Source organism: Ziziphus jujuba, chromosome 8, assembly GCF_031755915.1.
Source record: "Ziziphus jujuba cultivar Dongzao chromosome 8, ASM3175591v1".
Lineage (NCBI taxonomy): Eukaryota > Viridiplantae > Streptophyta > Magnoliopsida > Rosales > Rhamnaceae > Ziziphus > Ziziphus jujuba.
In genome coordinates, this window is record NC_083386.1 from 28965650 (window position 1) to 29088106 (window position 122457).

At 33.2% G+C, this 122457-nt stretch overlaps 19 protein-coding genes, 1 long non-coding RNA gene, 1 other non-coding gene and 1 pseudogene across 39 annotated transcripts in view; 7 read left to right on the top strand and 15 right to left on the bottom strand.

Moving 5' to 3' along the window:
- The window catches only part of LOC107435820 (vacuolar protein sorting-associated protein 26A), a 4498-nt gene extending 2735 nt beyond the window's left edge, over positions 1–1763 (bottom strand). Inside the window, exons 1-5 of the mRNA XM_016047444.4 lie at positions 1676–1763; positions 1055–1107; positions 880–954; positions 479–553; positions 275–347 (exon numbers count right to left, since the gene is read on the bottom strand). Coding sequence (XP_015902930.1) covers positions 275–347; positions 479–553; positions 880–954; positions 1055–1057 — 226 coding nt within the window. The 5' untranslated portion in view covers positions 1058–1107; positions 1676–1763. The remainder of the gene's footprint in view (positions 1–274; positions 348–478; positions 554–879; positions 955–1054; positions 1108–1675) is intronic.
- Positions 1764–2415: 652 nt separating this feature from the next.
- On the bottom strand, positions 2416–4635 carry LOC107435818 (AAA-ATPase At2g46620). The gene has a single exon (XM_016047443.4). The coding sequence runs from the start codon at positions 4234–4236 to the stop codon at positions 2812–2814; it is 1425 nt and encodes a 474-aa protein (XP_015902929.2). The 5' UTR covers positions 4237–4635; the 3' UTR covers positions 2416–2811.
- A 2589-nt stretch (positions 4636–7224) lies between these two features.
- Positions 7225–12022, bottom strand: LOC107414902 (uncharacterized). Its single transcript, XM_016023115.4, has 5 exons — positions 11425–12022; positions 10539–10839; positions 10113–10271; positions 9632–9927; positions 7225–7664 (listed from the first exon to the last, which is right to left on the bottom strand). Exons 1-5 carry the CDS (start codon positions 11602–11604, stop codon positions 7443–7445), a joined length of 1158 nt encoding a protein of 385 aa, XP_015878601.3. The 5' UTR covers positions 11605–12022; the 3' UTR covers positions 7225–7442.
- A 2656-nt stretch (positions 12023–14678) lies between these two features.
- On the bottom strand, positions 14679–20024 carry LOC107414999 (uncharacterized). Of its 3 annotated transcripts, none has more exons than XM_048470187.2 (6): positions 19713–20024; positions 18535–18835; positions 18109–18267; positions 17628–17923; positions 16802–17049; positions 14679–15392 (listed from the first exon to the last, which is right to left on the bottom strand). In XM_048470187.2, exons 1-5 carry the CDS (start codon positions 19908–19910, stop codon positions 16828–16830), a joined length of 1176 nt encoding a protein of 391 aa, XP_048326144.1. In that variant the 5' UTR covers positions 19911–20024; the 3' UTR covers positions 14679–15392; positions 16802–16827. The 3 variants fall into 3 exon arrangements, with proteins under 3 accessions (XP_048326144.1, XP_048326143.1, XP_060675700.1); XM_048470186.2 differs by having other exon boundaries at positions 14679–15321; positions 19713–20023; XM_060819717.1 differs by lacking the exon at positions 14679–15392 and having other exon boundaries at positions 16681–17049; positions 19713–20023.
- A 2339-nt stretch (positions 20025–22363) lies between these two features.
- On the bottom strand, positions 22364–24969 carry LOC132804947 (uncharacterized). Its single transcript, XR_009640254.1, has 2 exons — positions 24152–24969; positions 22364–22563 (listed from the first exon to the last, which is right to left on the bottom strand). It is a non-coding gene; the product is annotated as an uncharacterized LOC132804947 (long non-coding RNA).
- An 8286-nt stretch (positions 24970–33255) lies between these two features.
- Positions 33256–37558, top strand: LOC107414968 (metal-nicotianamine transporter YSL3). Its single transcript, XM_016023195.4, has 8 exons — positions 33256–34174; positions 34327–34705; positions 34827–34999; positions 35220–35317; positions 35415–35549; positions 35638–35827; positions 35936–36050; positions 36353–37558. Exons 2-8 carry the CDS (start codon positions 34348–34350, stop codon positions 37276–37278), a joined length of 1995 nt encoding a protein of 664 aa, XP_015878681.1. The 5' UTR covers positions 33256–34174; positions 34327–34347; the 3' UTR covers positions 37279–37558.
- A 1845-nt stretch (positions 37559–39403) lies between these two features.
- LOC107414969 (cytochrome b5) lies at positions 39404–41291 on the top strand. The gene is made up of 4 exons (XM_016023196.4): positions 39404–39555; positions 39824–39918; positions 40604–40670; positions 40780–41291. The coding sequence occupies exons 2-4, from the start codon at positions 39832–39834 to the stop codon at positions 41028–41030; spliced, it is 405 nt and encodes a 134-aa protein (XP_015878682.1). The 5' UTR covers positions 39404–39555; positions 39824–39831; the 3' UTR covers positions 41031–41291.
- A 485-nt stretch (positions 41292–41776) lies between these two features.
- LOC107414989 (rab GTPase-activating protein 22) lies at positions 41777–45656 on the bottom strand. Of its 2 annotated transcripts, none has more exons than XM_016023222.4 (5): positions 45226–45656; positions 43982–44117; positions 43837–43886; positions 43567–43620; positions 41777–43408 (listed from the first exon to the last, which is right to left on the bottom strand). In XM_016023222.4, the coding sequence occupies exons 1-5, from the start codon at positions 45375–45377 to the stop codon at positions 42184–42186; spliced, it is 1617 nt and encodes a 538-aa protein (XP_015878708.2). In that variant the 5' UTR covers positions 45378–45656; the 3' UTR covers positions 41777–42183. The 2 variants fall into 2 exon arrangements, with proteins under 2 accessions (XP_015878708.2, XP_015878706.2); XM_016023220.4 differs by having other exon boundaries at positions 44869–45655.
- A 4207-nt stretch (positions 45657–49863) lies between these two features.
- LOC107415001 (probable 6-phosphogluconolactonase 4, chloroplastic) lies at positions 49864–52515 on the bottom strand. The gene is made up of 3 exons (XM_016023245.4): positions 52030–52515; positions 51284–51419; positions 49864–50531 (listed from the first exon to the last, which is right to left on the bottom strand). Exons 1-3 carry the CDS (start codon positions 52380–52382, stop codon positions 50079–50081), a joined length of 942 nt encoding a protein of 313 aa, XP_015878731.2. The 5' UTR covers positions 52383–52515; the 3' UTR covers positions 49864–50078.
- Positions 52516–53827: 1312 nt separating this feature from the next.
- On the top strand, positions 53828–55422 carry LOC107414973 (ubiquitin-ribosomal protein eL40 fusion protein). Its single transcript, XM_016023200.4, has 5 exons — positions 53828–54033; positions 54163–54249; positions 54395–54497; positions 55023–55089; positions 55211–55422. The coding sequence occupies exons 1-5, from the start codon at positions 53931–53933 to the stop codon at positions 55235–55237; spliced, it is 387 nt and encodes a 128-aa protein (XP_015878686.1). The 5' UTR covers positions 53828–53930; the 3' UTR covers positions 55238–55422.
- A 55-nt stretch (positions 55423–55477) lies between these two features.
- Positions 55478–58910, bottom strand: LOC107414971 (pyridoxal reductase, chloroplastic). 2 transcript variants are annotated; one of them, XM_016023198.3, is made up of 9 exons: positions 58620–58906; positions 58306–58534; positions 57715–57808; positions 57422–57545; positions 56998–57099; positions 56681–56832; positions 56481–56574; positions 55863–56044; positions 55478–55787 (listed from the first exon to the last, which is right to left on the bottom strand). In XM_016023198.3, exons 1-9 carry the CDS (start codon positions 58740–58742, stop codon positions 55784–55786), a joined length of 1104 nt encoding a protein of 367 aa, XP_015878684.2. In that variant the 5' UTR covers positions 58743–58906; the 3' UTR covers positions 55478–55783. The 2 variants fall into 2 exon arrangements, 1 of the variants encoding a protein (XP_015878684.2); XR_007239698.2 differs by lacking the exon at positions 55478–55787 and having other exon boundaries at positions 55908–56044; positions 56361–56574; positions 58620–58910.
- A 471-nt stretch (positions 58911–59381) lies between these two features.
- Positions 59382–63309, bottom strand: LOC107414970 (elongation factor 2). Of its 3 annotated transcripts, none has more exons than XM_025071325.3 (4): positions 63176–63309; positions 62618–62693; positions 62443–62530; positions 59382–62115 (listed from the first exon to the last, which is right to left on the bottom strand). In XM_025071325.3, exons 2-4 carry the CDS (start codon positions 62618–62620, stop codon positions 59675–59677), a joined length of 2532 nt encoding a protein of 843 aa, XP_024927093.3. In that variant the 5' UTR covers positions 62621–62693; positions 63176–63309; the 3' UTR covers positions 59382–59674. The 3 variants fall into 3 exon arrangements, with proteins under 3 accessions (XP_024927093.3, XP_060675308.1, XP_015878683.3); XM_060819325.1 differs by lacking the exon at positions 63176–63309 and adding an exon at positions 62878–63137; XM_016023197.4 differs by lacking the exon at positions 63176–63309 and adding an exon at positions 62843–63136.
- Positions 63292–63371, bottom strand: TRNAL-UAG (transfer RNA leucine (anticodon UAG)). The gene has a single exon. It is a non-coding gene; the product is annotated as a tRNA-Leu (tRNA).
- Positions 63372–63780: 409 nt separating this feature from the next.
- Positions 63781–65040, bottom strand: LOC107414972 (homeobox-leucine zipper protein ATHB-12). The gene is made up of 2 exons (XM_016023199.4): positions 64581–65040; positions 63781–64490 (listed from the first exon to the last, which is right to left on the bottom strand). The coding sequence occupies exons 1-2, from the start codon at positions 64950–64952 to the stop codon at positions 64191–64193; spliced, it is 672 nt and encodes a 223-aa protein (XP_015878685.2). The 5' UTR covers positions 64953–65040; the 3' UTR covers positions 63781–64190.
- An 8964-nt stretch (positions 65041–74004) lies between these two features.
- On the top strand, positions 74005–74952 carry LOC107414951 (uncharacterized). Its single transcript, XM_048470876.1, has one exon. It carries the CDS (start codon positions 74005–74007, stop codon positions 74950–74952), a length of 948 nt encoding a protein of 315 aa, XP_048326833.1.
- Positions 74953–80560: 5608 nt separating this feature from the next.
- On the top strand, positions 80561–82448 carry LOC107414929 (auxin-responsive protein SAUR32). The gene has a single exon (XM_016023139.4). The coding sequence runs from the start codon at positions 81012–81014 to the stop codon at positions 81447–81449; it is 438 nt and encodes a 145-aa protein (XP_015878625.1). The 5' UTR covers positions 80561–81011; the 3' UTR covers positions 81450–82448.
- Positions 82449–83798: 1350 nt separating this feature from the next.
- On the bottom strand, positions 83799–88827 carry LOC107415003 (CDPK-related kinase 4). The gene is made up of 11 exons (XM_016023248.4): positions 88014–88827; positions 87495–87625; positions 87251–87292; positions 87038–87146; positions 86822–86900; positions 85942–86238; positions 85606–85715; positions 85310–85414; positions 85109–85171; positions 84362–84529; positions 83799–84267 (listed from the first exon to the last, which is right to left on the bottom strand). Exons 1-11 carry the CDS (start codon positions 88560–88562, stop codon positions 84130–84132), a joined length of 1791 nt encoding a protein of 596 aa, XP_015878734.2. The 5' UTR covers positions 88563–88827; the 3' UTR covers positions 83799–84129.
- A 2945-nt stretch (positions 88828–91772) lies between these two features.
- LOC107414965 (uncharacterized) lies at positions 91773–98470 on the top strand. 12 transcript variants are annotated; one of them, XM_016023183.4, is made up of 18 exons: positions 91799–91940; positions 92190–92358; positions 93470–93520; positions 93596–93832; positions 94100–94198; positions 94292–94347; positions 94570–94681; positions 94920–95090; positions 95405–95671; positions 95860–96072; positions 96162–96365; positions 96459–96584; positions 96731–97036; positions 97166–97264; positions 97351–97524; positions 97638–97858; positions 97971–98008; positions 98185–98470. In XM_016023183.4, the coding sequence occupies exons 2-17, from the start codon at positions 92245–92247 to the stop codon at positions 98002–98004; spliced, it is 2484 nt and encodes an 827-aa protein (XP_015878669.2). In that variant the 5' UTR covers positions 91799–91940; positions 92190–92244; the 3' UTR covers positions 98005–98008; positions 98185–98470. The 12 variants fall into 12 exon arrangements, with proteins under 12 accessions (XP_048325348.1, XP_048325349.1, XP_048325350.1 ...); XM_016023181.4 differs by having other exon boundaries at positions 91802–91940; positions 92165–92358; XM_048469391.2 differs by lacking the exon at positions 92190–92358 and having other exon boundaries at positions 91773–91940.
- LOC107414966 (GRF1-interacting factor 3) lies at positions 98190–102053 on the bottom strand. The gene is made up of 5 exons (XM_025071441.3): positions 101907–102053; positions 101706–101797; positions 101048–101124; positions 99438–99519; positions 98190–99364 (listed from the first exon to the last, which is right to left on the bottom strand). Exons 2-5 carry the CDS (start codon positions 101790–101792, stop codon positions 99077–99079), a joined length of 534 nt encoding a protein of 177 aa, XP_024927209.1. The 5' UTR covers positions 101793–101797; positions 101907–102053; the 3' UTR covers positions 98190–99076.
- A 144-nt stretch (positions 102054–102197) lies between these two features.
- On the top strand, positions 102198–104019 carry LOC107414967 (uncharacterized). Of its 2 annotated transcripts, XM_060819439.1 has the most exons (3): positions 102198–102367; positions 103676–103817; positions 103852–104019. In XM_060819439.1, the coding sequence occupies exons 1-2, from the start codon at positions 102245–102247 to the stop codon at positions 103769–103771; spliced, it is 219 nt and encodes a 72-aa protein (XP_060675422.1). In that variant the 5' UTR covers positions 102198–102244; the 3' UTR covers positions 103772–103817; positions 103852–104019. The 2 variants fall into 2 exon arrangements, with proteins under 2 accessions (XP_060675422.1, XP_048325355.1); XM_048469398.2 differs by having other exon boundaries at positions 103676–104019.
- On the bottom strand, positions 103802–108362 carry LOC107414904 (LRR receptor-like serine/threonine-protein kinase GSO1). The gene is made up of 2 exons (XM_060819435.1): positions 105160–108362; positions 103802–105030 (listed from the first exon to the last, which is right to left on the bottom strand). The coding sequence occupies exons 1-2, from the start codon at positions 108209–108211 to the stop codon at positions 104693–104695; spliced, it is 3390 nt and encodes a 1129-aa protein (XP_060675418.1). The 5' UTR covers positions 108212–108362; the 3' UTR covers positions 103802–104692.
- An 873-nt stretch (positions 108363–109235) lies between these two features.
- LOC107414905 (hevamine-A-like) lies at positions 109236–121739 on the bottom strand (annotated as a pseudogene).
- Positions 121740–122457: the final 718 nt, after the last annotated feature.

Below are 122457 nucleotides of genomic sequence, written 5' to 3' on the forward strand. Positions count from 1 at the left end.
GAACAGAAGTCACAAATAAGTGACCCAGGAATTAGAAAATAGATCAGTGGTCAGATCACACATACATGAAAGTTGAAACCTTTAGTTCGAAAATGTTAGCCAAGTTCTTTATAAAAATGAATATTAGAAATGTTTATAATGTCCCGGATTTTAACTGTCTGAGTGCTTAACTTCTTATCATGGTTTATACATATCGATGCTTGACTGACTTTGATTTTCTAATTTATCTTTCCAGCAAAACATTACGGTTTGAAATGTTTTAGCAAAAACATACCTATCTGACCAAGGAGCTCAACTTTGACACCATTGTGTTCGACCTTCTTCCCTTGAATTGGATCTATAGAGATCTGCAAATACCACCACAGAAAGAAAATATCTTAAAATTCTAATATGTAATGCTGATGATATAATAACTAAAAATTAACTTTTTTTACTGCAATACTTAAGATTTAAATTAATACTATATTAAACATCAAACCTTGCCAGCAATGTTCTCTTGACTTTGGAATAGTGGAACCATTACGGTTTGACCATTTTCCTTCTTTAACTGGACCTGTAAAATTAAATCACGAAGGGAAATGCTTCATCATGAATATTAAGAAACTTCTGAATGAACCCCAATTCCTCATAAAACTAAACATTGAAGAGAGGTTCAAATTCATATAGGCACAAAACAAAGAAACATGATTCAAAGAAGAAACACTAGCATCTTCCCTAAGTTAAGATGCAAAAGTATGCTATAAAATCCATCAATTTTCACAGATATAAATAAAAATAAAACTCTTCAAACCTCAACAGAAACAGCATTCAAACAATTGCATTTTTCTATCTGTTTCAATAAAATCAAATCAAAACACAAAATAACTAAATTTTGATTACCTGCTTCCGGTTTTTTGCATCAGTAAATGTGATCGAGATATGACAAGATGGCTTGAAAGCTCCAATCAAGTAGTTCTAAAAAATGTTTATATCAAGATTAAAACCAGACTAAACACAAGATGGCAATTACGGTAACTAAAATAATAATAATAATAAACCACTCATGAGACCTTACCATGCTGCTCGAGATCAGAACCCAGCACCTAAAACCTCACTCACTCAGTGAACCTGGAAAGCCAGTATGAAACTCAATTCCAAATCCACAGAAATCAACCCAAATACATTAACATTAAAAATCATCATACTCTGCATATAATATCATTGAAACTCACTAATTCCAACAATAAAATTATAATTAAGAAATATATATGATATTAGCTTAAAGCAAATACATTTTGTGCGTTTCGCCGAGAACGCTCAACACGCACACCGTAACTCATAAGCTCAAGATTTCACTGCTAAATTTCACCAATACAACCTAGTAAAACATAAATGCATGCATTTACAGACCATCACAAAACTCAAAAATAACAGAAAACGCAGAATCACACAGAAATTACCGAGCTCAGATTCCTTAAACCCCTAAATCGTTTATAACCTATCAATCTCCTTTTTTTTAATTTTTTTTCAAATTGACACACAAACAAATAAATCGAGCAAATTGGAGAACAATTGAGATAAAAAAAACAAGATGAAAAACAAGAAGAAAATAGACGAGGGTTTTACAATTCGATAAAGAAAAATTCCGAATTTCGAATTGGGGAGTTAGGGGATTAGGGATTGTTTTTGGATGTACCTTAGGTTAGAAGGCAACGAGATTCGCGAGGAAATGAAAGGAGAGCAGACCTCGTAGACTGTGAAATCCGCGATTGTTTACAGGGAAAGAAAGAAACCCAACAATACGATGTCGTATCCTTCGAACGATCCGCGAATTTGACAGTTAGGGGGTGGGGGATTTGGATTGGAGAAGAAACACTGGTACTGGTGTGATCTTCGATTCCTACAACAACACCATGTCGCCGTGCTCATTCCTCACGTGTTATGCACGTGATTGCGAAACTTCCACCTTTTTCCTTTCTTTTCTTTTTCCTCTTCCTTTTAGGCTCCGTTTGGATGGATTTTGGTCAAATACAAAAATATAAGATAATTTTTTTCTTTTTTGATAAATAAGGATTATACAATGCTGTTTCTTTTTCTTTTTCTTTTTCTTTTTTCTTTTTTTTAATAGCCATTATTATGATTTTTTTTTTAATTATGATAATATTACATTAATCTTTCACTTAAATAAGATCTTCCTCCTCGGTATAATCTAAAGCTTATGCAATTTATATAATATAATATTGGGTGGCTGAGAGCTAAACGAGAAAGTCTACAAATTGACTCACCAAATTGAAAATTCTCCGCTTAATCAAAATCTAAAATAATCAATTTTAAGCTTTTTTATAATTTGTAATTTTGTATCCCCCATAAAAAACAAAACAAAGTAATCATAAAATATTGTTCATCTAAAATTTCATTTTGATTTCAAGTTATCAGTTTTTTTTTTTTTTTTTTTTTGGTTTACTTGGCCCCAAAAAAAAAAATAAATAAAATTGGATTACAGCTAAAGTCATTCATCTTTTTTTTTTTTTTGGTGTATGGCAAAAGTCAAAAAATGGGCGAAAAATTCATACCCAAAGTATAAGCAACTGAGAGAATAGACAAGCATAAAACAATACTTGTACCAAAGGACTTCTCAATCAAATATTTCCTGATTGAGACCCAACATCTTATACACATTAACTTACAATTTCTACTCTGTGTGATATTACTTTTACATTAGTAACAAATAAAAAAATAATTTAAAAAAAAAAAAAAAAAAAAAACCTTCCGAAAATTCTGATAGACAATAATTGGGAGCCCCGAAGTTCTCCAGCCATATAATAATATTTCTTATGCGTTGTCTTTCTCTGTGGGGCCCAAATCCCAAGGCTCCTCTTTCCTCCTACTCCCCAACCGAAAAAGCCCATACAGATTCCGAAACTCCCTCACCGTGTGGACACTCTCCCGGCAAAACAAAGCTCCGGGTTCACCCGAATCCGACCGACCCGATCCACTATTACTCAATCTCTGTCTCCCTTCATTAACGCTTTGCAAAGCGGAAATAACCGATTTCAAAGCCCGACTCGGCGAGGTCCGATTCGAGATCATGATCTCCCCGATCTCAGCCGGACTCAAACTCGCCCCGGTTTGGAAAATCTCTTCCACCTGAGGAAACAGCTTGTGCTCCTTCACACCCAAGTAACTGTTCGCCAAGCTCTTGAACGCAGAAAAATCGCATAGAGGGAAGTGTATGTGAACGTCTATACGTCCCGGCCTCATAACCGCTTGATCAATCTGATCTTTACCGTTCATCGTGAATACCAAAACACGCTCTTCACCGCAACACGATATAATCCCGTCCATGAAATTCAACAGCCCCGACATGCTCACGCCCGTTGACTTCCCCATCAGAATGCGATCAAGATCCTCCACCACGATCAACGACTTAGAAGTTGTTTGCAGAAGAAGCATCTTTAAATCTGAGTCGTCTGATATCCTCGACATGTCGATATCGTAGACGTCGTAGCAGAGGAACTTAGCCATGGCGGCAATGAAACTGGTTTTTCCTGTGCCCGAAGGACCGTAAAGCAAATAGCTTCGTTTCCAAACACGGCCTAACCTGTGATAATACTGTTTGGACTTCATGAACTGTTCGAGGTCGGATTTGACTTTGTTTTTCAAATCAGAATCGACGACTACGGTGTCGAAGCTCGCCGGATGAGTGAACGGAACCGATCTCCACCGTTCGTCTCGATCGGAATTGCTGATGGAATTCATGTAGAGCTTAAGCTCCTTCTTCCTCTGGTCAATATCGTCGAAAACAGAGAGAATGTGCTGGAAATACTGTCGGAAAACTCTCCGCTTGTCGCTCTTCTTGATTTTCAGCACGAACGATCGGGACCCATCTGGCTCCGACGATTTCTGGTTCGTCCATGAAACTCGAGCGCCGAGAAAATTGTCCTGGACCAATTGGGTCGGGTCGACGTGGAAGAATATGTCGTTGGATTTTGACCCGGACAAGAGGTTTGTGAAATCGGAGTCTTCAACTGAAGGGAGAGAATTCAAGTATGTTGAAATCTTGCGGTAGAGTTGGTTTTCTTGGAAATGCTCGTTGAACTGTGGGACTTTGTAGAATTGATATACATGAAAATGGTCTGTGAATGAGTGCCAAGCTTTAACAAGTAAGAAAATCAAAGAGGTTTTTGACAAGAATTTAACAACGAAGAAAAGAGCTATGAAGGAGACGAAGCAAAATATCAAACTACCCAAAACCATGACGATGATATAAAATGGAAAACCACAGAGCTTGCCAAAAAAAAAAAAGGGTTTCTAACAGAATTATGGTTGTTCAATGTTTTTGGTGAGCTTGAAATTCATATATACAACAAGAAAGAGTTTTGATGAAAACATGGAAAAAAAATAAAATAAAAAAATGGGTTTAGAGAGAAAAAAAGATTACAGAATGGATGGAGCTTGAAAAAAGAGAAAAAATAGTGCAGGTCAATTTATGGAGGTTGGGAAAAATGGTGGGGAACTTTGGGTACAGCTCTGAAAGCCGGCAAGTTTAATCGGTCAAACCCACTAGAAGAGAAAACAGGGGATGAAGAAAATGAAGTTGGCCCTGGTTGGGTCTGGCTGTGAATGTACGACCAAAGACTGTGGACCTATTAATTATAATTTATATTATATTCATTTTTGTTGAATATTACTCTAATGGTTTCAGCAAAAAAAAAGAATATTACTCTAATGGTTTCAGCAAAAAAAAAAAAAAAAAAAAGAATATTACTCTAATGGTATTTCCATTTTTTTTTGCATTTTTTGCACTTTTATTCAATGGTTTTGACCCAGAGACATGCATGGCTAGCTATAACTACTAGCCAATTTCTATATGATGATTAATAGGCTTTTATTATGTGTCAGTCTAATTTGTTTTAATAAGGAAAATTATGGATTATGGTTAACTTGTGACCCAACAAACCTGTTAGGTGCAACTAAAGTGATGTTGTCTAAAAAGATTCCTAATTTTGGGGTTTTCCTTTTGATTTACAAAATTTTCATACGTTTTTTATTTATATTTATTTATTTATTTAGTTTTTGTTTAATTTGCCTTACGTTCCATATCCTACCTGTTCTTGTTATTATAGGATAAAGACAAAAACTTAAAAATAAAAAAAAATAAAAAAGCGATGGATTTCCTTAATCCTGCCTAATCCTATGGTGATAGCTTTTCACAAAATATGACTCATATTTGGCCTAACCCTCTCCAAAATTTGGCTCAAAATGACATTTGCAGTGTTTTCCTTTTCTTTTTTTTTTTGCGAATTCAATATAGTTGGCGAAGGAAAAAGAAAGGAACTGACCAAGCAGTGTGAGAATAATTTTCAATAGCTTCATGTAGGAAACTATGTTGGATTGCCTTTAAAAGTATGAGACAAGGAAATAACCAGTTGGCCATTTCAAAGTGTCCCACAGCATCATTGTTTATCCTCTTTAATATATAAAAAATTAGAATAACTTGGGAATAGTACACAAACAAAGACACCTGTGAACAAATTGGTCAATTGGGTTTGTTAAACAAGTTGTAAAGAAGGTTTATTTTTCAATATGATCAACATGGCAAGTTAAACAAATTAATTGTCAAACATAAACCACAAAGCGACTAGTAGTCTATGTTTGAAGAGCCTTAGTTTAAACAAAACAAGAAATATAAATAAATATATTCAGTATAAAATTGTTTGTGCTAGACACTAAACGTATAATCACAAATATTCAGCCTGAAGAATGCAGACAAAAATATTTATCTAAGCGTATTTGTTGCAATGAGAATTACTAACCACAAAAAATATTTTTAACAACGATTTTGATCACGAAATCATAAGTGATGTGTTCGTTCGGTTGCAACGAAAGAGTACAAAATCTTCAGGCACTTCAATCTCCATGAAACCCCACCATAGGATATGGTCATCATATGAAATCATGGTCTTAGTTGAGCATATCTTCAAAGGGATATCACTTCTTTATAATCTAGAAAGCAAAGAAAAATGAAACTAATTATATTTCATCCAAATAACAGTTTCAACAAGAGCTACAATGTACTTATTAATCTTTACAGCACCAAAACATGGATAGGAACCAAAAAAAAAAAAAAATTTGATTGAAAGGACACGAAATGTGTTTGAAATGTCATTGTGTTTTCACATCTTCTTTGCCTCTTACTATACTCTTTACCACTTTCCTTTGTCTTCTTCTCTTTTATTATCATTTCAGTAACAAAAAAAGCTTTGCTTTTGCAATGAAAATGTGGTCCTGTTTCATATTAAAAGTATGGGAGATGATGCTGTAAAGGCTTTCCAACTTTTAAAGAGCCGTCATCAAACTCACTTTAATGGCTGTCTTTGATTCCGGCTACCTCAACTTCAAAAACCCAGTATCATTGACTCCCCTGCCAGCTACTTCCTACTTGGCCTTCATCATTTATGGCTGTAGCAATTCCCAAACCATTTCGGTTTAAAATTTCTCCTGCTTCACCATGCATCTTGTTCCATTATTTTTTACTGCAAAATTCTTTTATTAATTATAGAACATATATACATATATATGAATTGAGAATTATAGATAAATGCTTATTTTTACAAACTATGTTAGGTTTAATACAAAAGCAGCTGTAAATTCTAAATAAGTTATGAAATTTGGAAACCTAAGACAGAAGTTAAAAAACAAGCCTTCCAATGGGGAAAAAAAAAAAAAGAGTAAATTAAGTGTTGTAGAGAAAAGTTTGAACTTAAAAGAATCTCTTTGGAGAAGGTACTTTTTTATGTTTTTTGCTTAGATACCATTAAAGTTTTTGTAATTTCAAATACATCCTTCTATATTTCACTTTTCATGCCGACTACTTTTTTGAACGTTAGAAACTTCTCAATGTCTCGTTAGACACGAAAGCAGCAACGAGTTAAATACTAAAATGCCGTCATCAAACGAAACTTAAAAAGAGTTTCGAGGTGTTTTAAGTTTCGAGGTGTTAAGAAGAGGATTCAAACCAACGATTTATGGCGGTGTGTGCAAAACAAGGGAGATTTAGAGCAGCATTAAAGTTGGCAAATGTGATGCAAAAGTAATTAATTAAAATCGGGTAACATTAATGGATGGGTAATGCAGAACAGGGATGACTGATAGATGAAGCTTTAACGGTACAAGGTTTCATTACTAGTTAATACACACACACACACACACACATACATATATATTGGTAAACACTAGTCAGCATCTTCGAAACATATATGAAATATTATATACATATATATGTGTATGTGTATATAATAGCTAATAAGCCATGACAAGCCAAGTTTCAAATACAAGACCCAAAAAAAATGAAATTTGATTAATAGCTTTAAACCCTCTTAATAGAAATTAACTGCCTAAGAGGTACTGCTTATAAGGTCAAAAGAAAGAAACAGACTTCGCAAATAGAGAGGGTCAGGATTTTAAGGGTCTTGGGCATCTGTTTGAATGTTGGACATTTGGGAGACCACAAGCCTAGAGAGCTCACTTATTGCAGCTTGAACAGGATAATCACCTGACTCCCCACTCCTTGACCACCCTGAAGATTGCGAGTTTAATCCAGTGTATTCACTTGCAGCTACCTTTGTTTTCCTTGAAGTGCCAATAACTGTTTCCAAATCTGACTGTGACATTGGCCTAGGTGCCTGAAACAGAAGCATAAAATTTAGCCAAACCCATATATTGTCAAATCCTAATAAGCTCCAAGCTAATATAAATTCTTAGCATACAAGAAAAATCCATTTTAGAATCTAAGCCCTTATTATTATTCATTATTATTTATGTTGCAACTGTAAAAGAAGTACAACTATAACTTTTGGCAGTTCCTAAGTGCATGAAAAGTGAAAATAGTAATTATGATATAATTGTTGCTGAAGAATATCTATGATCTAGAAAGTCAATGTATCTGTGGACCATATGAGGTGAAAGATCAGCTATTAAAAAGATTCAGACATAATTAATTTTTTTATGCTACAAAAATGTACTGATAATCAATATGGGAAGTTCGAAATATCGACGACAATGTCGGATTTCGGTGACCGACGACATCGACAGAGGAGAAAAAAAAAAATCTATGTCGTCGAAATATCATCGTTTGTCGTAAAATATCTACGTTGTCGACTGAAATCGATGGAAATCTCAGATTTCGAATGATTATTTATGGAAATCAGATGAAAATTTCGATTGTCTCGGTGAAAATCCGATGGAAATCTCAACTTTCTCTCCTTTTCATCTCTTTCGGTGTTTCTCTTCCCCATACCCATCTTGGCTTTCTCTCTTTCTCATCTCTTTCGGTATTTTTTCTTTTTCAAACCCAGCTTAAAACTTTTGCTCTGAGGATTCGAAGGACCAAAAAAATAAAGATTTTTCAGGCTGTGAGCGATGAATTACCAGAGAGAGAGAAAAGACGGCCTCAGCTAAGACTGAAAAACAGAAAACTGCTAGCAGCACTCGTCCCATTCACTCGCCCATTTCTTCATCTAACACGTGTCTTTTAACTTTTCCAAAACAAATTTACATAAAAAGATTGTCCATTAATTTTGCAACTTATTAACATATTATCAGTACGAAAAGCTTCTTTCATCTTTTTTTTCATTTTCTATTTTTTTGTTTCAAATGTATTTTTTAAATGTTATATAACACATTCAATTTAATTATAAAACTGATATTTTATTCTTTATCTTTAACTAAAGCAAAAATAAATACTTTAATATAATAAAAATTTTTATTCACTTTTTTTGTCAACTGAACCATTTTTATTTATTTAACTAACTTAAATTATAATTAATTTATATAATATAATTACAAAATTAATACTATTTAAAAACTAAAATAATTAATAAAATTTAATAAATCAATAAGTATGTATTATTAGTTAATTAAATATGTCAATTATATATTTTATTTCTTTTTAAGTTAGAACCTTTAATTTTTTTCTATTAAGATTTTTGAAAATTTTCCATTCCTACAATATTTTTTTTATTAAATTATTTTACGTTAATAAATCTATTAACAATTTATATGTTTTATTTTAATTAGAAATAAATAAACAACTATTTTTGAAATATCAAAGAGTTTTTTTTTTTTTTTTTGCTATTGATGACTTATTATGAATTATATTTAAAATTTTCATATATCTTAATATTATTTATTAATTTTTTTTATATTTTAGTGCTAATAAACACGGTAATTTTTTTACTTACAATAATTTGTAATATGTAGGAACTGTTTTATGATTATTATATTCTAATTATTATAATTTTTTATATAATTTTACTATATTAATTATTTCATATGCAAAAATCTGTTTTTTAAATTAAATATTTACAGTTTCTATAATTTATCGATATTTTTGTCGATATCAACATTTCCATCTATATTTTCATAAAATTATAACTTTGATATTTCTATTTATATTGATATTTTCATCACTGATCTCAACTAGTAACTTCATGAAACCTTTGGAACTACAAAGTAGCAGTTTCTAGGTATACTATAAATATCAGTCTACTTTGCAAGAGAGCTTCTGTTATGTAAAGTGATAAGATATGTCATCTGATATAGATTCAATCGTATATAGAAATGATAACAAAATCACATATGATGTACTCACAACTGAACGTTTTCCAGTCTTCTCTTCATCCAGTAGGTCCCTGACAGGAGAATAAGCAGCTTTCTTGCAAAGTTCAAGCAGATCTGAACCAGCACAACCCTCACACAAGCTAGCTATATGGTCACAGTCAATGTTGTCTTCGACATTTTCACCCTTCAAAATCACCTTTAGTATCTCGGCCCTCTCCTTGCGGCCAGGTATCCCAATTTCAAAAGCTTGAGGAAAACGCCTAAGTATTGCTTCATCAAGCTCTGATGGGCGGTTAGTTGCAGCAAGAACCATAACCCGAGCATTCTCTGGAAGAACATCAAATTCAAATTGTCAAATAGAAGACTATTTCAGAGTGTCTTTTACGAAGAGATACCACGCATATATACTTTAGCTATAAAAATCTTATGCAGAAACTACTTTAACTATTGCTTTTCTTAAAACAATAGAAATCAACGAAACATAAATCATTGATATAAGAGGAAACTCTCACGATCTGTTGTAAAGCCATCCCATAAAGCCATGAACTCAGTTTTCATGTTTGTTAATGCTTCATGATCAGTGCTTCGGCGCTGACCCAAGAAACTGTCCACCTCATCAATGAATATGATAGCAGGCTGGAGTTTATAAGCCAAGGAAAACACAGCAGCAACTGCAAAAGCATGGTTGGGAATTAACAGTAAATATTACATCAAAGAAACATAATTAGGAAGGAATATAAGAGCAAGAAAGCAAACCTCAGATTTGCACTGCATCTATAAGCCCACAACACAGAACAAAATCAATCACAAAAAGTACCCACATAAGACTCCATCCATTTGGTCCTTTTATCTTTATATGACTAAGGAGTTAACTCGTATGCAGAATAATATTAAAATACAAAAGGCAAATTATAAACTGATATATGGTCAACACTCACCAAGTTTTTGAGCATCACCAAACCATTTGCTCATAAGATTTGATATCCTCACATTAATGAAAACAGCACCCGACTCTTTTGCGATAGCTTTTGCAAGCATGGTTTTTCCAGTACCAGGTGGTCCATATAACAAGACCCCTCTTTGTGGGCCAAGAAGCTTTCCATGGCTAAACAGGTCAGGCCTCCGTAGTGGAAGAATCACCAACTCAAATAAAGCTTGTTTGATCTTTTTCAATCCACCGATAGAGTTGAATTCCACATCAATATGGTCAGGGTTTATAACGTCACCAAAAATAACATCCTGTTAACGATGAAAAATCTATATAATAAAACACCACAATAACTTTGAAAACTCAATACCTTATATTCACTAATCATTTGCCAACAAATAAAAGATTTCAAGCAAAATCAAATAAAATAGAAGAGTCAAAAAGAGTCACTCATGGAGTTTAAAATATATTGCACAACTTCAGGAAAATAACATAATATTAGACGAAAGGCGAACAGTGCATACCAGTTAGAAAAAAGAGCTAATGCGTTTTGCGTGCATAATGACTACCTGTCAAAAGTCACTGGCCACTTACCAAAGCTTTTAGTAATTGATTGATTTGCAGTGTAAAACACCAACACCATATTTGAACTATAGTTTAAACTAGAACCCGTTCATCTAATGTAAAGGTCACATTTCCCACAAAGCATTTCAAGCTTTGACAAAATCAGTAAAGGTTGTATATGATTATTAAGTACTGTTTAAGCTCAAGCAGTTTTAGCCGCAATAAATCAAGGGGCTTATAATTCCAATACAAACTTAGAGCCTAGCCTTCCAAAACGAAGCAGCAAACGGCACAGTAACGACCAAAAAAAAAAAAAACAAAAAATGCGTTACCTCATAAGAATTGGTTTGAATAAGAGGACGACCCAAGCGTTTAGCGATTTTCTCCTTGAGTTCGAAAGCTTTCTCGGAGGCCTCGCGATTCGGGTTGAAGTGTCGTTGCGCAGCGGACAATGCCACGGAACTCAGAGCGGCGCTCGCGGTGTACAATATCAGTTTCTGCAAGAACATCATCTCTGATGAACCCCTATTTTGATTCCTAATTTAGCGTCACCACACAGAGAGAGACAAAGGGTTGCTCGAAGAAGTTGCTGATTTATGGATTTTTTTATTATTATATTATTTTATTTTTTCTTTTTTTCTTTTCCTATTTTCTTGCTTTCGGTCTTTTTGGCGGATTATTTGCATAAAGTAAAAGTTAGTGGCATATTTGCATAAAGTAAAAGCAACTCAGAGCGGTGCTCGCAGTGTACAGTATCAGTTCCTGCAAGAACATCATCTCTGATGGACCCCTATTTTGATTCCTAATTTAGCGTCACCACACAGAGAGAGACAAAGGGTTGCTCGAAGAAGTTGCTGATTTATGGATTTTTTTTATTATTATATTATATATTTTTTTCTTTTTTTCTTTTCCTATTTTCTTCCTTTCGGTCTTTTTTGTGGCATATTTTTAGTGGCATATTTCCATAAAGTAAAAGTTTGGAATCTAATTATTTTGAATTTTGAAAAAGTGATTTTTTTTGTTTAAATATTTAATTTGAGGTGAAAAAGTATGGACGAAGATAATTAGATTCCAATCAGAAAAACAGGTTTTGGTTCTTAACAAGAAAGAAAACCGACTCTTCTGGATGGATTATAAAGGTGCAAGTAACGACGTCGGTTTTGAGTAATTAAGTAAATTCATGTCGTCGAATATTGTGCTTTGGGCACTGTTGTGCTTCAATTGTAAACGGGCCACTGGGGTGTGCATTTTGGGCCTAGTTTGGACCCAACTTAGCCCATTAATACCTCAGCCAACTTTTTTTTTTTCCGTATTACATTGCCTTTTTTATTATCCACTAAAAACTAACCAAAAAAAAAAAAAAAAAAACGAAGAAAAAAAATTATAAATTATTATATAGAAAACATATACATTCCAAAGTAAATAAGATTATAGAAATCTTGACTTTCAAAATAATAATATGATACTAGAAATCTTCAAGGTATTCTGAATGATCTCAAAATCATTTTAATCAGGATAGTTCAAAGAAATCAGCACACCCCAGTTTGAAACTATCACAAAAATAATAAAAAACAAATAAAAAACTTCCAAATATTATAAAATATGTAACTAGGATTGGGATATTACATATGCCTTATCATTGTAGATGAATCTTTATCTTTTCGAAAAATAGTTCTATGGCTTTTTAAATACAACTTTTGAGTTTTGACTATCTTTAAATATATTCTTAAAGAGTGTTTTCAATTTAGAGTTTAATGAATTTAAAATGAATTATAGAGTTTAAAGGATTTGATAGATTATTATAGAATTCCATAAATTTCATAAAAAATTTATAAGAATCCAACGAAAAATTTAGATGCAAAATTGAATTTTATATCGACAATTTTATTCACAATTTCATTGTTAAAATCTTTTCAAATCCATTAAAATTCATCATTTTTTAAAATATTTTAAAATTAATAATTTTTTTAATACCATTAGAGTTAAAAGAATTTTATAAAATCTATTAAAATCTGAATTGAATATTATTTGATTTGCATTAGATTTTTTTAAGATCTAGATCAAATACCTCTATATTTTTGAACACTTTTAAAATCTTTCAAACTTTAAATTGAATATACCCAAAATTGAAATATTACATATGCCTCATCATTGTAGATGAATCGTTATCATTTAGAAAGATAGTTTTATGACTTTTTAAATACAACTTTTGAGTTTGGACTACCCTTTAAGCATATTATTAGTTCTTAAAAAATAGAACGCAATTCTTATAAACCATGTATTATTATTATGTAAAAATAATAAGGAATTAGTTTAATTTATACCGTATACACTCGAATTTTTGGATTCTACTTTTCAAAAAAATTCGGTGTTAACCTAAAAAGAGGGAGATATATTGCAAAACAATATATATATATATGTGTTAAAAAATAGTAAAGAATATAAATTGTCACGAAATTAATTCTATCGTGTGATAAGAAATAATCTAAGTCATTTGTGAAACTTTTTAAAATTCAATCACTGGATATTTTTCTATGTTTTGGATCGTTTCATATTTGTCAGGACCGATTTGACCATAGAAAAACTATATATATATATATATATATATAAATCTATAAAAAGTGTATAAAAATATATGCACAATTGCCAATGATAATATTAAGAATTAAGTTACAGTAAAACCTTGTAAATGGATATATATGGGAGTGTAAAAAATTATTTATTTAAAAAGGTTTGAATTTAGCGATAAATGAATAATTTATTGTAATAAATTAATATTTATTAATTTAAAAAACTATATAATATATATTAAATAAAAAATCAATCGGTCTTGGTCAAATCTACGATGGCAAGATTGATCATCATTCAATCAAAAAATAAATAAAAAATAATTAATATAAAAAATTTCACCATACGTAAAATAAAGTCTGCTCATAGAAAAATCTCACTGAGAGCTGCAAAAAGATCATTGTTTAATTGATTAATTAATTAATTTACTACTTGTGAAAAATCATAGATCAACTGATCTAGTTTTATTTCAAATCTTATTCCCTTTTCTTGTACATTTAAAAAAAAAAAACAAAAACTTTATGTACATATTTTGGAAAAAAATATTAATTTTTTTATTATTATTATATATGGTAAACATTTATATATATAATATATTTTTTATAAGTTTAATCAATTATTAATTTATATATTTAATGAGTCCTATATGGTTTTTTAAAAAATATTATCTTATACGTTTAACAAATTTATTTATTTAATATATGGGCTCAATCATCCCCATATATAAAAAGGGAAAATTCCATATACCTCCCCTGAGGTTTGTCATAATTCAGATCTAATCCCTCAGATTTTGAATATTACATTCAGCCCCCTTACGGATGAAATCCATCCATCAAACCGTTTTCTCTCTCCTATATGGCATCTTAAATATCAAAATTACCCTCTTCAACTTCTAAATATAAATAAATTTCGTTCACATTCCTTGTAAAATAAATTTTAAACAAAATAAGCTATTATTAAATTAAAATTTTAAACTATACAACATATATGCATATATATATGAGAAGGATGAACAAAATTTTCAAAAATGAAATATTCGACCATCAAATATAATAAATAAAATTACTTTTAACAACTTTGTTAATTAATTTCTGTCCATGGCGGCTTTGGACACAGTTTCTTTTCTTCAAGGGAAGATTGATGTTAAGTCAATGGTCTATGCGGTCAATGCACGGCAGAGAAGTCAAATTCAATCAATCGGAAAAAAAAAGCATCGGCCATTAAAACCAAACCAGCAAACCTTCTTCTTCCTGTACTAATCAAAACCTCCCATTTTCACAACCAACCAAAACAATTAAAATAAAAAAAAAAAAAAAAAAACCACCATGTCTTCCATTTCAGTGTTCCTCTTCTTCATCTTCTCTGTCTTCCTTCTCTCTAACCCATCACCATCTTCTGCTCAGAACAATCAATCATCATCTTCCTTCTTTTCCTTCTCAAACTTCCCATGGAGTCCCACCGACAAGAAAAACACCTCTCTCTCCCAACTCCAACTTCGCCGCCGGTTTCCGACAACTACCCAAAAGCCCAAACCTCTACACCTTCTCAATCTGGTAAAGCAAAATCCCACAAAACGTCACCGTCGTGGTTTGGTCCGCCAATCCCAAATCTCAGGTGGGTAGCTCCGGCGAACTTTTCATCGCCACTCCGGCAAGCTCATTCTAAGAATCATCAACGGGTTCAAATTTATTACCAGGAAATGCTACTGGTGGGAATTCCAACACCTCCACAACTGAATTTAAATGAAAAAGAAATATATATATATATATATATATATTAAATGTAAAATGAATTAAAACTATAAATGTGTGTGAGGGAGTGAGAGTGAGAACGAGAAAGAGATGAGGGGCCTATATTTTTTGGGGTAAAAAATAAAGATTTGCACGTTTCTCTATACATTAAATGTCGTGCAATTAATTTTTAAAAGTCAAATTACAATATTATCCTTTCTCTTTGAAATCTAACGGAAAATGATAACGATAAGGGTGGTAAATGAAATTATACTAAAATTGCGTGTATAATTTGTAATTATACTAAACGTTAGGGGGTCTAAATGGAATTTTCCAATATAAAAAATGGTAAATCACGGATTGTAGAGAAAAGTTCGAACTTTAAAAGAGTCTCTTCGGAGAAGGTACCTTTTTATGTTTTTTGCTTAGATACCATTAAAGTTTTTGTAATTTCAAATACATCCTTCTATATTTCACTTTTCGTGCAGACTACTTTTTTGAACGTTAGAAAATTCGTAACGTCTCGTCAGACACAAATGCAGCAACGAGTTAAATACTAAAATGCCGCCATCAAACGAAACTTAAAAAGAGTTTCGAGGTGTTAAGAAAAGGCTTCAAACAAGAAAAGGCTTCAAACCAACGATTCATGGGTGTGTGTACAAAATAAGGGAGATTTAGAGCAGCATTAAAGCTTTGGCAAATGAGATGCAAAAGTAATTAATGCAAATCAGGTAACATTAATGGATGGATAATGCAGAACAGGGATGACTGATAGATGAAGCTTTAAGGGTACAAGGTTTCATTACTATAGTCAACACACACACACACACACACACACACACACACACACACACACACACATTATATATATATATATATATATATATTTTTTGTAAACAGTTAACTTCTTCAAAACATATACGAAATATTATATATATACAGTGATTTAGGGACTATTTGCATTCAGATCTCATAAAAAACCAACATAAAAAACCAACATATATACAGTGATTTTATAATGCGAACTATTTGCATATAGACCGCATAAAAAAACCGATATTTTCTTTTGTTTTTTTTTTTAAATCGACTTTTCTGTATCCACATACACGGCAAAACCAACATTTTTTTTTTTCATAAAATATTAATTTTTAATACAATCCACATGAAGACAACTAGCACCGTAAAATATCTCTCTTTATGTGTATATGTATATGTATATGTATATATATATATATATATATATGTTGGATGTGGATGTAATAGCTAATGGGCCATAACAAGCCAAGTACAAGACCCAAAAAAATTGAAATTTGATTAATAGCTTTAAACCGTGTATTGTCAACTGTCAAGTCTTAATAGAAACTAACTGCCTAAGAGGTACTGCTTATAAGGTCAAAAGAAAGAAACAGACCTCGGGAATAGAGAGGAGTCAGGATTTTAAGGGTCTTGGGCATCTGTTTGAATGTTCAAGATTTGGGAGACCACAAGCCTAGAGAGCTCACTTATTGCAGCTTGAACAGGATAATCACCTGACTCCCCACTCCTTGACCACCCTGAAGATTGCGAGTTTAATCCAGTGAATTCACTTGCAGCTACCTTTGTTTTCCTTGAAGTGCCAATAACTGTTTCCAAATCTGACTGTGACAATGGCCTCGGTGCCTGAAACAGAAGCATAAAATTTAGCCAAACCCATATAGTGTCAAATCCTAATAAGCTCCATGCTAATATAAATTCTTAGCATACAAGAAAAATCCATTTTAGAATATAAGCCCTTATTATTATTCAGTATTATTTATGTTGCAACTGTAAAAGAAGTACAACTATAACTTTTGGCAGTCCCTAAGCGCACGAAAAGTGAAAATACTAAATTATGATATGACTGTTGCTGAAGAATATCTCTGATCTAGAAAGTCAATGAATCTGTGGACAGTATGAGGCGAAAGATTAGCTATTAAAAAGATTCAGAGATAATTAATTTTTTTATGCTAAAAAATGTACTGATAATCAATATGAGAGAAGAAACTTTTCACAAATGCATCACAACTAGTAAGACTTCAGGTAACCTTTGGAACTACAAAGTAGCAGTTTCTATGTATACTAAAAATATCAGTCTACTTTGCAAGAGAGCTTCTGTTATGTAAAGTGATAAGATATCTTATCTGATACAGAGGTGGAGAGAAGTAAATTCAATCGTATAAGGAAGGAAATGATAACAAAATCACATATGATGTACTCACAACAGAACGTTTTCCAGTCTTCTCTTCATCCAGTAGGTCCCTGATAGGAAAATAAGCAGCTTTCTTGCAAAGTTCGAGCAGATCTGAACCAGTACAACCCTCGCACAAGCTAGCTATATGGTCATAGTCAATGTTGTCTTCGACATTTTCACCCTTCAAAATCACCTTTAGTATCTCAGCTCTCTCCCTGCGGTCAGGTATCCCAATTTCAAAAGCTTGAGGAAGACGCCTAAGTATTGCTTCATCAAGCTCTGATGGGCGGTTAGTTGCAGCAAGAACCATAACCCGAGCATTCTCTGGAAGAACATCAAATTCAAATTGTCAAATAGAAGACTATTTCAGAATATCTTTTACGAAGAGATACCACGCAAATAAACTTTAGCTATAAAAATCTTATGCAGAAACTACTTTAACTCTCGCTTTTCTTAAAACAAGAGAAATCAAAGAAACATAAATCATTGATATAAGAGTAAACACTCACGATCTGTTGTAAAGCCATCCCATAAAGCCATGAACTCAGTTTTCATGTTTGTTAATGCTTCATGATCAGTGTTTCGGCGCTGACCCAAGAAACTGTCTACCTCATCAATGAATATGATAGCAGGCTGGAGTTTATAAGCCAAGGAGAACACAGCAGCAACTGCAAAAGCATAGTTGGGAATTAACAGTAAATATTACATCAAAGAATCACATTTAGGAAGGAATATAAGAGCAAGAAAGCAAACCACAGATTTGCATTTCATCTATAAGCGCACAACACAGAACAAAATCAATCACAAAAAGTACCCACATAAGACTCCATCCATTTGGTTCTTTTATCTTTGTATGACTAAGGAGTTAACTCGTATGCATAATAGTACTAAAATACAAAAGGCAAATTATAAACTGATATATGGTCAACACTCACCAAGTTTTTGAGCATCACCAAACCATTTGCTCATAAGATTTGATATCCTCACATTAATGAAAACAGCACCCGACTCTTTTGCGATAGCTTTTGCAAGCATGGTTTTTCCAGTACCAGGTGGTCCATATAACAAGACCCCTTTTTGTGGGCCAAGAAGCTTTCCATGGCTAAACAGGTCAGGCCTCCGTAGTGGAAGAATCACCAACTCAAATAAAGCTTGTTTGATCGTTTCCAATCCACCGATAGAGTTGAATTCCACATCAATATGGTCAGGGTTTATAACGTCACAAGCAATAACATCCTGTTAACGATGAAAAATCTATATAATAAAACACCATCATAACTTTGAAAACTTAATACCTTATATTCTCTAATCATTTGCCAACAAATAAAACATTTCAAGCAAAATCAAATAAAATAGAAGAGTCAAAAACAGTCACTCATGGAGGTTAAAATATATTGCACAACTTCAGGAAAATAACATAATATTAGACGAAAGGTGAACAGTGCATACCAGTTAGAAAAAAGAGCTTATGTGTTTTGCGTGCATAATGACTGCCAGCCAAATCATTGGTCACTTACTAAAGCTTTTAGTAACTGATTGATTTGCAATGTAAAACACCAACACCATATTTGAACTATAGTTTAAACTAGAACCAGTTCATCTAATGTAAAGGTCTCGTTTCCCACAAAGCAGTTCAAGCTTTTTACAAAATCAGTAAAGGTTGTATATTATTATTGCGTACTCTTTAAGCTCAAGCAGTTTTAGCCCCAAAAATCAAGGGGCTTATAATTCCATTACAAACTTAGAGCCTAGCCTCCCAACTTTATTACTTTGCATGCTTATATCGAAGTATTTAGCCCATATAAACCGACCCTCTCTTTTCTTACTGAAAGGGGTTTAAAAATGACAAAGAATAAAAATTCGAGAGTACATGGGAAACACTTCCAAATTCCATGGGAAAAATAAAATCCAAAACCCTATCTAATCCACCACAACAAAATTTTCAATCTCCATTCTAAACAAAAATCCCAAATTAAAATTCAAATACTCAAAATATAAAAAACTGAAAAATAACACATACCCATAAATAATTATAAACACTACAAGTCTTGGAGCAAAACGAAGGGGCAAAAGGCACTGTAATGACAAAAAAGGAAGAAAAAAAAGGCGTTACCTCATAAGGATTGGTTTGAATAAGAGGACGACCCAAGCGTTTGGCGATTTCCTTCTTGTGTTCGAGAGCTTTCTTGGAGGCCTCGCGATTCGGGTCGAGGTGTCGGAGCCCCGCGAACAATACCAAGCAACTCAGGGCGGCGCTCGCGGCGTATAATATCAGTTCCTGCAAGAACTTCGTCTCCGATGAACCCCCCATTTTGATCCCTAATTCAGCGTCACCAGAGAGATAAAGAGAGAGAGAGAGAGAGAGAGAGAGACAAAGGGTTGCTCGAAGAAGTAGCTGATTTTTGGATTTTATTTATTTATTTTTTATTATCATTATTATTATTATTATTATTATTATTATATATTTACTTATTTTTTCTGTCCCTATGGTCTTGCTTTCGGTCTTTTTGGTTCTTAACGAGCAAGGAAGAAAACCGACTCTTCTGGATGGATTATAGAGGTGCAAGTAACGACGTCGGTTTGATTGATTCAGTAAATTCATGTCGTCGAATATTGTACTTTGGGCTTTGTTGGGCTTCAATTGTAAACGGTCCAATAGGTGTGTATTTTAGGCCTTGTTTGGACCCAATTAAGGCCATGAATACCTTAGACAACTTTTTGTTCCGTATACGTTGCCTTTTTATTATTCACTAAAAAACTAACGCTAAAAAAAAAAAGTTATAAATTATTATATAGATAACAAGTACATTCCAAAGTAAATTCCAAAGTAAATAAGATAATAGAAATCTTGACTTTCAAAATAATAATAGTATGACAATAGAAATCTTCAAGGTATTCTGAATGATCTCAAAATCATTTTATTTAGGACAGTTCAAAGAAATCGGCACATCCCAGTTTGAAACTACCACAAAAAGAATAAAAAACAAATAAAAAAATGCCAAATATTATGAAATATGTAACTGGGATTGGGATATTACATATGCCTTATAGATGAATCTTTATCTTTTAGAAAAATAGTTCTATGACTTTTTAAATACAACTTTTGAGTTTTGACTACTCTTTAAGCATATTCTTAGCTCTTAAACAATAGAACGCAAGTCTTATAAACCATCCATTATTATTATGTAAAAATAGTAAGGAATTAGTTTAATTTATACCATATACATTCGAATTTTTGGATTTTACTTTCAAAAAAATTCAGCGTTTACTTAAAAAGAGGGAGATATATTGAAAATATATATATATATATATATATATAAGGTAACAAATCTATAAAGAGTGTGTAAAAATATATGCACAATTGCTAATGATAATATTAGGAATTAAGTTACAGTAAAACCTCTGTAAATGGATATCTATGTGAGTGTAAAAAAAAAATTATTTAAAAAGATTATTAATTTACCAATAAATTAATAATTTATTGATCTATTAATAAATAAATATTTATTAATTTGAAAAACCATATAATATATATATTAAATAAAAAATTAATCAGTCTTCGTCAAATCTACAGTGACAAGATTGATCACCATTCAATCAAAAAATAAATTAAAAATAATTAATATAAAATCTCATTGATAAATGCAAAAAGATCATTGTTCAATTGGTTAATTAATTAACTTACTACTTACGAAAAATTATGGATTAATTGATCTATTTTTATATTAAAAAATATTATCTTATACGTTTAACAAATTTATTTATTTAGTATAATGGTTCAAATTGGGATTGAAATTTTTTATTTATTTAGCAAAATTATTCATTGGAATTTTGCTGAATAATAAAATCAATAATAGAATTTACAGTGAGAAAGAGATACTCAAAGGTGGATATAAATAACATTAATTTCTCAACTTTGGAATTACAAATCATCATCCGTACATATAATAGAGCAGTTAATGTGATGAAATAAAAACAAAAGGCAACCATTGAAAAACAGACCAGAAAATAAAAATAAAAAAGAAGTATGGGGATTCTGCATCGTCAGCTCTACCTCAAGTTGTCACATATAAATAAACAGACCCTCCATTGTATATAAGAATTACAAGGTAGAATTCATATTTTATAACACATATTATGGTAGAAGGTGCTGGCACATCATCATCATATCAGTAACACCATGTTCTTATAAACTTTTTTGCATGTGTAAGCATCTTGTAGTATATATTAAAATGTTAAAATAATATTATCAATCAAAAAACACAAAAACAAAAAATTGTTAATTTAATATACCATCCTTCGCAAATCACATTCATTCCATATGCAAATGACATTTCTTTTGCAATCACTAGATTCTCTCTCTAGATATATTATATATGATCTATTAATGGATTTCTCACTCGGAAATTCGAAATAATTTTTATTCAGAATTTTTTTTTTTAATTACACGAATCAAGATATATTTTTTTTCCTAAGATTAAATGTGATTAAACAACAAAAAGTGGTCTACTACTTGTAATTGAAGAAATTCCGGACAAAAATTTATCTATAATTTTTGGATAAATGACTCATTATAAATATTATGAATGTAAGATATTTTAAGTTTTTATAGGGAGTTGATATTCAACACAAAAATATTTTAATAAATGAATATAATAACATGAAGAGCAATTTATGATCATTATTTATATGTTGTTCATTTGGAGTTATAAAATGATTTTATTCCAATTAAATGTGGTATGGAAAATGATCATTCATAAAAAATTTTGGGGCAAAAAAAAAAAGACTGCCCATAAAATACAATAAAACTTGTATTATAATACTACATCATGTATGTATCATAAAACAAATAACAATAATTTATGTCGATGAATTAATTTTATTTACTCTTTTTGCATAAGAAAAAAAGGAGCGACTTTTTCATCTTTACGGTCTGAAATCCCAGATCTGTCGCATGTCTTGCTCTGCACAGTTCACACACGCCAACCAAAACCCAATAATGTCAAGACTCAAGACCAAGAAAAATCCAAAGGGAGGCGTACAAGGAGGAAAAAAAAAACATAAAAAGTCCAATTAGAAAATTGTGCAGTCAATGGAGGAGCGTACACACATGCGCTCCTGTCACACTAAGGTGTCACTGTTGCGCACCCAACAATGAGATGGAGATAGATATGCAATGCAACGCGAGGCCAGCAGCCAACGGTTACCATTGGATCAATGGAGATCACAGAAAACCCCATTCCTCTTGGGTCCCACATCGAATACAACCCCACCACCATTCTGTTCATCTTTCTATGTCTCTTTCATTTTTTTCCCTTACATAGCAGGATTTCACGATCACCCTTTTGTCCTGTTACGTCTGTGACTGTTTTTTTGGACCTCAAAGTTCATCTTTTTAATATCTCCAAATTTCCCATTTTGAGATTCTGATCGTTTGTAAGCCACAAGCCTATTAAAAATTTAAAATTTAAAATTCAAAAATACCACTTTCATGTAAAGAACTTATCTCAACGCCCAAATTCTTCTTCTTCCAATACTTTTACGTCTATTCTATGTAGACCATCATACCAAGTACCAACCTCCTCCTTCTCTCTGTCTCTCTCTCTCCACCCCTCTCTCTGTATATCTATATGTTTAGAGAGAGAAAGTAGAGAGGATATGAGTCAACCATAAGAATTGGGCTTTATAGTTTAAAAATAACATGTGGTTAAGTATAGTTCATCCATAGTTGGAAAGTTTAATTGGTGTACTACAAAGTATGTTTTTTAAAGTTTTGCACTTCATTTGTAGTACATGCAATAGGCTTTCTCTCTAACCCTCCCCTTCAAAAATTTCTTTTCCTTTCTATGGTTGTTACTTAAAAGTTTAAGCTTTAAATATAGCATTGCTGAGAATCGAAATCGTCTCATGTCCTGTTGTTTCCAACGTTAATTTTCACCCAGATAGGACTGAAACTGGCAGACCCATCTGGAAATTTGGTGGCTTTCACTTTTCTGTTTCTATTGTTTCCCTTATTCAATGAAGTATAGGCCAATTGTGGTCTGCGTGTGTTCTTTGTTTTTATCTCTTGGGTGGTTATTGGCAGTCAAACAGAGAGGGGAAAAAAAAAAGATACCCCTCTAGCTGTTTTAAGAGTTTTTATTTAGTGCATTTTTCTTGATGTTTTGCGTGTGAAAAACCCAGATAAGGTTCACAATTCAAATACCCATTTGTGAATTTCTGATCATCCTGTACAAAAGTTTCTGTAAGTCTAAAAGGCCAATGCGAAGTTAAAAGCAAAAACCAAAAGAAGCGCTTAACTAGGTGACCCAAATGATTGATAGACTTGACTAAAACTAAAACATAAAAAATGGAAAAACCCGCTAAAGCAACTTGATTGAGCAAACAGGGTAGTGAAAATACGACCGAGTGTTCACTGAACACTCCAAGATCGAGATCTGAATCGAAATAAATGAAAAATTACCGAAAAGCATAGAAAATATGAGTGCAATTACAGAAACAAAGAAAGCTTTAATTAGAGGAACAGAGAGAGAAAGAGATAGAGAGACTCACCAATCAGAGGAGGAACAATAAGCTGGGGAAGAAGAAGTAACAACGAATAGAACCGAACGCAAATGAATCCACGACGACGACGATGACGAAGAAGAAGAAGGAGAGGAATTCGACGACGAAGTTGGCTTCGTCGAACAGCTTTCCTCTATAGAAGCTTATACAAGGTTGTATAAAAAAAAAAAAAAAAAAAAAAAAAGCAAAAACATCCAAACAAACAAACAAACAAACAAAATCCCAGATAACAAATTAAAAAAAAATCGAAACATTTGGTGGTTGACATATTAATTTTTCATTGGGTTTAGGGTTTCCGAAACAAAGCTCAGAGAAATTCCATTGCTTTTTTTTTTTTTTTAACCTACTGGCCGTGTAGAACAAGGCCATGATCAGTGTGAAGCCAGCCAAGGCCGTAACGGCGACGGCAACGTTGAATGGTGCCGCCGCCGTGACCAAGTACCTTCCGACGCCGCCGCCGCCATATAAGGGTGGCCGTCGGTACCGGAGGCTATCATAAGGATGGGTGGTTGTACGGTAAGTGTTCAAATTGCCATAAATACCCTCGTAATGGAAAACGAAAACAAAAGGGTTTTATTGGGTTCTGGGGTTTCGATGAATTTGCTTGGGTTCGTTTGGTAAGTGTCTTTCTTTTGTCTGTGTCTACCTACAGCTTATAAAGAAATGAGTGCACAGTTTATTAACACTATCTGTGTGTGAAAGAATCTAACATATCTCTATTTTTCCCACCTTATAGCCTGTATAGATTTTTTTTTTCTTTTTTTCTTTTTTCAAATGTTTTTCTTTTGGGTTAGAAATTGGATTATCAGAAAATTAAATATATGGGTTGAAAATTTTTTTGAAAGTCAATCATGTGACTTGTGAGGACACTAATTAATTCATATTTATTAACTTAACTATTGGAAAAATTAAAGTTTACTATCACCAAAAAAGGTATATAAATATTAATTAATTTTATATTCTTTAGAAATTTACTACAAAAGTGGTTTTATTCAAATTAAAAAATTTAGAGTCTATCGGATTACGTGTGAAGGCCGTTAGTATGCATGAATTTCTTATATAAAGTGGGAGTTTGAGGGATATAATTAATCTCCAATAAAAAATATGCTCATATAAAATCTTCGATCTTGATCAATATCTTTATGATTATTGTATTACCGTTTGTAGAGAACGCAAAATTGCTCCTTATAGCATGTGTTCTCGTTACTACACCGCAGATGCATATCATGCATCTTATGCTAAGTCTATTTACCCTGTGTTAGATGAAAAATAATGGTATACTCCATATTATACCTGGCAATTCGTGTTGGTGGGTCGTGTTCGTATCAACCCGTTTAATAATCGTGTCAAAAATGCCTATCCCGAACACAACCCATTTATTAATCGTGTCAGGTACCTAAAACACTAACCCGACCTGTTTATAAACAGATCAACACGACACGACCCGTTTAACACGATTATTTTAACGGGTCGTGCTGACTTATTAACCCGTTAACCTTAAATTGATCTATTAACCTGAAAACTAACCTATTAACCCGAATTTTTTTTTTATGTTTTTGTTTTATTAAAGATGCATTTTTTGTTTTTAAAAAATTAGTAATAGAAAATTATTTTTATAAAATTTTTAATTTATAATATTTTTTAGTTATTAAATATTATATTAGTGATAAAATATTAATTTAAAATTAAATTTAAATGGGTTGTAATAGGTATATAATCGTGTCGGGTTGAACGGGTCAATTTCGAGTTAAACAAGTCAACCCGAATAATAATCGTGTTAAACGGATTGACCCGATTATGAACCAAACCCATTTATTCCGTGTCGTTTTTGAGTCGTGTCGTCGTGTCATGATCCAAATTGCCAGGTCTACTCCATATGACATGGCAAGTCGTATTGTTCTTCCACCGAGATGGACACGTAGGCAAACCGGTAGGCCAAGGATACAACACATACCATCCGAATGTGAAGATGTTATTGGACGTAGATATAGCCGATGCGGTGGTGTTGAACATTATAGACAGAGATGTACAAATCCATTGTCTTATGCTTCGAATTAGGAAGTTTTAATTTAATGTTATGGTTTAATATGTTTTGATAATTATTTCATATTTTAGATATTATATTTTCTACGCGACGGTGGAAGATTTATTAGGAATTTTTTTTTTTTAGAATTTAATCCCAAATGAAAAAAGGCTTTTTGAAGTTAATTTTAAATCTTTAGTTTATATCTCATTAATTAGTTTGCATAATATTTTCTATTTTGTTTAAATAAGCAACTTACATTAATGGGGAACAAGCTGCCACCAATGCTTCTCTATCTATTTATATATCTCTCTCTTTCTCTATCTCTGTAAGCGTGTGTGTAATTTTCTCAGTATACACTTGTAACTCTACGAACACAAATTCTATGCTTCAATTTTCTGCTCGGTTCGTCACTTGCTCCGATAATGCTGAAAAATATAAAAAATCAATATTAGTAACAAAACTTAAAAATTTATGTATTTCTTAGTTTAACTAAAATGAATTAACTAAACTGAAACGAATTTACAATAAAACATTTATTAATCACAACAATAATATCACTATACAACTCTGACAATTTTTATAGATACATGCCCAGGTAATTTATAGATTCTAGCTTCTATGAAAGAATAAAAGGCATCAAATACTTAAATAATAATACAAAAGCAATCAGCTTGTCATAGATGTTTCTAAAATGAGCAAAGAATGAACAGAAATAATAATAATAAGAAGAAGAAGAAGAAGAAGAAGATGAAAACCAACTTCATACACGCAAAATAAAAAATAAAAAGTAACCGACAGATTATTATTATCAATGTGAAAGTTAAATAAACACTGAGGTAGGAAAAGACCTAAATTCATTGAAAATAGAATAAAAAATCTAAATCTGTTAGATCTAAAATGACTATATTTTAAATTTTCTATTAATATGAGAGGAAAAAAAAAAAGAAAAATAATTCAAAGTTATAAATTTTCACATCTTTGAGTAATACTCTCTGATTTCATTAAGATGAAAACAAAGTAATAACTTAAAAGAATTATATGTATCAATAACTATTCTTATATATTATTACCAAAAAAGTACTTTACTTTGATACTTTAATTAAGGTTCAGTTTCACAAGCAATTGGCTTTCAAATATTCTACGATCCTTTCATCAAATTTCCCCTAAAAAATAAAAATATTAATAAAAAGAAAAAAGCTTTTGTGGACCATGGTCTATAGATAATATAACACATGGCTTAGAGTGCATCAGAAAAAATAATTAGGTGAAAAAATTGCAAGTTTAAAAAAGAGATTGACAGGGTCTAATACAGCTCTACTCAATGAGTTTACTCATTATTCTCTCGATGTGTCTCAGTATGATACCTGGATAGAGGAGGCACTATCATGATTAACTCATAATATTCTAATTTCATTTTGCTGAATTCATGTACTGCTATTTCATCTTAATGATATTGATGAATTTCATGTAAAAAAATGAAAAAAGAAAAGACCTCATGCTCACATGTGGATAGAACAAATTGCTTATACTAGAATGTAAGCAACTTAAAGGTCACATACGTTAGATTTGATTAAAAGAATTATATCTAGACTAATAGTTTATGAGTTGTCTAATTTGTTCCTTCCTTGATCATATTCCCAACAACCAAATGATTAGAGCTTCCAAAATATTTTCCATGTGTTAGCACATTTTATTTCAAAAAAAAAGTTGGGACTTCTTATAAGTTTGTGTTTTCTAATGATTTTTCCCTCCTACTAGTTGATGTTTAAGTTTTAGTAGAAGATATTTTTAAGTCTAAAATTGATTTCAAAACCTTACTGTTAAAGTTTCTCTCCTTTCAACATGTAGCATTTTGATCCAATAAGTTTCTAAGTTCTAAGATAGTGCCAATCATGAGGACCCTACTGATCAACAGCCATAAACTAAACCAAACATCTGCAAAAACTAAGAAAAATACAAAATTTAGGATGTTGTATAATTTATTTAAATTATGGTCTCAAACTCAAAACAATAGTTTTTCTACATATATATATATATATATATATATGTATATGTATACACATGGACGAAAATAAGCTTTCATTCCAATGCCAAATTGTATATTGTTTGCTTTGTACTTTTATTTGTGAAAGATAAGGGAGTAAAAAGAAAAAGGGTTGGGTTATTAACAAAGAAATGTAAATTCAGTCTAACCACCTAGTGCAGGATATATGATCATCTAGACCAAACCACCTCTTTTCCAGTAGAAAATTGACCAGGGAATAAGACAATCTCTTGCTAAAACCAGAAAATGACCCCAAGGCAGAAGGTGATCTATTATTAGATTCACTCACTCAAAAATTCCAAACTGAAATTATACTTCATTTCCTTAGTGGTTTGATCAAATGCAGGGTACATGAAACAAAATAATGGGATTAGAATTTGAAAAACTAATGAATCACTGAAAGAAATTCTAGATGCAATAACAAGATTTTAAATGATGCATTTCGTTATCAAGTCAACAAGACTATAGCTGGAAGTCCATAATACCACTAGCCAGAAACCATTAGATTCTTTAACGAGGAACAAAACAGAAATAACAAGAAATTATAATTTGTCATTGAAATGTGGACATTAGATAAATGGAGAAGTGCGTGAACAAATCAAACTTATTGAATATTGTATTATTTATCCACATCTTGATTCATAATAAGAAAAATGCTATTCCAATTTTCAATTTTTTGTTTTTTTTTCTCCTTCTTGAATCACATTCCATTTTTCAATCTGCTCTCCAAAATTTACATATTTAAATAGTAAATGTAACATTAGCTATCTACACCGCAGCATTCAATTACTTTTCAAACACTTGGCAACAAATAAAAGAAAATAAAGTAACGGAGGAAAATAAATAAATAAATAAAACAGAGGAATTGTGAAATGGAGAGAGTTCTTTTCAAAGTTACTGCTCCATTTCTAGTAACATTTTTTTATTTTTTTTAATGAATGAATATGAAAATGGGATTAAATTGTTTCCACATAACATTTAGATATTTCCAAAGAGACCAGCTCTTCACTGAATAAATATTGACAAAGGTTTAGAAATCAAGAGAAGAAAGTAAGCAAAAGAAAATCTAGAAAACAAAGAAAGCAAAGGTTTATAATTATTTTGGTAACCTCTTAAAAATTGAAAAAAAAAATGTTAATCAGATGCATAATACGTATTACAAACCCAACCTTATTAACAATAACAAACACAATACCAAAAGCGAGACCCATCGGCTCCAGGTTTAAGTTATGCCTATTGCCTACCTCTCTATCTCTTCCTTGGAAGACTTGTCTTGGTTGGACGACGTGGCGTGACAAAGACAACGGCGGTGTGAAGAAGATGACGGCGGTGAACGAGAGGTTGGACCAGAGCGATCGACGACGACGATGGTGTATCTTTCCTCTACCTCTGGGTGGTGATAGTGATTGAGCTTTTCAAAAGGGAAAATAGAAAGAAACCCTAACTGTTGAAAGGGAAAGTTGAAAGAAGCCCCATGACGAAAGGGAAAGTAATAAGAAAACGAAAAGCAACCAAAAAAATAAAAAAAACACATGCGTTTTGATAGAGAAAAGAAAAAAAATATCTTTATTAAAGGTATTTTCGTCCAGAAACGTAAAAAGTGGGTTAATTTAAAAAAAAAATATTTGCTTTTCTGCAAAAAACGTATTACGGGACTACTTTTCGAAAAAACCTAACCAGCCAATATGGTATGAATTTTGGGCCTAGTTTGGACCCAATTTAGCTCATGAATACCTTAGTCAACTTTTTGTTTTCCATACTACGTTGCCTTTTTATTATTGACTAAAAAATACACGAAATGGTAATACGATACGCATTTATATGATAATTTATGGATTTTGATTGATAATATTGTGTCAAATTCATATCAGTATCATCTAATAAAATCCAATAAATTAATAGATTTTAACGGGTGAAACACGATAAACCAATTAGACCCATTAAAAAAAAGTATTTTGGTAATTACATAAGTTTTATAATATTAAAATTATTTTATTTATTGTTAAACATGTATTAATTTGTTCTTTTTTAGTTTAATTTTTAAAAAATCTAAAAATAAACAAGAATTCTTGTCATTTTTTTAAAAAATATTTTATTATTTTAAAGCTAAGTGAAATTAAAATTTTTAAATTTGTATTTATCGTTAATGGTTTAACGGGTTGGATAATGGGTTACATGATAATTTATCGAATGGGTTCAGATTTATCTATTTTTACATAAAGGCTTAACGGATCGTGTTTGGACTAATTTAATTCTACACAAATAAGATTTAATACGATACGTTGTCAGGCTTACTAAAAAACTAACATTAAAAAAACGAAGGAAAAAAAATTATAAATTATTATGTAGGAAACAAATACATTCCAAAGTAAATAAGATAATAGAAATCTTGGATGAGATGGAGAGATTTTAGATAGATTGTAATTAAGTAATTTGTTTTAAAAAAATAATAATAGAAATCTTGACTTTCAAAATAATAATAATAATATGATAATAGAAATCTTCAAGGTGTTCGGAATGATATCAAAATCATTTTATTCAGGACACTTCAAAATAACCGGCACACCCCAGTTTGAAACTATTACAAAAAGAAAAAAAAATTAAAAAAAAAATTCTAAAATATGTAACTGGGATTGGGATATTACATATGCCCTATCATTACAGATGAATCTTTATCTTTTAGTAAAATAGTTCTATGACATTTTATGTACAACTTTTGAGTTTTGACCACCTTTAAGCTTATTCCTAGTTCTTAAAAAATAGAACGCAACTTTTATAGCCATCCATTATTATTATGTAAAAATAGTAAGGAAATAGTTTAATTTATACCATATTCTTTCCAATTATTGGATTCTTCTTTTAAAAAAAATTCAGTGTTTATCTAAAAAGAGGGAGATATATTGAAAAATATATATATAGAGAGGTAACAAATCTATAAAGAGTGTGTAAAAATGTATGCACAATTGCTAATGATAATATTAGGAATTAAGTTACGACAAAAATTTTTATAAATGGATATGTATGGGATTGTGAAAAATTATTTATTAAAATAAATGATTAATTTATCGTTAAATAAATAATTTATTAATTTATTGATAAATAAATATTTATTATTTTAAAAAACTATATAACATATATTAATAAAGAAAAAATCAATCAATCTTCATCAAATTTACAATCACAGAATTGATCACTATACTTATGAAAAATTAGAAGTCAATTGATCGATTCTTGTTTCAAATCTTATTTCATTTTTTTTGTAAATTTTGAAAAAAACCAAAAAACTTTGTGCATATTTTTGGGAAAAAAAAAACTATTAAGCAAAATTTTTCTATTGTATATGGTAAATGTTTATATATATTATATATTTTTTATAAGTTTAATAAATTATTAATTTATACATTCAATGAAATTTTCCAAAAAATTTTATTTATTTAGTGAAATTTTTTATTTATTGAGATTTTTCTGTACAGTGAATCAATGATAGAATTTAGAATGAGAAAGAGATAGCCAAAGGCAGATATAAATAACATTAATTTCACAGCTTTGGAATTACAAATCATCATCCATGTATGGAATGTAGCAGTTAATGTGATGAAATAAAAACAAAAGGCAACCATTGAAAAACAGACCAGAAAATAAAAAAATAAAAAAAGAATTATTGGGATTCTGCTCGTCGGCTTTCCCTCAAGTTGTCACATGTAAATAAACATGACCCTCCCTTGTATATAAGAATTACAAGGAATAATTGATATTTTATGACACATATATATGGTAGAAGGTGCTGACACGCCATCATCATATCATCATATCAGTAACACCATGTTCTTATAAACTTTTTTGCATGTGTGAGCATCTTGTAGTATATAGTAAAATGTTAAATTAATATTTTCATCAAAAACAACAAAAATGTTAAATTAATATGCTCATCCTTCTCAAATCACATTCATTCCATATGCATATGATGTTCTCTTTGCAATCACTAGACTTTCTCTCTAGATATATTATATATACTAACGGATTTCTCAATTGGGAATTCTAAATAAATTTTTATTCAGAACTTTTTTTGATTACATGTATCAAGATGCTTTTTTTTTTTTCTAAGATTAAATGTGATAGAACAACAAAAAGTGGTCTATTACTTATAATTGAAGGAATTCGGGAAAAAAATTTATCTATAATTTTTGGATAAATGACTCATAATATATATTATGTATGTAAGATATTTAAGTTTTTGTAGGGAGTTGATATTCAACACAAAAAATTTAATAAATGAATATAATAACATGAAGAACAACTTGTGATCATTATTTATATGTAGTTAATTTGGAGTTATAAAATGATTTTATTTCAATTAAATATGGTATGGAAATTGATTATTACAATCATAAAAAAATTTGAAAAAAAAAAAAAAAGACTGCCCCATAAAATGCAATAAAACTTATATTGTAATTCTACATTATGTATGCATCATAAAACAAATATCAATAATTTATGTCGATGAATTAATTTTTATTTACTCTGCATTGGAAAAATAGGAGTGACTATTTCATCTTTATGGTCTGAAATCCTAAGTTTGAAACAAGTCTTACGCTGCACGGTCCTTACGCCAACCAAAACCCAATAATGTCAAGACCAAGAAAAATCCAAACGGAGGCGTATAAGGAATAAATAAATAAATAAATAAATAAAAAGGAAAAGAAAAGAAATTCCAATTAGAAAATTCTGCAGTCAATCGAGGAGCGTACACACACGCGCTCCTGTCACAGTAAGGTGTCACTGTTGCGCACCCAACACTGTGATGGTGATGGAGATAGATCTGCAACGCAAAGGCAAGGCCAGCAGCCAACGGTTACCATTGGATCAATGGGGATCAAAGAAAACCCTTCCTCCTGGGTCCCACATGGAATCCAACCCCACCAATATTCCGTTCATCTCTCTATATCTTTCTCCGTTTCTTCCCTTAGATATCAGGATTTCACAATCACCCTTTTGTCCTGTTACGTCTGTGACTGTTTTTGGGACCTCGAAGTTCAATTCTTTTTAACGTCCCCAAAATTCCCTTTTTCAGATTTTGATCGTGTTTAAGCCACACGCTTATCAAAAAATCAAATTTTATTTTTTTATTTTTTTTAAAAAATACCAACTTTCAAGTGAAGAACTTATCTCAACACCCATATTTTTCTTCTGCCAACATTTTGCTTCTATTCTATGTAGACCATCATACCAACCTCCTCTTTATCTCTCTCTCTCTCTCTCTCTCTCTCTCTCTATATGTATATATTTATATGTTTAGAGAGAGAAAGTAGTGAGGATGTGAGTCAACCATAAGAATTGGGCTTTATAGTCTAAAAAATTACATGTGGTTAAGTATAGTTCATCCATAGTTGGAAAGTTTAATTGGTGTACTACAAAGTATGTTTTTAAAAGTTTTGTACTTCATTTGTAGTACATGCAATAGGCTTACTCTCTAACCCTCCCCTTCAAAAATTTCTTTTCCTTTCTATGGTTGCTACTTAGTTTAAGCTTTAAATATAGCATTGCTGAGAATCGAAATCGTCTCATGTCGTGTTGTTTCCAACGTTAATCTTCACCCAGATAGGACTGAGACTGGCAGACCCATCTGGAAATTTGTTGGCTTTCACTTTTCTGTTTCTATTGTTTCCCTTATTCAATTAAGTATAAGCCAATTGTGGTCTGCGTGTGTTCTTTATTTTTATCTCTTGGGTGGTTATTGGCAGTCAAACAAAGAGGGGAAAAAAAAAAAAAAAAAGAAAGATACCCCTCTAGCTGTTCTAAGAGTTTTTATTTATTGCATTTTTCTGGATGTTTTGCATGTGAAAAACCCAGATAAGGTTCACAATTCACATACGCTTTTGTGAATTTCTGATCATCCTGTATAAAAGTTTCAAAGAAGAAAAGGAAAAAAAAAAAATTTGAGGTAAGAACATAAATGTTTTATTTTATTTTTATTTTCCTTCTCATTTTTGGCTGTAATTCATCAGATATCTTAAATTTAGAATTTTCCTATTTTTTGAATTTTGTTTTACTAAATTTTTAGAGCTTTTTCCAATCTGTGATTGAATTGGACAGGGGGGCAATTTTCTGATCAAAATGAGGAACACCAACAATGAAGAATCAAAGGAGATTGAGAGAGAAGGTGTGGAAGAGAATGGAGATGAAGCAGAGGACATGGGCAGGGTAGCACCATGGACGAGACAGATTACAATTCGTGGACTTATAGCCAGCCTAGTAATTGGAATCATTTACAGTGTCATAGTGACAAAACTCAACCTCACCACTGGTTTGGTTCCCAATCTCAACGTCTCAGCTGCTCTTCTTGCTTTTGTGTTTGTCCGGTCATGGACCAAGCTTCTTCAGAAGGCAGGAATTGTAACAACTCCTTTCACACGCCAGGAGAATACTATAATCCAGACTTGTGCAGTGGCATGTTATAGTATTGCTGTTGGAGGTCAGAGAATCATATAAAATTAGAGAGAGAGAGAGAGAGAGAGAGAGAGAGAGAGAGAGAGAGCCATCTATTTTTTGGTTTTCTATTGATTGGTTTTGATTGGGGTTTTGTGGCACTGCAGGTGGTTTTGGGTCTTATCTGTTGGGTTTGAACAGGAAGACTTATGAACTAGCAGGAGTTGATACAGAGGGAAATACTCCTGGAAGCACCAAAGAACCAGGAGTTGGTTGGATGACTGGTTTTCTCTTTGTGAGTTGCTTTGTTGGGCTGCTTGCTTTGGTTCCTCTTAGAAAGGTATAGACTCTTTCTGTCTAATATATGCTCGGAAGAAGCTTTGTTTTATGTAACAGGTGATAAGGTAGATTTTCAAAAAATGCAAACTTATTGGGTGATAGAATCACGAATTATAATTGTTTTGGATCTTTAAAATCCTCAGAGTTAAGTATTGCTGATGAATTTGTAGCCATCTCATTTTGACATGTTGTGTACTTGTGGGTTTTGGATTTTTCTACAGATCATGATAATAGACTACAAGTTAACTTATCCTAGCGGAACTGCTACAGCTGTTCTTATTAACGGGTTCCATACTCCGAAAGGAGACAAGGTGGCAAAGTATGCATCTGTTCTTATATGAATTTTCGTCTTCTCAATTAAAACATAAGATAATGGGTATGAAACAAATTCAAACAAGTTAAGCTTTTTCTTTCAGGAAGCAGGTTCATGGGTTCATGAAATTCTTTTCCATTAGTTTCCTTTGGGGTTTCTTTCAGTGGTTCTATTCGGGTGGAGAGCAATGTGGATTCGCTCAGTTTCCAACATTTGGATTGAAAGCTTGGCGAAACTCGTGCGTTCTTTATACATCCTTCATACTCTGTCAATGTTGCTATGATAATCCTGGCATTTTAACTGATGGAATACATTGATGTGTGCAGATTTTACTTTGATTTCAGTATGACATATATTGGAGCAGGAATGATTTGTTCCCATCTTGTGAACTTATCTCTGCTTCTTGGTGCCGTAGTCTCTTGGGGAATAATGTGGCCATTAATAAGGGGACTTAAAGGGGAATGGTTTCCTGAAAGTTTATCAGAAAGCAGTATGAAGAGCTTAAATGGTTATAAGGTCTCAAATAGATTTTCAAGTTCATTGCTCAAGCATGATTCCCTCCTGATTTTTTCTTCAAAAAGTGTACCGGAAATTCAGTCTTATATATACTCATCTGTGCTGCAGGTTTTTATTTCAATTGCCCTTATACTTGGAGATGGGCTTTATAATTTTCTCAAGATTCTGTTGTTCACTGCTGCAAACATACATGGGAGAATGAAGAACAAGAACCTTAAACCATGTAATTAGTGACTTTATATGATATCTCCTTGGTGTCTGCAAATCACAAGCTTATTGAAGAGCGATTTACCACTCCCCACTAGCAGCATCCCAAATCCATGGTATAGCAATAGCTGCCTTGCCTCTCCATAAACAGTGAGGCACTTAAGCAGTAACTTGGCTATCCTTTTTTATGATGGTTTGGCATGCTGCAATGGGTGTTCGGTAACCGTTGAAGCTTTAAGTTAGATGGCTGATATCACACTTCCATCAAGCATTTAAACTATTATTAACTTCAATGACATCGTTACCTTTCTATTGCAGTTTCAAATGACCAAAAACAAGTTCTTGATGATCTTCGAAGAAACGAGGTCTTCGTAAGAGAGAGCATTCCTTTTTGGCTGGCGTGTGTCGGATATACTTTCTTTTCCATCATCGCTATCATTGTTGTCCCACTGATGTTCCCTGAGCTCAAATGGTATTATGTAGTCGTTGCCTATATTCTCGCACCCTCTCTTAGCTTCTGCAATGCTTATGGTGCGGGTCTAACTGACATGAACATGGCTTATAACTACGGGAAAGTGGCTCTTTTTGTGCTTTCTGCCTTGGCTGGGAAAGAAAATGGTGTGGTTGCAGGACTTGTGGGCTGTGGTCTGATTAAGTCCATTGTTTCAATATCTTCTGATCTGATGCATGATTTTAAGACTGGCCATTTAACTCTCACATCCCCAAGATCTATGCTTCTAAGCCAGGCTATTGGAACCGCTATAGGCTGTGTAGTAGCTCCCCTCACTTTCTTCCTCTTCTACAAGGCTTTTGATGTAGGGAACCCGGATGGCCAATACAAAGCCCCATATGCTCTCATCTATCGAAACATGGCAATTCTTGGTGTTGAAGGCTTCTCTGCCCTCCCCAATCATTGTTTACAGCTCTGCTATGGATTCTTTGCCTTTGCCGTAGCGGCCAACTTGCTGAGAGATGTTTCGCCTAAACAGATTGGAAAGTGGGTTCCCCTTCCTATGGCTATGGCTGTTCCTTTCCTAGTTGGTGCTTACTTCGCCATTGATATGTGCATGGGGAGTTTGATTGTATTCGTTTGGCATAAGCTAAACGGCAGGAGGGCAGGTCTGATGGTTCCTGCTGTGGCTTCCGGTTTGATTTGCGGAGATGGGTTGTGGATTCTCCCCTCATCAATTCTTGCTTTGGCTAAGATTCGTCCTCCAATCTGCATGAGCTTCTTGGCAACCTAGTGAAATTCCTTCATATAGGGATGGCATAGAGTTGCAGTTTTGCTGCTAGTAGCCAGAGGTTATGGTAAAACCTATAGCTTAGGTGCTACATAAAAGTTTTTTTTTTCCTGTATTTTGAATCAAAAGCGTAATAATATAGCATAGAAAATGGTAGAGAATTGAAATCTCTATGAGCTTGCTTTAAGTGGTAGAAGGATTAATTGCTATTCATAGACTTTTAGTGTAAACAAGCAAAGTTGTAATAAGCTTAGTATAAGATAAATGAAATGATTTAACACCACATTGAACGAGTGGAGCAAAATTGTGCATAGTTGACTTATACTTCCCTCGCCAAAGATAATGTCCACTCCAAAAAAATAAATAAAAACACCTATATCTTTCATGTTACTCTACTATTGGTGTGCTCAATAATAAATTAAACAATTATTTAATTCATCTAAAGAAAATACTTTAAAATATACGGTGAAGTTTACTTTTTCTTTGAAAAATATTGCTTGCAAATTCAATATACGCGCATATATATATTCCTTTTCTTTGGGACGAATGTAGACAAAAGTATTTTGACAAACATATGGTCGTTGAACATGTCAATCCAAGGGTGTGGAAATTTTTGAATTTTCCGTAATTTTTAAATAACAATGTTTATATTTATTATTTAAAAAATTTCAACTCTGTTAAGTCAAACGGAACCCAAAAAAAAAAAAGTCGTGAACGTCACGGTGTAGAATAAAAAGGAGGTGTCGTACAAGAGACAATCTAGTACTCTTTCACCAGACCACAATGGCGAAATTTCGTTGTGCTCCATTATTGGACATTAAGGAAAGATGGGTTTGGTAGCCTAGCATTTCTCTCTAATCAAAGAAATCACTTTGTTTTGTTGGTTTCTTTTTTTTATTATTTTTTTCATTTTATTTTATTTTTCTTTTGGTTTTATGGTTGTTATCTCTTTTGTGGCAATTGCCTAAGAAATGGTGAAAGATGGTCTTTGGGATTTCTGAAGTTTTGCTTCACCAATAGGATAAAGCAGCTTGATTTCAATTGGATCAGTAACATGGAGTAGTCCGATAAAGCTCTTCTGGCAAATATTTCAATGCCTAGAAGTTTGAAAGATCAAAGTAGATAATGGTCTTTGAATGTATGCATTCAATGATGACTGAATGATTTTGATGAAATGTTAATATGCTGCACATTTAATGAAACCCCAACCAGTCATCAGACCAAGCAAATTTCAGTTTCTCTTTGCATTGTAGCATTGTTTTTGTCAATAATAGATGATAAAAATGTAGAATTTGATTTCCCAATCTTGGGATGCCGAATCAACTTCTGATCCATTTGCACTTTTTACGAGAAAAAAGATATTTGATAATTCAAGCCCAAAAAAAAAAGATATTTGATAATTCAAGACTCTGCTACCAACAAGATAAAAAATAAAAAAATAAAAAAATACAACTTCACAATTACACAAAAATCTTGCAGATTTAAATGAGCAAAGCTTTTCATAGAAATTGTTTGCAGCTTTCCTTTAATCATTTTTATTGAGGACTTTAGAGCTTTTACAAGCACACAGTGACTTGTACTCCATTCTGGCATCATAGGACTCCATGACATCTTTTTGAAAGGCTTTCTCTTTTGCCTTTTGCTACTTTATATTCTAAAACCAATATTATATAGATATATTTCTCGCACTAATTCACACAAAATCAATGGGAGAAAAATGGGTATCTTATAATTTATAGTTTTGGATCCTTCCTAGTAAGAATGTGCTTAATGACCCATGCACCCCGGGTCCCCAAACCCCCCCAAAAAAAAAAAAATAGAAAGACGATCCCTTTTCTTTCTTTTTTTTTTTTTTTTTTTTTTTTAGAGAATGCTGTCTAGTACTCTGTTCCAAATATTTTGATTTGTTTTCACCGCAAAGAAAGAAAAACACAGAGAAAAATATGCGAAACGTTTTCTATACTTATTTATTTGACTCGCACCTTGTTTCCCTTGTTTTTATTTCACTCTATGCGACAAAAACAACAGGCCGTAGGATATGTGAATCGTGTAATTTTTAAAGTGGATAGACTTTTGTACCCTTGAACCATTCGCGCTTTTTTCCCGCAAGATGAAGATAAATTCATCAAAGATGAAGGGTAATTTGTGGCATACAAAAGATCTTGCAGCCTATATACTAGTCCACTTCACAAAATACAGGCCTTTGAGGTCTTTGATAGCTACGAGAAGAGAAAGCAGGAAAGGGCAATCTCTATATTGCCGTGCCTTCTCTCTTACTGGGTAAGCCAGATTCTTCCTCCTTTTTTTTTTTTTTTTTTTTTTTTTTTTATGTCAATTCGGTATCTATCAATTTTGTATCGTTTCTATAGCTTATTTGTATGACCTTTTTTAATCAGCTTTAATAGTTCTTCTAAAAATTTATCCTTTTTTGGATTGGTGGGTAGTTTTGCTTTATATTTTAAATCATTCTTTCGCAACTAGTATACGAATCCTTTGTTTATGAATTTTTATGGGTTTTGAGCTTTTTTGGAGTTCTTGTTGGATGCAGGTAAAAAGATGGCTTCAGATCCTAAGGTTCTAACATTTGAAGAAGTTGCAAAGCACAACCAGACCAAGGATTGTTGGCTTGTTATTTCTGGAAAGGTGAGATCTTTTTTTGATTATATTTTGTTGGGGAGTAAAATTTTTATATTATTCAGTTCTTGGATTGATTGGTCTAAGACTCTTCTCAGTTGCTGAGAACTGAAGAATATGAATATTTTTTTTTTTTTTCCCTTTTTGGATTCGTTGGTTTGGGGATTGGTTGGTGGGATATTGTGTCAAACTAATGTCGTTTGGAAATCTTGTGGGTGCTAATTGAATAATTATTTAGGCTGTGATATCTATTTGGGATACTTTTTTATTGGGTCATTAATATCCCAGTTTAAGATAGCTAATAATCCACTGGATGTTAGTTACTTAGATCTCACCATTCTATTGATACTGAGATTTAGAAATATCAAATTGTAAAGAAATTTGTTAAGCGGACTTGTTTTTTTGTTAGATTTGTTACTTACTAGTTGATGGAGTTTGTCTAAAATTTGGTCCTTTCATCTAAATAGTGTTGTACTTGCTTGTTTTGCCTCAGATTGAATGTATATGGGGACAGAAGGCTTACTACTTTTTACATAATTAATCTTCAGCCATTTTAGGTGAATAATGGTGAACCATGTTAATCATACTATGGAAGATGTGTTGAGTATTAGTATGGCTAAATGAAGGTCCAAAAAAATGTTTCTTGTTATGATTGTTATTGCATTGCTAAGTTTTGTTATTGGTGTCTAATTAGGTCTATGATGTAACACCATTTATGGATGATCATCCTGGAGGTGATGAAGTTCTGTTATCCGCAACCGGTAAAGTTACCATACAACCATTATCGAAGCTCCTGTATATTTTTTTGGGACACTGAACCTGGATGAAAGAAAGCCCTTTCTGAGGTTAATTTTGTTTTGAGCATTGTAGGGAAAGATGCAACTAACGATTTTGAGGATGTGGGTCACAGTGACTCTGCTAGGGAAATGATGCACAAATACTATATTGGGGAGGTTGATCCATCAACTGTTCCACTAAAACGGACCTACATTCCACCACAGCAAGCAGCATACAATCCTGATAAGACGCCTGAATTCGTGATTAAAATTTTACAGTTCATTGTTCCCCTTTTAATCTTGGGTTTAGCATTTGTTGTCCGCCATTATACCAAGAAAGACTAGTCCAAAATCATTCTGTTAATGCCTGCAAAAAGGGTGGTGAGGCTGTAGCACTCAGTAGCCGTGCATTTAGGACAACAGTTGCTTTGCTTTACTCTCTTAGGCATTGTTTGTGCCAATTTATTGTTAGTCCACATTATGTGGTACATTAGAGTCCATCAGAGTTCATCACGGTCGGTAATTTAAGTGTCTTTTTGTTTTTATGGAGACTGGATGGTGTTCAATTTTCTTGTGTGATAAACAGGAGCATGTTTTGTTTCCTTATTCCCTTTTGAATTTTTTGTTTTGTGCTTCCGTAGTATTTTTTATTTTTAACTGTGTTTTGAGTTCATATCTTGCTTTCTGATCTGGAGATCAAGTTTATTTTAAATCACTGAATTTTAGATGATATATATATATATATATATATTTTTTTTTTTTCCTCCCTTCAACATTCAAAGCAACAAAAGTGAAGTAAAGAATGTGAAGAAAGTGCGAATTTCTTGGCTTTAATCCCAAGGCACAGAATATAGCATACAAGGGCACCTTAAAAACTTATTTACCTATATATATATAAGTTTTGCGGTTCTTTGTATCATATGCTTAGATTTCCTCTTTGGAAGCCTGCGAAACGAATTGTTCAACGAGAGCCACGGGTCTATTTACCCATCCTCAGATGATAGACATAGTCGCTATCATAGCCAGTTGGTGAGTAAATTGTAATATTACAAGGTCATCCACAAAATATAGAAATGCTGTGAGACTCGGAAGAATGCAATTCTCGAGGACTTTTTACTCCAAAATGGAGTATATATATTAATTTCCGGGATAATATTAGTCCAAATGATGAATGGCTTCCCCATCATCCCATATGGTACAAATACATTAATAGTAATAGGGGCACTTTAATGCCCACAGTGATTAATGTTCATAAATTTAGAAGCAGTGGAATACAACTAAAATAAATTTGGATATAACCCTTTTTTGGTGCATGTTGCCATCTGAAACCCGTTTGAGCCTTGAAACGGTTTGAGCATGGCAGAACAACAGAAAAACCTGCACTACCGCTCTTGGGGTGTGTGCTTTTATCTCATGCTCAAGAAGATTATACGTCGTGCAGAACCAGAATACAAGAAAGGAGAAAGGCACAGGATAAATTAGCCAACAATATATCTAATCAGAAGGATGATTCTATCTTGTAATGCAGGGTTACGACCAAGTTATGAGCATCATCAAGAAGCTTCCACACATCGAGTTGCCCGGCCATGCTATTGCACTCCCTTATGATCTCATCCATGCTACTATATTTCTCGATTATCAATTTCCGTCTCTGCAAAACTGATGCTGCAATGGCATAAAGTAATAGATCATCTGTTGGTGGAGCTCGTTGTCGTATCCTGCTCCAGGCAGATTTTCCAATCCCAGCCCTTATGGCTGCCTGATCAGCCCACATTACCTCCCATAAGCATATTGTCTGTTCATATGACAATTCCCTCCTAAACAGCACCACCACCATCCTGTAAACAAAAAAGCAATCCTCCGCTTGTAGTTTCTCCAAGTGCCTGTAAAGGTGGGAGTCCTTGCATTTGATAATTTTAGAAACAATATTCAGCTGCCTACGAATTCCAATTTCGTCCAGCCTAAAATTATGTCGTGCCTTCCTCATGAAACCCACAAAACACCAGAAAGCCTCGTGATCCTCTGTGATTACAGTGATAATAGGAGAGAGAAGATCACTCATACCCTGGCAGTAACCAATTTCTGGGTCGTAGAGTGCATATGCTTCAAGAATCGCAACCAGCCGGGCAGCATGAAAAATTCTGCAGGGTTCCAGGTGATCATAATCCTTCAATCCAACAGCTTCAGCACAGCGTCTTGCCCTAGCTTCCGATACTGCAGCTTGAGATGGGGAATATTGTATCCATTCAGAATTAGCACGGACTGCATCAACGCGAATGATTCGTTGCCATGTGGTGAAGTCTTCATTGGTGCAGAGTTTTGATTGGACTTCTGTCCTGGAAGGAGAATTATCCTTGGACTCTTCCCCTCCTTCAGATGAGGGAAAAGTCTGGGACACTTCCAGGTCTTCTGAAGAGTCTGAATCAGATGATTCAGTGTTCAATACAGAGGAATCAACATTTGTAATTCGTCTTGAACTATCATCTCCATCCAACAAGGTACTTGAGGGATCATCTAAGTATTCAACATCCACACCCCTTTCCTCACTAGAAAGGGACTCCCTAGCGCTAACCACATCTTCAGAGCTGGGAGAATTTGAGTCATGAATGAAACTCCCGCTGTCTCCATTGTAGCAGAATCCATCAAATTCATTAAGCTTAAAGCTCTCATTGCCGCGTTTCATAAGCCGACGGCATTGTCTACGGAGTTTTTCATATTCCTTTCTGCATCCATAATTGACATAGAAATAGCGGAAAGGAGAGGTCCATGGAGTAAAAACAGAGGATAGCATCAGAAATGGAAACCCACAATCAACCCGGAATAGTAGAATATAGTGCCAGGAAAGAATAAATTCAAAATTCTCTATAGAACTGGCATGTACCTTTTCTGAGATCTTATTGCATCTCTTTCTTCTTTGGAAGTGTTCAAGTCATAGCTGTTGACATAAAGACACAGAATATATGAGTAGAAGTCCACCAAACAAAAGGGGGCAAGAAGCACAGAGTTTATGCATCATAGGAAGCTACTCGATGATTCAACAATGATGACAATATGGGAAAAATAATTGCAATGACAATTTTCAATCACGAAAATGCACTACAGGTGAAAACAGAAAACAGTAATTAATTGAAAAGGGATAAAGCATTCTTACACTCCTAGAAGGAACGGCCAAACCTCAGATCTAATACTTGGATCAACACCCTACAAGAAAAAAATTTCAAGTTAACCCAGAATTAATTCAACAGGTACGTGAGATAAAAAAGCAAACATATAGGGTACGTTTGGCAGTAACTCACTGCACTGCGAACTTTCTTCAAGAACTTAACCCCACCATCACGGAATTCCCCATCAGGTGTGAACAAACTTCTCCATTGCTGAGGTGAAAGGGCATGTTTTCTTTTCCGGCGGGACCAAGGTGATTTAAGGCGACCCCTGGACATGAAACAACACACAACACGCACAATTACTTAAAGCTCGCTCAAATGAAAAAGATGACAATCACATAAAATTCTACAAGAAAAAACTTCAATATACTAAATAACAATAATCTTCACACACATTTAACCACACAACACATTTTATCGGATCCACTCATTAAAGCCTCAAATACTTTCTTCATGATACTGGCTATAGAAACGTTTCTACAACTATTAAGCAACTGCATTGTTTCTTCATTGTAGCACAAAGCACAAGTCTTTAAGAAATTTCTATAACTATTCTTTACCCAAGCGTTAAGGATCGAAACTTGATAGATCATGTTCATAATTTATACCGAACCAATATGTTATTAAATTTCCATCTAACCAACAAACTCGAATTTAACAAAAACGACAACCAAAAATCCCCTAAAATCCTGCAAATCAGCTATTTTCTACAACAAACAAAAGTTTAAAAAGCCAATGCGAAGTTAAAAGCAAAAACCAAAAGAAGCGCTTTACTTGGTGACCCAAATGATCGATAGACTTGACTAAAACTAAATCATAAAAAATGGAAAAACCCACTAAAGCAACTGGATTGAGCAAACTGGGTAGTGAAAATACGACCGAGTGTTCACTCCATGATCGAGATCTGAATCGAAACCAATGAAAAATTACCGAAAAGCACGGAAAATATGAGTGCAATTACAGAAACAAAGAAAGCTTTAATTAGAGGAACAGAGAGAGAAAGAGATAGAGAGACTCACCGATCAGAGGAGGAACAATAAGCTGGGGAAGAAGAAGTAACAACGAATAGAACCGAACGCAAATGAATCCATGACGACGACGACGACGACGAAGAAGAAGAAGAAGAAGGAGAGGAATTCGAAGACGAAGTATGGCTTCGTCGAAGAGCTTTCATCTATAGAAGCTTATACAAGGTTGTAAAAAAGCAAAAGCAAAAACATACAAACAAACAAACAAAATCCCAAATAACAAAATTCAATAAAAATCGAAACTTTTGGTGGTTGACATATTAATTTTTCTTTGGGTTTAGGGTTTCCGAAGCAACGCTCAGAGAAATTCCATTGGTTTTTTTTTTTTTTTTTTTTCCTCTTTTTTACCTACTGGCCGTGTAGAACAAGGCCATGATCAGTGTGAACCCAGCCAAGGCCGTAATGGCGACGGCAACGTTGAATGGCGCCGGCGCCATGACCGAGTACCTTCCGACGCCGCCGCCGTATATGGGGTGGCCGCCGGTACCGGAGGCGATCATAAGGGTGGGTGGTTGTATAGTAAGTGTTCAAATTACCAGAAATACCCTCGTAATGGAAAACGAAATCAAAAGGGTTTTATTGGGTTCTGGGGTTTGGATGAATTGCTTGGGTTCGTTTGGGAAAGTCTCTTTCTTTTGTCTGTGTCTACAGCTTATAAAGAAATGAGAAATGAGTGCACAGTTTATTAACACTGTCTGTGTGAGTGAAAGAATCTACCATATCTCTATTTTTCCCACCTTATAGCCTGTATAGATTTCTTTACTTTTTTTTTTTTTTTTTTTAAATGTTTTTCTTTTGGGTTAGAAATTGGATTATGAGAAAATTAAATATAGGGATTGAAAATTCAAATACTGAAAATATTTTTGAAAGTCAATCATGTGATTTGTGAGGACACTAATTAATTCATATTTATTAACTTGAGTATTGGAAAAATTAAAGTTTCTTATCACAAAAAAGGTGTATATATATTTAATTAATTTGATATCCCGTAGTGATAGTGTAATCAATCATAATCATTCGATAACATCTTAAAATAATCCTCACTTGTCGTCTTATTCCAGACTCATCTTAATATTAAAGTTGACTTAGACAAAACCAAAATTACGATAGCTTTTCTTTTTTAAGATATGCATTTAAAATTATAATTCATCATTGCCCCAAAAAAAAAACAAAAAAAGTTGTAAATGTTGGTTTTTTTGCTTTATATTATCTTAGTAATAATATTTCAGATCAACTTTTCGATTTGAATAATTTTAATATTAATTTAGGTTTTTTTTTTTTTTTGGTGGTAAATATCATGTGCGTACTTGATGAAATATGTCATTATATCAAGGTGTGAGATAAATTTGTAGCCATTCTTTATGTCATCATTTTTTTTTTTTTTTGCAAAATTATGCAATAAATTTGAAAATTAATGCGTATCTAAAGTTAGTATTATCATTTTTCATTTTTCTGGTATTTTTGGAAGTAGATCTGTAAAAGTATCTTATCATGTTCACATTACACCTTTTGCTTCCGGGGGTAAAAAAAATATTAACTTTTACATATTCAGCGGCAAATATTTGTTACATTTTTTTAATTTTCTAACAAAATATTTGGTATCTAATAATATTTTAGTACAAAGGGTGGATCAAATTGAATATTAACAAGAAGAAATGCTACATCTGGATCAAGTTGGTAAGTCCACCAAACTCTTTTCTAGTCATTTTACTCATTGAGTGCTTGCTTAGTAGATGTTTCTTCATCATTATACCAATTCGGCTACTTCATGGTACATTTTGCTTCCTCATAAATAGCTTACTTACCAGTTACCACATTGTTATTTTATTGCTTTCTTTTTATTCGCTATCAGTTACCCTCTTCTGTATGAACAAAAAAATAAAAATAAATAACAATAATAATGTTTGATTCAGCTGAAAAAATTTTCATACACTGATCTTGGATCTGGGTTTGTCTAATGATCTTCAAAAACATTCCTAATTTCCACTTACATAAAGGAAAAGAAAATCCAACCTGATATCCAATCCCATTAGTTAGTCAATCAGTCTGTTCTAATTCCCATTAGTCACTTGAGCGTAAACTGATAATACTTTTTTTTTTTTTTTTACTGTATTTGCTTCACAAAAACAAAAGGGGGTCAGAATTTAGTCAAGAAAAAAATTAAGCGATCTAGACATTATCCTAAATTTTGTCAATACTTCAGTTTTTAATGTGCTTATAATAATGCTTAAAACTATAGATGGTGTGACACTTTAACTAAACCTTGCAAATTCTCATCTAATTGCTTTTGGTTGTTTTGGACTGTTTAATGATGGGTTTTGAGAACTTCAGCCAATTGTTAACCACCAACTAAACTCAGTTTGTGGAAAAGAAAATGACAGCCTCAAATCACGGTCAACAAAAGCAGGCGCGGTGTTTGAAGAAAGAGTGAAGAAAAAAAGGGAGGAATAACCAGAAGAGAGTGAGTGGATGACTTAAATTAAAATATAGTCCAAAAAGCACGAGGATAGAGGCATAGAGCGTGAGAGGAAGGCAAGGCTCTTGACAAAACCCCATGGCTTTTTCTTTCTTCTTGTTTTTTTGTTTTTCTTAAAAAAAAAAAAAAAAAAAAATGATAAAGCAGATCTCAAAGGTATAACACGGCACCGAGGTGCTGCTACGTAGCTTTAAGATACCCAATTTTACAAAAGACCAAAAAATACAAGAACGAAGTATTGAGAAACAGTGACTCACTGAGTGAGAGAGTGAAGAAAAGGAGGATTTTGTCCTTTAGAAAAGACAAAAGGGAAGAGAAGGGGGAAAAAAAAATAAAAATAAAAACATATATTGGAGGGGTTGAAGGAAATATTAACTTTGATGACTGCATTTATGGATATGTACAATATATGTAATGAATAAATAGTACCACTGACAAAAAATACAACAAAAAGTAAAAATAAAAAAATGAAAGCAATGGGGCATCTAGGATGGAAAAATCTTTTTTCGTGCTTTTGATTTTGAAGGTTATCTTTAGGGTAAAAAAATAAAAACATACAGAAAAGAAGTAAAAATGGGTGTTGTGGCAGTGCAGTGTAGGGCCATTGTGTGTTTTGCTCGCCCTACACTTTGGACTCTCTTTTGATAAACCCAGCAAGCAGCATAATCATGAAAGGGATTTTTCCAGGAACATAAATGTGACCCAAAGCAAAGCTCTGTTTTCCATGGGGGAAAGTGACAGCACGCCCTCTATGTGTCTCCTACTTCATGCCTGCCTATAGATAGAGATTGCTGTTGTTATATATATGTACAATCTGTAGAATGATCCTTAATCATGTTTGAGATAAAATATATATATGCGCTTTCAAATATGTATAAATTATAATCAACCCCCATTTTCAGACAGTGATTGTGATGTTGCCGATCACAATAATGCTGTTCAAGTTCTAAAACATTCTTTGCTCCTTAATGCTGTTGTAAGATCATATGCCAGAGTGACTAAACAGATGTAATGAAAACAAAAACTTCCGTCTGTCTTTTTTCCATCTCAAAATGATCTTCAATTGGTCTGGTGGGCAAATTAATCTTGATCTTCGAGCTTAAGGATTAACAGCAACCAAGATTTTCAGCAATATTTTGTTTTATTTTTCTTTTTTTATATTTGAACTTGTTCAAGCTATAAACTATCTGACACTCTGCTGCCCTTCTTAAAATCAGCAGGTTCAATGCAAGAGGACTGTGGTAATTGGTAAATTTTGTAAGTTACCACTTGGTGTTTGCCCTTGCTTCATTTGGGAAATCAATGAACTGGGTAGTAGTAGTAGATCCCAATGTTTCAAAAATTAATTTACTAATTTAAAAAAAAGTATTTCTTCTCAACCTTGCATGAAAATGAGGTCCATTCTAGTCATTAATTACCATGACCACGAGGAAAAAGATATAAACTTTTCTTTATGACAAACAACATCATCGTCTTGGGCCAAGTATCGGTTGCTTAAAAAATGGGTCTAAGCCATTAGTTTTTGAGTAACTTGATGCAAACCTAGACATCCCAAATGGCTTAAAAAACCAATCAAACTAATCAAGTTGATGATGATCCTGATGGTAGTTACTATAACACAAGCGGAGCATTGATTTTCCAATCCATTTTATCATGCGATGTTTGGAATTTGGAAGAGAAAAAGATTTCCTTCATTTTTGTGAAAAGTTAAAATCTCCAAAATATATATATTTGCTTTTTTGGGTCCATTTGTTCAATAATTTCCAAATCCCAGACATATCAAACAGAAAACAAAAATGGCCACACTGTTTTGAGCAGCCATGGAGCTGCTACTGATGAGAATATGATTTGATAAGGGGACCATCCAAAAGAAATCAAACACATTCTGTATCAGAAAATGTTTCGAGCATACGGAGAAAAGCTAGCAAGCATAGGTTCAACCTCGTCTTACCAACGTGAGAAGACCAAATCATGACAGGGCATCAAGCATATTCCCAAACACAGCACTGTTAGCTTTTTACCATTCCACCATCTTTCACCGCCCTTATCTTTTTACAACCAATCATCTGCTTTGATCTATGATTTTAGATCTAATAAAAAAATCTTTGACCCAGGTTCACGAACCTTCACCATTTTTACACGGTTTAACTGAGGGAGGAAACACTTTTTTAAAAAGAAAGCATGTGCCAAAGTTATTCCATTTCTCGACAGTACGCTTCAGAGGAAACATTTTTGACTCACGAAGTTTCATAGTGTCCAAACATAAGGTCACTGGCAGCGACAATTAACAAGATTTTGGTGAAGCAAGGAAAAGTATATACCAAAAAAAAAAAAAAAAAGAAAAAAGAGAGAAGAAAAACAAACTTCATCCCGTTATTCTAAAACTTCCAGTGGACTAGTTTCCTGCTCTTGAAGAGGAAAGACTAAAAGGGCTGACAGATTTTATCTTATACATCCAAAGTTGTAAAATGGAGAAGCTTCAACAAGACCTTTAACGTTGGATTAGGAAATTCATCCAAAATCCTACAGTCTCAAGCTATATTTTTATTCAAGACCTTTAACGTTGGATTAGGAAGATAAAAGAGGCTAAATAGTTTGTCATTACAAGATAACATAGCCCAGAATCAATCCATACACGATCATTAAGACAGCCAATGCTAAACATGATGAGCATGCTAATATATATAGAATGGAACGACTCCGACTCGTACATTTATTACCCATTCTACAGCTTCGGAGCTGCATTCTTGTCCAAAAACCAAGTGAGCTCTCCTTCAGGTAAAACTGATTCAACAGGCAGTGTGCCAGAATTCGCAAATGCTGTTTGCACAGCACCGGATTTACCAACACCAGTCACCACCATTGCTATGTATGAAGAAGCATTGATCACTGGATATGTGAAAGTGATTCTTTCTGGTGGTGGTTTTGGAGAGTCTTTAATGAAAGTAACCCATTTCTCCTTTTCATTGAGAAGAGGATGCCCTGGAAATAAGGAAGCTATATGTCCATCTGGGCCCATACCCAGGAGCTGGAGATCAAACTTTGGAAACCCACTTTCTGACAAGGCTAGCACACCGTTCTTAACCAAATGTCTCAAGCAGGTTTCATAGTCATCAGCTGCACCCTCAGCCGAGAGTGCATCGTTGATGGCATAAACGTTACCAGTCGGAATTGATACCTGAAAAGAAAAGAAGAATAAAAATAAAATTGAATGTTTAGCTGGCTGGTCTTAAATCAATTGAAGGGAATGAATGGTGTGCTTTCCATGCAAGATAAATATGGATGCATAGAAGATGTTAATCCAAGAAGATAAATATCTGTACACCATTTTAAGAAGCATGAAGCCGCCCTCAATAGCTCGTCTTAAATCTATTGAAGATAAAGAAAAGTATGCTTTCCATGCAAGATAAATACGGAAGCATTTAGAAAATGTTAATCTAGGAAGATAAATAACCGTACACCATTTTAAGAGGCATGATGCAGCCTTCAATAGCCAGACTTCAATACCCAGATGACCAAATGATTAATGAACATATATAAATAAAGAAATTTAAATTCAATTCATTTGTACATCAACAAAATCCAACCCATATTGACCTGTACTGGATCAATATTGACTATAGTCCAACTTGTTTCAATTTTTTTTTTTTCGTCCTCACTGCCTCTAGTTAAGTTTACCTTTTGCTTATTCTTCTTCTTTTATCTAACCTCAACACTTAAAAATACACACAAAGTGGCATACAATCATCACCATCGCTTTCAAATTCCAAAAGGAAGAAACATTCATAAAGTATTAAAATACGACATGAATTAAGAAATTAAAAACAAAAGAAGCATCTGAGTATTGAAAATACTGCATGATTGGAGAAGTAAGATTCCATGGATGATAATCAGCAATATGAAACTAAGAGAATTATTCAACAAGTGTACCTTAGAGAGAAATCCATCATAAGCGAGTTTATAATTACTGTCTTCGTGATCCTTTGGCACAACTCTCTCATCCACCCAAAAGACATGCCATTTTGACCAATCCACTGAATCAACAAGCGGTGGTTCCACTAATTTACTGAAAGGGGATTACAAATAGGCCTCACTTCATTTAATTTGCAGATAGTATATCTTTTATTCCAAATTCTGCCTAAAAAAGATAAATGAAATAGCTTTTGATTAATAAATTCCATAATGTCCCGCGGGGGGGGAGGATTAATTTTTTAGAATTAAAGGCAACAACAGATTTTTCTGCTCCAAATTTGTGTGCCTAATATTGAATACTCAAAAAAAACAACCCAAATTTTCTCCTCAAAAAACCAACCCAAATTTTCCAAACTATCTTTCCTTTCCGTCTCCCATCTCTTATGGGAAAACAACACAAGAAAGGCGCAAACTTTATTGTCTCAATTACTTCATTTTCTTCTCATTCACCACAATTTTTTTTTCCCATTCTACTTTACTTCACATAAAAAGAAACCTCAAAATTAAACCCATCTCTTATGGGAAAACAAGACAAGAAAGGCGCAAACTTTATTGTCTCAATTACTTCATTTTCTTCTCATTCACCACAAATTTTTTTTCCCAGTCTACTTTACTTCACATAAAACGAAACCTCAAAATTAAACCCAAAGCACAAATTTTTTAAACGACATTACAAAGCAAAAACGTGGGCTTGAGTTCTTCACCTGAGATAACTGATGAGAGACCCACCAGACAAAACGACCGTGAAAGATCCTCTTTCCTTGGTAAACTTCTCGGAGAGATCGGCGGTGTACTTAGCCAAGCTGACGGCCAAATCATCCTTGGTATCAAAGACCTCAACCTTCTTATGGGCAGCCATCGAAGGCGATGAAGATGCTCTGCAGACGAGGTTTTCACGAGTCAAAGAGACGGCTTTTAAAGTGAGGGAGAGAGAAGGCGTTGCGGTGGTGGTAGGTGGGAGTAGTGAGAGTGAAGCCGCGTGGACAGAGCGCGAATATGGGAAGTGGGAGGATCGGATTCGAAGCGAAGTTGGTAGAGATAAGGAAGAGGAGGCCATGCGCAAAAGCGCAGGGAAGGATTTATAAGGAAGTGAGTCAGTGAGTGAGTGTCTGGGTGATTGAGCGAGCGAGCAAGCGAGTTTGGGAGCGTTGGTTGGTGTTTGTGGGTTTTGATGGACCGTTTGACTTGTTGAATTTGATGCCTTGTTGGTCGGAGAGGAAATGATTATCTGGCGCCACCTGCGATGGTGACGGCAATTCTTATGGACACGTGGCTTACCATGTTGAAATCTATTTTTTTTTTTTTTTTTAACAAAAACATGTTTTAGTTGTCCTAAAAAAAAACAAAAGTATAATCTCATTTTAATTTCCTAATAATCTTAATTCATTGCTTTTTGTATTTGCAGAGATACAGTACAATAGTAAAATCTCTTGAAAATACAATTCCAAATTTGTTAAAATTTTAATTTGTATGAAAAATGAAATATAATGGTTTATTAAATAACAATAATTTGAATTCATCTAAAAAAGACAAGTAAATGAAAAGAACCTATTATCCCATTATTTTACAGATTAGAAATTGTGAATTCGATTCTAATAAATTTTATTTGTGTCTTGTGATATACTGTTTTAATATAAAGTTGTACATGGTTAATCCCAAATTCTCAATAAGGCTGCAAAGATAGTTTAGCGGGGATTATAAAGGATATATATCATTAGTCTTTGGATGGAGGAACATCATTAATCCTAGACTTTCACAACCTCCTAAATAGTTTGACAAAAATATATTGATTTAAATAGTTTTTAAGTCAGACAAAGCCTACCATAAAACTCTTTTTTCTTTTTTGCTATTATCAAAAAAACAATGATTGGGATTCATATCCCCACCTCCAATATCCCAAAAAAAAAAAAAAAAAATTTGTTAAAAAGTTTAATAATTTCTTCCCAAATGTAAGTTGATAAAATAGTGTTTGATAAATATAAAAGAAATAACAAATTTTCTTGATCCAATGTTAGATAGAGTTATGTTTTAATGGACCCATACATCCAATATTAAAAAAAAGAAAAAAAATATTTAATGATCGTTTTTTTAAGTCAACAAATTTGGCATAATGTTTTTTTTTTTTTTTTTGGGTATATTCTGAAGCAATGTTATAAGGTGTTTAGTATTTACTTACTATCGCTCTTCCTCCATTTCAATTTAACAATATTCAAATAATCTAGCAACTTAATAAATTTTATTTTTAACAATAAAATTTTATAAGATTTTGTATAGTATAGTATAAAATAAAATTGATTTGTCAGGAAACTCAAATTACATTATTTGTAATTCACTAAAAAGAAATTAAAAAAAAAAAAGAAGAAGACTATTTTGTGTGGAGTTTGGCGTATCATGGATAACATATTGCCATTTATCAACCGACGGATCTGCCGAACCCCTGCATCCAAACACGGCCTAGTAGAACCGCGAAAGCCCTAATTTTGTGTCTCTCATATATAAACAACCTCACAAAACGCAGCAGGCAGTCATCAAGCAAAAACCCTATCGCGGAGAGGGAGAGAGAGACACACATATACATACACACACACACACAGAGTCGGTGAAGATGCAGATCTTCGTGAAAACCCTAACTGGGAAGACCATCACCCTCGAGGTCGAGTCCAGTGATACCATCGACAACGTCAAGGCCAAGATCCAGGACAAGGAAGGTAATTAAAACCCTTCTCCAATTTTGTCACCTGTTGGTTCAATCGAATGCGGATTGGGCTTTTGACGATGCAATTTTTTTGCATTTTTTATTTTTTAAAATTATTTATTTATTTATTTTATTTATGAAGGTATTCCACCTGACCAACAAAGGCTGATCTTTGCCGGAAAACAGCTTGAGGATGGCCGTACTCTCGCTGACTACAATATCCAGAAAGGTTGATTCTTTATTTAACTGCTCGATGTCTTGTTTGGTTGCTTAGAAATTGAGGGAAAGGGAAGGAAATGGTTTTCGGATTTTAGTATGATGTTATTTTTTATTTATTTATTTTTTCTGTTGAAATGAAAGATGTAATTTTGCAGAATCCACTCTTCATTTGGTTCTGAGGCTCCGTGGTGGTATTATTGAGCCGTCTCTTATGGCATTGGCCAGGAAATACAACCAGGACAAGACGATCTGCCGCAAGTATGTTCCAAAACATTTGTTTCTTCTTGAATTTTTTTTTTTATTTGTTAGATTAACTTTGCCCCTTCCAACCATATACTTGCTTAAGTTTGCTGGCACATATACTGATATGTAACATCTGTATATCGAGTCTTTAGAACTTTTAATGACTGAACTTTTCCAGAAAGATTGTAGCTTTGCATGACTGAGATGGTTCATTTAAGGTTTCTTTGCTATGTGATGTTATTATCAACAATTCATTTGTTAAGTCTTAGTTGTGATCCATCGGGCATTGTTCTGCTATTTGTTCTGAGAAATTTTTTCTCTTTATTGGGATATTGAACAATTGCTTCTGGAAGATTTCTTAAAAAGTTGGTTTTTATAGAGAAAATCTGTTGCCTGTTTGATACATGATCTAGCTAGTTCCCGTGAAGACCTTTAACTTTCTTATGTCACTGATTATGGTCAAAGCTGGGCATAACTGTTTTTGATTCACTAACGCTTTTGTGGTATGATTCTAAAAATGATTACTTCATTTATTTATAGGTGCTATGCTCGTCTTCACCCCCGTGCTGTCAACTGCAGAAAGAAGAAGTGTGGACATAGCAACCAGGTAGATTCTTGTACCTTACCGATTGCCAATTGTTTGTTCTAATTATGTTTTTTTTTAATAGTATTATCTGTATTCTTGTGGCCAACTATTTTTGACATGTGAATTGGGACTTGTATTGCAGCTGAGGCCAAAGAAGAAGATCAAGTAGGGTGATAATTGTGAAGGAGGAGTCCTGTTTCTTATTAGAGGATGGTTTTTGTTTTGGTATTAGAATTCCAGGCATTCAACGTCAAAATGCTTTGAACTTTTACTCAATTGCGGATTACTTGTTTACTATGTTACTCTGGGGAGCCTTATTTTGAGTAATGATATTGATGGACCTTGTTCTTTTCATTTTTGATCTGCGCATGTTTTGTTTTTATATTATAATGTGGGTTTGAGAATCATGTGCAAAAATAGATAATACAGCCTCAATTGAATGATAGAATTGTTATGGCCAATGTTAGCATCATGAATGATTGTACTGCAACTTCTTTTTATGCGGTTACAAATGGGCTCTATGATCTGTTTCAATTGGGTATCATGGACGAGCATGGCCCTGAAATGATTTGCTGAGGGCAAACCATCTTCCATTTATGGTTCTCTCCTGAATACTAGTTTTGGTTGCATTTTATGCAGTCGTGCAATCAATCTTTTCAATCGCACTCCCTGCATGGTTTCTCTGGAATTTTCTTGGCTCTATCTTCATTCAACTTCACCTATTAATTAGAAAAACAAGTTTTAGTATAGTATCCCTTTCTACAAGAACACAATTGCATTTCTGTGATACTGACCTCGTTTGGAAAATATTCTGGATCATCTTCCTGGGCGATTCACGGGCTGCATATTCCAACTGAAGCACCTCTTCTGAACCTAACCTCCAACCTAGTGCACCAAGATTTTCCTCTGCTTGTTTGACTGTCTTAATTCCTGGTATTGGAATTGTACCCTTGGAAATGCACCAATTTATGGCAACCTGTCCCAACAAAATGTCGCTTCAATCAGGTGAAATCCAGAGGATAAAACACCTCTGGATTGGAATAGCCATTATAAACCAATTTATTATCTATTTTTTGTTTTTAATTTTTTTAAAAAATTTTGGATAATTAAAATAGACCAAATTTGACAATCCTGAGAGATGAACTAATATATCATGGCTATAAGAAAGAATACAATGATTTGGCATCATAATATTGGCCAAAGCATATTTTCCTATTCCAACATTTAGAAAGAAACAACTGTGATATGGAAGGGAGACAAGCATCTCTAAAGCATTTAGATGAAAACCATACCTGTACTTTTGTTTTGTGTATGTTATTTAGCAAATAAGCAAACTTCATGCAGAGGAAGAACATTATGTACTAACTGAGAGATGCACTATGAAAACCTAAATAGTTGCAAGGATAAGTTACTTGGGGCACCGTCTTGCGCCTTCTTTTTGCAATTTCTGCGAGTGAACTCAGCAAAGGTTCCAACCCGGGAAGAATTTGTCTGAATAGAAAGCCCCTGCAAAGAGAGACAAGACGACCTAATAAGCATTGAGTTTTAAGAGTTGGTCAGTCACTCTCTTCTACTTGTATGTAACAAGATGAATTGATAAAAACCCATTTACCGTGGTCCACGTGGAAGTCTGTCAGGTGTATATTTCCCAGTAAGCATTCCAAGTCCTAAAGGACTATAAGCAATCAAGCGTATTCCCAGAGAATCACATATATCCTTGATCTCCAACTGATCTTCTCCCATGCTTATCAAAGAAAATTGCACCTAATATTGGTTTGTTCAAAATGTAAGGACGGAATAGTTGTACAAGTACAATAGAATAGATCTTATTAGATTTTTATTATCTTAACAGAAGCAATCACTGGATTAGCCTTTTTAATCGAATTAAGGTAGCAAGAATAGTTTTTGACAGAACGAAGTAAAATATACCTGAGCTGAGGATAAGGGAACTCCACGGGCTTTGAGGTAATCATAGATCTTTACAAGCTGCTTTGGTCCATAATTGCTGACCCCAACTGCTCGAACTAAACCCTGCCATGGTAACAACTCTGTTATCTGGCTACTTGTCTAGCGGTCTTTAAATCAGCCAATTTTGTTTTTTTTACCAAATAAATATGAATTAGAACTCATAATGGAATCGATATGTGTCAATAAGATGAAAGGCATAGGGAAATGAAAAATGAAGGAAAAGAAAAAATTGAGGAAAAAGTAAAAAGACATTAAAATGATCTCTGAAATTTCTGAAATGCATGCTTAGGATTCAACTAGAGGATATATCAAGTGATCCAAGCTACGAGTTCAGTCAAGTCTCACTTAATTTGTTCTACCATCTACAAGAAAATTATTGAGTAACCTTCTCGTACATTGCCACTAAACCATCCCAAAGAGCTAACTCCTGCAAAGGAGCATAATTTGCAGTCGACCAGTGCAGTTGTCCTATTCCAATTTGATCAACCTGCATCCGATCTAGAGAGGCCCTGGAAAAACCATGCTTCATCAAACTTTTATCATAAGCAAAAAGAACTGGTTGTGTGTTGATCAACAGGAGGGGCAAATGCAGAGCATCTTAATCAACTTCATGTTAAAGGGGTTCTGTATATACACAACAACATAAGTAATGTTAAAATGGCACTGAAAAAGGCGTACTTGCAAGCATTTACAAACTGCTTTGGTGTAAGGCGCCATGGATATGCTGCGAACTTGGTGGCAATGAAAATTTCATCTTGTGCACGCTTTTTCCCTGATGATAAAAATTATTTAAAAGCTTAGATGAAGCAAGATTGATGACGCTTAACTAAAGCTTAGACTTCATTTCCATCAAAGTAATCGTCTTTATGACTAATTGTTTATATTATAGCCTCAAAAAAAAAAAAAAAAAAAAAGACTTTTCAGACTTCATAACATTGAATTGGAGCAGGAATCTGTCTTTCAGTCTCGTTATTCTTGAGAAACTTAGACAATATACCATTCTACCACAAGCCATTACTAAAGGGATTGACTAATATTTGGTAATTGTTTCAATAAGAAGTAGAAAATGCCTACCAGCTCTGTGAGCTGTTGAATTGCGTTTCAATTATAAGAAGCTTGTTGACCAAATTAATAATAATAATGATTATAAGAAGCTTGAACATATCGCAAAGAAGCACATATTAAAGCATACTGAACCAAGTACCAATGTAACACTTAATTGGTATGCTCTAATCGAAACCAGTAAAAAGCCCGAAAAAGATACCGTACCTTGAAACTCTCTGATGAACTTGCCGAGTAGCTTTTCGCTCTGACCATTCAACCTGCCAGTGCCATATGAATCAGCAGTATCAAAGAGGTTGATTCCATTGTCTACAGCCAGTTTGAAAGCTCGCTGAAGCTCAGTGTCCATTGATTCCTGGTACCCCCAAAGAAGTTGGTTGCCCCATGCCCATGTCCCAAATCCCATTGGCGACACACTCATTGGACCCACCTTCACCTTCTCACCATTATGACAAAAATCATGAGCTTTGCCTTTACATCCACATAAAAAGGGAACAAGAGAGATCGAAAGAGAGATTTACCCTTTGCCATGGCCAGAAAGCAGGAATTTTTATGGGCTTGAAGGATGAAGAAGGGAGGGAAGTCTCACTTGAAGCGCTAAAAGGGGTAAAATAAGATGTGGGTGTTGAGGCTGAGAAAGCCATAACCCGTTGATCTTGTTTGTGCACTAGTCACTTCTTGCTTGCTTGCTTGCAGCTATGGAGTTTGTGATGACAGTGGAGATATGTATCCTGTTATGTGGCGAGCGTTGAGTGGTTGATAGTTTGATTTTTTTTGGGGATATGTTATGTAATTTATGTAAACATTTCTTTTGAAGCTTTTCACGGAATTTTGTTTAAATTATATCTTTGCTGTATGTATATATATTTTTAAATATCAACCGCTTAGTCAATAAGTATTATTACCTTATTATCCTAAGAAACCGTAAAAAGAAGCAATTTGGTTTCCATTAATACGAAACACTGTATGACCACCTCAAACTCAAAGATCCTTAGAAAAAAATATGGAAGTAAATAACTGAAAGTTAAGAATTATATTTGTTAATAAAGCAAGTAAAATGTACAAGTTTTTTCCAAATGCCAAGAGAGTGAGAGCGCGTGAGAGGCCGCAAATGAGAGATAAAAGAAGCAGCTCTGCCTATGGGGCCAATTAACGAAATTAACATAATACAAATTAGAACCAATTTGAACTCCAAAAAGTGCAAGCAAATAAAATCTAAATTCTGATTTTTTCCACGTTTGGTATTCTAATTTAATATTTACCTAAATCATAATAACAAGTAATGCGGAAAAAGTAAAATAAGATTATTATTAATAACAATGACATATGTACTACTAACAGACATAAAAAAGCACTGTATCTAAAGTAGAGGCATCCGAACCTAGACATAAAAAGTTTTAAGCCAGTAAACAAACATTATAGATGGCCTCTCAAAAACACTACTAAACAAAACTAAAGTTGGGCAGGCTAAGCTAGGCCAAACAAAATCATTGTTTCTCAACAAAACAATGATATCTCAAACATACAAGCTTATAAACCCTCCTTTTTTATTTATTTATTTTTATTTAACACAAACTTATAACATGTCCTCATATTCATTGAGCGGAATCATCTGCTCCCTCAAGCCCTTTCGCCTGCGAATTTCCACAACCAACTGTGCAGCCTGAGAACCACCCTCCAATGGATCAGATGACATCATATCCCAGTGATCAAATACAGACTGAGGGAAAGCCTGGCCCGAGGTTGCAACCCTCAAAGTGCCTGAGAACCCAAAAGACTCGATCACCGGTAGATATGCCTTGATGTTATATAGTGGGGTACCTGGCCTCTGCATTTCCTCAAACACATGTCCACGTCTCTGGTTAAGCACGCTGTAGACACCACCAAGAGCCTGCTCTGGAGCTTGAATTTCCACCAGGTATACAGGCTCCATAAGCCTGGGCTTGGCTGTAAGCTGAGCAGCATAAATGACCCTTCTAGCAGTTGGAATGACCTGACCACCACCTCTATGGATGGCATCGGCATGAAGAACCACATCACAAATTTCAAAGCAGATTCCCCTCATGTTTTCTTCACACAATGCACCTTCCTTAGATGCCCATTGGAATCCAGCAACCACAGAGTCTTTGATCTCATTGAGGTAGTGTACTCCCTTACACATATCAATAACCATATTAGGACCAGTGGTCTCAGGGCCAAAACACCAAATTTTCTTAGCAACGTCCTTATCCCATCCAAACTCCTCGGACAGTATTTTAGCACGGACTTTAGGATCATCCCTTGAACCAATCTTTCCCTCATCAATAGCCTCAGCAAGGCCCTCCTCCATTGGCCTGGCTTCCATGTATAAACGATTGTGCCTGTTAGGTGACTTGCTCATCACGGTACGACTAGACTTGTCAAGGACAGTCTCGCGGAAAGATACAACAGGATCAGATCTTAAAATCTCAGCTCCACCCATGAAATCTTCCTGCAAATCATTCAAACAGATCTCGAGGTGGAGTTCTCCAGCACCAGCAACAATGTATTCTCCAGATTCCTCAATAGTACATACCACCATAGGATCTGACTTGGCCAAACGTTTCAGACCTTCAACCAGTTTAGGAAGGTCGGATGCAACCCTGCACTGCACAGCCACACGCACAACAGGAGAAACAGAGAACTTCATTGCTCGGATTGGATGAGCATCGACATGTTTCTCATTTGTCAGAGTAGCATTCTTGGTGATGAACTGATCCAAACCAACCATAGCTACGGTGTTACCACAAGGAACATCCTCTACAGTTTCCTGTCTCTTTCCCATCCAAATAAGAGTTCTCTGGATGCTCTTAACATACAAATCTTTCTTGTCCCCTGGTACATAGTTTGGTCCCATAATCCTAACCTTTAATCCAGTTGAGACTTTGCCAGAGAAAACACGACCAAAGGCAAAGAACCTACCTTTATCAGATGCAGGAATCATCTTTGAAACATAAAGCATAAGAGGTCCTTCAGGATCACAGTTTCTTATAGCATTAGCGTAGATATCATCAAGAGGACCTTCGTACAAGTTTTCGACGCGGTACTTTTGAGCCTTTACAGGAGAGGGAAGATGAAAAATCATCATTTCCAAGAGGGCAGTGCTTGCAGGCAACCAAGTCTGCATGACTTTCTTCATCAAAGCCTTTCCCATCAAATCCTTCTCCTCGGATTTCAATGTGAAACCAAGCTTCTGCAGAATTGGCCAAAGCTTATCCTTCTGGTCATTCATACAAAGATTGATAATCTGCCTGATGGGTTCATAGCAGAACTGAACAAAACCACGCTTGCAAGTAGGAGAACCAGTATTCTTGCTGGTCCATTTCCTAGTAGCCGTGTCAAAGAAGTTCTCACCCCAAAGGCGTTCCATCATCTTAGACTCATCAACTCCAAACTTAGAGGCATACATTTTGGCGAAGTTGGTTAAAGTAAAAGCCCAACCATGCAGACCAGCAGAGAAAGCCACTGTTCCATTCTCAGGATAGACCTGGACATCACCAAGAAGGGGATCTTCATAAGTGGCCATAATCACATTGGCATTCTCAATAACCCTCTGGAAAGTTTGGTAGGCTTCCTCTCCATCCACCTGCAGTTCAAGGAAGCATCTGTCCATTTTGTTAACAGTCAACACAGGTCTAATCCTTTCACCAAGTGCCTGCCTGAGCACAGTTTCAGTTTGCACACAAACACCCTCCACACAATCCACCACCACCAGTGCACCATCAGTGATGCGAAGAGCAGCTGTGACCTCTGATGAGAAGTCCACATGCCCAGGTGAGTCAATTAGATTGATAAGATACTCATTTCCCTGTCTATCTCCCTTGAAGTTCTTCAAGGACTCGTCGCTCATTTCGTAGTAGAGAGAGATTCCGGTTGATTTAATTGTGATACCGCGTTCAACCTCATCTTGACGTGTATCAGTCATCCGGACATCTCCAGCAACTTCTTGTGCAATAATACCAGCAGCAGCCACAAGAGAGTCGGTAAGAGTTGATTTTCCTGGTATGTGAGAAAATCAACATAAGAAAATGACCCACCAATAGCTATAAAAGATAACCCCCAATTGTTAATTAGATTCACCAATTTTAAATTTGAGTATGAGTAGCATGATGAACCCTGCATCATGTGCTCAAGAACTTCTATAGATGCACTTGGCATTCAATAATTTCTGGTGTTTAAACTAGTTATAATATTATACCACAAACATGTGACAATTGCAAATATTTGGGGGTAATGCTTATGCATCAAATTTTTAGATATTGAAAAAGATTTCAAATGCACTTGGTACGTATAGTTTGTGGAAATAAGTGGCAAAGAAAAATATACCGTGATCAACATGTGCAATAACTGACATATTTCTGATATTATGCTTATAGTCCATAATATTGCGAAGCTTCTCTACTGTGAACTTGACCTGCACATATATCAAATAACAGTTCTCCATTACAATTAAGCATGATAATAAGATGGTTAATATTGAATTCAAAGAAGTTCCACTTACCATCTTGATTGGTCTTCAAATGTGACAGAAAACCTGAATTATATGAAGGTATTCCTCAAAAAACAAAAAGTCAAACCTGCCCCAAAAAAAACAATATAAACAATTAAATTCATATAAATTAAGAACAGAAGAACACAGCAATATATTGGCCACCAAAATTACTCGAGAATAAAAACCATTCATTGAACACCAAAATAAAAAAAAACTAACTAAAATTATACATACAATGATACGAACAATCTACGATCAAAGTATCTCACATATCCAAACAAGGACCAAGAAGTACGGCTATAATCGAGAAACCAATTTAGACAGTAACTAGGAACTGTTAAGGCCGACTTTTTGAATCGGATGATAAACGGAATTGCTTTTTCATAGTAGATTGATGCTTGGAAATCAAGAAAAGTTGTTGAACAATGAAAATGATTTGAAACTTGGCAATCAAGAAATGCTACTAAAAAATTACTTTGACTGAGAAAATAAGTAATATTAAGATAATAATAAAAGAAATACTAGAACATCATGACGAAAGACAAAGGGAAATAAGAAGAAGAAAACCTGAAAATAAGCAAGCAGAGAGAGACTTTTGCTGGGCCTTGTGAGGATTAGCCAATAGAAAATTGACAGCTGCTAACGGTATAGAATTGGAGGCAAAACCAAACGTAAAAATCTATTGACAGCTGTGGGATTTGAACCCACGCCCTTTCGGACCAGAGCCTAAATCTGGCGCCTTAGACCACTCGGCCAAACTGTCACCTATGGATATTCTATACAAATTAAAATTTTTGGATAGTATCCATTTTTGCGATTACTTTCGTTTTGTATTTTTCTTGTTGCTTTTTGATGTTTAATAAGCATTTATAAACGATAAACGCTTTGAGGTGAATTAGATAATACTGATTTTTATTTTTCTTCCCACCCCTCAGCCAAATAGATGGATTTATTAAATAGGTTTTATCTAAGGATTTAATCCCTTGTATTTATATTAATAATATGACACCGTAATTTATTAAAAAAGGCTTACATAGTGGATATATATATATATATATATATTTATATTCAAATTTGTTCACCCAAAGGCCAAAGATTAGTTGCTTCAAAATTATAGATTACAATGCCAAAAGATGCATGATATTAGAACAATCACTAAGAACCACGTCATATAAGGTAGAAACATAATTACCTTGGATTATGTGTATGAACAAACTAAAAACAAACAAACTAAAATAAACCCAACTTATTTATAATTACAAGGAATAAACAAGACTTTACAATTGTATCTTGCTCTTATATGTGAAAAAACTTATGGTCATGCAATACAATTATACAAAGTCAGAAACCCATATTCATTCATGCAAAGGAACATTTCCCAATTCTTTATCCTTTCTCAACTTCTCCAAAAACCAGTTTTCTGTGCTAACTCTCTTAGACTTTTCTGTTGTTTTCTTAAGATCTGTCTAAGCCTCAGTTTCATGCAGATTGCAAATCTGCCTGTGTCTTGCTGCATTGTGCTATCAAGTTCTTGTTTCTGCTTCAAGCTCTCAAACCCCATAAGTTTATCCACTGAGATGAACTACCAGCGAGATGGGTCAAAACCATACCAATTCTCCATCGACATTAAGGAAACATCTACGTGTTGATTGTTGCTGTTCAGAAGCTCATAACCTTGCTCTCTGGTGTCTCCAGCATTAACGTTTCTTGTGATGTTGCATGAATCTATGTTTCCTCGGCTTTGATCCAATCCCAATCTCTCCTGCAAGCAACACTTTTCATCAGCCTTCCAATTCATACCTTTACAATTTTCTGTCAAGCCTTTGCTATCCCTGCTGTTCAAATCTTGAGGTTTTCCCAGTAAATCATTCAGTTTCTGAACCTGTCAAAGCAAAAGTAAGAAAGAGACTTATATTCTTATAAAAAAGAAAGAAAGAGAAAAATTATAAGAAGTTGGATAAGGTGTATGTACCTGACTGTGCAAGGACTGGTTCTCATCCTTCAAGGAATCAAACGTGGATGCTAAACTGTCATATTCAGCTTTGAGCTTTCTGAATTCTTTTTCTATCTGCTTTGATTTCCACCTAGCTCTTCTGTTCTGAAACCATATAGCAACCTGCCGAGGCTGAAGTCCTAGCTCTCTAGCCAGTTGAGCCTTCTTCTTCGGCTCAAGCTTCGAGTTGGATTCGAATATGGACTCTAGCAACCTAATCTGCTCATCAGTGAACCTCTTCTTGTTATTCTTCTTGCTCTTGTTTTTTTTGTTCTTTGTAGTTGGGAGTGATTCTAGACAAGTGACAAACTGATCAAAATTTTCTGAAACAGAGTACTCTGTTTCCTCCATATATAGATATTTGGCTTCTATTTGGTGTGATGATGGAGGGGAAGAGGGAAAAAACGAAAAAAAAAAAAAAAAAGGTTATTAATTTAAGCTTTGATTTGGAGGGTGAGGTTGTTTTGGCCTTGTGGAATATATAGATGCATAGAAAGAAAGAAAGTGTGTCACGCTGTTGCTTTCTTGCTGTTGGTACTATTAATTGATAGATTGTCCTGACCAATGGGGTTAGATACCTTATAGAGCTTTTCCATCTCATGGCTTGTGTACATCTCTTAATTATTTCTATCTTTTCTGCATCTAAACTACGTTACACTTAGGTTTCTTTTGTCCAAGTCCCACCCGTTTTGGCAAGAATAAAGTACAATACACAAATATTATATAATATATATATTTTTTTTGAAATACTGTATAAATTATTGAGTAGTCCAATTTAAGATTTGTCTGGGTATGGGAGATGAACATTAGTCAGCAAACTTTTTGAAATTCATGCACTCTTTGTGTAACTCAAATGGGTGACAATTTTTTTCCTTTAATTTTTCAATTGAGTTTGGATTAGATTAGTTTATCATTATCTTGTCAGATTTGGTTTTTGATGACCTTTTTTTTAATGAAGAATTGAACCAATTACCAGATTCCCCTATTAATATGCCAAAATGAAAAAAAAAAAAAAAAATTTGCAAATTATAAATTTAAAAAAAAAAAAAAAACACATGATAGGAATTTGACATTGAACACAATTGGCTGAAAAAGCAAAAGAATACCAGAAGTACAATTAGCGCTTGAATTGGTAACTTATCAGAGTAAACCCAACCTAATAATGGGTGCAAAAGCTTTTGTATGGAATTTTATCAAAGATATTAAAACTTGTAACATTAGATAAGATGGTAGACAGACGTTGGTTGCGCTGCCATGAATATCATTAACTTCCAAACATAAGATTAAGATAGGTTTCCGCCGCGCCTAATAGCGACAAAGTTCTATAGTTAAATGGTCAAGTTAAATCACACAGAAGAAATCAAGCTTTGCTTTTTGGGGCCAATTATACCCAGTTGGCCTATAAAAGACATGCTTAATTATTTCATTCTCCAATTCAATTCATGGTCTTATTATATGGCCATGAGTCTCTATCAAATTGATACATCAATTTGAGGTTCAATCTTTTCTGGGATTAGTGGAATTTGTACAGAGTAGGCTTATCGTTGTCATGGTTTGGTGCAGAGTCAATGTCTGTCTTTTGAAAAATCTAAAAAAGTAATCAAAACAAGTGTCTGTCTATGAAGGAGAGCTTGATCAGGATCAGATTCTTCTGGATTGGACCAAGCTTGCACGTCAAGGGAGTACTTAAAAATATCATTGACAATCAGGCAAAGAAAAAGAAAAAGGCAAGTGCCAGTTTATGATTTGTGTTAAGTTTCCAAAACAACTTTATACATGGAAAACACTTCCATTTTGAAATACAAACGAAATGGATAACTTGTATGAGATTGCTATGTTCTTGGTATAAAACAAAGATTGTTGGAAATGAAAATGGTTATTGGTAATTTAATTTAATTAAATTACTACTACATAATGACATAATATCCGCTGTTAAAAATTCAGCAGAAAACACATGCATAAATTACTTGTCCAAGTTCAGGGTACTAGGAACTTCGGAAGAAGCTCTCCATGTCCAAATTCGGAGAGCTTGGTGAAAAAGGCCCCCTATAATATTGTCTTGAACGGCCATGATTAGCACTTGTCTTTTGGTGTTGGGGTACGATTAATCGACCCCAGTTCAATTTGCTTTTTGAGTCAAATTGAGAGTTAATTTGTCGTATTTTGATGCTTTTAAAAGACTCTGTACGTACACTGTATGCATACTGATTGGACAAATGCTAACTACTTAATTTGGTTCATGACAACTAGCAGGCAAATTTTGTTGATTAAATTAAACTAAATTGATTTGGTGGATCTCTAATCATTAGGACAAGTTTGGTGCTACATTTTAAAACATGTATTACAATTAATTAATCAAATTCGTTATCCTGTTTTTTTCAATAAATTTGCCCCCATTTTCAGCATAATTGCAGAAATATATTTCATGAACAATTTTTCCACTTTTACGTTCAGATTATTGAAAAAAACTAAAAATTGTTTATTTGAAGAAAGAAAATAATATGAGTGCTCTGATCGTGGGTGGACCAATCGAGTTCAATTAATCATTGTCCCAAATTGGCTCATTAGTGTTTGTCTCTCCCATGAATGCTATATGATGGGTCCTTGATCTCACTGTGTAAGTAGAGATTGTGATGCGAAAGCCTCAAGCATTTGGAGTAGAGGATTTTCTTAATTTGTTCGGCTTATGAAATAAAATAAAAATAAAAAATAAATTTTTTTTTTTTTTTTTGGGTCAGCAATTCATTTTTGTTCATATGTATTCTGGTTAATTTGTCTAAAAAGTTGAAAAAAGATTTATTAATCAATCAATTAATATTGTCACTACATTTCTTCAAAATATATATATATACATATATATTGTAAGCTACATAAATGGTTATATTTATTTACTGAGTAATTAATTTGTGGAATAGAAAATAACTAACAAGCATAAAAGCTCATTATGGTGATATCTATTAATTAATTGATACCACCATAAAAGCATAACTATATTTATTTATATACATATATATTTTTTTTAAAAACTTTTCTGATCTACGGCCATGCAGGTACATGTTTCAAGGAAAATATATACACCATAAAAAATATGTTTATCCGTAATGGGAGAACGATTGGAGTACTGTCAAAGACCTTTAAAGCAAGTTGGTTATGGAAGGCTGCCTGAGTTTATGGCAAGCTCAACTGCCGAAATTTATGGCAGGCTGGTTTTTATGCCATTAAGGAAGAAATCAAATCCTTCTTATTTTGAAACGAAAGAACAAAATTGATTTCAAATTTTGCAAGTGGAAAAAAAAAATTAAAAAGGGGTTTAATGGAGTGTAAAGGGAAAATCACGTAGTATAAATAGCAACACTCGCATTGACCTCTATTTATATGTAATTCATGTAATATATATATATATATATATATTGTAATCTACTATATGCAATAAAGGGCTCATGTCCACGTTATAATGGTGTACAAGCTCACCATAACAAAATTAAAAAAATTTCATACGCATATTTAAGAAAAGAAAGCATAGGGAGAAAAATGTGGTATAAAAGGGGAAAAAAAAAAATAAATAAAGAGAGACGTAGGAAAGATTGTGGGTCTTACCGATATCATTTATGTGTGTAATGTACGTGTTTTTTTGAAGCAAAATATACGAAAACAGTTTCCAAAAAGGAAACCAAACTGGACCTATTCTCCTATAATTTTATTCATGAGTTTCTAATTATATATTTATTTTTAATTTTTTGATTTTGGCGATATTTTCAATCACTTCATTTACAATTTTTTTTTTTTTTTTTTTGGTTATAAAAAGAAAAAGAAGAAGATCATAGTAATAATGACGCAAATCCGAAGGTAGACGTTGACTAGTTGATTTAAATCATAAATATACGAGTTTGTGCATATAAATAATAAATTATAGGACAGGTAGCTCAATCCACGACAATCCGACCCCATGCCACCCTCTTCTCTTACCCCCTCTCTCTCTCTCTCTCTCTCCCGCTTTCCCTTTTCTTTTCTTTTTTTTTCTGCTTTCCCTGTTTTCTTTTCTCTTACACCAAATGATTATGTTCAACATCATGCTTTTCTTACATATATACATATACACAACCCCATTGAAGTTTAAGCTCTATATATGTAGAAAACCAAACAAACACAAGTTTACATCAATTAATGAACTAGGAGAGATCAGAAAAAGAAGATCATGGAGCTTCTTCTTTGAGGGGAATGTTGTCTGGCTCGAGGTCACCAATTACTCATTAACTTCTCTTAATCTTTTAATGTGTATATATATATTATGATTATTAATAATATATAAGCGTTAGTGTCTTCGGACCAGGCTTCATTCCCCTCAATATTACTGCTTCTTCTGCTTTTAGTTTCTGGATATGGATTAATGAGTGCATCTGCAACTGCATGCATCCTCCTCATCACTAATCAGGTAGGTTTTAATTAAATTTTGAATTATTTATCATATTTTTATGGTGCAAAATATTCATTGTTTTCGTTGGTTTTTCTTTTTTTTCTTTTTCTTTTTTAAGAAAATTAAGATTGTTAATCATTAATTTAGCAGACCGGTGTCATGATAAGAAGCTTTGACTCCAATTGAATTGGTACTTCTATGGTAGACAAGGCAAAATATGGAAATAATTTGCTTTTGACTTGTGATTTTTAGGTCTTTTTCTTTCTTCTTCTTCTTCTTCTTTCTTTTTTTTTTTTTTTTTTCCTCTCATAATTGATTATAATCATGTTGATTGCGTGTGTTTCAGTGATCATTTCTCTCCAATCCTTTCTTCTTAATGAGTTCATCATTATTGGACATGATTAATTTTCTAATGATTGTTTTAATTTCTCCTTCTGTTTTGCGTGTCCTCGATTCCTAGCTAGCTACTGCTATAAAATTTTCTAAAAGAGCTACTTCTAAAACTTTTGCCCTTTTTCCCTAGGGTTTTGTTTAAAAAATATAATATATAACCGTGGTTTCATCATCTCCAGGATAAACATTTCACAAAACTATACACATATGTACATATATATATTTATATAATTAGCGGGTTTTTGTTTTCATTAACTGTATATTAGTTAAATCAATTTTTTTCGTTGTTATCATAAATATTTAGTATGCTAAGTGGCTTTAGGTCTGGAACACTTGCAGAAAGCTGAAGCAATATATATGATATTCTCCCCATATCTCTCAGCTTTACTAAATATTAATTGTTATTGATTAATATTTAATAATATGATCCATCAAGCTGAATTGCATGATATACTTGTAGTGGAAGACAGGAAAAGATTTGAAGTTTATTCAGAGTGCGGATAGAAATATATTCTGTAGAGAATTGATTCTATTTTATTGTGATCTGTTTCTTTATTGTAAAAGAGGTATCTTTCTGCTATATATCTTTCGGAAACCTCTCTTTTCATGTTGAAGCTTTACTGGTTATTATAATTCTCTATATTCACCATTTATATATTAATAACAGGATGCATTGAAAATATGATATGTTGAGTAGACTTGAGTATATGATTTTAAGCTTGAAGCTACACTTACATAAAAAGGAAATTAAAGTGGGAACTGACAAAATGAATCTCCTTTATTCGATCAAAAGGAATAACTCCTTTTAATGGCATTGAAAATTTAAGATGTTTATTTTTTTGTTCTGCACTTTTATAATAATGTTGGATTTTCAGAAAAGCCAATTACATAAAAACTAGACCTAGTATATATATATATATATATATACAAGCTTGTTATTTCTTTCGTTCGGTCTTATCGTAAGTATATGAACTCATTTTAGTAGCTATTAATCAATCATGTTTATTTAATAGTACAGCATATATAACTTAGTAATATTTTTATGGTCCAGAAATTTTAAATTAATCTTTGTTCATGATTCAGGTTATTACTAATAATAGGGTGTTTTTCATTGTTCAATTATTAGTAATAGAATGAATCTTTTCTAATTTTAAAAAAAAAATTCTTATAACGGAACAAATTAGTTGGAGACTTTTTTTTTTTTTTTTCCTCTTGATATAGGGGTGTTACTATTAATGGATATGTATCATTAATATTAATGTATATGTATATTATTTGGGGGAAAAAAAAAAAGATGTGAAATTGTTACTTATATACATATATATATATATATAATATCTATTTGCTTAATTATTTCTGAGCTCTCTGACTTTATTGTTTTGATGTTCTTTTAGTTTGATAAATTTACACTTTGGATTAGACTGAAAGTCCGAAACTAGCTACGTTTCTAAGTTTAACATTGAAAGTGGCGTGGCTGAAGAAATAAGGTGTGCTTAATTGATACAAATGAACCAATTTCCTATTATCGGATAGTGAATACATGTGGCAATATTCGCCTTTAATTTTGAAATCATATTACTGAGCAGTTTAGATCACTGAAATTTCGAGACATAGGTGCTTTTTATCATATAAAAGTTCAGCAATGTTAAGAGGAAGCATAAGGGGATATTATTAATCGGCTAAGATAATAATTTTGATCGTATATATCTATATATATTGATATATTTTTACTTCTAGACTAATGTACAAAACTCATATACATCATCAGTCTCGAAATCCACCTATTAATAAAATATTAATTCAAGACTTATCACATCAATCTTGTATATTTCATTTTTAAAAATATATAAATTCAGCTTAATTAAAAAAATTACCATTTATTGTTACCAGTGAATGATTTGAGATCTATATCAAATAACAATTCAAATAATTATTATTGAAAGATTCACTTTTATAATTTTAATGTAAAAATAATTAAATTAAATGTTTTCAGTTAAAATTTATCATGATAATTATTATTACTTATGATAAATAGTGAAATTGTTAAAAAAATCAAAAAATCCATAAATTAATTATAGAAAATCTTAATTTAATACAATCTTACCTATCTAACAAGAAACTGGTTGTATATATATCATATAATTTTTCTTTTAACACAATTGACCTATCCAAGAGTTGCAATTTTGTTTTCAGTGTCTTCATACACATCTCTTTCAACGGCCGTCCTTACTAACTTTACGGGGCATATGGACCACAAAAAATATTAGTATTCTTAGATAGTGTCAAGAATTTTCTATAAATATATTTTATTTATATTTTATACTATTAGTCGTAGTGGGTTGCAGGTGCAATGTGCAAAGTGAGAAAGTAAAAGAGAAAAGCGATCGACCGGAAATGTTGGTTATATATATTGCCTGCAGCAGCGATGACGTTGATGAAATTAATACCAAAATATAATTTGGTTTTGGTGGTTTAATTAAGTTTTTCCAGTACTGTTTCAGACAAATGAAAAGTGATTATTATAATTAATTAAATATTGGCAAAGTAATCTGTCTGTTTGCTGAGAAGTCGGGATCATGAACAAAACTAATGCTGGTTAATTAATTTTGTTAAAGTGAATGATATAAAAGGAACAAATTAATTTTTCACAAAAAGCTGTAGGTATAGCTGCCACCAACCGACCAAATGTAGTAGATGATCCAAATGCTAGCTAGCTCTCTATATAATTATACATGCCATCACAATAATATATATATATATACACAGCTGGTTGTCTAATTTGGTTACTTTTGAGGTAGCCTATTATTTACTTATGCTTGTGTAATATTGCTAATTAAGTAAGAAAACTTCCGTCTCATCATCATTATGTGGTTTAACATTTATTCTTAATCACATTCATACATATATGCACAAAATGTGTGTGTTATATTAATTTATATATACAAATTCAGTATTTATCGTGGCGTGCATCAGGATTTTTTTTTTTTTTCCCCTTCATAAACCTTAATTTAAATCTATAACATTTAATAGCATGATCATATATATTATAAGCAGATAATAATGAGGTTCGATATCGTGGATCCTATCCCTTATGAACAACATAGATCTCATAACTAAGACGATAATCCATTGTATTATTAGCTGTTATATATATATATATATATATATATATACACCCATATTATTGAATATTCATTATTTGGGGTGCCGTACTTGTATTAGCTAGTTGTACGTGCTTACACGTCGTTGTTTTCTAGTTAATTCTAATTCTTATTACCATGCTACGCCCTTTTTGAGTTGATCTTAAGCAAGTATGAAATCCAATATTTGAGTTGTAATCCAACTCATGAACCTAGGAACCAATATGTTAACTTTATACTGCGATATTCAACATTCCTAAACCACATTCATTATCTGAGTTTGCTTAACCAACCAATGCAGTTGTACATATACTAGGTGTCAATTGCAAAATAATTCCAAAATAAACACTCCCATCTTAATTTGCTAAAAAGAATAATAACAATTCTAAGAAATTAAACTTTGGATCATTAAAATTTACATAGATTAGCTAAAACCACACTGCATCTGTGGGTTTACACACAGATTAGCTAAAATTGTCAGATTATTTTATATGTACTTCCTTAATTGGGATTAACGTACAGTTGGATTTGAAGTTGGCTTCAGAATTTGAATATATGCCATCTCAGCTAATTATATTTTGAATTGCCGGATTAAATAGACCAAATCATATCAGACCATTTCAAATGAATTAAGATGTGAGTCATAATAAAATGTTATATTAAACATAAAGTTGACTCTCTCTTTATGTTTTTTTTCTTCGTAAACCTTTTAATTAATCAAATTGTCAATATACGGATATACAGGGCATATATATAATTGTTTATATGTTTTATTATTTTAATAAATTGATGAAGAATTAATCCGATGGCTCATATTATTTTAGAATAAGTGGCACTATGTGATCATTGATATATTTAACTTTGATTTTGAGGATCCAAATATATAAAGAAAAGAAAAGAAAAAAAAACAAAAACATAGAACATTTCCATTAAGAAGGAATGAGAATATTAACCGTTCAAACCCGAAATCAAAGGCTATAGCCATCTAATTACACACCACAATTCCCCTCATCTTCCTCTTCCCTCTCCTCTTGGATCCAACCTACCATCTTTCTCTCTCTCTCTTTCTCTCTCTAAAATATCTTATTGGAGTTCTGAACCAGCTTTTTTTCGGTGGGAATAGGAGAGAGGGAAACTCTAACCCTCCTTCTATCTCTCCCCCAATCTCTAGCTCTCTCCTCTTCCCGGATTTCCGACGACGACGACGATTCGATGCCTTCTTTTTCTTCCATCTCCACTATTATTATCCCTTTTCCATGCATAGTCTCCATCTACCACCGCCACCACTTTCACCACCGCCGCCATCTCCGGTATTGCCTCCGGTAGTACCGACTTATTTTCTTCTCATCGACGTCAGATATAGGGAATAATATATATATATATATATATATATATAGGGCCGGATCACATACTGACATACATATATTATTAATATTATTATTATTATTAGATATCGATGACCTACATTTCTTCCACACCATTCTTGGACACCGCTTTCGACCTCACCACCTTATCCTTCATCACCGTCCTCCTCGTCGTCTGTGTTTTGTCCCTCTGCTTCGTCTTCTACCTCCGATTCAAATCCCGCTCTTCCCACCATTTGCAAAGCTTCAACTCTCTTTGGACCGTCCGCTTCCTCCTCGTCCTCTTCATCACCCTTTGGGCCCTCAACGAGCTTCTTCGAATCCCCACCTTTCGCCGCCGATATCTCCACGATATCTGGCCGTCATTGAACCGAGACCAAGAATCCACCCTCTGCAAAGTCAACGTTGTCCTTTCTTTGGGGCTCTTCGAGCCTGCTTTTTTGGTAACCCTGCTTTTCCTCGTAGACGTGTCGATCAAGAAACAGACTCCGAGGAGTCTTTGGGCTATCGGTTACATTTTGTCCATGTGCGTCCCCATTTTGTGCTTCCAATCCATCCTGGTTTTCTCCCGTTACGATCTCGGCGGATATTGGCCTCACTACTTCCGCAGAAGCTACGTGATCCTTTCCAAAGGCCGGTTTGGAGGAGACGAATCCGTGCTTTGCTCGTACCCGTTGTTGAGCACCATTGTTTTCGGTGCTTTCGGCATCGGCTACTCGTTTTGGTTCTTGTTGTCTTGCTGGAAGGTCGTTTCCATGGTGATCAATAAGGCCTTGAGAGTTCGGATTTATGGGCTCGCCACCGCGGTTTTGACTTCCGTGCCGGCTCAGATTGCTTTCTTGGGGTTGTCCGTGGTGTGGGACCCGAATGAAGCCTTGTATGGCGTCATGGCTATGCTTGTTTTTCTCAGCACATTCGTTTGCGCCATGGTGGGACAGGGTATTTTGGTAATTAGACCGATTGCCGACTCGTTAGCCGCCGGAGCTGACTTCAGTAGTCGGTGTAATTCAGAAGGAGGGAGGAGACGGGTGAATGCTTGATTGAGGAGGTGGAAGGACAGGATGGAGATTTCACACATTTGGAAATAATCAAGGGCTATTTTTTTTTTGGCCAATTTCAAATGGGAGAAATAAATTTTTTTAGGGGGAGAAAAAAAAAAAATGTAAAGCTATTATTTGATGTTTTTATGTTTTCCTTTGCCCTCTCTCTTTCTCTCTCTAATCTCTCTTTTAGTATAAACACCACATGTTAATTGTGTTTAGAATTTAGATTTGTTTTTTTAATTTTATTATTATTCTTTTATTCACAATTAAAACATTCGAAAAAAAAAAGAAAAAAAAAAGATTTTGCAAAGAAATGAGAGAATTCAATCATGTGTAATAATTTTCTTTTGGTATTATTTTTCTTCATTCTTTGTTTGAGTCAACTTTTTTTTTTTTTTTTTTTTGGATAGATTTTGAGTAACCTTTTTATTGTCTTGATTGTTTCTCCTAACTGGATATACAGTAACCATTCATAACTCTTAAAATTAACATTCTGTGTACATTATGCAAATTATAATTTTAAAAAAATCCTAATATTCACCCCTGGTTTAGTTGGTAACATTAGTGATTCTTATTTTTGGTTATCAGATTTGTTTAAACGGGTTTGAGTTAAATTTGTATCATTAGCTAATTATATTTTGAGTGATAGTTAGAATTGTCACTTAGCTACAAGCCTAAAATCATTTGAAAGTGTTTATAAAATAATTAAAGCTCTTTTTGATAAACCTTTCTTTTTTGTTTTTTTTTTTTGGGGCCATTATAACATTCATGTATGGTTAATTTCTTAAACAGAAAAGAAAATGCAAAAACCATAAACACATAAAAATTATCGTTCTTACTTTGCTTTTTTGGTAGCTACTAGCTGTCAGCACGAAAAACTTGAACATAAATTAAGCTACACATGACAAATTAACACTCAATCAACTGTAATTAATGAAGGACCTAAATTATTTATCAAAAACCTTTTACATGGAATGCTTCCCATATATATATATATATATATATATATATATGCATAATTCTTAGCAAGAAAAAAATGGAAATTAAAAAGCTCGCAAGCCCGAGGAATGGCAAAAGATGCTAAAATGCAAGGAGAAAGTACAGAGCCCCCAAAATAAGCTGGGCTGGGTCGGAAGAGATCAGCCTAATTAAGCATAGATAATAATATATAACCATCTGCATTTGTCTTTTCTTTTTAATTTTTTAATTTCTGGGTAATCGTTGTATTATAGTTATATAATTATATATATATATATATATATATATAGAGAGAGAGAGAGAGAGAGAGCCAGGCTGAAGAGGGACCGAGGCATATATATCTACCTTCAACGATGTACAAATTTAACCCAAAAGAGAAGAAAAGTAAGAGGCATCTATTTTTTTCTAGCTTTTCTTGGTTATATATATATTGTAAGGTTTGTAAGGTATTTGACTTATTATTCTTCCATATTTCATTTTGTACAATTTAGGCTGGAAAGGTTGAAATTCTAGTACATACATATAGTTAGTACATGGCCCATATTCATTTTTCCATCTTTTCTGATGGTATTTGGATAAGCTTAGTTTGAAAAAATGACAAATAGATTAGGGCTTGTTTTCTTATTCATTCAATAAAGCTCTGTTTGGGCTCTTCCAACCACCATATTACTTCATTTCTCCAACAAATCATTTAATCGAAATAAAGACTAACCGCTTGTGAAAGATTTGTAATAATAGTACTATTATTATGGATATGGATCTCTCAGAGAAGATCCTTGTCCCATACGTATGTACACATATATAGTTTCCCAAAACAATTTCCCAATTTTATTCAAAAGTCAAATAAATAAATAAAAGAACAAAAATAAATTTACAATTTAGAAGGTGTATTCAATTTAAAGTTTAAAAGATCTTATAAGTATTTAAATATTAAAAAATATTCAATTTAGATTTTAAAAGAATCTATACAAGTCCAATAATATTCAATTCAAATTTTAATGGATTTTATAAAAGTCTATTAAAATTTAGGTGGATCCAATTAAAATTTTATAGAATTTTTTTAAAATCTAGTGGTATTCAAAAAGTTATTAATTTTAAAAGATTTTAAAAAATGATAGATCTTAATGAATTTGAAAGGATTTTAATAGTGAAATTGTAAAAAAAATTATCAATATAAAATTCAGTATTAATTTCAAAAATTTAGTTGGATTCTTATAAATTTTTTATAAAATCTATGTAATTTCACAATAATTAATTAAATCCTTTAAAATCTATAATTCATTTTAAATCCATTAAACTCTAAATTAAATATATTTTTAAATGAAAAATACAGTAATGTAACACGATTGCTATGGGTTGCTACATCCCTAATTTGAATTTTTAGTTTAAAATTACTAATTAATTAAAATGTCACTCTGGCATACAATTTGTGACATGATTATACCATCCATCATGTATAGTACGTTTGAAGAAAGTTTGCAAAAACGTAGTTTCCTATATATATATATATATAGTGTTGCAATTTTTTCTCCACTCTTATAGTTCTCATCTCTAGCTATCTTATGTACCTCCCCTTTAAACTTAAAACAGTTTTTTACACAACTTTCTGTTCATTATTATGATTATGATTATTATTATTTTGCTTACAAATTAGTCTATTTTTCCTGTTGGCCTAAAAGATAATGGAAATCCATTTATTGGCATTGTACCGAAATATGTTCAAAGAACCAGGCCATAAATTAAAGTAAACCATAACTAGTCATATGTATATATGAACACAAGCATAAACCCATGTGTTCCGCACTTCCAATATGGTAGTTGTTAAGCACAAAAATAAAAATTCAACGATTAAAAGATAAAGATGGAATTCTATAACCTCCATGAGTTAACCTAATCAAGAAGTAGGCTAGCTGGGTGGCCGAACCACCTTGACCAAGAAATTATAGTATTAATTAAAACGGTAATGCGTATCCATAAAAAAAGGGGAAAAAAGAAAAAAGTATATGAAATCATTATGGGACATGCCAAAGAATTTGGGAATAGTACCATGTTCTAAGGAATCTACATGTAAATGTGAATTATAATTTATGAAAACACAGCATTAATTGTAAAAGTAATATAAATGGAGAAAACAGTATAAATAGAGAGAGAGATGGGGCACCTCACTTTACGCATGACTTTGATATTTCTTCATCCCAAAGCGAAGCTTCACTATCATCCACGTTTTGTGGAGGATCAGCTAGCTCTATACCTTCCTTCATTCATCACTTGCTTCCTTTAATCATTTTTTTTTTAATAATTATTTTTATTTTTTTAACTTTTCTTTTTCTCTTTCTCACTTGCTTTCATTGTCACAGTACAATATCTTATTATATGAGACATTAATTATTTATTGAGTAGTCGTTAATCGACTTTTCATTTTGAATTTTTGGGCATTTTTAAAATATTTCAGACATGATTTTTGTATAAGGACTTGTAGATGTACTAGTGCAGTAAAACTCAGCAATCACATATGAATATAATATATTTCATCAACATCCGTGCAAGTCATGAGCCTTAGAGAAGACGACAACCTAAAACATTTAGTGATGCAGTCTATAATCCAATTTTGGTTAGATGTTGCAATCAAAGTAGATGAAACATTTACCCCTAAAAAAAAAACAAGAAAGAAACAGAAAAAGAGAAAAGCAGCTGGGACAAATATGTAACCATATATGAGGATTGAGAACATAACCAAATTAATGCTTTTTGTCAATTTATTATAGTATGAAATACATGCAATATTTTCTAAAATAAAAAATTAACTTAGAAGAAAGAAAACTAGAATTGATTACTTTTTAAGCCAGTATTTTATGTGATCCATTAATTTGTGATTCCGTAGAGTCAAATTAATGATTAGATAAGTAATGGATTAGACTAGCATTTAATTTTATATATAAAAGTGATGAATAATTTTTTTTATATTTATTTTTTTTGAGAGGATGATGAATAATTTATTATTCAATTTTATACAAAAAGTGAAAACAGAAATATATAGGAAGAATTAATACCCATCTACTGTGTAGAAACTAGAGAGTTGGAGAACCAACAAAAGAAAAAGGAAAAGGAAAAGTGGTTTACCCCAATGGTCTTCTTTTTCATCTGTTTGGTATAATCTTTACTTTTTTTTCCCCTTTTACAACAAATAAAACAAAAACAAAAAAAAAATAATAATAATAATAGAAAGGTTAAACCAAATTATCATTTTGTGGGTCATTTAAACGGCAATAATATTAATTAATTAAGATCTTGATACGATATATAGGATCTACCATTATTCATGGAAATCTTAGACCAATCAAATTCAAGATCATATTATTTATTGAGAATATTGGATTGATGATCAAGTTTGGAAGGGCCAAGATCTTAAGCAGCACATGCATTTCAATATAGAAAAATACAGAGAATAGAAAGTTAATGTTTTCTTTCTTTTCTTCTTCTTCTTTTTTTTTTTTTTTGGGGTAAATAAAAATTAATGCTTTTCTCAATCTGTCTTTTGTTCCACAACAATTTTGCAATAAAATCTGGCACAGAATCCGGTCCCAAATTGGAGCTGAACCTGGGGACCGTTTGTGGGGGCACTTTTGACATTACGATCAAGGGCAATTTTGGTAATTCAGTTCCTAAATTGTTTTCGTAGCCGTGTTTTTTTTTTTTTTAAACTCATTTCGTAGCGTGTTTAAAAGGTACAAATTGTACAATGTTACTATGCCATATATGCAAACCTCAAATCAAATCAATTTTGTTCACTGAAAAATAAATAATTTTTATTTTAATTTAAATTTAATAAAATGAAAACAAGCTGACGGTGACGTCTCTTTATCTCTACATGGACATGTTCGGGGCATGCTATTGGATGTTCCCTCCTTGCTGACGTGTAATGACATCTCACTGTCGGTCGGATATATCGTTCCTGGACCCACTCTTGTTGACGTGGCGAGACGTTTGCCATACGTTCTCCACGTGTCTTAGCGGCTCAAATGTAAAAATTGAATTTGGCATCTTTTCTATTCTACGCTGATTTGCTACGCGCAGATTGAATTTCTCTATTTTCAGGTTCTTCCTTATAGCATTGTTTGGATCATCCTTTAATTAATTTTTTTTATTAAAAAAAAAAAAAAAGAAAAAGAAAAACAAACAAACAGATTTATCATATTACCCGACCCGGCCCAATAAAAATTAATTTCTTTTTCTTTACTCAATTACCTTCACCAGGATATATGGATAATTATTCAAAGATGGAAGATGATTAATTTACTAAAAGAAAAAAAAAAGGCAATAAATTAAAAACAAGTTTAAGTTTTTATTGTTTATCCCTTAATATAAGGGATAAATTATGCTTTTATGTAAAAGAATCCCAAATGTTATGAGAAAGAATATATTTAATTAATTAGATATCATTATGGATTTCCTGGAAATAGAAAAATTCTGATCTGTACATATCAAAAAAAAAAAAATTCCAGCTGTGAATCAAAAAGACATTAGGAAACCTATCTTACACGGCAAATAGTAAAAAACCGACCCAAGATATGACCATTTCAGCTCTCTTCTTTCCCGAATGGCCCTTTGTCTATGAAAAACCAATTTTGTGTATAAGTTAAGCAAATCCTAGAAACATCACCTTCCGCATAATACCTTGTGCTATACACACACAAACATACACAATACACACACTTTGTTTTTATATATAAATACCATTATCTACCCCTCTCCAAAGATCTCTCACTACTTCTTCTTCTATTTCTTTCTTGTTCTATATGTGGGTTATATTTGAATCTCAATTATCATGAGCAATATTCCAAGATCTCTCACAGACTCTTCTCTAACCCTCTTCAAGCTTGCAATCTCTGCGTCCGATCCTTGGCCTTTTTCTCTTGTTTTCTTATAACCCACGTCTCTCTTGCTCTTCAACAAATCATAAACCCCAAGAAACTAGGAAACTAGCTACTTTTTTTTTTTTTCTTTTTCTTTTTCTTTTTCTTTCTTTTTGAAACTCTTATAAGGCATTCTTTGGCTTTCTGGTTTTCTTGAAAAAAATAATGGGAATTATGAGTGGAGAGAAAGAGAAACATCAACAACATCATCAACATCACCACCATCATCACCACCATCTGAATTTCCACATCAATTTACCACATCTCAATCTTCATGGTCACCATAACAACAACAGCAACCATGAGAAGAAAGAATTACTGAAAGACATCCCAAAGGGATGTTTGGCAGTCTTGGTGGGACAGGGTGAGGAACAACAGAGGTTTGTGATCCCTGTGATCTACATCAACCATCCACTTTTCATGCAGCTCTTGAAGGAAGCTGAGGAAGAATATGGATTTGATCAGAAGGGTCCCATCACCATTCCTTGCCATGTTGAGGAGTTTCGCACCGTTCAAGGCATGATTGATAAGGAGAATTCTCTCCATCACCATCACCACCACCATCACCACCATCATCACCATGTTTGGTGTTTTAGGGTTTGATTGTTTTCATCATTTAGCAATGTGCAAGTTCTGTAAAAAATTTCTCTATTTTTCTTTTTCCAAGTGTTTTTTTTTTTTTTTTCTTGGTTCCAATTCTTTAGGGAAAGAACCCATATTAATATGGTTCAAATTATGATGATGACGATGATAAAGTTTGGATTATAATATATATGTATGATTCTTGCTACAATATTTCTTTGGAGCGCAAAATCACATTTTGTTTTCCTTTTGGTTTTGCTACTTTTAATTTAATCTATTTTTCTCACCATCAAGTGTTAGTTGTACATGTTATATTTCTCAAGTGTGAAAAGCATAAAGGAATAAAGTTTGATATTTTTATGGAAGTGATAGATATAAACGTGTAAGACACGGTTGCAAATTGCTGAGCAAAATGGTTTGCTTGGAACCATTAGATTTCAATGTAAATGGATAAGAATGGAAGAAATTTCCCTAATTCCAACAAAAATTTTACAAACTCCTTTGTTTATATTTTGTATATATTTTTCCCAATGTTTTCTTTCGCTGTTTCGCTGTTTCATGAATTTGACAATGCTTTGGTGTTTGGTGGCTATGATGATCGTGGGACCAACGTGTGCGAATCAAGGGTCCCACACTTATTCACACCTGTCCTTTTGTACTGAGTTTGCTTCTCGGAATAATTAAAGTTGGGATTTTCATTTGTAATTGCATGCCTCTCGGTCTTCGTTTAGTCTTTAATTGGTTTATTTGATTTTACATTATTTAATTAAAAGAATATAATTAAGTATTAAAAAATAAGGAGAGAAATTATATCCATATGCCGTAAAATAATGATTTTTTCTTGAAAATATGTGTTTGTATTTTAATATAAACGGTTTGTATGCAGCTTTCTAAGATTGCTTCAACTCTTTTTGCAGTTATATTATAGATTCATTTTTTAAAGACAACCTATGGTGTGGACGTTCTTCCATCATCTGCCTAGCTAAATGAGCAAATTTATTGGCAACAAGTGTTTTTTTATTAGCACCCAACAAAACCCTCTTTAGTAGTTTATGTTTAAATCTGAAGTAGATTAACACAATGATCATTGTTATAGTTTGGTTGACCAGCTCAATTGGTTTGGGTTTTAATTATTATTTTATATAGTTTTATAAGATTGGCCGAAAATCATCCCAACAATTCACAAATGAAGTTGGGAGACTAAACTGGTTTTGACATTCCATGTGAAACATTTCTAGCCTGAAGCAGTCAATGTTAGGCTGTAAAATGCCTCTTCTCTTCTTTTAGAGGCGTCACAAAATTCCATTATATATATATATATATATATATATATATATATATATATTAACCCAAGACAGTTTAATAATTTGATCTTTCATATTCAAACCTCAAATCTTGCACTTGAAACAAATCTGGTCCGTTCAAATCTTAGAAACGAACCTGATTTCCATCATTTTCCAAAAAAAAAAAAAAAGAGAAAAAAACTTGGATGAGCATAGTTAATCTTGCTGGCACGTTGACAATTAGGGAAACCCAACTGTTAGAGAGCTTTTCTGTCCCCTAAGAATGTGGAAGCTTCAGTTGCCAAGGAGCCAACCAAACCATTTTACAACTAGTCTCTTTTATGCTGACGCTTATTAAGAAAAAGTATTGCTTAATCACCAAGTTCTTGTTATTCAAACTGCTGACTTTCTTCTACTTGCTCGCCTGATCATAACCGGTAAGATCTGGTTCATTTCCATTTTAATGGTTTCCTTGAACATACCTTCAAAATGTTTTTATTTCATAAACAATCATATTCTACAATAGGAAACTCATTTTCTTCGACGACCATACCACACCTTATGACCCATCTGCCAACTGTTCGTTTTTTCTTTTTCTTTTTTTCTTTTTTTTTTCCCTTAGTCTTATGGCCAAAGTGGTATTCATTGGAGGTTTGACCAGTAGAGGTAAAACCAATAATAATAATTATTATTATTATTAGTAATACTAGAATTCTCTTTACCATTTTCAAGAGCCAACACTTCCGCCCTAAGATGAAACTTTCATCATGAGGGCCTCCGATATCAAGCACTCTCAGGACCACCAAATTGTTAATAGAATAAAGCTAATAATGGAAAGTAAATTGGTTGACTTTTGAAAAAGATTTAAAAAAAAAAAAATGGATGTATATAACTTGTGTTTGAATCTGTTGGCATAAACATTATTATATTACCAATGATGATTTAGGGATAATGAACAGTTCACGCATATATATATATATATATATACACACACACATATGTATATATATGTCTGTGAACTTGGATGCAAAAACTTTCATAAAAAGTAAAAAAATAAAAAGTTAAATTTCATCCCAAAAAAAATGTATTGGATGCAAAAACTTCGAAATTATATTGCCTCAAAGGGACTACAAAATTAGTACAGTATACAGATTGTTTTTACAAATACCTTGCTTTGTGTTCAAGGGTCTTTAGCAATTTTTTTTTTTTTTTTTTTTTGGTTCTTTTTTCACTTCACATATTCAAACAAGCTATTACAATGGACTCCTTCAATCTCAACCTATATATGTAGACACTCAATTTTTCAGTTTCATCATCAACTGAAAAAGTACACAACAAAAATGAAGATAAACCAATAAACAACTTCAGTAAAAAAAAAAAAAAGAATCCTGTAAAAAAAAAAATTATGTCGTTAAATTCTATCGACGTCTTGTATTAGAACTACGGATTGTCACACCATGCAAAAATTTTGTATATCCAAGGAAGCTAAGTTTTCCATCAGAATTTCTGATCCAATCATTGAATAAAGGGTAAGCAGTAGGACCCAAATTCATCTCCTGCACAAGTTTTTCATATTTTCTTTCTGTTAAGTTCGTTTGGTTTAAAGGAAAATCAGCATTGGGAAAAGTTTTAGGAAACAGAAGGGCATACCTGTGCCAACTCCTCCACGGAGATGACCCGGTTTCCTTCATTTTCAAAAATTGCAAAAGCTGTACTTGCAATCTTCTCCCATCCTTCAAGAGCTTCCAGCTGATATGTACTAATTGCAGCAGCGCAGAACTCTTCGAAGTCCATCTTTTTAGAAGAAAGCGGTTCCATCTTAAATCAAAAGCTAGAAATGTTAGCACAGTATAATAGACTGAAACAGAAAATAACAATAATTATAATAAAAAACAATGTCCAGGATGAACTGAAAAATTGACAGTAGTTTCAGGTAAAGAACACCAAACATTATTCAATTAAGACTTTGTCTGAACAGGCAACCTGACCAGGCAACCAACACTAATTGAGTCAAAGCTTTTTCTGACCGTATATGGACAAGAAAAAGCAGGCAACATTATTCTATCAAGGCTTTGTCTGACCATAGATGGCCAAGAAAAGACAGGCAAGCTCGCATTGGATAAGCCACAGAATTGAATTATTGTCTATGATTAGACGCCCTTAAAGTCTACTAAAAGATGACAATTTTTCTTCTTTGAGATGATTATGTATTGCTTTTTAGGAAACTGGGTGCAATTTATTCCTAACCCATCTCAAATAATACAACTAATAGTTGCACCATGTTAATATATTTAAAGCTGACACTGTCACCTTATGAAGAATACACTGAACATCCAATTCATACCCAATGAGAGCTCTAATAAAAGGGAAGCATGGAGTAGCATCAAGTTTCCTTACCAGATTTAAAATGTCAGGAACCCTCGACTCCCTCATGGCATCAGTAGAATTTCTCATGAGAGCCTGTTATTTCCATCATAAGAAATAGAAAGGTCATGAAAATACCATCAGCAAGAAAATGTCTATATGAATTATTCTAAAATGTACAGAAAACTATTACATCTAAAATGTGGATGGGAGAGAGATAAAGAACCAACTAACCGTTCTAAAATTTTCAAGCGTTACAAATCCATGTTTTGGATCCAAGAGCCTAAATTGAGCCCGAAGGTAAATGAGCTCATCTTCTGTGATAGCTTTTGAGAGAGCCTGTAATAACATAAATGTGCTTAGGAAATATCAAACAGGAGGCTATTCTGCCACAAATTAGGTGCTATTTTAGCCTCATATCAGCCAATAGGCACTAAATATGACACAACTTTGCCAAATCAAGTTTGCTAACCCAGGGGAGGCCCCTTGATTTGCTTTTAACTTGTGATGACTTCACATATAAGCATTACCTTAAGTGCTGCACGTTTCAAAGGACTGGCACGAACATATGACTTAACTAGTTTGTAGATTGATATATCTAAAGGGACAGCACGGCTTTCATCTCGTAACCACGGATGAGCTGAGCAGACAGAGATAACCGTTAACTCAATATAAAAAAAGAATTACATGTACATACAACTAGCAAGGAAAAGTCCAAAGATATATAAACATTCAGAATTTTGGTGTCTGCATGGTCCTTGTATGTGTATGTGTGTGAAAGAGAGAGAAAGAGCAAGAGAATGCACATGTGTTTCAGAGAGAGAGAGAGAGAAAGGAAGCACCGATTTAATTGTGAATCAACTTACTTAAAGCTTGGGCAGCAGTCATTCTTTTTCTATGGTCCTTGTTCAGAAGTCTTTTCACGAAATCTTTGGCTTCTGGTGACACTGTAGGCCAAGGTGTATCATCAAAATTAGGATCAGCTCTTATCACTGAACGAAAGATCCCTGATTCAGTTCTCGCCCAGAAAGGTCTGCTTCCACATAGCAATATATATGTTATGACACCAATACTCCATAAATCTGCTTCAAGACTGTAAGATCTATGTAATACTTCAGGTGAAACATAGTATGCACTGCCAACTATATCGTTGAGTCGCTGATCTGCACATGAATAAAAAGGATATTGACTTCTAAGTAGTCATAATGAATGCAGAACTTGCAGACTGCTAGACACTCAGATACTTTTGTATGAGTTAGATTTGACACAAAAAAAAAAAAAAACACTTCACACACTACTGGCTTTCATTTGCAGTTAACATACATAAGAGGAGGGAAAACACATAAAAAACTGAAAATACACTTCCCACAACTAAACTGCAGAAAATATGAGTCACAACAAAGGTGGTTGAAAAAGAGCCAAAAGCTTATCGTGCCATAAACAATGAGCAAGACAATTACATGGTGCTTGTGAAAGTCATACGAGTCAACTAGGCATTATATCCAACTAAATTCAAAACATTAAATTTTTTCGGAGAACCAATAGCCACTAAAGAACCAAAAAGATAATAACATCTTGAGCAGTTTAGTCTAATTAATGCATGCATTCACAAAATGTAAGAGGCAAAATAACAATTGAATGAGTATAGAGATCATAAGTAAGCTAAAAGAACTTAAATGCATAAACAATTTTCCTTGTAAAGTTTCTATTAAAGCAGTGAGGTTGTTTGTGATCCCAAACTGTTACCTGGCCTAACAAAATCAGAGAGACCAAAATCAATAACCTTCATTGTAGCATCTTCATCCCTTGTGGTAAAAAGAAAATTCTGCCAAGCAATCATAGGAAAGAGGATAGTTGAACTACAAACGCTCCAAATGCAATAATTGTCTTAATACCCATTAAACAAATTAGTGACACAAACACTATCACGTAACTACTAAATCAAACTCCAGAATGTTGTACCTCTGGCTTTAGATCACGATGCACAACACCTTGAAGATGACAGAAGGAAACTACACTTAAAATCTGCACAACAATAGTTTTAGCATCTTCTTCTGTGTATCTTCCACCTCTGCAAAAGAGTACTGAAGAGTATCATCATACATACTCATATAATCCGAGACTGAAAAAAACAATTCCCACAAGTGTGAAAGAAATTAAAGCATTCAGTTTTACCTTGACAAGATTCTGTCGAGTAGTTCTCCACCTTCACATAACCTGACACCCCAACAAGGTTGTAAATAATTAACACTAAACTTCTAAACAGGTTGACCAGATGAAAATTTTATTACCCTCATCACCTTTAAAACAGTGACAAGATATCCGCTTATTGATATAATCATATAAGTATTGAAGATGTTGCGTGTGTGATCTATGAAAATAAAAAATGAAAGGAAAAAAAAAAAGAAACAACACGTACTCCATAACTATGTAAACATTATTGACATCCTCGAATGCATCATGAAATTTGATCAGATTCTTATGCCCAGATAATGCTTTCAGTATTTTCACTTCCCTACGGACATCTTCAACAGCTATTGCCGTTGTCATCTGCGAAAAATCATATGCTCTGCTATAACTTAGCATGACAATTAATTCATACAGAAAGCAAAAATAAAATTTAAAAAAAAAAAAAATTCCCTGTTTGCTTCAGTACATAAAGAGTAGAGGTTGTAGAAAAAAGATTTCAAGAAGTAAAATCTTGGTCCCAAAATAAACATTTAAGTTCAAAATTCCACCAACATTGCACTTAAACCCAAACAAATCATATTCGTATCACTAAGGGGGGAGGGAAAAAAAAAAAAAACAAAAAACAGAAAAAACAACAACAACAAAATTTTATTTTTTATTTTTTATTTTTTTGTATCTAAATTAAGAAATCTAAAAACACATATATATTGTTGTGAACAAAAACAGAAATCTATATACAAGCAAAAACCTTAGCTTTGGATATGATCTTCACGGCAACGGGCTGACCTTTGAGCTCTCCTTTCTTGCCCTTAGCCCAACAAGTATGACCAAAATGCCCACGACCCACCTCTTTCCCAATCTCAAACTTTGCCCCGAAGTTCTTCCCGTACCCAAAGTTCTTGTCCAGCCCGCTCTCTCTCTCACCTTCATCACCTCCGTGCCTCTCCTCCGGTATCGGTCCCTCTTTCGGCTTGTCCGCCCGCCCTTGTCGCCGGAAAAGCGCCGCCATGATTGGCTTCGCCGGAGACGGAGGCGGTAAAGGCCACCGGAGCTTCCTCCCCGGCGTCCTAGCCGGAGAAGGTGCCACTCCGGCGGGTAATGAGCTAGGATATGGGCTGGCAGAGAAGGAGTAAACCGGAGTGTTTTTCCCGGAATGGGTATCGCCGGAACCTGAACCTGAACCCGCAGGCGCCGGCGATCGACCGGCAAGTGAAGGCTTTGACTTGTCGCCGTCGGCGGCGCCAACATCGTTGTTGACCACGGAAACGGACCCGCTCTTGGTGCAACATTGTCCCATCGTCGTTTTTATGCTTTTGGACCGTGAAAGAAGTCAAAGTCAAAGCATCGGATGTCGGAGAAAAAGCTTAAGGTGGTGGTGGTGGAAAAAATTCGATGTGTTATACACCGGAAAAGATACTCTCTTTGAAAGACAAATAACCAAAAAATTAAAAAAGAATTAAAAAAAAAAAAAACCCCAAAAAAATAAAAAATAAAAGAAAAAAAAGAAGACGAAAAGTGAAAAGCCCGAAGGTATCGAAATGTTGCTGTGTTGGCTTTTAAAAGTTTTGAAAGAAGGAAAAGTTCCATAAGTTAATGTGACAACCAACTATTTATCATTTATTGGTGAATTTTAATCTCTGGCCGTTGATCTGTTCCTTCATCAAGTTTTTTTTTTTTTTTTTTTTTTTCTTGTTATCTTATGTGGGGCCCTTTTCATATAATAAAATTTTCACTTACTTTTATTGGTAAAATTTCCAAGCTAACCACCTCTTTTATTGTTATTGCTATTAATTTAAATATGGATGATAATTTTGTATTTTGACTTGCATCTCTAAATCTTCTTGTTATGTTTAAGATCAGTGGAAAAAGTCATTTTGAACTTGTTAACCATCTTACCAAGATTATGGTTTTCTGAAGCGCAGAGATAACTTAGCTAATATAACTTCAAATTTAATATATAAATACTACTACATATATCAATTTATTTATCAAATTTCTTTGCCTTTATAGGTTGGTACCAATGGTATTATTATTAAAATATTATATATGATTTGTTTGAGGGGAGAGGGGTTGAGTTTTGAAGATCCCAAAAAAAAAATATATATATATATATACATAGTCCGTTTTTAGTTTTATAATTACAATATAATTATATTGGGATGATAATTGAATTGCCTATGAGGTTGAACCAAAAGGCACATCTTAGGGGCTTTGAATTTTATGCCCCATCTAAAACAAAAGTGTAGCAGAGTGAGCACAAAACACTTTTTAAATGCAAAGCAAACGCAATAGTAGTAATTATGAACATAAACTACACTAGCAACACTAAAGTAGTTTGTTTTTACCCAAAAAAGGAAAAAAAAAAAAAAAAAAAAAAAAAAAAACTCTAAAGCAGTTTGTGACATTTAATTAAAGGATTGTCACTTGGTTAGAGCTACAAGAAAAAAATAATAATCTTTCCTTGAGGATATCTGCAGAAACATATACCCAAATTGTATTTTATAGTTGACAAAATTCATTTGGTTGTTATGATTGATAATTAGGATTGAGACAGATTTGGAATTGAAATTTTAGATGATCGAAGTGTAAACATTTCTTTGATTACACCGTTCCTAGTTTTGTTTATATGTTTTTGGATGGGATTGAAATTGTGTTTAGTATAGTTAAATTCCCATTTGGTCAGGTCAGGCATCGATTCGGGTGGCTTTTTTTTAAAAAAAAAAAAAATATTATTATTATTTAATTTTCAACCAATCAAAATAGTAGGTGACCAAAAACAAAGTAACCAAGAGAGAATAAGCCCTTGAAGTTGGAATTTTGCTTGGAGTTTTGTGAGAATTAGCAAAGAAGGATATGACTTTGTTTATCTACTTTGATGATTGAACAGGCTTAGGATGGGCTTGGACTGTCTGGTACATAATGGGAACTTCAAATATTGGCTGAATCCGAATGGGGCTGTCAGCTTCAATGCCAATCATAGAATATGAAAACAAAAGGGAAAGGAAACAACATAAGGAAGAAGAATTTAGAATGGATAGCAAGTTACTGCTTTAATTGGTCTGATTTTTTGGTAGCATTCAGAGTGTTGGAAGAAAAACAGAGCATGCCAGTCGATGGGGTTTTGGCAATATACATATATTTTTATAAATCACGATAATTTGACACGTTTGAACTGCTTTTTCAATGTGAATTCCTTGATTTTTACTAAAGAAGGGACTAGGACTTTTGGTATTGACTAAAACAACCTCAACTAGTTATTAATACTATCAAACATATTAATCTGATATACATGCATTAAGTTATGAAAATTCCAATTAAACTTCAAAAAATAAACAAATTTTGGGTGCATCGATTTGTCATTTTCACTTATAGGATTGGATTTTGAATGGATTTCTGTCTCATTTATGTTTAACAGCATTTTTGTTTTTTGCTTTTTATTAATAAAAGTTTGAGAAAGATGAATGTAAACTTGCATTTGCAATAGTCTTTATATCAATCAGTCCTGACCCACTTATTTTGCCTGGTATTCCAATTTTGGGTATGAAACAAAGTGCCAACCTACAAGTTGCAAATAAACATATATTTGGGAGTGGATGATCAATTTGTATATAACTGAACTCGCTTTCGTGACTATGATATATTTTCTTCATAAAAAATGAAACTTTACATTAAATTATGCTTTTTTTTTTTTTTTTTTTGTGGGTTCCAAAAGAAAAATAGTTAATAAAAGAGAGATTCGTCAAAAAGCTGATAAATGTGGGGAGAGAAAGAAGAGGTACAAAATCCCAGGTACCTTCATCAGCAAGCATACCATATATATGCAATTAAGCGTGTGGGTGAGATTAAAAAAATAAATATATAACTATTTTGTAGAGTTTTTGTTGGAATTTTGTTTGTGAAAGTGTTTATAAAGTGCAATCTGGTTATTCAAATCATCAAAGCATTTATTTTTTCCAGTTTTATTAATAAAAACAAAATCAAGTATTCATCGCTTTTATTTTTATTTTTTTTAAATAATTCATTGCTTTATTTAAACTGCAAAATTTCGTTGACAAGAATACCAGTGGCCAATTTTTGACCAAATTTTACAGATAAAATAATATATCTATCACTACCTTATTTACTCATATTGAAACCTTTTTAGGAATGTGAACCATATATTTATTAAAAACTCACAATTTTGTTACCTAAAAGATACCACTTATTTCTCATTAATGTTTTCCAGTATATAATATTGGATACTTTCATATTCAATATTAATGATTTAGCTACTTTAATTTATGACCTTAAACATACAATTAAATGAAAAAAAACAAAAGCATAAAAATGTTAAATTAAAAAAAAAAAAATCCACATAGATTATTCGAACCCATGAAACTTTAATGTAATGTTTTGCTGTTCTATATACAACAAAACAAGTTAGGAAAAGAAAAAAAAAAAAAAAACAAAAGGTACACGCGGTATTACACGCGCTACCAACACGCGTGAGATGAAAAGTCGGAGTGGTGAAAATTGGCTATAAATGGCGGGAGCTTCACTGAGTCGAAACTTCTCACACACCCAATTCTCTCTCTCTCTCTCTCTCGTCATCTCCTCAGAAATTGCAATTCAACCCCTCCAGAAATCCTTTATTTCAAAAGTCCCCAAAATCTCCACTCCCAAATCTTCACCCAAGGTACTCACTCTCACGCATACTTCTCTCTCTCTCTCTCTATTATTATTATTATTATTATTATTATTGTTTTCTTCTCCATTTCATTCTCTGATTTTCTTTTTCGGTTCCGTTAAACCATTACCGTTTTGAGTCCCTCTGTTGTAAATTTACTGTGATTCTAGGGTTTTATTTTTTCGTTTTTTTATTTTTTATTTTTTTTGGCTTTTCTTTTTTCTTCTTTAAAGTTAGGGTTTTCATTTACACACACAGAGAGTGATTGAGAGAGATAGAGATAGTTGGAGCAGTGCCGGAGCTTTTTGATTCAATGGAGGCCACCGCTGCCGCACGTGGTGGTTCGATGCCGATGACGCCACCACCATCGCGGAAAGAGTGGCGAGCTGTCTCGGACCATCATTCGGTTCGGAATGTCGGGGAGGAGGTACTTTATTTACTGAAAAACCCAGCGGCATTGATTTGTTTGGTCGCTGAGAAAGTACGGGAAAATAAAAACAAATGAAAATTCTGTCCTTTTTTTTTTTTTTGGTTTCTTTGTTTTTCTAGGTTTAGAAATGGGGAACCTTTTACTCGACCAAATACTTTATTTCGTGGATTTATCGGTTTTCTAACCACCAAATGGAGGATTAGGGTCTAGCAATTATTTTAATTTTTTTTAATTTCGTGTGTCCTCTAATAAAGAAAATGTGTAAAACAGAAGAACTTGCTGTTCCTTAGTTGTGAACTTAGTAACTGAAAAGCTTTTCATGCTTAATAAACTCTTCGGATTTTGTTACATTTTTCAAGGAGCAAAATTTAGGATTAGAGTTTGTTGTTTATATTACGTCTGGGAGCATTGATTATATCCATTTACTCTTTTGTGTTATCGGATGATAATAATTCCTACTTTTTAATGTTTTCCTTGGTTATCTGCAATCAAACACCCGGGGTTATGTTTCAGTTTGGAAAAAAGGGATTAAGGTTTCTGCTAAAATAGAAATAAACAACTAACTTGTGGTTTGATTATTTTTGGTGTATGCGGTTGGGTTGGTGGTGTATGCAATATGGTTTATGTAGACTGGTCGTTAAATTTCTGATGCACAAAATGGGTGTTTTAAGCTATATTAAAGCACAGGATGACATTTTTCTTTCGTGGAAGTATGCATTTTCTTTGATTGTTCAGTGAAAGGCTAAAATAGGAGAAACATATGGTGACCATGTTTCAGTTAATTTCTGCTCTACTAACGATTTTATGAATGCCTTAATCTGATTGCGTTGTCAGAATGATAATTTTTGGGTTAATAGTTTGTTATTCTTTTTTGAAACTTCTTCTTGGTGGCCTGTGGAGTATTATGGTATATTGATTATTTATTTATTTATTTATGATGGACTTTAGCTGTAAATTGTGTATGGATATGGTGGTGAACAGGTTGAGTTGAATTGACTTTGGAAAAGTGGAAGATATATACTTCAGCAGCATAAAATAATACTATTTGGTTTGGAGATATTATATTCCTCCCTTTTCTCTCATTAAGTGAACATGTTTTGAAATACAGGAGTTGGAACGGTCGAAATTAGGTTCATCAGACGAGAGGACCATATATGAGGTAAGAAGTTTGGTTTTAGAAATAGTTTGAGTTCTCAAGGAATAACTGAAAGTAAGATGGTTTGCTGTTATCAAGGTGCAGCAGGGAAGAGAGCCACTTGATGTGGACTTCTGTTCAATCACGATTGATGGGAGCTTAGACAACGACCTTTTGCAGCAGAGACTTCATGGTGTTGCAAGGCAAAGAGAGGAACTGCAACAGATAGAGACTGATCTTCGAGCTCAAATGATTGCAAGATCTGAAATAATGGAAATACAAAATAGCTTTGATGCTCGAATCAAGGAGCATGCTAATGCTGCAGCTAAGCTTCAGGTTCTTAGTTCTTTTTTAATTATGTTTTAGATTTTTTTTATTTCCATAAGAGGGGGATTAGAGGAACATCAAGCAGTTATCCCCTGCCGTAATTGATATGATTTTGATGTGACAGGAACATTGTACTTTTTGTGTGCATTCTTCATATTCTGGCATTTTAAAATTGCATAGAAATTGTTGATTCTGTCTTTAAGATTAGGTGCCTGTAATGAGCCATCAATGCTCATTGATTGTCGTTTTGTAATACTGGTTTACTTGACTATATAGGAGCAACTCCATGAAAGGGATCAGACCATACATGAGCTGGAAAGGAAATTGGAAGATAAAGAAAGAGAACTGCATGCTATCAAATTAGATAATGAAGCGGTTGGTTGAGTATTTGCTCATTTTCAGATGGCAGTTTTTTACAGAATCATTTTGTGTTACTATTAATTATTAATTATCTTATTGAATTGTCAGGCTTGGGCCAAAGAGGGTCTTCTTAGAGAGCAGAACAAAGAACTAGCAAGCTTCAGGTAATTTGTTTGTATGTGTTAAGACATGTAATCTAAAGCTTTTTATAAGCCACTATGTATGCAATTTTTTTGGTTTGAACTTGAAACTTAGTTTCCCTAGGGCATGTGATAAGTAGGTCCTGTAAGTTTTTCTTCTTTTGGGAATGGATTATTTTGTCATTGAAACTCTAAACCTTGTAAGTATCGAACATGGGTTTACCTACACCACCTTTCCTTTTGCAGAAGAGAGCGTGATCATTCTGAAGCTGAAAGAGCCCAACATATACAACAAATACATGATCTTCAAGAACATATCCAAGAGAAAGAGAGGCAACTTATTGAGTTGCAGGAACAGGTTTATTCTCTTGTACTCTTGTTGCCCTATTGAACTAAAAATGGAAGGTACAAGTTAACAATATCGAGTACACAGATGGATGTATAATGTTTTCCTTGTCCCCTCTTCTTTAAATTTATTAGATTTATGATGATATAGTTTGGAACAGTTAGTTTTAAGTGGAATGTCTTAGTCTTCTTTCCTGATGGTGGTTATATATAGGATATACTTTGCCCTAATGTGTGCATGTATCTTTCAGCAAAGGGTTGCTCAAGAAACCATTCTTTACAAGGATGAACGATTGAGGGAGGCCCAATCATGGATTGCTCGTGTTCAAGAAATGGATGCCCTTCAGTCAACTACGATACAAGCTGAATTGAGAGAACGGACAGAACAGTATAACCAGCTTTGGCTTGGTTGTCAGAGACAGGTTGATTTCATTTGGCATTTTTAGGGTGTATTACTTATTGTTTTTTCTCATTATACACATTCATGTGTATGCATGTGAATATGTACTCTATGTTTGTGCATAAGTTTATGTAAGCATGGTTTTCTGTTAAGATGAAGTGCCATTAGTTGAAACTAGTAACTTTTGTTACTTTTTTTAATCTGACTAAGAAACATTATTGACTCATAATTGATGTTGGTTGTGAGTCATGGCAAGACTACAAGATATATAATGTGGTCTTGATAAGTTTCACGGCATTTACTTTTGTATATTTATTTTGGGGTTGTTGTTGGTAGTTTGCAGAAATGGAGAGACTTCATATGCATACAATACAACAGCTACAGCTTGAGCTGGCTGACGCTAGAGAAAGGAGTGGAACTTTCACTGATGAGTCACGTATATCCCAAGAAAATTCAAAAGATGTATCTCAATTTAGTCAAACCAATGGAAGCCAATTAGATATGAATGGAGGTGGCACGTCAGGTGGAAGTACTGGGGCCCTTCCAAATGGGAATTCAGACAATATTTCATCATTTGTATCAGCTGGCAATGCATCAACCCAGGTTACTTACTTTTCTGATTATTGTGAGAAGTTTATGTTCTGTCCCCTCCATAGGATTATTGTTTAGGAGGTGCTACAGTAGAAATTTCTGTAGCTTAAATCTTTAATTGAAAAGTGAAATTTGTAGTTTTAGTATAGTTGACATACATACATATATATATATATTTAATTTATTTTGTTAATTATTAGATTGAGCATGTGGCCGGTGTTCCAATTGCTCCGTCGTCTATTCTTGGGATGCCTTCCTACCTACCACCTGGACAGTTGACTGCTTTGCATCCATTTGTCATGCATCAACAAGGGGTTCCTCAGTCCATGCCTCAACATGTTCCTCAATCTCATGTAGGGCACTTTCATTCTATACCTGCAATGTCATCTCTCCAACAGTGGCAGAACCAACAGGTAATGACAGCTGAATGCATGTTTCTCTTCACACTACAAAATACATTTTTGGCATTGTTTGATTTACTATTCTTTATAATCTTGTTTAGGCTGTGTCAGATGGTGTACAAATATCGTCTCAAACTGAACTTGCACAATCCCAAGCTGATCAAAATCTAATGAGATCAGATGAAAATTACAACTATGAAATGTCTGTTAATGGACAAACTCTTCCTACAGACTATTTGGATGTTCAAATCAGCCAAGGAACGGAGGCTGATTCTGCAATCTCATCATCTACAGGGGAAGCACAGGTCTTATAAATGAAGATCCATTTGCAGTAACATATTTATCTTTTGCATCTGTAAGTGCTATTAACAGTATTTGCCAAATCTATTTTCTTTCAGGTTCTTGAGTCAATTGATAGAGGTTACCTGGTTGCTCCCCAAACAGATAAGGATATGCAAAAAATTTCTTCCCAATTTCATAGTTCTTTAATATTGGAGTCACTTCAACAGAATAGTGAAACTAAGGTTTGTCACTTTCTTTCTACTTTTCCACTGCTGTCCAACTCATCTTCCGTCTTTCTATTCTTAGGTAGTGCTATGTCATTAGCCTGTCTAATGTTTACTCAGCTGGCAAATTGGGTGGGTGTTGATCTTTTCTTATACTGGCACAGGTACAGGAGCAAAATGTTCCATCTCCGGTGGATGGTGGCTTAGAGGACCAAGCATTAATAGCAGAACCTACTTCTGCTCCCAATACATCACCATGTGATGCTTCAATCCATGCAGTGAATCTTGACAAATCCTCAGTTAACAATGCGACTGGTGCAGTTTTGCCCGAAGCATTTGTCTCAACTGGGCAGATAAACACATTGACTGTGGGAAGGACTTCAGAGATTGCTCTTCTAGATGAAAGATCATTGTTAACTTGCATAGTTCGTACAATTCCAGCTGGTGGTAGAATTCGGATTAGCTCAACAGTAAGTCTTATAATTAGCTGCTAGGTGTTTTGAGGTGGTATGTTATTTAATGCAATTTGAGGTTGTATGTTATTTTATGCAATCGTCATATTGGTTTACCTGAAAATATTTGTGCTTTGCTGGGTACAGCTACCAAACAGACTTGCCAAGATGCTTGCACCTCTACACTGGCATGATTATAAGAGAAAGTATGGAAAGCTTGATGATTTTGTGGCTGGCCACCCTGAAGTGAGTTTCTTGGATGTTCAATGTGTTTGCACTTATGTCAATATAGATGTTTATTAGTACCTGAGAACAATGATTTGTGTTTGCAGTTATTTGTGATTGAGGGCGAGTATATCCATCTTAGGGAAGGAGCACAAGAAATGATAGCGGCTACTGCAGCTGTTGCGAAAGTTGCTGCAGCAGCTGCAGCATCATCTCCTTACTCCTCTTCTTTGCCATCAGTTGCTGTTACTCCAATGGCACAGAATCACAGAGTGAGAAAGGTTCCATGTGTTGATTTTTAAAAAATGTGAAGCCTGAAATGGCTGTTTTTTAAGGATTATGCTGTCATTTATCAGCAAGTGTAACTGATTATTCTTCTTGGATCTCTCAAAAGCAGAATCAGCAACCAAATGGTGTCGGTTTTGGTGTTTCTGGAGGTCTAGCAAATGTAAAGATTTTGAGCAAATCAAAGGATTCCCAGGAACTGAATGGCCTTGAATCCAGGCCTAGCCTTCTGACAGTAGGGAACGGATCAAGTATGAGCAGCATCCAGAGTGCAGGATCCGGTAATGGCAGATCTACCTTGAACTATGGCTCCAAGCAGCAGCAGGGAAGGTAGGACCTCAAAGCTTCAGACAGGCTCAAGGAAGGAGGATGTCTGTTTATTTCTTATAACTACCTTCTAATAGTAAAATACTTATGGAGATTCTTTGTTGTGGTTTGACAGATTGAACAATGCTGGATATGCTTCCAGAAGATGAGACAGTAAGTCTTCTTAGTCTGATAATGAAATTTGCAGTATGACTTGAAAAAAGCCTGTTGAAATTTATTTTATTTGGTATGTTTAAGACTGCAACAACAATTTCATACTTTTTAATAGAATTTGTTAATTTGCTAATTTTTATGTAATTTATTTAATTTTTATTTGATGCTTTTGGTAGGAGCAGGGAATCACATATATCATCTATAATCTCATCACTAAATGTGCATGTACCAGCAGTATGCGGATCAAGCTTGTTGTTGGATGACAACCGAATTACCGTGATTGGAACTGTGCTGATCTTTTTCTTTTTGTTTTCTTTTTCCTGCTGGAAAGGGAGGGGGGGGAGGGAAAGGCTTAAATTTTTTTCTGTGTTTTTAATACTCAACTGCAAACTCCAACTTTCTGCATTCGAAGTGATATTCATATCTATACAATTGCCTCTCTGCATCCGATTGCCTATACTACGTATTTTGAGTGAAGGTTAAGGCCATTAAAGCTTTTTGTGTTTATTTTTCTTTCAAAAAGTTTATCTAGGGAAACTTACACAACTACCCTCAACCAGCAAGGAGTTGTAAATAAAATAATCCCCCTTGAAATACGGAAATAACATCTAAATCATTAAATTATAACGATTGGTAACAAATTAAATACTATTAATTTACAGTTTGTGAAACAATAAGAATATTTCTTTTATAACAGGATTACCCTTTTGGGTGCGACTGTTTTGCAATAACAAGTCGTCGTGTCGAATACAATTAATCCAATTTTGTGTCAGGATCAAGATCTCAACACCAATTTTCAATCGGGTAAATATGCATTGGTCAGGCGTATAAATTATATTCAGTGCGAGCCTGTAATGCCATGCGGCCATGCCACAGGTCCAGAGATCAATCACATAGAAAGATAAAACGGCCAAGCTCGCTATTCAGCAACAAGGGCATTAGCCATTAACAAAGGAATGTAATAGTTGTAAAGATCAAGTGTAGAGTCGGATGATGAAGTAGATACAGAAACCAGTACGTAAGTGCTGTGACTGGGACTTCATATCCGCAACAGTAGCTACTACTTATTCAACCATAGGGTTCTGCGTCACCATGACTATATCCGGAAGCAAAATTTCCAGGAAAATCACCAGCAACAGCACCACTACCTATTCCATCTTGCTTGTTTCCACCTCCGAATTGCATACTGTGATGCATGCAGCTTGTTGCACCGGGTTTCATGCCCATTTGAGTTTGCATCAATTGCTGCTGTTGCTGTTGATCGTCATTCAACTGAATTGGAAACCTTGTGGTGAAAGTTGCTGATTGCTGTTGAGGCACTGCTGCCTGAGGAGGATGCTGTTGAACTACTGCAGACTGTGGAGGCATTGATAATAATTAATTGATTGGCTTGTCTGTTTCAGAAGTACATTTATTCAAGTCAACATACCTGAGGAGGCATTGAAGGTAGTTGTTGGGCATCAGCAAGTTTAGCCAGATACGTCAAGTTCTGCTGAAGTCTGGCTTGATAACTGAAAATTTTGAAAAAAGTGTCACATAATTAATTCACACAAGTTTCTTCCGTATTATGCAAAGCTATGGACCATAAGTCAAGCAAAGAACAAAAAAGTCAGCTTTCTCTTTTGTTGTTTGCTTTGTATAATAGGTAACTGAGTGTTGCTGTTAAAAAGTAAAAACATATGGAATAGAAGTAGTGTGGAATTGACTTCATATTAAGATAAATGAAAAATGATTCACCACCGTGTACTCTGGAGGTGATTCTTATTGTTATGATTACCCACTTCAAACATGACACATTTTAAACGTACACTAATTATGGTCGTCTTCGAACAAGCATATTACGATAAATGAGGCATAATAAAGGTTATCTTAGGAATCTAAGCCATTGTATGCTGTGGCTTTCTCTTTTGGCCTGCAAAGAGGATTCAAACACTAAATGAAGATACAAAACTAACATTATACAATATGTACACTGTGGTAGAGTCACTTCGCATTTGTATAAGATGACAATCTTTTCCTTAGATTCCCTTAAGATAGCATAGCGTATTGTTCTGATTGTTGTGCTAGAATACGTCATTCTATTAATCCTCTCTTAATTTCTAGAATAAGTTTCCAGTACAGTATACAGAGTCATTGGTAGGAAACACAGTTGCCAAGCATATGACAGTGTAACTTTTTCAGTGGTACAGAATAGATCTTTGGAAGATGAAATATTTTGTTAGTTAATTTGCCTAGAAGAAAGATTATTTCTTATACAAATTGACAAACAAAAAATAACTTAAAATACAGAATTTATACCTTTGTGGTGTAAAGTAATAGAAATGCAAATAAAACTTCTGTATGTTCATTTCTTCTTCATGATTGACTTGAAAGCTCCGAAACGGACAAACGTTTATACGTTTCAAGTTGATATTTTATTGACACAAAAACAAAATTATGAAATTTCAAACTTCCATATAGGCAGATTCAAGTTGTGTTAGGCATCTAAGATTTTCAACCTTGACATATACACATCTCCAGAATTAGCATAAGGTAAAAAAGTTCAAAACATCATACAGTTGATTACTAATTGATGCCAAGAATATTATATTTGCGAACAAAATTCACTTTTTCCAATACTGAACAATGAAGCAACAGTTAGTGTTAGAGTTTGTTAGTGACATCCTGATGCTTTGCAGCTCTGATCTAAAAAGACAACAGAAGAGAAAATTTTGGTACACCAAAATGAAATCAGTCTGACATAATAGTTCCGTGAACAGACTGATAGCACCTTATTATGAAGTGGTTGACTACATGTGGGACACAATATTTATACGTCTATAAATGCACATCTAATACGTCTATAAATGCACATCTAACTCAATTGTGTTCCACTCTCATCCGTTAGGGAACCGAGGAAAAGGAGATAAGTTCTTGAGCCAGAACACAAGTCTACTTCAAGGAATTCAAATTCAAGATAAATATTTCAGCTAGAAACTTGAGAATAAAAGAGATTGCTTCCACAGAATCTAATAACATTCTAGTTGCTTGGCTACTTACGAGGCAGATTCTGTGAACTTTCCCTGGTTTTGGTATTCCAATATGGTCAGAATCAACTGCCTATTCTCGTCCAGGTACTGCATCAAGCATAATGACAATACCATTAGATATAAAACAAAGAGAAAAAAAAAAAAAAAAAAAAAAAGTGCATAGTTTTCAAACTAATTGCAAAATCTTCATCAACGTGCCATGTCATGATATCAATGAATTTTTAACTAGATCATAATTTGCAGGCCTAATAAAATATGTATATGAATCCTGACACCTTCACATAAACATTAAAATATAAACAAAAATGAAAGCAATCCAAGTTTGACTTAGTTTTTGGATTTTAGAACCTAGTAATCCAATTGTCAATGCAATGGGATGTTGAAGCCATCAAAAGATAACATATCTTTTTCTTATCAGCCAAACTTCATTAGCCACCCGACCAAAAAAAAAAAAAAGGAAAAAAAAAGAAAAAAGAAAAAACTTACAAAAATATCAAATCCAATCTCATCATCAAAACATAACATATGGAATGAACCCATCCAGTGGTAATCCATGTATGTAACAAATAAATCCATATACATACATACATACATACATACATATACATTCATACACACATGTACACATACATAAAACAAAACCAAAGAGAAAGCAATGGAAATGGTACCTTTTGAATCTGTTCAGTGGTGATGTTAGTAAGAGGAACAGGAACAGAAGGTGCACCACCATTCAACATTTGTGATGACTGCTGCATCTCCCCTAAAAATGGGTAAAAGAAGAAGAGAAAAACAAAAGGCCAATAAAAATAAATAAAAAGTTTTTTTATAATGTAGAAAATATTAACGAACAAAATGCAAAAGATCTCAACCCTAGTTTTCCAAAACCCAGAAACACGAATCTGTCAATGGTGATAGTAACAGTCCTTGTGTATATACCCTTTCTAATCTCTGTTTATGATAGTAAGATATATGACACTGTATATATATATATATATATGGGGTGAGCAAGGAAAAAGCAATAATTCCACGGCAAGCTTTTACAATGTCCAAGGAAAAAGACTGAAACGACTTCGTTTGGGGTAATTGATTTAGGCACAGGGAAAAGCGGTGCGTTTTAAACTTGTAGTAAACAGTGTCGTTTAAGACGAGGGCTATATACATCGAAAGGGGAAGAGGAGGAAGAAGAAGAAGAAGAAGAAGAAGGAAGATGGGTTACGTTCTGAGGGTGAGAGCTGCGTCATTCTTTGCAGGGGCAGCAACGGCGTCGTTTCTGGGGCTTTACATCCTTCACCATGATTACAAGGTTGCCCATGAAGCTATTTCCCAACAGGTACTGCCTCTGCTTTTTTTCATCTTTTCTTTTGTTATTTATTCTTTGCTCTATTCTCTCTTCCCAATTTCTGGGCTCAATTTTTTTTTTTTTTTTTTTTTTTTAAGTTCTCTTCTTTGTTTTTGCATTTGGGTATTCATCAACTTTTGTAGAAAATTTATGCTGATTTTGAATGTAGTTGTTAATGAATATTTGTGTCAGAAATACCCATTTTTCGCGACTTGAAATTTAGCGTAAATCTTTAGATCATAGAAAAATAAATAAATTAATGAAAATGAAAATTTCCTTGTAAAATGATTCTCTGTTTGTCTTTAATAATGATTACTTTCAATGCATACCATTGCGAAAGCTGGTATAAGAGCCATAATTTTAGCTACAATTGGAGTTAGATAAGAGGAAGAATCATTTTAATTTTGCTTAAATAATATGATGAATTAGCTTCTAAATTTGCTTATTATGTTCACAATAAGTTGATTTATTGGAACTTTCTTACGCATCTAATATATTAGAATTCCATATTTAAGATTTGGGTTTTTTGGTATTAACGTGTCATGGTTTTTTGCGAATGGGTTAATGCTCTGGTTTTCTGATGTTAGTTATGGTAGATTGTTTCCAAGATAAGTGTTTAATGGTTAGTCTATCATTTCTGTGGCTTGTACCTTGTTGGGTATTCAGAAGGTCTAATACACACACACACACACGCACAACCAAAAAAAAAAAAAAAAAAAAGAAGAAGAAGAAATACTTTATCAACTCTTAGCAATCTTCTCCTCTGATGATGAGAAACTTGTTAACGAAAGTATATAGTGTAATATTAAGCAGAAGATCTGTTGGCAAAAACGGTGTGCTTAGATATCACTGTGAGCATTTGTGGGTCCGTCAATGGTGGTGTTTGTGATATCTAATGATCTGGGGTTCATTTTCGTTGTTTGATGAGGAACTTTTGCTTGTATTCCAGATTAAAGCTGTTTTAGTGCATTGGCAAGTGCATAATCTGTTCAATGTTATTCCTACTTAGATTTGAATAAGGATGTTTTGTTTCTTAGTAGATGGAAAAGAAAAGAATAATATAATGTTGGATATTAGGATGATTAGATGGTTTCAACTTAAAAGTCTGTCTTTTGTTCTGCTAGTTATCTCTGAATAAAGGAATTAATAAACAAACTTTTTTGTTCATTTTAAATTGCTTAGTGTCCTTATGCCAAATTCACGAGACAATTTCTATTTTTTGGTCTTTGTTGTTTTGGTTTTGGATTTCCTTTTTTACGTGGTACTTATCTTGGAATTTTGTTGTCTCTGGTTTTCCAGATGAAAGGTCTTCATGAGTCACTGGATAAAAGGATTTCGGCTTTGGAAAGGTTGAAACAAAATGAAGATCCACAGCCTGCAGCAGCAACCGAGTAGATGTCTTAAGAATGCTTCTTCAGCTTGATGTTGTGAATCCAAAAGAATATATATATATATATATATATATATATATATATATATATATATTCACTCTGGAAGTGGCATCTTTGTAGTTTCTTCTTTCTAATAAAAAAATCATGATTGCTCGCTCTGTGTATGATACAGTCCGTTGAGTTAACAAATTACTAGAGACTCAAATATCTACGTTTTGGTATGAGATGGAAGTTGGTATTCGTTTGAATTTATTCTGAGCATTCAAAAGTAGCTGTGCTGATTAGTGGTTTATTACAGGAGAATGCCATAAGGAGTTTTTTGACGATAGTGAAACCATACCACTAGATGCAAGTCTTCCATGACTAAAAATTAGAGTTCTTTGACGATAGTGAAACCATACCACTAGATGCAAGTCTTCCATGACTAAAAATTTACTTTGGAAAAATAGATTCATTTTGATTTATGATCTTGAGCTGTGCTGATTAGTAGTTTGTATAGGAGAACAGATAAGGAGTTCTTTGATGATGCTGAAACCATACCACTCGACGCAAGTCTTCCATGAGTATAGATTTACTACTGGTAAACACTCATTTTGATGTATGATTTTAAGCTGTTTAACAGTTGAGACATATTTTAGCAGAAACAGCTTGTGTATCTAAATTCTCAAAATCTGCAAATAAACCCTCTAATGCCATACATGAATTAAGCAATGAACTCTTGAAGCCTTGGTGAAATTGTTGTTGTTTTGTTTGCGATATCAGAGATCAGTTTGCTCATAATCCCCATTTGGGAGCTAAAGAATGCTTCTGTTTGGGAACTTGTTTATGATTGTTTCTTCTCCAGAGGTTATGTTATAACGATGTGAAAGTTGCAATAAATAACAAAATTGAATCAGAAGCTATAGCTTTGAAATTCATCAAATATTTAGAGTCTTTCATGCTTATCATTCATCTTGATAAGGTATCCTACAACATTTCTCATTGAAGGCCTCCTGTCTGCGGCTGTTTCAGTGCATTCAAGTGCCAGGTCTAACAGCATAAGTGCCTTTTGTTGTTCATCTCCATCCCAATAACTGATTTCCTCATCGAAGAACCAATCAAAATCATTATTTTCCTTCAGATTCTTCCTTGTCCAGGAAACAATATCAAGGCCTTCTTCAAAGCTTGGATCAACTGGCAATTTTCTGCACAGAAGCTCAAGCAAAATGACTCCGTAGCTGTATACATCACACTTCTCTGTGACCCGAATTGAACATGCATTTTCTGTTAATGTAAATGAAAAACACAAGCAAGAAGATAAAATAGCGTAAGATATTGATATGAAAGCTTTGAGATTTAAAAAAAAAAAACAAAAAAACAAAATTAAGGCCATTATACTAATTTGTTGACCACCTGGTGCTATATAACCCAGAGTTCCTACAATTGCAGACCTGGTGGAGCTTGAATCTGAGTCATTAATCCATTTTGCCATCCCAAAATCTCCAAGCTTTGGTTCCATATCAGAATCCATCAAAATGTTATCTGATTTCACATCCCTATGAATAATTTGAGGTACACAATCATGGTGAAGGTAAGAAAGGCCTTGTGCAATACCAAAAGCAATTCGATATCGAGATTCCCAGTCTAAAGCCAGACAAGGATCAGTACAGTGAAGTACATCAAAAAGGGTTCCACCAGACATGTATTCAGTCACAATGCAACCATATCCGTCTTTGATGCAATAACCTGCCATTCTCACTACATTTCTATGTCTAACCAAGCTCAAAGTCCTCATCTCATGGTTAAAGTTTCCATCAGATAAATTCACCTTTTTGATTGCCCATTGCTTTCTGGTGTCTAGAGATTCTGTCCGGTAAACTGTTCCATGCTTTCCTCTGCCAATCACATACTTATCACTCCATCCTTCGGTCGCAAGCATGATATCTTCAAACTTTAAATCCTTTGGTAAATGTTCACTTTTTGCTTGACATTCATGTAGAAGAGATTCACCGCCATTATATTTCTTTCCAAGACCTCGAACCATTAATATGTAAACCACAATGCAAAGAAGTGCCACTGAGATAACAACACCAATAACCACACCAGCAACTACTTGGCCTCTAGTTGGAGCACCTCTAGTCTCCTTGCAATATTTTGCTTCAATATCTAGCAAGCAAAGTTCAGGGTTCCCAAGAAAAGAACTTGGATAAGAAGCTACCAGTTTTAGCCAAGAAGGAGGGAGTTTTCCGGTGAAGTAATTGAACGATATGTTGACAAAGGTAAGAGAGATCATGTCGCTCAGCTCATTTGGTAACTCGCCCGAGAAACTGTTGCTCGAAAGATCAAGAATTTGTAACTTGTCTAGATTGCCAAGGCACCCTGGGATTTTACCGGAGAGCATATTATGGCTCAAGTTTAGAATTGAACTGAAATGGTGGAGTTCACCTAGACTGCAAGGAATGAAGCCTTCAAGCATGTTGCTACCTAGCTGCAGTTCGATGAGACTGTGGAGGGCAGATAAAGTTTCAGGAATGGGTCCACTGAGTTTGTTTTCTTGAAGGAGGAGACTTTGCAATTTCGGAAGTGGTGTGATCTCAGAGGGAATGTTTCCTGAAAGATGATTCTTGCTGAAATCCAGCTTGATCAAGTTTGTGCATTTACCAAGCTCAGAGGGGATGCTTCCTGTTAGTCTGTTTGAAGAAACTTTAAAAACCTGAAGATTCTGAAGCTTTCCGATATCTGGAGGTATAGAACCAGATAATCTGTTTCCAGATAAATCAAGCATAGTGAGATTCTTCCAATAACCAAATACTGATGGTATCCCTCCTTGAAGCAAGTTATCTCGAACTTGTAAGAAAGAAATTCGAGAGTTCTGAATCAAATCATCTGGTATAATACCTTGCAGAAGATTGTTACTAAGAATCACTCTCTTGAGAGATGAGCATGTTCCAATTTCTGCTGGAAAACTCCCATTGAAACGGTTATCTCCTAGAGCCAAAACTGAAAGTCTATTGCCTGTGCATATACTAGAAGGAATTGGTCCATAGAGCAAATTACCAGTCAAATCCAGTTTAACAAGACCAGGAGAATTTTTTTCCCCAAGCTGGGATGGAACCTCTCCTGTGAGACTGTTGTGGGCTAAAGACAAAAAGGTGAGTTTCTTCAAAAGGCTTATCTCTGATGGGATTATACCAGTCAAGTTGTTGTCATACAGAGCCAACTCCACAAGGCTGCTCAAAGCCCCTATTTTCTTTGGAATAGTGCCTTTGATGCTGTTATTGAACATAAATAGAACCTTAAGCTTTTCAAGGTTGCAAATTTCTTGGGGAATTATCCCTCCAATGAAGTTATTCTGAAGCCTAATTTCAGCAAGTGAACTGCAATTACCCAACTCAGGTGGTAAAGAGCCATCAATCATGTTATCAAAGAGAAACAAAAAGTTCAAATCTTTGAGATTTCCAATTGAACGAGGAATCTGACCCACCAGACTATTTGCTGAGATAACTAGTGTAGTTAACTGAAGGCACTGTGCAATGCTCTCAGATATGGTTCCATTAAGCTTGTTCCCAGAAAGAACTAGCTCTTGTAATTTTCTAAGACCCCACAAAGACTCTGGGATTTCCCCTTCAAGATTGTTTGCATCAAGATAAAGAACTTCAAGTTGCAAAAGACCTTTAAAGATCTCCGGAGGAATAACACCTTCCAATTTGTTATGGGACGCTATAAACGTAGAAAGATTGTGGCAATTGCTTAGACTACGAGGTATAGATCCCGAAAAAATATTCTCGTGAATCCAAAGATCCAACATTGCACATGAAATTGGAAAATCTGGCAAAGACCCAGTTAAGTTATTTGTATTCAGATACAAAAACTTCAAATTTGGAAGTGTAAACATTTCACTTGGAACCTGCCCTCTCAAGTAATTGTTGTGAAAACCAACGTATTCAAGCTTGATGCAGAAGCTTACCTCAGCAGGAATATTACCAGACAGAGAGTTATAGCCCAAATCAAGACGTAGTAGCTTCTTGGATTGGAAAAGCTCGGGAGGGATTCGGCCTTTAAGGCCATTGTCATTGAGAAGAATGGTATTGAGCTTGCCACAGTTTCCAAGCAACTGAGGGATTCCACCAGTGAAATTGTTACCGCTTAGATCAAGAGACAGCAAAAGTTTATGCTGGCAGAGATAGGGAATGGAATTGTTCAAAATGCCGGACAGACCAAACCCAGAAAGGTTTAAGGCCTTGACTTGATATTGAAAGGTGCTGTTTGGATAGCAAGAAACTCCTTCCCATTGACATGGAGAAGGAGAATTGGACTGATTCCACGGCAAAAGATGATGGGAATATATAGGAAGGCTGTCATAGAACTGTAATAGGTAAACGGCAGTTGGAGACAATGAGACTGATGATGCAAGAAGAAAACTGAACAGGGAGAAAGATATATAAAACAAGCCTAGCAAGGACATGGTAAAATATTGCTGAACTTAGAACGTAATTTTTTTTTTTTCCTTGTTTTATTTGCCAGGGAAAAAAAAAAAATGAATCTTCTTTTAATACATGATGCTAAAAGTTTTGTAACTTGCGGTCTTGATGGGTTTTTACAATCTTTAATGAAGGTGTCGGATGCTTTATTGGAGTCGGTGCATGGGAACAGACACCAACATGGTAGTTTGGTCGTTTTCTGCAACTTTAAGATTAGAATATTGATTGAATTAATGTTAGACTTTAAATCAAAGAAAACTAAAGCAAAAAAGAAAAAAAAAAAAAAAAAAAAACGATTCTATGATGGGATACAGGTTGTTAAGAACGTGAAGGTGAACTTGATTATTCACCAAAATGGAAAAAATGAAGATGGACTTGTTTTTAAGGAAGTGTGAGGTATAGCATAATGACCTTCCTCTAAAGATGTCCAAGAATAAGGGCCACTACTAGTCATAACCATTGTTTCCTTATACTTTATTTTTATTCTATTGGAAACAGACACATGATTGAATTAGATCAAATTCAAAAAATAGTATTAAATTGAACATAATATACGTTTTAAGTTATTAGAACCGTAATCCAGATTAGGTTGAATTATACATTATAATGCAACAAGTTTCATTGCCAATACCCATTTTCGTATATTTTTCTACTTGTAAGAATGAAAAATGAACGTGTAGCATCGCCCATATTTATAAAAGAAATATTTTTACACAATATATGAGTGGTATAATGTAATAAGCCATTTGAGCTTATCATCAATTTATCAACATAATAATAAAAATAAAAATAAAAATAATAATAATAAAAAAATCTTATCATCAAGAAAAATTACCACCACCACATGTGAAAATCATAAATGATATCCATAGTATATATTTAATTAAATTGGCACAAGTTTGTTATTCCACAAAAATATTAAAATAAACATTTCCAACCAATTTTTATTCAAAGAAGAGTGATACACAGTAGTACCCAATTTATTTGGTACCATATAGAATTGTTTCAGGGCACAAGTCACTCATTCATACATATACATATACGGTTGGTAATGGTGGATTATTATTCATACATACGCATCGACGGTAATAGTAGATTTGCATTCTTAATATAGGGGTAAATGATGAGACTGTATCCATTCAGAACATCATATACCTGGACCATAACATCACACCTCCATACTTGGGCGACTTTTTTTATCTCCGGAAGAACTTTATTTATCAGCACATCAGGTGGGATGTACCCGCTTCCGGCATCGGGGGACGCCAGTAACCCCATAAACAGCTTCTCTTTAACCTTAAGCGACGGAGCCCAATCATTATTCCATGAATTTAAAAGCTTACTTATATCACCATCAGTACTATTATACTGACACGGAGGATTGTTATAAAACTGAACCCAAATAGAGTCGAAAAGCCCCGTTTTAATGGCTGCATCAAGATGATGATCAGGATAGAAACATTGAGGAGCTGCTGACAAATAGTAGGTTTTTGTTGTTTGCTGGTCATATAATTCCTTCAAGGCACGTGCAAGATCGTCATAATATAGGTTGGATCCAAGCTCGACGTTGAAATCTACGCCATCCAAAACAGCATCTCCAAAAGGGCGTGTAGCATATGGGTTGTTACCACCCAGATAGGGATCCCATATTTCTTTTGCAACATTTTTGGCATCCTCAGCAGATGTTAGATCATAATTTCCAATAGCTCCTTCGATGGAGAGGAGGACTTTAATGCCCTTGCTCTGACAAGTCTTTATTTCTGGCCCAAATTTGATGCAAGTATTCCACGCTGGGTCACAGTGACCTGCGAGGTTGAGTAACAGGTCTCGGTCAGCGCCAAATTGGACAAGAAAGGCAATGTTTACGTAAGCATAGTGGCCAGTATTGCAGGCTTGGGCTTTCCTTCGTAGCCGTTTTTACCCCAGTAGATGGCTATGCCACCTTCACCAGCCTCAGAGATTTGGATTATGGCCGAGGATAAGATCAGGCAAGCCAGTAGAAGCCTAGGATAGGATCAGGCAAGCCAGTAGAAGAAGTTTGGCTTGAAGAGCCATTTTTTTACTACAAATATTATCAATATGTGAATCAAATGCTTGGTATGCCATTTGCCAAGGTTGGCGTCCATTTTTATAGTGAGGTTTTGAGTGCCAAATTGTAATATTATTGAATTCTAGCTCTCATTTAGTAGCCCTCCAGGTGGATCCATGGATGTGGAGATTTGAGGAAGGGTACGAACATATCAAATAAAACACATGCTTAAATCGTTGGAATTGTTTATTTGTTTTATAACGTAGAAAAGTAGTCGCCGTTTTGTTTTCTTTTTTTTTTTTTTTTTGGTTTTTATAATGTCTTCAGTTGTCCTTCATTATTGTACCATCAATAGCACCCGGCACCTTTAAAAGCATATATTTGTCTGTTTATTAATTACCCTATAAGTCGAAGAAGAAAAAAAAAAAAAAAAAAAAAAAAAAACCTTATAGGCATCACCACCCGCGTGTCATGATTAACCATTCCAGTTTTTCTTTTTCCTTTTTTTGTTTTTTGGCTTTTCTTACCGAAGAAATAAATTTATTCCACAAATTTTTAATTATATTTATAAGATTATTCTTATTTCTTACGCCTACTAAAACACTAAAACTGACAATTGATAAGTGTAGGTTTAGCAAAAAGGAAGAAAAAAGAATATGAAATACATATATATATATATATATATATATATATATATGGTAAGATGCAAATTAAACTTTTAACATCAAAGTTAATATTAAAATTTTCTTTTTCAATTTTTAAATCTCATACTTTAACGAATCTATGCACATTTTTTTAAAATTGAAACACCTTGTTCAATTTTTTAGTATATAAAGCATCAATTTGTGGTATTTCATTATTCAACAAAAATAAAAAAATAAAAAAAAAATATTGGTTTCACTGTTGCTTTGTTTTTTATCGTACCGACTCCAATCAAAACTTTTTTTTTTTTTTTTTTTAAATACAGCCAGCAGATCAATGGATAGGATCCTGGCCGTCAGGACCATCCTCCAATCTAGTTTCAAACACATTCAAAGACAAGCATGACAGCTTTATTCCCTATTATTGGAGAAAAAGTGCAACTAAATTGACGATTGCAAACAAGACATGCTTAACCTCATCTAGAATAAAACATTCACTTCCTCATGAGAAAATCAACCAATATAACTCACAAGATGGCTGAATTAGCTATTCTTCAAAAAAAAAAAAAAAAAAAAAAGCGTGGATCAGGTCCTCCATTTGCGATTAAAATATACTAGTAGCATACTAAAATCGGAGCTGAGAATAGAAAATTATGGTAAAAACAAGATACGATCTGGACTGATCAACGAGTTCATAGTTGACTTATTATTTACATAGATTTTGGTATTGATCTATGTGTTATATAAAAGTGCTTATCGATACAAGTTTATAGATTGGCGGCAAGTTTAATTTGGATTTGTGATTGAAAAGTTACGAATTTGTGATATTATATCTATTTTTCTTTCCCAGGACGATTTTACCGGGCATTGAAATATTCAAAAGAGTTTTTTATTTGTGCCATGTGTCATCGGTTGGGATCCACCACGTGTCAAGTTTATAAAATGTCACGTGTCATCCCTAATAAGTATATTATTATATTATTATTAGTTTATTTTATTTTATTTTTTTATTATTATTTATCACTAATGTTGGTGTTAATTATTATTGTAATCGCAATTAGTAATTGTTGAAATTATTAAAATTGTTATTGTAGTTATTAATGTTTCTATTATTTATTTATTTATTCATTATTGCTATCATCATTATTATTATTTGTTTTTTTTATTATTATTATCATCATCATCATTATAATTATTATTTTTACTGTCATTTATTATTATTATTATTATTATCACCATCATCATTATCATCATCATCATCATCATCATTATTATCATACGGTACCTTCGGACAAGTATAATAGTCCTTAGGCAAGTGGTACCTTTTAGACAGGTGAAACAGCCTTTGGACTGGTATAGTTATGTAATATCCCTTGAGCAAGTAATAGCCTTTGATCAAGTATGATAGTTCTCAGACAGATATGGTTATATTATAATTCTCAAACAAGTTATATTACTACTATTATTATCATTAAAATGATTACTATTATTATTGTTAATGTGGTGGTTGTTTTGTTACATTTTTTTATATATTGTGCAATGGTATATTTATAAAACGATATTAAAATGTATTTGAAATGTATGGCACCAAGTGGGTGGTGTGGGCAAATGCAAAATAAGAAGATATTTGTGTCGTTATTTAGTTGTTCCTCCTGTCTACATAGGTATCATATCTTTACTTTTATTATCAAAGTTCTAAAAACTTGTGAAATTATTTATAGAAAGGTGGAAAGAATAAGGTAATACTATATAAAAATATATTTTCGTGCAGATAGTTTTTGAAGCATGCTATATTCTTAAGGGGTATACAGTTGAATTTTCTATAGAACGGTTTGATAGGTTTTTTCTGGAATAAAGACTTATCTAGGCTTCTAAAAAAGGATCTTGAATAGGTTCCAGCATTAATACTTAAATACAATAATGTTATTTGTAATATTATTGGATATTCTCGTATAGTGTTGATGATGAAAGGAGCACTCCTGAAAGGAGGGCAGAAATGGAGATGGACGTTGGTGGTCCTAGTCCTCCCATGATTCGGAGGATTCTTGGATGTAGAAATTAGAAAGCGGCTGGTATAGCAAAAAGTATGGTCTCCTTAATATTGTAGCATCGATATTTAACACCTCGCCTGCAACTAGTACATTGAAATTCCTATATTTCTGCTATCAATTAGCATAGTACAACTACGGTAATGCTCTTTGCCATTTATCCAGTTTTTTATTATTATTATATTTATTTTATTTATTTATTTTTGGCTTTACTCGGCGACAAAAAAAATTCATTCTACAAATTAATTTTTAATTCTACCTATAAGATTGTTACTATTGTTAAGACCAGGGAAACAAATATCGTCGAGATGGTGGAAATATCGACGACAGTTTCCGTTGTCGACTGCGTTCGACACCGACAATGAGAGGGGGGGGGGGGGAAGAAGTTTCTTGCACGCGTGTCGTCGACTTATTGCTGGAATCGATGGAAGTCGACGGAATCGTCCATTGTCGGTGAAGATTTAGGGTTTTGGGTGGATAACGTGGAAAGATCAGCCGGTTGTTAACGGGAGAAGGTGGAAATTTCTGGAATACGTCAGCTAGACTGGTTGGGTGTGTTTGTGTTGATTTGTGTGTGTGTTTGGTTTGTGGTAATCAGCCGGAAGGGAGAAGAACTGAAGGTGGGAAGAGATGGGGGGATACACAGAGAAAAGAGAAGAGAAGAGAAGAGAAAGAGGAGAGTGCCGTTGGGAATTTTGTTGTTTGTTTGTTTGTTTTTTTTTTTTTTTTGTGTTATTGGCTTGAAAAAAAAACTGTGATGTAAGGGTTGAGATCGGCTGAGAATGGAGAAGTTTGAAGAAATGACCGGCCGAGAAGAGAGAAGAGGGAAAAGAGAGGGCCGACCGGAAGGGAAAACTGAAGGGGGGAAGAGATGGGAGGATACACAGAGAAAAGAAGAGAAGGGAGAGGGCCGAAATTGGGAATTTTTTTTTTTTTTTGGTTGTTATTGGCTTGAAAAAAAAAAAGTGAATGAAAGTGTGAAGGCCGAAATTGAGGAAATAAAATGTGAATGATAATGCATGAATGAATGTGCAATGCAGAAATGATTGATTGTTTTGATTTTTTTTCAAAATATTAATCGAATAGGATATCGAAAGTATAGGAAAAAAATTTGAAATGAAAAAAATAATAAGTTTACAGCTGTGAATTCACATGTTCGACTGAAAAAGTAAAGTGATAGAAAAAAAAATCACAAGAAAATTGCAGAAACAAATAATACAATGAGAGAATTGCGGGGAGAAATAATAAAATAAAATTATTATAGGCAAGTACGTTGCTGTTTTTTTTTTTTTTTTTTTAACTTTAAAAGTACAAACATTTACGAGACAACTTATTTTTTAGTGGTTTATGAGGTAAGGAAATGAGTGTAGTATAAGAATGCGTGTATAACAGCTCAACCATATTTTGATATTTTGAATCTTTCTGTTTCAGCATAAATCATAGAGAGAGTAAACATAAAGTTTCAGAAAAATGAAATTAAGTGCACGCGAAGTTTTCACTGACGTAATTAGTTTTTAATCTTCTTTTTTTTTTTATTCAACATTTATATTCATAAAAGGAAGAACTTTTAAAAGATCCACGTTAGAAAAAAAGTCTCAATTCACAATTTCTTGATCCTCAAAAGTAAGTATTTTAATAACAAATATTGTTAAAATTGTGCTTATTATTTAATAATTTCTAATTATTATTGTTATTATTCTTATTTTGGTGTGAATTAATTTTATATTTTATTCACTTATAAATAATTTGTTATATTTATAGAATATTTTATGATTATTGTATTCTAATTATTGTATTTTTATATAATTTTATTATATTAATTATTTCATATATAAAAAATTATATTCTAAATTAAAAATTTACAGTTTCCGTAACTTTATCGATATTTCCGTAAAATTATATCTTCGACATTTCCATCAATATCGATATTTTCTTCACTGGTTAGGACAAACTAAAACTAATAAAATGAAATTTCATTTTTCTAACAGGAACAAGAAAATGAGTTAGTGTTATATTTCTCATGTTGCATCACTACCCTCTGTTAACTAATTCTTCCATCCCAACTTGAACTACCTCCGGCATACATATTAGTTCCCTTGGCTTTGTTTGAGTTTGACCAATGGTGAAATTGACCAATGCTAATTATAAAAATTATCTATAATTAAGCCTGTAAATTAAAACAATAGCAGTTAAGTATCACACACCAATGACCATGTACATACTTTAATGGGGAAACGTTGGATGCTACAGACAGGATTTATATAATAATTTTTTTGTAGAAATAAATTATATATATATTTTACAAATTGGGTGGAGGGATTTAGATCCAAATCAAAATTTGAAATGTATTTTTAATCGATTTATCATTGAGCCCAAGGTATGAATATAAGACAGATTTTTAACAAACAACATGATAATTTAATAAATAAATTTGGATTTACATACTTTGATATGATATGAAAGCTCAAGAAGGCCGGGAAAAAAGGAAAATGACACAAATACATTATGACATTATGACATGACACAGACACAAATACATTACCAAAATCAATCTAGTTTGGTAATTAGTATATTATTTTATGTATCACCGGCAGTGACCGCATACTTTAATGGCTGTGCAGGAAAAGGCCGAAAACGACGTGGCAACAGATTGGATCACTCTCTATCTTCTTCTTTTTTGTCCTTTTGCAATAAATTATTTGACGCACGCAGGTTGTTAAATTAATGGTACCACATGGCAAAAATGGGATTGATGAAAGCTCAGATTAGCCAGAGCATTACTTGGTGGTCATTTCACTGTAAAACAAAGTGAAGGTTGTTGGCGTTCACTGTAGTACACTCTCAAAAGAAAATCAACTAATATTAGTAGAAAGAAAGCAGCTAGCTGAGTGTTGAGCCAAAGAAGGAACACAACTAAAACAAGGTCATAAATGGATGTGGACCATAATCTGGCAGATTCATGGATATGGAGACGATAAATATAGGGCCCGCTTAAAGCAGAGGTCACTAACGTTTACTCCTAGGGCTCGCTAGAAAAGGCTAAAATAAAAAATAAAAAAAATCTATATTGAAATTCAAAAAAAAAAAATTCAAATTTAATTAACAATATTTAATAAAAAAAAGTCTCAGATTAATTTTTGTCTAGGGTCTCTTGGAACGGCCTGTTATAGGACAGGTTTAAAATATATTATTTTTTAAAAAATATAATATTACTTAAATATTATTTTCTTGTATGTAAAATTTTAATTTATTTGTTAATATTTAATTTTATAATTATGATACTACTAATTATTAATTAAATATATATATTTGCATTAAATATTTTGATTTTAATATTTTAATATAATTATTATTTATTTAAAATTTTATAATTTATTTCTTTTTACAAATGGAGAGAAGGGATTTTAATCCAAATCAAACCTTACACTTGAAATGTACTTTTAATGAATTTATCATTGGATCAAAATTATAAGTATAATAAGTTTTATAATTGAATTAAATAAATTAAATGGGACTTTTAACATATTATATAATAATTTAATAAATAAGTTTAAATTTACAAAGTTCGAACTATATGAAAGCTTAGCAATCGGTGAAAAAACTTTTGGCATAAACACGATAAAAAATAACATAATGCGTTGCCAAACCTGATAGGTTTGGTAATTAATATAATGTTTTATGATGAATATTATAGCTGTAATCTATGACAACATACTTTAATGGCTGTGAAGAAGAAGGCCGAAAATGACAAGGCAACAGACTGGCTTGCTCTCTCCTTTTTTTTTTTCTTTTTGTCCTTTTTGTAATAAATTATTTGATGCATGTTTCATACAGGGACAAGTTTTTCAATGGATGCTACTTGGCAAAAATGGAATTAAGCTCCCTTTAGCCAGAGCATTAATTTGTGGTCATTTCACCGTTAAAATAGCAGTGATAAAAATATCAGTATTGACAGAAAATATAATTTTATAAAAATATTAATAAAAATATCGATATAGATAAAAATGTCGATAAAATTATAAAAACTATAAGTATTTAATTTAAAGTATAAATTTTTATATATAAGATCATTAGTATTATAAAATAATATAAAAATATAATAATTAGAATACAATGATAATAAAATACTTATCTAATTAGATATATATACTAAAATCTTATATATTATACAACAGAAATATTAATAATATTATTTATTTATTTATTTATTGTTTTTGAATAGATAAAATCAAATTAAATACTAAAATAATAAACAAAAAGATAAAAAGGAAGGATGTGTATTGAGATGCTACAATTCTGGAATCTTTAAAAACTTTAGATTTTCTAAAAAATCTGTAACTACAACTTAGCCGGTCCAGTTAATAGGTTGGATATTTAAGCATATGAAAAGCATATGAAAAAGTCCAATATAATATTATCATATTATTATTATATATTTATATATATATATATATATTTTTTTTCTTTCTTTTTCCTTTTTCCCCCACTTGGGAAAAATGATTTTTTTCTTTTCCTTTCTTCTGCTTCCTCTCTTCCCTTCGTCTTCTTCCTCCCTCTCTTTCTCTCTCTTCTCTCTCTTTATCTCTCTCTCTCATGGCATTTCTCTCCCACTCATTCTCTTTCTTTTTTTTTTTTTTTTTCTGCTTCTTCTTCACCTGTTCGGACAGCTCCTCTACTACACTCTTCTCTCTTTCTCATATCATAAACACACACATCCAGTCCGACCGAGATCTCCCAGAAATTTCCACTAACAACCGCCAACAATCCGCCTGTTTCTCCACATCATTTCCACCATATCCACCAAAAAATCGAAACCCTCATTGACATTGGACGATTCCGTCGACAAATCGGCGGCACCCAGGACATAAACTTCTTCCTCTCTATCGGTGTCGAAGGCGGCCGGCAACCGAAAGTACCGGCGATATCTCTACAGTTTCGTCGAATTTTGTTTCCTGCAAAATAGTTTGCTTTTGTTTTGTCTAGTTTTTTTTTTTTTTTTTTTTTGTGTTGTTGTTGTTGTTGTTGCTAAAAAGGGTGGGTTGTATTAACTAAGAAGAAGCAATAGTACAACGAAGACGATAACCACAGCCTCAACAAGTAGTTTGCAAACCACATTACCTCTACAAATTCACTGGATATTAGAAAAGGAGAAATCTGACCAGAAAAGTCATGCTTTTGTTTTGTCTAGTCGTGAACTTGATAATGTACTCATAAAATTATGAATTCAAAACCCGGAAAATTATTGTAAATAATAATAAAAAAAAAAAAATAGAAAAGTACCAACTCCTATCAAAACGTCCTCGCAAAAGAATCAACTAATATAACTCAAAAGATGGTTGATTTGACGAAAAAAATGTTATAAGCAAATTTTTCTTGCTAATACAATTGGACTTCTAATTTCTTTTCGATTTCACCTACAAAATTAATTCCAGCAGAGATATCTATCAAGAATTAGAAAAATAATAAGAAAAAATAAAAATAAAAATCTTCAGACATATACAGGAAGTGTTTCTTAGCTCAGTAACTATCTAATCTCGTAATAATAAAACTAAAATCTAAATTTTGGGTTTCATATCAAGATGCTTCGTTTCCTGCATCCTAGTGGACTGTTAGAATTTTATGTGGTACCATGTCTTAGAATATTTTTCATAAGAAAAAATAAATTTAATAAAGAAGCTGCAGACACTAAGTTGTTTACCAGTGGCATAAGTGCGATGTTATTATTTTATTTGTTGAAAGATGAAATATTATTTAAGTATGAATTATTGGCATAACTTTATGTACATATTAAAGTCTATATTAAAGTCTACATTCTAATAGTTAAAACTCTTTTAAACATTGGCAATTTAACATGGACAAAATAGATCTTTGTGTAACGATGTTGTAAACAGGACCATCTCAACCATTTTTTAGGCTCTAGGCAGAAAAAAATACTTGGGGCTAATATATTTTTTTTAAATATTAATTTTTAAAAAATAAATTTTTATATAAAATTTAATTTTCTGGCATTTTAATATGCAAAGTTACTAATTAAATTTTCATATTCAAGCTTGGATAATAAATCTTTCCCAATTAATAAAACTGTTAAATTATTTAATTTTTCTTGAGGCATTGTTGAGTGCAAATAAAAGTAGTATTTTATAAGCTATTTGTGCATTAGGAAAAGAATTTAATTTTTTTTTTATGATTTAGTATCTAAAGTGTCTTTTTTAAATTCTGAATTTATTATTTCTTTTAAAACTTTTCGTTCTAAAATAAATCCAACCATCAATATGACATAGTATGTCATGTTTTAAAAAGTTTTCAAAATTTAAACATTCTTCTTTTAGAAAATCATCACGAAGCAATTTTGATTTCTTTACATCATACAAAAAATTAAAATTATCTTCATATATCATAAACTGTTCAAACCTATTTTGAAGTGAAGAAATGACACAATCAACTATATAGTTAAAATAATTAATTTAAAAGATTCACCAAATAAGTCTCACCTAATTAGTTTCATTCGCAGCAAATTGTTTCTTTCTTCTAATTACATATTTTTCATAAAATTTTGGTTCTACATTCATTTCATTTGCAAGCTCTTTAGCAGAAATCATAACAAATATAAACTCATTTTTCTTTTATAGTCATTAAAAAAAGAAATAAGACATTTTAATTGATCTAATGCAATAGCAATGTTCATATCTTTATATTGTAAAAATTTACTAACAGTATCAACTGCAAACAATATATCATACCATATAATCATACCTAATAAAAATTCAAAATTTTCAATCTCACATGTTGCTAAAGAAATTGCTTCACTTTTTGTTTTAGGATCATTATTAGCTTTTGCTAGTTGATACGGAGCTTGATATTTTATTGCTTTAACACTTTTAAGATGACTTTCCTAATGTGTATGTAACAATGGTTTAAGAGTTAAATTAGAAACATGGTCTTGCAAAATTTTCTAAAAGAACAAACAAATTACAAATATTAACTTTTACTTAGATTAATTGGAATCAATATCTAGAAGAATAATTGGCTCAAATTAAAAAAACAATCATGTAAGAATTAAAATCTAATGAATTTAGTTGAATAAAAGATATAAAATATAAAATAAAAACATAAACTAGAGAAACATGAGGTACATATATATATATATATATATGATCGAATAACTACACCATGAATTCAAATAAAACAATATATATTGTATTAGAAGAATGATTAAAAATTCATTGAAATAAATAAAAACCAACAAGCTTATCTTATATTTTGGAACCCTCTAGGCTAGAATTGCAAATTAGTAGGTTGAATGTCAAAAATTAAACAGATATGAAAAATAAGTGAATGAGAAAAGAAGAAAAGAAGTGAGCAAGAAAAAAAACTATATAAACAAAAAGAGTATTTAATATATGATATTCTCTTTTTTACGGTTACAATCTAATTAATTATAAAAATAGAATACAAAAAGTTTTAGTTAAACTTTATTAGTGTTTTTTTTTAAAGATAAAAATAATTAAAGATAATTAACAATAAATGATCAATTAAAGATAATTTAAAATTTTAACAAAGTTAACTTTTTATGTTTCCAAAATAAATTAATAATTATCTTTTATTTAATAAATATTTTACTTGATACGTGTTCTTTTTCTAAGATAAAAATAATTAAAGATAATTAGCAATAAGTGATCAATTAAAGATAATTTAAAATTTTAACAAAGTCAACTTTTTATGTTCCAAAATAAATTAATAATTATCTTTTATTTAATAAATATATATATATATATATATTAAATTATCTTTTATTTAATAAATATATATGTATATATATATAATTTATAGGAAAAATATTTTTTGGGGGCCCTAATAAAATGGAGGCCCTAGGCGTGTGCCTTAGTGGCCTATGCCTTAAGCCGGGCCTTGTAAAATACCATTTAATTGGAATTTGAAAACTGATATCCATAAAGAAGTCAAAATTGTTAATAGATCTTAATTGTTGTAGTGCGTAATGAGGGTGTTTCCTTCCACCTTCATATCTATTGGCTGTGGGAAGTTACTCAAACATGGTCGATTATAGAATACCTACTCAGAAATTTATAACCTGTTCCATAACATCATACTTCCATGCATTGACATGTTCTTTATAGCTGGAAGAACTTGCTGGACGATCATCAGCCACAGGATGAACCTACTGCTCGGGACAGCGTCCTTACATGGACGTGCACGGGCCAGTAAGCCTAGAAACAGCTAGCTAAGTGTAGAGTCGATGAGAAGGAACACGACCACAACAAGGTCATTATTGGAGGTGGACCATGATCTGGCGGATTCATGGATATGGAGAAGATAAAGGCTACAAGGATCACAAATTCAAACACGTGCTTATAGGGCCGGCTTAAAGCATAGGCCTTGGTGCAAAAAAAAAAAAAAAAAAAATTCTATATTGAAATTTGTATTCAGATACAAAAACTTCAAATTTGGAAGTGAAAACATTTCACTTGGAACCTGCCCTCTCAAGTAATTGTTGGGACAACCAACGTATTCAAGCTTGATGCAGAAGCTTACCTCAGCAGGAATATTACCTGACAGAGAGACCCAAATCAAGACGTAGTAGCTTCTTGGATTGGAAAAGCTCAGGAGGGATTGGCCCTTCAAAGCCATTGTCATTGAGAAGAATGGTATTGAGCTTGCCACAGTTTCCAAGCAACTGAGGGATTCCACCAGTGAAATTGTTACCGCTTAGATCAAGAGACGGCAAAAGTTTATGGTGGCAGAGATAGGGAATGGAATTGTTCAAAATGCCCGACATACCAAACCCAGAAAGGTTTAAAGCCTTGACTTGATATTGAAAGGTGCTGTTTGGATAGCAAGAAACTCCTTCCCACTGACATGGAGAAGGAGAATTGGACTCATTCCATGGCAAAAGATGATGGGAATATATAGGAAGGCTGTCATAGAACAACAGGTAAACGGCGGTTGGATACAATGACACTGATGATGCAACAAGAAAACTGAACAGAGAGAAAGATATATAAAACAAGCCTAGCAAGGACATGGTAAAATATTGCTGAACTTAAAACATAATTTTTTTTTCTTGTTTTATTTGGCATGAAAAAAAAAAAAAAAAAAAAAAAAGAATCTTCTTTTAATACATGATGCTAAAAATTTTGTAACTTGTGGTCTTGATGGGTTTTTACCATCTTTAATGAAGGTGTCGGATGCTTTATTGGAGTCGGCGCATGGGAACAGACACCAACATGGTAGTGTGGTCGTTTTCTGCAACTTTAAGATTAGAATATTGATTGAATTAATGTTAGACTTTACATCAAAGAAAACTAAGGCCAACCAAAAAAAAAATAATAATTCTATGATGGGATAAAGGTTGTTAAGAACGTGAAGGTGAACTTGATTATTCACCAAAATGGAAAAGATGGACTTGTTTTTAAGGAAGTGTGACCAATAGCATAATGAGCTTCTTCTCAAGATGTCCAAGACTAAGGGCCACTACTAGTCATAGCCATTGTTTC

What these genes read in the sequence shown, in the direction of transcription:
- LOC107435818 (XM_016047443.4), bottom strand. Translation starts at nt 4,236, where the DNA reads ATGGTTTTGGGTAGTTTGATATTTTGCTTCGTCTCCTTCATAGCTCTT.
- LOC107414973 (XM_016023200.4), top strand. Translation starts at nt 53,931, where the DNA reads ATGCAGATCTTCGTGAAAACCCTAACTGGGAAGACCATCACCCTCGAG. An exon ending in TGACTACAATATCCAGAAAG is followed by an intron (nt 54,250 to 54,394) that starts GTTGATTCTTTA and finishes GTAATTTTGCAG; the next exon opens with AATCCACTCTTCATTTGGTT. An exon ending in GACAAGACGATCTGCCGCAA is followed by an intron (nt 54,498 to 55,022) that starts GTATGTTCCAAA and finishes ATTTATTTATAG; the next exon opens with GTGCTATGCTCGTCTTCACC.
- LOC107414965 (XM_048469391.2), top strand. Translation starts at nt 91,788, where the DNA reads ATGGCGGGAGCTTCACTGAGTCGAAACTTCTCACACACCCAATTCTCT. An exon ending in AAAGAACTAGCAAGCTTCAG is followed by an intron (nt 94,348 to 94,569) that starts GTAATTTGTTTG and finishes TTCCTTTTGCAG; the next exon opens with AAGAGAGCGTGATCATTCTG. An exon ending in TTATTGAGTTGCAGGAACAG is followed by an intron (nt 94,682 to 94,919) that starts GTTTATTCTCTT and finishes TGTATCTTTCAG; the next exon opens with CAAAGGGTTGCTCAAGAAAC.
- LOC107415003 (XM_016023248.4), bottom strand. Translation starts at nt 88,562, where the DNA reads ATGGGACAATGTTGCACCAAGAGCGGGTCCGTTTCCGTGGTCAACAAC. An exon ending in AATGTTTACATAGTTATGGA is followed by an intron (nt 87,293 to 87,494) that starts GTACGTGTTGTT and finishes TTGGGGTGTCAG; the next exon opens with GTTATGTGAAGGTGGAGAAC. An exon ending in ATCGTGATCTAAAGCCAGAG is followed by an intron (nt 86,901 to 87,037) that starts GTACAACATTCT and finishes ATTGCTTGGCAG; the next exon opens with AATTTTCTTTTTACCACAAG.
- LOC107414902 (XM_016023115.4), bottom strand. Translation starts at nt 11,604, where the DNA reads ATGATGTTCTTGCAGAAACTGATATTGTACACCGCGAGCGCCGCTCTG. An exon ending in TTCAAACCAATTCTTATGAG is followed by an intron (nt 10,840 to 11,424) that starts GTAACGCATTTT and finishes CATCGTTAACAG; the next exon opens with GATGTTATTTTTGGTGACGT. An exon ending in AGACTGGAAAACGTTCAGTT is followed by an intron (nt 7,665 to 9,631) that starts GTGAGTACATCA and finishes CTTCTGTTTCAG; the next exon opens with GCACCTAGGCCAATGTCACA.
- LOC107414929 (XM_016023139.4), top strand. Translation starts at nt 81,012, where the DNA reads ATGGGAATTATGAGTGGAGAGAAAGAGAAACATCAACAACATCATCAA.
- LOC107414999 (XM_048470187.2), bottom strand. Translation starts at nt 19,910, where the DNA reads ATGGGGGGTTCATCGGAGACGAAGTTCTTGCAGGAACTGATATTATAC. An exon ending in TGGTGATGCTCAAAAACTTG is followed by an intron (nt 18,268 to 18,534) that starts GTGAGTGTTGAC and finishes ATGCTTTTGCAG; the next exon opens with TTGCTGCTGTGTTCTCCTTG. An exon ending in AGACTGGAAAACGTTCTGTT is followed by an intron (nt 17,050 to 17,627) that starts GTGAGTACATCA and finishes CTTCTGTTTCAG; the next exon opens with GCACCGAGGCCATTGTCACA.
- LOC107414970 (XM_025071325.3), bottom strand. An exon ending in TATTGCACATGTTGATCACG is followed by an intron (nt 62,116 to 62,442) that starts GTATATTTTTCT and finishes CTCACATACCAG; the next exon opens with GAAAATCAACTCTTACCGAC.
- LOC107414967 (XM_048469398.2), top strand. Translation starts at nt 102,245, where the DNA reads ATGGGTTACGTTCTGAGGGTGAGAGCTGCGTCATTCTTTGCAGGGGCA. An exon ending in ATGAAGCTATTTCCCAACAG is followed by an intron (nt 102,368 to 103,675) that starts GTACTGCCTCTG and finishes CTGGTTTTCCAG; the next exon opens with ATGAAAGGTCTTCATGAGTC.
- LOC107414971 (XM_016023198.3), bottom strand. Translation starts at nt 58,742, where the DNA reads ATGGCTTTCTCAGCCTCAACACCCACATCTTATTTTACCCCTTTTAGC. An exon ending in CAGTTTGTAAATGCTTGCAA is followed by an intron (nt 57,546 to 57,714) that starts GTACGCCTTTTT and finishes TGGTTTTTCCAG; the next exon opens with GGCCTCTCTAGATCGGATGC. An exon ending in AGACTTCCACGTGGACCACG is followed by an intron (nt 56,575 to 56,680) that starts GTAAATGGGTTT and finishes CTCTCTTTGCAG; the next exon opens with GGGCTTTCTATTCAGACAAA.
- LOC107415001 (XM_016023245.4), bottom strand. Translation starts at nt 52,382, where the DNA reads ATGGCCTCCTCTTCCTTATCTCTACCAACTTCGCTTCGAATCCGATCC. An exon ending in TCTCTCATCAGTTATCTCAG is followed by an intron (nt 51,420 to 52,029) that starts GTGAAGAACTCA and finishes ATCCCCTTTCAG; the next exon opens with TAAATTAGTGGAACCACCGC. An exon ending in ATGATGGATTTCTCTCTAAG is followed by an intron (nt 50,532 to 51,283) that starts GTACACTTGTTG and finishes TTTTCTTTTCAG; the next exon opens with GTATCAATTCCGACTGGTAA.
- LOC107414989 (XM_016023220.4), bottom strand. Translation starts at nt 45,023, where the DNA reads ATGAAAGCTCTTCGACGAAGCCATACTTCGTCTTCGAATTCCTCTCCT. An exon ending in TATTGTTCCTCCTCTGATCG is followed by an intron (nt 44,118 to 44,868) that starts GTGAGTCTCTCT and finishes TTTCATGTCCAG; the next exon opens with GGGTCGCCTTAAATCACCTT. An exon ending in TGAAGAAAGTTCGCAGTGCA is followed by an intron (nt 43,887 to 43,981) that starts GTGAGTTACTGC and finishes TTTTTCTTGTAG; the next exon opens with GGTGTTGATCCAAGTATTAG.
- LOC107414966 (XM_025071441.3), bottom strand. Translation starts at nt 101,792, where the DNA reads ATGCAGCAGTCATCACAAATGTTGAATGGTGGTGCACCTTCTGTTCCT. An exon ending in CCACTGAACAGATTCAAAAG is followed by an intron (nt 101,125 to 101,705) that starts GTACCATTTCCA and finishes TGCTTGATGCAG; the next exon opens with TACCTGGACGAGAATAGGCA. An exon ending in TACCTTCAATGCCTCCTCAG is followed by an intron (nt 99,365 to 99,437) that starts GTATGTTGACTT and finishes ATGCCTCCACAG; the next exon opens with TCTGCAGTAGTTCAACAGCA.
- LOC107414972 (XM_016023199.4), bottom strand. Translation starts at nt 64,952, where the DNA reads ATGGAGGAAACAGAGTACTCTGTTTCAGAAAATTTTGATCAGTTTGTC. An exon ending in ACCAGTCCTTGCACAGTCAG is followed by an intron (nt 64,491 to 64,580) that starts GTACATACACCT and finishes TTGCTTTGACAG; the next exon opens with GTTCAGAAACTGAATGATTT.
- LOC107414951 (XM_048470876.1), top strand. Translation starts at nt 74,005, where the DNA reads ATGACCTACATTTCTTCCACACCATTCTTGGACACCGCTTTCGACCTC.
- LOC107414969 (XM_016023196.4), top strand. Translation starts at nt 39,832, where the DNA reads ATGGCTTCAGATCCTAAGGTTCTAACATTTGAAGAAGTTGCAAAGCAC. An exon ending in GGCTTGTTATTTCTGGAAAG is followed by an intron (nt 39,919 to 40,603) that starts GTGAGATCTTTT and finishes GTGTCTAATTAG; the next exon opens with GTCTATGATGTAACACCATT. An exon ending in AGTTCTGTTATCCGCAACCG is followed by an intron (nt 40,671 to 40,779) that starts GTAAAGTTACCA and finishes TGAGCATTGTAG; the next exon opens with GGAAAGATGCAACTAACGAT.
- LOC107414968 (XM_016023195.4), top strand. Translation starts at nt 34,348, where the DNA reads ATGAGGAACACCAACAATGAAGAATCAAAGGAGATTGAGAGAGAAGGT. An exon ending in TTGAAAGCTTGGCGAAACTC is followed by an intron (nt 35,550 to 35,637) that starts GTGCGTTCTTTA and finishes TGATGTGTGCAG; the next exon opens with ATTTTACTTTGATTTCAGTA. An exon ending in AGAGCTTAAATGGTTATAAG is followed by an intron (nt 35,828 to 35,935) that starts GTCTCAAATAGA and finishes TCTGTGCTGCAG; the next exon opens with GTTTTTATTTCAATTGCCCT.
- LOC107414904 (XM_060819435.1), bottom strand. Translation starts at nt 108,211, where the DNA reads ATGTCCTTGCTAGGCTTGTTTTATATATCTTTCTCCCTGTTCAGTTTT. An exon ending in TCTGGGTTATATAGCACCAG is followed by an intron (nt 105,031 to 105,159) that starts GTGGTCAACAAA and finishes TTACATTAACAG; the next exon opens with AAAATGCATGTTCAATTCGG.